Genomic DNA, 127,829 nt, shown 5'->3' with positions numbered 1-127,829 from the left:
GGGACTGTGGCGATGACCCCAAACCAATGACCCGAGCGCGTTCGACACGCCACAAGTACCGCTGCGATATCACAGCTACCCCGTGGATTGTTGTAGCGAAGCCAGCAGTTTTTCTCACAGAAACAAGTTGCATAATGTACTCAGTAAAACGTTGTCAGGTACATGTAACATGAAAACTGACTGAGGTCGAAGTGACTAAGGCACCGGGATTGATTTGACCACAAACAACGACAAGAGGGTGTGAATTACTTGGGTCGAAACGGACAGGGGTCGAGGTGACCTGCTGCCCCGGTCCTCAACTGCAGGCCTGACGGCCTGGCTATGTTTACATAAGGCGTCCACATTTTAGAAAATCACTAAAAGTAGGCAGAAAGAAAGCCCCCATTACGTGAAAACGCTAGGGGTCGATAGGGGTCGGATGACAGTTTGACACATTTCGTACCATTAAGAGTCGAATGATACTACATTGACCGGGTTGACCATATGACTTTCATCAAAAAACGTCCGGGGAAAAGTGAATACATTTGATGTTTGACCAAACTTTACAAAGCATCAATTTTTCGATCAAAAAATTCACGCGTAGAACTAATGAAAATTCGTAAAAAAATACCACTGCCTTGTACATCAGGCACTAAAAATGAGTTTATTAGAAAATACACAGTGGCTCTTAATATTAGTTTGAAAATTCCAGTTCTCCGTACTCCGTTGCTGTCTAGTTCCAGTGGGCATACTTGGCATTCCAGACATTCATTCCCTGCTGAGTGGAACTACGTACGATCCTGAGTAAAGTAAGCAGAGAGCACAGGGTGTTGTCTAAATGTCCGTCCCCAGGGGTGAGTAGGTGTTTCGTTGTATTGCTAATAAAGATATATTCTACCAACCTTTGGTGTTTTGGTCTTAAACTTAGCACTGCCCTTGACAATCTTGCGTTAACGTTTTATCAACATGCTGTATCTATTATCTGATGAGTTTGAGTGCCTAATTGGCCAAGGTAAGCAAGGGTAAATTACTAAGCTGTGGACGCTGTCACCAGATTATCACCGGATTAAATTGACAAAGTCAACAACGAACGCGCCAGTAAGGTATAACTGAAGACCTTACTGGCGCGTTCGTTGTTGACTTTGTCAAATTTAATCCGGTGATAATCTGGTGACAGCGTCCACAGCTTAGTAATTTACCCTTGATTACTTTGGCCAATTAGGCACTCAAACTCATCAGATAATAGATACAGCATGTTGATAAAACGTTAACGCAAGATTGTCAAGGGCAGTGCCAAAACACCAAAGGTTGGTAGAATATATCTTTATTAGCAATACAACGAAACACCTACTCACCCCTGGGGACGGACATTTAGACAACACCCTGTGCAGAGAGTTTAGAGAGCAGAGAGTTTAGCAGTAAAGCTGTTGCTTTAGTTCCAGTAAGCTGTTGCTGTTGTTCCTGTTGAATGCTGTATTTAACCATTAAAGAATATAAGCCGAATGGCAGAGAGCTGTAATACACGACTCCCAGTGTTTTATTGGCCTGGGTTGGGCCGTTAACCCCAGCAGAACTTCGCCGGCATGGCAGGTACCATTAAGGTGAAGTACTACGAATTACGTCAAAATTAAGTTGTGGTGTCATTTTCTCGAAACTTTGCACAAATATTCTTGGAAGTTGTGCAAGTGCAAAAATGAAATAAAAAATGGGGGTCACCACGCTCGTTTCCATGGAAACGGACGTTAAAATGGCGTCGTTAGAAATAAATAAAAATGATATAATTCACTTAAACTAAAGAAAGCAATTATAAAACGCTTTGCAAATGAGTTGATTTAATAAATACCAAGACTTAAGATCCATATCTATTGAATGTATAGTTTTCATGATGTTTGTGAAGAAATATTAACATAAGTATCGATTACAGAATGACGATATCGAAATTATATCACTACATAATTTTCGAACTTTCTTCCTGTCGCTTTGAATGGTGTCATTTTGACCAAATTTGGCGAATAAACTCCTGACATAATACCATTTAGTTTACACTTTAAATAAAAGGGTGTCACCATGCTACTTTTTACAATATCTCCAGGTGAATGGGTAATTTGCGCCATATAAATGGGAGAGAAATGTTAATTTCGCTCATATTGAATAAAAACCAGCTTCCTAGGGGGTCAAAATATGACAAGGTTATAGGTCACATGTATTTCTAAGACACTGGGTCAAAAAATTAGGTAAAAGCGCAATTTCAACAATGACAGGTGATGTTAAATACATGCGCTACAAAATAACCCATTTGAGGCAGGCTGGAGTTAAATCTGCGCAGAAACGTTCTAAAGCGTGTGCGCGTCCGAATTCGTCGCCCTTTACCTTAACTCAGAAACCCTTACGGGGCCTCTAAGCAGTGTAGTATTACTCAGGCCGGCTACCACTTTACCACTGTGTAAAGCCCTGTACGAACCCGACTCACGACACAAAGGCAAGAAAGAGAAAAAGTGTCGCACATCTTTGTCATCGTCACTAGCCTTCGACGCCGCGAGGTACGTAGAGTCCGAGTTAGGAGTGAGCTCCCCGGTGTGGCACTTCCGGGCCTGCAGATCGTCGCGTCAGTGTGTGTATCTCAGAGAGAGTAGCAATGTGTGTGTTGTGTTTGTTGTGTGTGTGTGTGTGTGTGTAAGTGTGTGTGTGCGAGTGGATATACGCATGCGTACTTCGTTCCCCCTCATGTAAACTTTTCAGAGCAGTGTGTGTGTGCGAGTAGATATACGCATGCGTATTTCGTTCCCCCTTATGTAAACTTTTCCGAGTAGCAGTGTGTGTGTGTGTGTGTGAGTGTGTGTGTGGGCGAGTGGATATACGCATGCGTACTTCGTTCCCCTCATGTAAACTTTTCGATCCTGTATGTGTGTATATGTATGTATGTATGTATGTATGTATGTATGTATGTATGTATGTATGTATGTATATGAGTGTGTGGGTATGTGTGTATGTGCGTGCGTGCATGAGTGCATATGGGCTTATGTATGTATGTATGTATGTATGTGCGTGCGTGCGTGCATGAGTGCATATGGGCTTGTGTATGTATGTATGTATGTATGTATGTATGTATGTATGTATGTATGTATGTATGTATGTGCGTGCGTGTGTGTGTGTATGTATGTATGTATGTATGTATGTATGTATGTATGTATGTATGTATGTATGTATGTATGTATGTATGTATGTATGTATGTATGTAATGCACGTACGTATGTATGTAAGTATGCACGTACGTATGCACGTATGTATGTATGTGTCTGTCTTCATATGTCTTGTGTGAATTGTTCACATATATGTATGTATTTTCACTCATATATGTATTTACTTATGTCTGTATTGATTTATTTATACTTATGCTATAGTAGTTTTTTTATGATAAATGCATGCAAATACACCCTTTTCGTATGAATATGTTCTTCTAATGTGTAAAATAATTATTTTACATTTGGCGCCTGGTAGCACAGCTTCCAGTCAGACTTTTGGGATCGTGTCTCTTGTGTGTTACTAAACTCCAGCAGTAGTCATTCTGTAGACTTTTCAAGACCTTCACTATCAACGCTGGATTTATACTGTGGACTTTGTGCAGCTTCAAGCCTGCAAGCCAAAGGACTGTTCATTCATCCGACTGACTGTTACAACTCTGAGACTGGAGCTTTGCCATCGCAGCTGAGATAAGTAGTCTGTACACTTTTAAAGCTTGTATTCTATCCCTGACTTAGCAATTAGTGTTATTTTCGTAATAAATTTTGTTTAAACGTTAACTGCTGAGTTCACCCTTTTGTTCGTTTTCTCTGCACATAACAAAATTGGGGGCTCGTCAGGGAGCGAGCATTTTGAGCCATCTGATAACATTTTGCCAGCCTTTTCAAAAACTAATACTGTATACTGTGAACTCAGCGAAATTTAATCATGGCGGAATTTAAACCAGAGGAAATGGATGACCTTGATCAGGACACATTTGATTCCCTCAGAAAAGACGACCTCATAACACTGGCCAATTTCCTTAAAGTAGAAGTCAAAAGATCTATGCGCAAGAGGGAAATACAGTACCGTATTGCAAAACATTTGGTTGATTTAGGCCAATTTGAGGAATCCACCCTGAAAGATTATGAGCCCAAATCTACCTCTGAACTCAGAAAATTAGAATTAGAAATGCAGACAAATTTGGAGATCAAGAAACTAGAATTACAAATAGAAAAAGAAAAAATACAAATGCAGTTAGAAATGGAAGAAAGACAGAGAGAGAAAGATAGGCAGGAAAGATTAGAAATGAAACGTTTAGAGCTTGGACAGTCAGGAAAATCCTTCCCTTCACACGGTTTTGACATCACTAAGCATTTCAGGTTAGTTCCCCCTTTCCAAGAAAAGGATGTTGATAATTATTTCCTTCATTTGAGAAAATTGCTCAGAGTCTGAATTGGCCTAAGGAGTCTGGTCTATGCTTTTGCAGAGTGCTTTGGTGGGTAAAGCCAGAGAAATTTACATTCAGTTGTCAGTAGAGCAGGCTTCAAATTATGATTCTGTGAAGGAATTAATTCTCAAGGGCTATGAGTTGGTGCCTGAAGCTTACCGTCAGAAATTTAGGGATTGTGAGAAGGTGAAAGATCAAACTTACGTTGAATTTGCTCGAACAAAAGAACAACTGTTTGATCGTTGGTGTTCTTCTGAAAAGGTCAGTCGGAATTATGACAAATTACGACAACTTGTTTTGATTGAGGAATTTAAAAGGTGCATCCGGAGTGACATCAAGACGTTTATCAATGAACAAAAGGCAGATACATTGGAGGTGGCTGCACGTTTGGCCGATGATTATTCATTGACCCACAAATCTTCATTTCTCAGCAAACCATCCCAGTCCTTTTCCTACAGAAACAATGCAGGTAAATTTAACTCCTCCTTTTCATCCAAGAATTTTTCAAAGGACAGTGGGAAATCAAATGACAACAGTTCACAGAGTTCAAGTAACACTCCCACATCATCAGATCCCAAGTCTCAATCTCCTTCTGACAAACAGTTCGGTACACTTTCTTGTAATTATTGTAAGAAAGACGTCCATTTAATGTCAGAGTGTTTCAAATTGAAAAGAAAACGTGAAGGTCAAAGTGGATCTAAGCCCACCTGCTTTATTTCTTCATCAACTCAATTAGAGTCTAATAATGTGTGCAACACATTTTCTGAGGTTAAACCCCTCTCATACCCAATTAATGAGGTCAAGGTCAATTCTTCTCAAGATAGCATTATGGGTATTTTCGAAGCATTTATCCATGATGGTTTTATATCACTTTCTAGTGATTTCTCTTCCGCTACCCCTGTCAAAATTTTAAGAGATACCGGGGCGTCCCAGTCTCTTTTGTTGGCAGATACCCTGCCGTTTTCTGAAAAGTCATTTTCAGGTTCTAAAGTTCTTATTAAGGGGGTAGATTGTAATGACTACATTCCTGTTCCTCTCCATAATGTCTATTTGTCTTGCCATAATTCTGTTGTGGTTTTGCGTTTGTCTTTGGTCTTTTTTTTTGCCCTGTGGCTTTAGGTATAAGGCCTTTTTTGCCTTTTGAAGGGATTCGCCTTCTTCTTGGAAACGACCTTGCTGGGGACAAGGTCATTACGAATCCACTTGTGACTGATAATCCTAGTTTAGATCAGGATCCAGAGCCAATAGAACAAGAGATACCTGATTATTTCCTTCGTGTGCTATTACTCGAGCCATGTCAAAGAAAACTTCCAAGAATCAAAATACTCTTAAAAATAATGTCACAGATGTTGACTTAAATGACACCTTTCTCGGTCAGGTGTTTGACACGGATCATACCATTATCCCTCATGGATTTGAAACTTCAAGTAAAACTTCTGCTGACAAAAGTCAGACATTTTCTAGATCAAATCTCATTGCAGAACAACACAAAGACCCAGATATTTTGTCTTTGTTTGACAGGGTAGACGATGAAGGTAAAACTTCAGATAGCTCTGTTTCCCATTATACAAAATCTGGTATTCTCATGCGTAATGGAGACCTCCAGATGTTTTTGTTGATGACGATTGGGCTATAAAACATCAAATGTGGTTCCAAAGCCCTATCGTGCTGAAATATTGCGCCTGGCCCATGAAACGCCCTGGGCTGGTCACTTAGGAGTCAGGAAAACTTATCATAAAATTCTCAGCCACTTTTATTGGCCTAATCTCAGGCAGGATGTAGCACATTTCTGTAAAACTTGTTACACATGTCAAATGGTAGGAAAGCCGAATCAGACCATTCCAAAGGCCCCTTTACAGCCAATTCCTGCATTTCAAGAACCATTTAGTAGGATACTAATAGACTGTGTTGGGCCCCTACCAAAAACAAGATCAGGAAATGAGTACATGCTGACAATTATGTGTACATCAACTCGGTTTCCAGAAGCCATACCACTAAGAAATATAAAGACAAAGACTATAGTGAGAGCTTTAGTCAAATTTTTCACTTTATTCGGCCTCCCTAAATGTGTCCAGTCCGATCAAGGCTCCAACTTTATGTCTGGTATTTTTCAACAAAGAATGGATCAGCTAGGCATTAAACAGTATAGGTCATCCGCCTATCATCCAGAAAGTCAGGGTGCTCTTGAGCGATTTCATCAAACTTTGAAAAACATGATTAGGACCTACTGTTTTGACACAGAGAAGCAGTGGGATGAAGGAATTCATTTTCTGCTCTTTGCTGTTAGAGAGTCAATTCAAGAGTCTCTTGGTTTTAGCCCATTTGAGCTTGTATTCGGACATACAGTCCGTGGCCCACTTAAGCTCGTTAAAGAGAAATTCCTATCAGACGATGATGATTGTCTGAATATTTTGCAATATGTGTCAGATTTTCGGACAAAACTCTCTAAAGCATGTGAATTAGCCAGAGAAAATCTTGAGTCATCTCAGCAGTCAATGAAAATCAAATATGATAAAAGCACCTCAAAACGGAAGTTTGAACCAGGTCAAAAAAATCTTGTTTTACTTCCTGTTCCTGGCAAACCACTCCATGCTCGTTACTTTGGGCCATACCTAATTGAGAAAAAATTGAGCGATTTAAATTACATCATAATAACACCTGACAGGCGAAAACAAAAACAGCTATGTCACATAAATATGCTTAAGCCATATTTGGATAGAGATAATCCTACTAAAACAAAGCCTGTCAGTGCAGTCAGTTCAAACCATTATGAAGATAGTGATACTGAAACTGACTTGAGTGAAAATACTCTAAACTCAAAGCTGGGCTCGGTCAAGCTTCAGAACTCAGAAATCCTGGAGAAGCTGGAGTCTACAAAGTTGGCACACCTCCAGCCAGAACAACAACAACAGGTGAAAGAACTGCTCCATGAATATAAACACCTGTTTCAAGATGTTCCAACGAGAACAAGCGTCATCTATCACGACGTTGATGTTGGGGACAGTAAGCCTGTTAAACAACATCCATACAGACTGAATCCAACAAAAGCGAAATATCTCCAGGAAGAAGTCAAATACCTGCTGGACAATGACTTTATTGAACCCAGTAAAAGTAACTGGAGTTCGCCGTGCATACTTGTTCCCAAATCAGATCACAGTTATTGTATGTGCATTGACTTTAGGAAGGTCAACACTTTAACAAAGACAGACACTTTCCCAATCCCGAGGATTGATGGCTGCATCGACCGAGTGGGAAAAGCCAAGTATGTGACCAAATTTGACCTACTGAAGGGATTTTGGCAAGTCCCTCTGACGGATCGTGCTCGTGAAATATCCGCCTTTGTTACACCAGATGGATTGTTCCAGTACAAGGTGATGCCATTCGGAATGAAGAACTCTCTGGCAACGTTCCAACGGATGATCAACGGCGTCATATCCGGGCTAGACGGATGTGCAGCTTACGTTGACGACGTCATCCCGTATAGTGACACCTGGGAGGAACACATCAAGCTCATGCGGAAGTTCTTTGAGAGACTGAGTAAAGCAATGTTGACTGTCAACCTTGCCAAATCTGAGTTTGGTTGGGCAAGGGTGACTTACCTCGGACATACTGTAGGACAGGGTGAGGTAAAACCTGTTGATGCCAAAATCAGTGTCATTTCAAGTTTTCCCATACCAAACTGCAAACGACAACTGATGCGCTTTCTTGGTATGGCTGGTTACTACAGAAAATTCTGTCCAAATTTCTCCACAATTACTGAGCCTTTGACTAACTTACTTAAAAAGAAAGTAAAGTTTGTTTGGTCAGAGCAATGCCAACAGGCATTTGATACACTTAAAGCCATACTGCAAAGTGCTCCAGTGTTGTCTGCACCAGATTTCACTTTGCCATTCAAATTAGCTGTGGATGCTAGTGATACGGCTGCTGGTGCTGTTTTATTGCAAGAGGATAGTCATGGTGTAGATCATCCTGTTTGCTATTTTTCACACAAATTTAACAAATCCCAGAGAAACTACTCTACAATTAAAAAAGAGTGTTTATCTTTGATATTAGCTTTACAGCATTTTGAAGTTTATGTTACTTCTTCAAATCAGCCAATAGTGGTTTATATTGATCACAACCCTCTTGTTTTTCTGCAGAAATTTAAAGGCAAAAATCAGAGATTGCTAAGATGGAGTTTAATGTTACAGGAGTTTAATCTTGATATTAGACATATCAAAGGCAGAGACAATTTAATTGCAGACTGTCTCTCTCGTATTTAGAGTTTATTGTTGTTCACTTTCAAGAAATTTTACTTTAGAGTAAAAAAAAGATTTTTGAGATTACATTTGCAAAAGAAAGATTTTTCTTTGAAAAATTTTCTTTTTGTGAAGAGGGGGTGTGTTATGTAGGTCATTTTCCCCCACACTCATCATGACCTGAGTCCAATTAGTCTAGAACATTCTCAAGGTCACTGCCCTTAATGACCTCACAACCTTGAATTCAATTAGTCATGTTTGGAATGTTCTGGAAAGTTGATTAGTTGTGTAAGAGAGATAATTTTAGAACAGTAATTAGCATGTCAATAAAAGTTCTAGACTGTTCTTATATGCTCTTATGTGAGCGCATGTGTATATAAAAGGGACGTGCACAGCTTCCAGTCAGACTTTTGGGATCGTGTCTCTTGTGTGTTACTAAACTCCAGCAGTAGTCATTCTGTAGACTTTTCAAGACCTTCACTATCAACGCTGGATTTATACTGTGGACTTTGTGCAGCTTCAAGCCTGCAAGCCAAAGGACTGTTCAATAATCCGATTGACTGTTACAACTCTGAGACTGGAGCTTTGCCATCGCAGCTGAGATAAGTAGTCTGTACGCTTTTAAAGCTTGTATTCTATCCCTGACTTAGCAATTAGTTTTATTTTCGTAATAAATTTTGTTTAAACGTTAACTGCTGAGTTCACCCTTTTGTTCGTTTTCTCTGCACGTAACAATACATACATACATACATACATACATACATACATACATACACACATACACACACACACACACACACACACACACACACATACATACATACATACATACATACATACACACACACACACACACACACACACACACACACACATACATACATACATACATACATACATACATACATACATACATACATACATACATACATACATTACGAACATCCTGTAATATCTTGTGAATACAATGATGTGTTACAAGATCATGTGGCCTGCAAAAGGAGCCTTCAGAATAGATACTTGTCTTTATTATTGTTGCATTTTACAGGGGACAGTACAATTGACCACCACGGGAGACAGAATATCTGACTTGATAATAGAACAAATGCAAGGTAGGTTGTTTACTTAGAAATTTAAACATATTTCGTAGATTAAATATATGACATTTGGTATCATATTTAGAGACCACAGTAGATTTGAATACACAGATTAAAAATTAGAAACTTAGAGTGCAATGTACAATATGAATGTGCAAAGTAGCTTGTGTCCCACAGAATCACAGACAAATAGAGAGACAGACTGGCAACGGGTATTGTTCAAGGTGTGAAGTGCTTACGAAAGCCCTCGCCTTTCTTTTCCAAAAAGTGCCGACCATGCCCCCTTCGGTAGTTTCCGGATTTTAGCCAATTGTAAGCGAAAGTATGTTCGGCAAAGTTCGTGTTATTATTGTCGTGTGGCGCTGAGCGGAATTGGCGTGCTAGTGAAAACAGGAAAGTTTTGAGCTTTGGGGAGTGAGTTTTACCATTTTAAAATTTCCTATCACATTTTTATGAATATATAATGAGTGTGTTTGAACGAAATTTGAAAGTCTTTTATTGATACTGTCTGGTTTTACTCAATAGTTTACGATCAGTCATATCGTCTTTTACAAGTTGGTCCTGGAACTGCTGGCGTTGTATGTTTTGATTCGCGTGAAGCAGTGTTTCTGTCCTGAGAGCTCACAAAGTAAGTATGGGTGCAACGCGATTGGCAGCACGATGCCATCTCGTCGTACTTTTCGCTTAATCTCGTGCAACGACAAACAAAGTCTCAAAAAAGTCTAACACCTGCGAAGCTCATTTTAATATGAAATGGCCATAGTCAACCGAGACGACCATGAAACAAAAGGCATGCTGCGTTGCTAGTCTGTCCTCTGTTTGTCTGTGATAGAATCAACCACCAGCCTACACTTCTCTTCAGCTTCAATAATTTGATAAACACGTATAGAAAACTACCATTGATGAACATGATCGTTCTCCACAGATACGAAGATGGTACGGGTTGGTATCTACGTCGTAGGACGTGACACTTTTCGATGGAGTGAAGTTCTTTGGGAGGGTAAAATCAATTTCAATATTATTTCTATTGTGACTTCTCAGCTTAACCATTGTCAATGTTCAGCATTCTTAAGAACTTACAAACAACAAAATGAGTAAACTACATCAATTATCAAACCACTGATCGTCATTTTACACTCTGTTGAACAGTAGCATAATTCTTTGTCTTATCCCTCTCAACAAGAACCCAAAGTTAAAGTGCAGTTCTTATCTAGTGATACGGTTGTGATTGTTCCAATAACTAAGGATTTAGGGACTTAGCCGAGCACTTTTGACTGCGATATCTTCGTTAGGTGATTGTATGCTGTGTGCTGTGAGTTCGAATGCGGTAGTTGCAATTATAATTTTCAAAGAAGTAATGTTTTTTCTTTCAAATTCGTGTGTACCAGGTAAACCAACACCATATGACGGCGTTAAGAAGATTTTTGTAACTGTGATTGTATCGTTCTCAATACGAATTGCTACATTGACCCTGTCGTCGCTCGGGATTCTGTTTTCCCTAGTCTGCTTGTTATTGAACGTCATATTCAGAGATGTAAAGTAGGTCAAATAAAGTATATTTTTGTTGAGCTATATAAAACATATGCTATTATTTTGACCACTGAAAGAGAATGAATAACTCTGTATGTAAACAATACATGTATACATACATACATGTATACTATATATATATATATATATATAAATATATTATATTATTTAATATATATATAATATATTATATATATATATTATATAATATATATATATATATATATATATATATTTCACCCGGACGGAATAAGTACAGCAATGGTGTATAGTAATGTCATGCAAATGCAGAGAGTGGATCATTATGTGTTGTCTAAGATGGTGTCAGATGAATGATGAAGAACAGCAGGATCAGCAGGATTGGTTAATGACAATTATCATGTAGCAAAGAATGAACATCATCAAAAGCTCAATAAGTGTTCATCATTTATTTACCAAGGCGACTGTTTCGGGGATTTGAAAATAATACAGTTCATTTCCTTGGCTCCAAAGCAGTACTGATCAGGTACCACCACCCCGTAATGTATTCTGAGTCTGGTGGTATGTTTAATGTCTTTAGGTGTTTTATTGAATTTTTCAAAAAGTAGGGGATATCTTGACATAGATTTATGAAACTATTTGATGATTAATACTACTCATCTAAATTGTAAACTACCAAAGATACCAACTGTGAACTTACTCTTTTCCTCGCAGAGCCATCAAGATTTCAAGTCCTCTCTTGAATAACTTCATTGCCGTAGGCTGTATGTTTGTCTACATAGTATTGCTTCTGTTCGGATTGGATGTATCAGCTGTGCCACAACCTTTGGTTCCCGTGTATTGTTATGTAAGATTTATATCAATACTTTGCATGTCATATGAGTTCTCTGCGTTGTCACTGGACATCGACAGTCATTTGTAGTGTCCTTATTTAAAGTTCGACGGATATCGACAAGTGCGCTTTAGTTGTGACGTCATGTTGGTGTTCACATCCTCCTTCCATAACTTATATTCTGGAAATTCACGATTGATTTCAGGCACGACCGTTGCTGTTAGCCACTGGTTTATCCCTGTCGTATGGTGCATTATGTATGAAGACTTACCGAGTTTATGCAATATTTAAGATTGCAGTGGAGAAGTTTCAGCACATTGTAGGTGACATTTTTTGATGGTATATCAATCGAATTATATGATGCATTCAATAGTTATTCATTACTTTGCTATTTTGTATGTTATCGACTTGTACCTTTTTTTATTCTTGTAACCGCCAACATTCAATGAAAAACTGTGTAAACGCTAACATTTTATTATGCAGGGCTGTATTCAATAAAAAAATTATATTAATCAATATCTCCTGCATGTTCCTGTGTCATATCAGCAGGTGTCATTTGTATTGCATCAGACATGAGAGGAAGGCAAGTGTTTGACGCGGCACAAATGACACAAGGAAACAACGCAAACGGTAACAATTATAGTAGATTTATCATAAAGCTGCGCCCAGATTTTCACATATTGCGAGAACAATCCAAATTGAGCTCTACCTTTATTTTGTAAAGCGCATAAATATGGAAATGTTTATGTAAACAAGCTGCAGTCATAAGCTTATACCACTTTTCGACAGAAGAACGCCATAAGCGAAAATTCTTCCACGTCTCACTGAACCATAAGAAAAGATAACGGAACCTAAAAATAGTTTCACGGGAAATGTTTTTCATGGTCAAATACGATGTTGCAATCATTATACCTCTACAAAACCGCTCTGCTTCAAATTCTCGTGATTTCGATCGCGTTGGATCGTCCTATTGAGCTGAGGGTGGCGGCCATTTGTTTGTTTCAACTGAAAGTCACTGTGACCATATCAACAGGTATCGCATGCAACGTCACACTGTCATGCAACGTGCTCCCTACCTGTTTGAAGGTAGGCGGTATTGTGCGAACCGTGAAGTGGTGGCGTCAGATTTTACAAAAATGACAGTAACTTTAGTGGAACAAACATAGGATATGAATAGAAGATTTAGGTATGATCACTATTCCTTAAAGCCCGGAAATGTTTAATGTCGGCAACATCGCACCGTAGGCGAAGGCGGCAGTCATTTTGTTTGTTTCCCCTGTTTACTCACAAGTTGCATATGCATTTCAGGGAAAATTCAAAAAATGATGGTATTTAACATGGACATCTCGACGTCTACCGTAAAATACCCCTGCTGCTATTTCACGGTATGTGTCCCTAAGATGAAGAACATGGACATGGAAATATTAAAAAAAGTAAAATCATGTGAGAAATTAAGATCAATGGCAGATTTTGATTGACCTATTGTGTTTTTACTGTTATTACAGCGGGTTGGAAACGCAAGACTCTTAATAGCCATCAGTGTCATGGTTGGCATAGACGTAGTGATGGTCATCATATGGGTCGCAATTGATAACATGCAAAGTGTGGTCGTCCCAATAGGAAAGCAGGTAATATTAATGAATTATTGATATATGATGGATCGCCATCATTTATTGGACTACGTTGATTTAGTTATTGAATTAAAACAGTTTAACAAATAGGGTACTGTCAAACCATAATGCTAGGCTGAAGCATTTACAAGAAAGGAATCATCAAAAACATTATTTTTGGCTCATTTTGCCCTCTTTTTAGAATTGTAAGTTGATATCATCATGTAACTGTTTTTCTATCCAGAATAGCAAAATTACACATTTAAATCTGAAACCAAAAGCTTTCCTTCAATTTCACTTCGGTGAAGTAATGATGTGATGTTGTCAACTTTGGTAGAGGGATACAGACATCTAATCCCGAGAACTCACTTGATTTCATCCTCTCGAAATTTGAGTAATAATTTGAAAAATTGTAATACAGAGATCTGTCGTTAAATCGTAGTACACAACAGCTTAAAATGCAAGATTGAATAGATTAATATTAACAATAAAAATGATAGCGAAGCCCAACGTTTGTTGTAAATCTCTGCGGCAACTTTGAGCACTTGACGGCATAGATTGAAGTTAGTATCAACAAGACTTTTTAAGGTTCAGAATGAGAGACTCACATTTAGGAAGCGGCTTGCTCCTGTTTATGACCATGGGAATCGACTCGAATTTATGAACAGACCATTTAAGATTGATCAGTGACATAATTCTTTAATCTTTGATTAAAAACATGATTGATGGTCGCAACAGGATCGGAGCCGGTATAACTGGCCTAACGTTCTTGCCAGCGGTGTTAAAATTGCGAGGTCATTACCCGATGAAATTCAAGGAGAACACTTCTTGGTCTTTTTAGCCAGAGGTCCATATATCTTTCTTTTATGGTTTTGACTTTGTTGTGTGCACCGGTGCGTTACTGTCTGTTCTATGCTGTTCTGTGTCTATGTTTATAGCTATTGTATTATGAATTTTGACCTAAGGTTTTCGGATTATGGATTTGTATGATTGCGATTATTTTACGTTAATAATTTTGAACTATCAGCTTTGTCAGCGTTGTTTGTGTTGGTGATGTTCTTGACCGAAAGTAATAGACATTTAAATGTTTGACCTCGAGCACGCGGAAAAGTAGATGATGTCGAAACACTCAGGTTTTTGACATGGTAGATATGATCATCATTTATGACCATTTGATTTTGTCTCGATTTAAGCAGAGTTGGGCCGATTCCAGAGAACACATTTTTCTTGGCTTTAACTTTCATATTATAAAGAACAGAGGCGATTCGATGTTCATAATCGTTTCTGTTGCAGCTATTGAATTCCTCCATTTTAGTAGACATTCGTTTGCTAGCACAACATATACCTTCAGTGTGTCATTAAATAATGTTCAATTATCAGCAAGCAAGCAAAACATTGCCTTTTGTAAGCACATGCAGCAGCCTACATTTCCTGAAGGATTGCCATATTTCTTAGAGGATGTACAATCGAAATACTACAAACAACATGAATCGATGTAATTTCCCCTGACAGGAAGTCACGGATGAGTACGGGCGAGACCTCCTCTACATCTACACCGCGCGCAAGTGTTTGGCACGCTACAGTTATTATTATATGGCAACCGCTTCTACACACAGGACGATCGTCATTTTCACTGGTGTGGTCTTGGCCTGGGGAATTCGTGGTGTACAAATCGCTGAAATGAATGAAAGTAAGAGATTTTAAAACAGCTGAATGTCGATATTGTTGCATTATGCGGCCATATGTAGACTACTTGTTCAGTGAACATACTTTCTTGTAGCATTACTTATGCGTTACTTCTTCTTACCTTAAAATTTAAACAATATCAACGAAATGACAACACTTTTTTATATATGTTTTGCTTTCTCAAACTCAGTGGTTTCTAACTCAGTTTGTTTTCCGTTATTGTTTCATTAGTATCAATTGAAAGAAAACAACTCTTTCTGCCTATTGTTAAAATCGACGTGAAATAATGAGTTATGTCCGACACTGACCATTGGATGTATATATCATAGCTGTACCATGTCTGGCTTCACTATGTTTAGGCATTTGTTGCAGTCTGCTATTTTGTCTTCATCGGTACAGCACTGTCCATCCTTTGCACGGAACATCCCACATATTTCCTAACCTTTCACTCGTCTTGATAATGCTACATCTTGCGATCTTACAGATCGATTTCATCCACAATTGCAGCCTCTAGCACCACTTCAAAAACTCACACGAACACCCTCATTTACTTTGTACGGCGATAGTCACTATGGTATATTTGGTCTACGAGCGATAGTCACTATGGTATATTTGGTCTACGAGCCTTAGTCATTGCAGTTAACGATTACAACGACCGGTTCAATCATTATCCTTTATTTCTTCTCCTGCAGGTCGACACATAGCTATCTCGGTGTATATTACAGCCCTCAGATTCATCATCAATCCACTCATTAGATACTCTAAGATAGACCAAAACACCGTATCCATCGCTAATAATACTCTCCTTTTTGTGTCCAATACCATCGTTTTGTGCTTGGCATTTGCACCTAAGGTAAATGTACTTTTCAAGACTGCTTTACAATACAAAAAGGCATGTTGAAATTCAGTTTCATCAATACCAACACTCGCATTACGCTCTAGTACTTTGAGTTTTCAGAAACTATCGCCGTTGACACAACCTGTCATCCTGCGCTTACTGGTGATCTCTTTCGTATACTCGAGCGCCTTCTATAAATATGTTGTGGGTTGCGATCCAGAGATCTTGCTTTTGTTGACGTAGACGTATTAATTTGGTGCTGTAACATAAAAACAAACCATAAAATATCTACCTTAATTGATTTTCGATCTGAAGAGGAATGTTGGAAATTGTTTTCTTTATGTAAAGCTTAATGTGTTTGTATGGGATAAGAAGTGATACCGCTAACCACATAGAACGAACATTAGAAAATGAAATCCCTGAAGAAATAAAGTTCATTCTAAAATATTACAGATATGGAAGCGGTTGTATTTAACCCGTGTATAATCAAAGATTAGGGATAATTTTTAATGCACAAAAAAAGCCAATGCATACACGTACACAAACATGCGAATCTTTACGAAAAGTTATGTTGTGCTACGGATGCAACATGTTTGAAAGCGGAGCGAAGCAAGCTACCAATTTTTCAGCAGTTTGACCTTCTTTTTGACTAATAACTTAGCTTTTACTTTATTCTATTGGATGGTCATACAACATTTACGAAACTGCCAGTGCAATACCTACGCTTCAACATTTACTTTCACTAGAAGGTCGTTTGATTAGCGGAGCTCGAGTATCAGAAGTCATAATGTCTCTACTACAATTGTGAAATTTGGTCATCGTTGGTTGATAGTTTGAGAAGATTTGACAAGACGTATTCAGCACTATGTGCGCGGTTGAAAGTGAGAAAAGTGTAACCGGAAGTTATGGTAGCTCCATAGATTCGTCTTTGACTGCATTGCTTCACAGTGTTCAAAATTTACTTTATATCGACAAAAGCCCGCCGTCCTATTTTGTTCCAGTTACAACTTAAAAACAGTCGCTAAGAGTGACATGGATTTTGGTACATAATATATTCATAGGAAAACCTAGAATTAAGTAGATTTCGGTAGGTTTGGTCCGCATAATTATCAACCATTTGCATAATTAATAAAGTCGTGCATTGGTCAACATCTCGAGAGTCGCTGAACCAAATTCGATGTAATGGCGCAGGTACTCAAACTGTTCCATAGTCTTGCTATGCTAAAAGTATAGTGGGTGTGGCTTACAGATTATAAACTTATTTGCTCAATTAATATGTTATTGTATACCACGGTAAAAATCGAAATGCACCAAATTTCATCCGACCTCCAAAGTTTGTTGCTTATACATAGGTTTAAGTCTGATGACGTGACACACTGATTAATTACTCATTGTCACATTAAATGAATTTCTGTAATTAGGCAACATAAGAATACTGAATGCATCGATATCGAACAAACCTCTAAATATTTATTGGCCATACGTAGGGTTAGTTATGTTGAAGTTTGATGACCGTGACTTTCTAAGTATTACCTCATTTGTATATGTTAATGAATTTTTGAAATTAGGCCATATATTAATACTAAGTGTACTGATTCCAACCTTGCCTTTGGCATTAATTGATCATACTCAGATTTAGTTATACTAAAGGGTAAATGAACGTGACACTCTGATGGCTAACGGACATATTTTCCGAATTTCTGTAATTAGGCTATATAAATACTGAATACGTTGATTTCGACCGGACCTCTATTATACATTGATTATACAAATATTTACTTGAACTTATTTGTGATGAGTGAACCTTTTCATTATTAGCTCATTTGCATATTTAATAAATTTCTGTAATAGGACTATAAATCAAAACAAAATAAACTATTACCGACCAGACACTATTTATTGATCGTATTTAGGGCTAGTTATACTCTGAGTTTGAAAAGCACGACTCATTAGCATATTTGATGAAAGTTTGTCATTAGGCCATATTGATTGAAGTTCTAACTGAATGAATTGAATTTGGTTTAGTCTCAAAGGTAAAATGGTTTATACTAAGATTAGCCATGCTGGAAGGTTTATGAGTGTGACATATCATCATTGGCTTATTTGCATAAAATATGCTTGATCCCTCTTTTGGTTCTACAGCCTTTGACTGTATTTATTGTGAGCGCAACAGCACTTTCTATTGTCTAATTTCGAGATATTTTGGTTTTGCGGTATGGAGTCTATTTCCCCCTCTACGGTAAAATGATTTTGTGACAAAGGGCGTGCCAAAGGCGACTCAATGCATTTTCCGATTGAAAGACAGTCGAATACTTGCGTTCGCGCCCGTCGGCCCTTGGCTGTATGAACACAAAAGCAAAGAGGCGCAGCATGTTTGAAAATCAGAAGGTGAAGAAGAAACAAGATCAACGAATATGATCTTATTCTCTTCGCTGAATGGAAACAGTATTATATGCTGCTAACCGTAATCAAATGTACATTTTTAGAAATTACACAAAAACACGATTGGAACTAATTTGGGATAATTGGATCTTTAGATTTTTTCAAATTTCTCAACAGTCTTAGGTGCCCTTTAGCTGAATGTTGCTTTATTACAAAGTACTCATAAAAACAAATGTGTAACTTAAAAGCAGATGAGGTTACATTTGCAGATTATATCGACATTACTTCACCATCCAATTATCCAAAATTAGTTCCAATACTGTTCAAAAGATATGTAAGTCACATCCTGAAAATGACGTGTTATTTTTTGGTTTAGATCATTGCATTACTCAGAAATCCTCACCAGGTGAATACGAGCACCTTGAATCGTAATAAATGGAAGCAGTCTAAGTACAGTGGGCAATACTTGGGAGATCACGACAAGTCAACAACAGTTGAGACCCTTCGGAAGACACTCGATGTTGTAGGTGTATTTTGTGTTATTTACATTTTCGATTTTAAAGATTATATTTTTATTCACAATTTTTTTTGGATGTGGAAACAATTGTCTGTTTAAAACAAAACAGGCCTAGCTGGTCGTGATCGTTTGATTGTTACATAGGTTATTGTTTTAAGTGTCCATAGGCTATTTTGTTCTAGTGATTGTGTATAAAGTATTGCATGGTCGATAAACACTGAAGTATCGAACTAAAGGGGGTTTTCATTCAACAAATGTTGGATGGTGAGACACACTGTACGGACCAATGTTTGCATCCTCATTTCCTCAACTTTCATCCAACTTCCGTTTGTATATATTGTACGAATGCTTTGGAATGTGTTTGTTCCATCTCGTAACACATAATACGAGAGAATATATCATCGTGGTTAAGTCTGAATCATCGAACACTACCGTCAAAGATTTATACATCATAACAACGACATATAGTCATACAGTCATACAAGACAACTTAAGAACCATTTTACTTGAACTGTACGTAGCTGTTGCCCAATATGTAACTTCAGGAGCAGCGACACAGTTCACGCTAGGAAAGGGATAAAGGTTACACGTAATCAAAATTGATGTCCACTTTCAATAACACGTATATCAACAGACAACCAAGCTTTGATATAGCTGCTTGGTGCAATCTAGAGAGTTGATTTGCACCAATTCATCAGCGCCTTTATTAGTTGGGAGATTAAAAGGGTTAAAGAATCAATAATTTAATCGGACTAAACACATTACTCATACTTAATACAAGGAAAGGTGAAAAGGTAGAGAGAACATTCAAACCTGGATCAAAGGACATAACAGTTATATTTAACTGTAAATCGCTGTACGATAGGTCTATCGATATTTGAATGAAGTCAGTGACTAAATGAAGAATATAAATGAACTAGCTAGGAACGTTCGAGATGGCAGAATATAGTATTTGTTCTAACCCTAAATGAATTGCTACTTTCGCTGTTTCCAGAAATTACAGAACCTAGCATCGCTTAGGAAATTATGCGAGCGACTGAACCCTGCACTTCAGTTTGAAGAAGATATGAAGACAGAATGAATTCAGATGTACCAGTCGGGCATTGTCGATGAAGAGAATTGTAACAGAAATCAACAATATATCAACAATTCCTCTCGAATATAGGTGATTCACGCACTGATAATTATAAATTAACAAATTGATAATTAGTCATTGAAAATTGACTGTTTTTCAATTAATTAATGTCGAATGCACTTTTTCCAGATCATCATTTGATGAATACAAAATAAACGTTATACTAAAGCATACGTGACTGACAATGTATATTTGACACGTTCACTAGACAGAGGAATCGGATCAAAATACGCGTATCAGAAAGAGTAGTGCATGGTATGAGTACTTTACATTATTATTATTTTTCGTCAATGTTAACTAAACCTTCTTTAACAGTAACAATATAAAATACTTCTATGTAAAATTAATTGATATCATATGATAAGAGTGATAAGTGTGTAATAGTATACTGTCAAATTCAATGTGTCATTATCCAAACACTATACATGCTTTGTTACATTTATATTGTGACGCTGCCCGTAGGTAGGCTAGCACGCAACATCCAAGAATATGTATTTTGTTAGGTTACTTACTTTGATTAATCTCAAGTAAATGCTGTGAAAATATTAATCAGTGAAACTTATGTTATTAATTACACGGTGACTCTGACATACTATGTCTGAATGTTGTATAATTTTTCAATGTTTTATTGATATTTAAGATGTTGCCCATAGGTGATACTTACTTTCGCCAGTCGGACTTATTGTGTTAATCATTTTAGTATGCCGCATACGTCTGAGAATTCCAACGAGCAAAATAATTTCATTGCATTATATTTGTCGATATGTATTCCGCCGATAATCAACTGCACTGACAAGGTGTCAAATATATATACTGTTGATTGCTGGCTTTCCCTTTGAGTAATTGTTACTCACAAATGGGTGTACTTCAAAAGAAATCGTTAAGACTCATCGTCTGCAGTCTGGCGCAATAACGTTTTATTTGTTCCGAAGGTAAAAGCTAAATCTCGTGGGTGATATAGCAATCAATATAGACTAAAATATCATCACGAGTATACAATTCCTATTTCTCATATTACAAGTATAATGGATAATACATCAACAAGCGCCATAATCCCACACAATACTGGTACGTTCGTCATTGACATATTTGTTTGTTATTTCTTGTTTCTTGGTAACGACCCCCACATTGCGTACATGCGTTATTAGCATTGTTTTTCTTACGTGTAACGTACATTAAATTGTTAAATCAAATACATCTTTGTGGGCGTTTTATTTTGAATAAGTAAGTGGATGAGAAATATATATGATAGCTCTATAAAGCTCTCTATATTTATTTGTTGGGTACTGTTAATATGCTTTATACAAATTATAGTATGCGATTTTCTTGCTGTTCCCTTAACACCACTGTAATTGCTCCGAATCCGCTGATATGGACAGTGGATTAGCAAGTTTGCAATGTTTTCTGAGCAATTATAGTGGTGTATACACAAGTTGGAGACGAGATAAGGACTTATCGGTAATAATAAAGCAGTCAGACGGTGTTGAGTTGAACTCTTTATTTGAAATATCACAGTCAAAATTAATAAAATCAAATAAGGTAAACCGTTGCACAAACAAACCCTCCTCCCCACCCCAGGGGACTTTCATCTGTCCCCTGTTATATGACCTGGCATTTACCTAAACGAGCCTCTCTTTGGTGGTTAATGCAAACCTCGAGAATATACAATTACTAAGCAGAAGAAGCTGATTCATTCGTTTTCTAGTTTCGGGAATAAATCTTGTAATGTAATGCTCAAACTTAAATTTGTGATTGACACGACGTCATCGATTTATCAAAAAAGTCTTAATTATTTGCTTTTGATAACCACCAGGGATGAAACGCAATGCTTGATGGTGCAAAAATATCAAATTCAAGACCCTAAGAGTGATTTTACGGGTAATTGTATTGGGCATGGCATGAGCACTTAAAGGTTGGCTGTTTCTCAGAAAGCATAGATGAGCAGAGCATCACCTGCAGTGACGCGGGCATGATACGCCCTTATTTAAAGGCTTCTTCGCCATTAAAGTTTAATCGTACCGTCAAAACTTTAATCTTCTTAAGTAAAGATGCCCAAAGAGTTTCTTGAAAGCATTGCATCATATACCACAAGACGGTTGCTTAACAGTCTATGGCTTGCATTTCGGTAACTATACACAGAGAATTGCTGATACTGTTGTGGTTACTGAGATATTGAGTTTATTTCTACTTTGAATAGTCACTATAAAACACAATAAGCAATACCTGGAACTCGTCAACATTAAAGGGTTCATCATCCAATTGCTAGGCTTTTACCGATGGGGTTATGGATAAACTGAAATGAAAAATACCCGACTTGACAAAAAAGTATCATTACATCTTATCACTCTATATTGACTGTTTTTCATATTTTCATGTACCTTTAAGAACACGGAAATCATAAAAAAATCCACCGAGTTTCACTTTGATGGCTTGAGGAATACAGATACAAAACATTTAACAACTGTTCCACTTACAGATTTTGATCATTTAAAGAAAGCACTGTCTTTAAAGTTAAGTGCTGGGCTTGCGCAATTTGGTGTCGTATTACCATTAATCAAGAAATTAAATACTTGCTATGCAGATTAAAGCATGGCAAGAACCATCAATCTCTCCGAAAACCTCAGAAATCACAATGCTCAGAAAGCGGTTATATAACGCTTGCAAGATGATGTCATGTCCGACTTCACCCTAATGAACTACCTCAGCCAAACAGACATAAACAATCCAGCATAAAATCGTGATGTCCTGTACTCTGGTTAGTTTCCATTCATTGAATCTGTGAATCATTGAGTCTTCAATACCTATGAAATGGCGGGAAGAGGTCGTAGGCTATTGTCCTGATAGTTTTTAATAGTTAAGGTAATTGAAATGATCCTGAATCGATCCCTTTCACGTCAAAATAGATTAAGGTGGATCGCGCGTCGGGGACAGATATTCGGACTCTCAAACTTAAATTACAAATCTTTTCTGAGCTACCACTTTGGGGGCTCATTCGAAGCTCTTTCACCGGCTTAGTTTTAGAAAACCGAAATAAAATTTTCCTCCATGGAGATAACACGGGGATTGCGGCATTTTTGCATTTCAAATATCGGTAAATCCCCTTCGTAATTTGTTTTTCTAGTACTAGAATTTGCACGGTGATCCCTGACTTTAATGCTCGAAAGTGAAAGAGAAGGGTTGAAGCTTCCTTTAGGAAAATTTGAGCAAAAGTTTATATGTCTTTCACTTTCGAGGCATATGCTACTTTAAGACGAGATCAAATTGACTTAACATATCGGGATCCGTAACTATTTCATTGCTACCAGGAAAGGTCGGTGTCTTTATGATCTATTGATCATTATATCTTTAAGTCATACATGGCACACATCTATATAATACAAAGCTACCAAAGTTGTTTTGTAACTGTGCTGTATTTTATCTCTTTGTAAGATAAGGTTATGGTCGAAGACAATCACACTGCTTTGGGCATATTATTGCAGTGAAGAATTGGGTCATTCAAACTAGATTTATTAACAGCTGAGGCACTGCTGCGGAGAGCGGTGCTACCCTCTCTGATCTGGTAATGTGATTTCAGATGTCCCAAGGGAAACCAGCTAATTGTGAGGAATTCGTATTTTGGTATTTACTCGCGGGGTGGTAAGTTTCTATCATCTAAAGATCAAAACAAAAAACCGTTTTCCAGTTTTTGGCTCAATGTTCGATTTTCACTATCCGTGTTTTCACTTCAGGTATGCGGTGCTTGCTTATCTTCAAACTTATGCCAAACAAAAAGATGAATAATGATTTTAAATTAGGTAATATTGTTACACTTCGTTAAAACTGTCATTGATAAGGAGTCTCTTTGGCAATAAATTCAAAAGGTAGTACTTGTAATGATAGCATTTCCCTCCTGTGTGGGTGCGCGTGATAGTTAGAAGAGCCCAACTAACCAATCACCGGCCATGATTTGTTTGTATGACAAATTTAAAACCCTTCACTATCAGTGAGAATATATGGACAGGAACGCCTACGTAAACAGAATTTAATTCATTAGCAGGAGCAGAAATGTGTTTGGGGAAATGTTGTCATGAATAGTTCTAAATTAGTGCAGGAATAGTTGCTTTTGAAGAAGACAAGTTTCTGAAAGCTCAAATTAGGTTCACTAGCAACATGTACTGCAATACATATAAGGTTCACATTACCAGACAGACGACATTTAACAAAATTTTTGCGCCAACTATCAGGCAATTCGTCAGTATTTCATAACAATCTTGATATAAAAATCTGACTTCCGTATTTAATATTCTTATGGTATTCGTCTCTTTCTTTATCTAAAAGTTATCAGGATTTCAAGTCTTCACTTGAATAACTTCATCGTTTCTTTACATACCTGTGCTTCTGTTCGGATTGGATGTATTAGATGTGCTGCCGTCTTTGATTCCCGTATACTCAGCTGTAAGATTGACATCAATATTATATACGTTAATATGAATTGTCTGCATTGTCAAGTAAGGTCGTCATCGATTTGTGACATTAAAAGTTCTTTTTATTGATACGTGTTAAGTGATTCAAAAGTCCTTTTACTTCTTCGTGATGTCGTCTTGGCGCCAAAATTCTCCTTCCAAAATTCAGTGTTTTTTCCTGATTGGTTTCAGGCACGACGGTTTCTGTTAGGTGTCGGCGTATTCCCGTCGTTTGGTACATATAAAGACTTACCGACTTTATGCAATATTTAAGATTGCCGTGGAGTTTAAGCACATTGTAGGTGATAAGATTGTTTGGTTTAATCTTATGATGCATTCTATGGTTGCTGGGAAGTTTATATGATATGTTACCGATTTATATCTCCCCTTGTGGTTGGACTACATGTGTAAACATTCACACAACCTATACGGCTTAAGCCATAACACAAAATCGTGTTAGTGTTTAAGATTCATGATATATGGTTTACCTTGTGTCTTTTCACTCTTATTACAGCAGGATGGAGATACAAGACCCATGATAGCCGCTGTAGGCATGGTTGCCACATGTCTTGTGATAGACATCGTGTGGATATCAGTTAATGACATACAGAGTGCAGTCATTCCCTTAGAACAACAGGTATTGTCGATGAGCCATTGGCGTATGATGTCGCAATCATCATTCATTAAAATACATCAAGTGAGTTACTCAAATCATAATCACTTAAGAAAAGTATAGCAAATACAGCCTATGCGTACCAAAAGGATTCATACTAACAATGAACGTATATTCAATAAAACATTCTTAATAAGCTTTGATTCATTTTGTCCTGTATTTAGGGTTCGTCATGCGCTCAATATTAATAATATGTTATTATCATCGTACTATTGTTTTTAAATCATGATTGACAACATTATATGTTTAAATTTTAACATAAAGGGATCTTTCAATTTCATTCCCTTACTAATGATGCTAATATGATATAAGAGCTTTTGTCAACTCCAAGTCACTTATATATCTAATAATGGTCTTGACGTTTATTCTTCCCCTAATTGGTTAACTGAACACTTCAACAATATTTATATGGACTTCTATCATTAAATCGTAATAAACAATGAGCCAGGATATGAGATAGAATGCATTAAGCGCTGTACTTTCGATTAATTTTATGAGTATAAGTGAATATGAAAGCGCATTGTTTGATGTAAATCTCTGCAGCAACGTTCAGCAACTGACGACACAAGATCAGCAAGCTGTGCATCAACGTATTCTCTTTGGACTGGATTTAGTACCAACAACAGCGTTTAAAGAAATATTGCATAATGAGAATATACTTTAAGAGAGGAAACCGCTCGTTCTTGTTTACAACTGCAGGAATCAAGGTAACTAATTTAAAGACCATTTATGATTGAACACTGACGTCATTGCCACATCCTATTTTTAAAATCATGCTTGATTCTCGATATACGATCAGACTGGATTGTACAGTTATAATATAACGTTCTTGTCACTGGTGTTAAATTTTGACTGAAATACAAAGTGAAATTAAATGGGTAACTCTCTTTTCCATAATTTGAATATACACGATGTTGTCAGTTTACACTGAGAAATATATTCGTGATGATAATGTGTTGGTAGTGGTGCTGTCTATCTGGTCGAAGTCATATATTAACTATCCATACATTTTACGTTGCGACCATTGCATGTTTGCAGTATTCGAAAATTGTATTGTCATCGGCGTAAGAAGCTGATGTCAGTTTGTCAACCCTCGATTAAAAAAGTGTACTTAGGATTGTAGAGAGAGTATTTGTCTTTGTCTTGCCTTAACTATGATGTTATCGACCCACAGCTATTTCTTATTAGTAGGAAAGATATATTACCTCAGTTAATCATCAATTTTCTATCTCTAATACGTAAGCCGTATTGTGTTTTCTTAGCATTGTTGAGAGCCTACGTTTTTTGAAAATCACACATTTCTCTGGGGACGTACTCGAAATACTGCAAAGAATCGAAGTAAAGTGATGTACTCGCAAGCAAGAAATTACCGATGAGATTAGGCATGGCTTCCTCTACATCTACACCGCGCGCAAGTGTTATGCACAACACCGCGGTCATGCATTGGTAGTCGACTCGATATACAAGGCGGTCATCATTCAGACCAGTGTGGTCTTGGCCTGGAAATTCGGAGAGTACAAATCACTGAACAAATTAAAAGTAAACTTCAAAACATGTGACCACATGTTGCTTTTTGCGGACCTAAGCAGGCAGTTTTTGCTCATGCAGGAAACATTTCTAATGGAATTTACGTGGCATTTACGTATGCATTACTTATTGAGTCAAAAGAGCGTCCTTTAAATTTCTGTTGAACCGAACAACTTGTAAACAAAATGACAACTGATTTGTGTGTTTGTTTTGCTTTCCCATTGATGTCGGACACGCTCTGTTCAATTTCCCCTATGCAATTGGGTCATTAACACATCAATGGAAAGAAAATAAACTCTTTCTGCCGAATGTAAACTCACCATAAGACCAATGCTTAAAATAAATGAGTCAGACCTTGGTAAAATTCTCTGAAATACATCGATTATGTTTATATTTGCTTCTTCTGAAAGTGTTATTAGTATTGCATCTGATATTGGGATCATTTGCATATTTAATGGGTTTATGGTATAAGGTCATAGTTCAGAGCTGAACGCACTGAATTATATCGGACCTAAAAACTTTAGTCCTACTAAGGTCTAGCTGAGGTGAATGTCTAAAGAACGTTAAAACTAATTATAATCTAAAGTGAACACTGAATGAATCTCGGTAGCAAGGATAAATTGGTGGTATTTAGGCTGTATTTGCAACTAGCTCGTTCACTAATTCATAGAAAACCAGACACTGAAGAAAACGTTTTAAATGTGTTATTGAAAATATTACTCCATACAATAACACTGATCAAACAAAGGCTTTGGATGATAATGGTGTTTCAATAGTAATCCGATATCCCAATAGATGTGATCAAAATCCCGTAATAATTTATTTATTTATTATTTATTTATTTGTATTCATTTATTTATTTATCTTCATATGTGTCTATTTAATCGCTTATTGTTTTATATATTTATTTATTTACTATTTCATGTTGTTTGCTTTTTCTTCGCTACATTGCCAAGACGAGTATATTGAGAAATGGTGTCAAACAAATGAAAAGTTATCATTCCAACAAAAGACGAAGAGAAAAATCAGAGGCTTCTTAGTATCAACCAACTTTTACAGAGAAATAACGATGCAATTTACTTCAAGGATCTCTGTATGTGCATCGGATGACATTATTAGGGAACCTATCGACACGTGTGCGGGTATTTCATTACAATGATTTTGAAGATTTAATTGACGTAATGATTTTTTATACAAATGTCAGTCACGATTATGTGCAAATGAAATTACCTGATCGAATATAATAGTCGCGCCAGCGGCTTACTGACTACGCATGCGCTTATTCATAATATACTATGCGAATAACCGGAAGTGTACCCTTCTTTCATGGGCGCCGCCATGTTATTTTTTGAGTACTCGTAAATAAACAAATACGAAACAAATTACTATGATATAACATGCCTTTTATAAAATATACCTCTTTTATTAGCCAGTAAATGTTATTATACACCTTGTCGCTGATACCAAGTATCGTTGATATACATAAACGGAGAAAACTGTCGTGCATATGAACGGTAGCATACGCAAAGAATGCTGGGATTGAATTATAGAAGAGCGCCCCCTGTGTCAATAATAAGATTCAAAAATTGCAAGTTTTTAGACGGAACGCTATACTTTTCAGCTTGCAAGTGGAAGGTGGGCAGTGCGGTTACCATTGCAATGATAATTATTGCATAATACGTCCCTTGTTTAACGCAATAGGCTGTTATCATTGTAAAAATTGCCAATTTTTGTCCAAAATTTTTACACGCTACAGAAAATCTATACCTGCCCTGCTGCAGGGTTTGACGTCGTGTACGTACATGAACTGCTTTCATCAGAGGGAAACTGGGCATAGTTGTCATATAAACGTTTATGAAGTAACAATTACAGTTTATCATGAATCAATACCAATAACATTGCCAATCTTTAATAACCCCTGGCGCGACACCAAGGGCTGAGCCCTATATAATATTACGGATTTATTGTAAGAACTGTAAGTATACGTACCTCATACACGAAAAAAAATTGCCTACGCTTTATCCGGAAAAATAATAGTTGCCGTGACATGTGTTTGACTATGCCATACAGTAATGCATCAAATTGCCACATCGTTTACTAACTTTAGAACTGCACCAGAAAAGTGAAAAATGGCATGGTTCGTAAAGACTGACAGAAAGATAATCGCAATCATACCAATCCATAATCCAATAACACTAGGTCAAAATTTGTAAGACAACAGTTGTAAACATAGACACAAAGCAGCACAGAACAGACAGTAAATAGACGGTACACAAACAAAGTCAAATTCATGTAAGAAAGATATATGGATCCGGCCAAAAGACCAAGAAGTGATGTCAGGTGTTTCGAAGACCGTTACTGACTCGTTGAAACACTGAACATAGATGAATCTTGTACACTAAAACATCTATAAACTTCTTGTCTGTGCTTCTTGTAATAGTTCATACTTCCTTGTTGCTTCAAGATTTGTCATAAGTGATCTGTGCTTGACTGTGAACACTTTTTGAACAATAGCTCACTGAGATGCATCGGATTTACATAATTAGTCATGTATGATTATTGTTAAGAAATCTAGAATGCTATAGTTTCCTATTGTTTTCTCCTCTTTTGAGTAATTGAGACAAAACGTTTGAACACTAGTAAAGTAAATGCAAAGTCTATTTACGTTAGCATTAACGACAATTAACGCTGGAAAAGTTAAATTAAGAACATTCTTACTGTACATTTATGTACAGTATGATGTGACCCAAGGTATTGAGTTTTGAGTGAAGTAAAAATAAAGAAACTGAGACCTCAATGATTGACTGCAACGTACTTAATCGTACTCTGCCATACGTTTTGTGATTTTTCCGCCGTCGATCAAACAACCCGGCTACAGCAATCTAACGCAATTGATCCAAAACAAAAGACCCTTATAAACTTATTACAGTAATGAAGGACCAAAAATAGAAGGGAGAACCTCCACTTATATATAAGAACGCATTCAACCTGTAGATATACTTTTTTGATGAACCCGAGCATTAAAATTTTAATGTGCAAACTTGTATGAAGAAAGTACATGTTGGTGTCAATTAACTTCATAACCTTTGTATCGAGAAGGCATTAGCGACGTAATAAATCACCTAAAGTACCGCAGGCATTAAGTCTGTTTTGCATGGGCTACTTTACCATTAAAGATTAATCTTACCGTCGAGAATTTAATTTGGTTAATTTCCGTTGAACGACGATTTCATTGAAATTATTTGATTATATCCCTAACCAACAGTTGCCCGGTTATTGAACCACTCTTTTTTGAGAGTGGGGAATTTGCCGAACTGTTCTGTCCGTTGCTTTTCCGCTAGGTGACTGGATGCCGTATGTTGTGGGTTCGAACCCCAATTGAAGACGCCATATTAGACACATTTTCCGGGCGAAAATATTACATAACCCCATTGATGGTTTTTAATCTTACAACACAGAATTCAAAGAGAGTACATCCCATGATCCGATGATTGAATACATTTACATGTACATATTTTTGATAAGTCACACTATGTAAATTTTCAAGTAGTTTAGGTGCAAACTATACGTGAGGCTGTGGATTAGCCTAGAGAGCATGTAACACCAAATTCCAAGCAAAAGTTCTTCACCGGAGTACTTCTACATATTGTGTATAGATTTGGTTGAAAAAATCTGCAAATAGCGATATTTGCCACTTTTCATGGCATTGAGAATAGCCTAGCCATTCTCATTATGGGAAAAGCAGTGTAATATGAATACGAGCCAATAGGACAAAATAACGTATTCCAGGCTATTATTATGTAAATATAGGCACTGGCACTTTTGTAATAAGCTCCACATAAAAAGCAAGCCCTATGAACACTGCTCACAGACGTCAAGTATATGCGAACCAAGAGGACATAAATTTTACATAACAGCTATACTCCTCACACGTGCACTTTACGGATTGGGAGATATTTTGAACCCTAAGCGTCTTGTACAAGTTGTTCAGAGTCCGCATATGATGAAACACAGAACAGCAGATTGGACAGTAGATTGTGATATCTTTCGAATGGATTATGACAGCTGTACATGTTGTTTGTTGTCCGAATAATCTGTCAGTACAGTTAACAACCCCTGTCGTCAGTTCGATTTTTAAAATGTCACTTTTGATTTCTATATGCGTTGGGTTTAGGTCTCCGATTCAGTAAATCTATGAACAATGAAAGGCGGATATGAACGACTGTGACTGTTCTATCAACCATTTTGCGACAAATCTTCCATGTCATTGAAGGCCAATGGTTAAATTTTGACTCTCATTCATGTACATTTGAAGACTAAAACTTCAATCTAGCCAATATCTCTAGTCACATCATACTGTACATATATGTACAGTATGATGTGACTCAAGGTATTGAGTTTTGCGTGAAGTAAAAACAAAGATAGGAGACTCTTAGTGTCGGCCATTTGGAAATGTCCGAGTTGCACATCATCTTCTACACTCGAAAGACGCACCCACGGTCCGTTCTGTTTCCTGCTACTATCGGGATTATTATATACAGCATTTCAATATTTCTGAGATAACGATATTTTTTCGGATATGCATTTCAATTGTCCGTGGATGCAGAAGCTTCTACCTCCTTGCTTTGTTCAACCAGATGAATGGGCCGGGTTCATTTTCTATAGCAAACATACCCGGGCATATACATACAGGCCTACACGTAATATGTACACATATGTTTTACACATTCATTTTGAATATTTGGAAACTATTCATTACTATTAAAATAAGTTTGAATAAAAGTTGAAATAATAAGGAAATTATGGTAAGGAATATAATTCAGTAAATGCTCGAACGGATTAGAACACACCACGAATGACAATAAGTAACCTAGCGAAGACATCCCAGTCAAAACAGCTTCGCTAAGTTATCCAAGTGCAGAGAGGTGTAATACTCTCTCTAATCCGGCGATATCCTTCCATACGTCATGCTAAAAGTCAACTTATTACGAGAAATGCTTATGTTAGTATTGGCTTTTGATCTTTCCTTTAAATATGGGGTGCTTAATTATCTTATATTCAGGCCAAAGAGAAAGATTAATATAATTAATCAGTAAGGCGGCTATAAATTGGTACAACTCGGGGCATATAGCACCCGCCTATAAGCTAATACTTAATGAAGCGAATTGTACCAAATCGACTGTTTAGCCGACAGCGGCGGGGTTATCGCTTTTACCGGTACATAATATAAATTAATGCTTGTGTGTCTCTGTCGTCTTATTGGTGTATTCTCGTCACTTCAAGCCTAAAATACTGAAAACTGACGTCGAGAGATCGAACGTCGGAAATTCAGCGCCCGAGACCGAGCATTTTTATAACTTCGTATTACGTTGAAAACATATGCACACAGTACCCAACGACAACACAGGCAGCCGACAAAATGTGACAGAGCAGGTACGGCAAAGTGCCAATAGTACTGAAAGACATTTCTAAAATGAGGGTGAAACATTCTACACCTGTGTTTACAAAAATAACGTAATTATTAAATTAACCATTTATTTATTTATTATGTTTATTAAAACAAACATTTTCCTACAAGCTTAATGTCCTCCCCTTTATTCGTTTCCGTATTAACCCTCTAAGCCAGTTTAGGGGCCCATTTTATCATTGATGAAATGAGCTCTTGTCCAATCAGAATGGCGCATGATAGCGTGATCTAATATAAATTATTTTCTATTAGATAATATTAGTATGCTTCATTAAAGCCTATGAAAGTCTCTTTGTACTCAGTAAAAAAACTTCAAATTTAGTTAATGATATTTATAACATCACCTTTTTTAATTAGAAGGTTCTGAAGACCAAGATTCAGCGCCTTAATTATTGTCCCGCAGACTACCACGAGGCAAACACTCATGAATGTTACAATGGGAAATATCATCCGTCTTTCAGAGTTACTCTCATATTCCTATATGGTATCAATCCTCACGTCACAAGTTCCTAAAAAGTTTAAGTCCTTATTTGGTAAATTTGCGAGCTAAACTGACCAATTAAAATGAAAGCTTCTAGGAAAGTGTTTATAATTAAGTATCCTTATATTATAAATATAGCGCCAACGCCCAAAAGTTTGCATTCAGGACAGAGACGACGAAGATGTGGCAATACACGCAAAAGATATTTCTGGTGGTAATAGCATGGTCCGGCTGTATAGGAAATCTTTCAGCAAACAAAACTGTCCTGTACATCGGTGGACTTTACCAATCAGTGGCTGTTCCTGGTGTTAACGAAGAGATGCAGTATGGAACGAAGAAAGCATTAGACTTTGTTAACGCAAATTCGCACATTCTCAAAGAATATGAGTTGGTGATGATTGAAAACTTTACAAGTATTGATCTGGTAGGTTTCAAACGTTGTTGAAAAATGGACTTTAACACAAGCAATGACGTTAACTATCCTATTTTCTTTTCCGATTTCGTTTCATAAGCAATGCTGAAATGACAATATCACTGTTTTTTATGCAATTTTCTAAAGAGAAACGATGAAATAGCCTCTTCAAATCAATGAATCTTAAATAATGTTGATGCATTGTGTGATGAAGGTTTTATACGTCTAGGTTTGCTGTGTTTGCATTTACTTAGAGAACACGAATAGTACAGCTGTTACAAGGTTAGCATATGTTCATGATTCTGTGATGCCAAAAGCTTAAAAGTTTGTAGTCACGACAGTGCCCGACAACGTACCATTACATGCACAGGGTGATGTTTGTGATAATATTATGGTCTACTGTGTAGACAGGCTTCTTGCTGACAAAATTCCCTTTATACGTGTATACGTGTATCGGTGAACTTTTACTATTCAGTCGCACATGCGTTTGGCGTATGCTTTAGATTACATACATGTGAATCCGTATATCCTCCCCAACTATGAATTCGTCATGATACTTACCTTGACGAGTATTGACATGGTATGTTTTGCAGTTGTGAACCAAATAAAGTTTGGAACAGTTAGTTTTGCAACTTTTTTCATTATCGTATCTCATCATCAGAACATAAGTAATACTGCAGAGGTAAAGTCATCGTTATTTGTACAATCTGCTGAAGGAATAAATTAATCTGTATGCTTAAAATTGACGGAAAACGACCTATACTGAAACAAAGATCCATAATGTCGACTCATGACTTATCAGCCAATATGGAACATGGCAAAAAACCAAGATTTCTTCATGATGAACTGTACTAAAGCGTTTGACGGAGTTACTTATAGCCTTGTAGTTCACAAATTACACTATTATGGTATCAGAGGTCAAGACCAAGCTAGGATACAGTCCTTTCTATCATACTATAGCCAAACTATACTAGTAGACAGCGAGTGCTCCTGCAACCTAACAGTCGAGCCTTGTGTCCCCCAAGGTTCAGTAATAGGTTTTGTTCTTGGACTATGTTAACGACATCCATAAATATCCTAACTCTACAGACGTTTGTTAGCATACGACACAATGGCCCATCTTACTGGTACCTATCAAAATGACTCATTGTTGAAATCAACAGAATAACTTTGATAAACTAGGATCTTTTTAGATAAATGGCAGACGTCCTGCCATTCAGTCAAGTGTTCCATACTCACAGTTAATAGAAAATGCACAATACTTATCTTTGCCTACTAATTAGATGGAAACGTACTGAAGCAAAAAATTCAGACAAATATCTAGGTTGTATGTAGACATTTGATCTTAATTTGCATGAGCATATTTATTCTATTTGTAACAAACTAAACAAAACTCTGTTTTGTAGAAATCTCGCTCTTAGTTATCACCCAATATATGGGAAATGCTACAAAGTTCCAATCAGACCTCCTTTTCGGAATCCATACGGACAAACTATTATCAATATTGAAAAAGTATAAAGACGCCATGCTCGATCATGTTTAGTTAGTAAGTGCCGTACCCAATCTAGTGTTTAATGACATTTTGCGCGCATTATAAATGATTTTTAATAATGTACCCAAGACGTTGTTACATAAGAAGCGTTGTACATTTGTAGAGCGCAAGTGGCATATTTCCTTGAATGAATAATTTTTGCAACAATCCTCCACATCTTTTAACATTTAAAGATTTTACCAAAATCTTTCAGTCGACGAAGGTAAATTTATTAGGAACAAAAAGAAGAAATTGTCACGAAAATGAAGCAGTGGTAAAAATAATTGTCATAAACGCATGACTACTCTGGCTACTTTATCTTAATCTATTTACCGTCATTACACTATTTCCTCAAGTGTAAAACAGTGCGGAATTATTTCACCAGCTTCACTCATTCTCGCGACAAAGGTCATCCTTCGCTGACAAAGACGTATTTGTCTTCAAGATAACAAACAACGTTTTGTGTCATGAAATTACGACGAAGCATCAGTGGAAATAGTAAATGTCATAAAAGCACAATACATTTTGAGTCGATTTATCTAATTCTACTTACCGGCATTATATATTCATCACGAATGTAATGCAATTTTACGGAATCATTTCGCCGGTCAGCCATTGTCCACGCACTGATCGCTTCGAAAGTGTATTTCAGATATTGACTTGAATGATGACTACCCAAACAGTACTATTTTGCAACGCTGTAGTGCACCAATTTCCAAATTCAAACAGGCAAAAAACGGAATGTCTTCTACAAAGTGATTATTCTGAAGAAATATACAAGTAACAAACACCGCTTTTTTCATCAGGCAACAATGGCTGGTGACGCCCTTGGTATACTGTACGACTTTATCTACGAGAAACCCCAGCTTCTGATGTTAATTGCCTCTTCAAGTTCTCTGGTAGCACAACCTGTTTGTGAAGTTGCATCTCACTACAACCTTTTGCAGGTATTTTGCTAAGTGCTTATTTGTGACTTATAAATCTATTTGTAAAGATCAGATGTAATCGAAAAACATTGAAGTAAAGGTGGGTGTTGGTTCAACGTCAAAAACCGGATTATTTCTCAAGCTGAGAGCTCGCGCGTATGCCAACCGTAGTATATCGCGAATATACGATGGTTCTTTTCGCTCTCGACAAATCAGAGCACTATATTTGCGCCATCAATATACTGGTATAATATAATAGGGGATACAATGCAGCATTCAAATCGACATAAACCATGGTCATGCTATTCTTCGGTTCAGCACACCGCCGCTGACATATAAACGCCATTCTCGAAAATTATATTAGAAATAAAAGACAAACTGTTCTAATCCTTGTTTCTTATTCTTCGGAAGGTAAAGTCTTTCCAACTACAAAAAAAACATCTTTGATTTTCAATTTCTAGAATAAAATCTACGTTATAAAGTATCGTAAAGGGAATAACAGCCATTACCTTTTGTATAATTCCAATCATTCTTGTCAATCTGTAATAAATACATATGCATCTCTTCTGTTTGTTACGGAGTGCTGCTTCCGTTGCTTTAAGATTGATACAATGTTTTTACCATTATCAGCTTTGAATTAAATATAACTTTGCCGCTAAACTTCAATCTTCCATGTCCATCACTGCATTGATGTTCTATTCCGATGGGCAGTACGTGTAATGCCTTATCTTATTGTTTGCTCGTAACATTTAAACAGCTTATACTACATTTTAAATGAAAATAGTGTTTAATATTGATATCAAGTATAAATGGTTAAACTCTCTATCAATTATTTTACACTTTCGTCAATTTATAAAGAAAGTCGCGTTGATTATCACAAATGCTTGTTACCTGAAAGGCAGATATCTGACGTGATTGATGTAATCATTTAAAATCGGTGGAAGATACAGACTGTAAACAAATAACCCAAAAGAAAATTAAATTAAGTAGTTAATTAATACGTTGGTGTTCATATTGTTTGGATTGGTGATTTGAAGTGTGGATTTATTGCCAACGTTTCACTACAGATCTAAATCGCTATATATCCCTTTCTTTCTTCGGGAAAAACGGTCACATTCATAAATCATTCCCGTTGAAAGGCCTGTCGGTCTGAGACTTGTAAACCAGTAATTGCATACTTCCCAATTCGACAGATGTCCGGCAGTGCTTCATCGCCAGGACTTTCTGACAGAGACAGGTATCCTCTCTTTATGCGATTGTATCCAAGTGACACTATTTTGGTGCGAGGTTGGGAAGCCCTGCTGCGTCATTTCCGGTGGAAGAGAGTGGCAATTGTACTGGAAAATGCGGAAATGTTTTCCTTGGTAAGGTAGTAAACGTCATCATCTACTTATTAGCTGTGCGAAGAATAGACTGAGGTTTTTATATCTCGGTTGAGCACTACAGAGTAATGCTTGGATACTAATTGTATAGTAATGCTTCCGAAAATGTTATCCAAATTTTAAATAGATAGAATAAAATAGCTAGTTAATACAAACTGGACGCAGTTAAGAGGTTTTTCCCATTAAGAAAGGGTAAGATATCTTAATTACGAAAAGAAGCGTCATATTTCAAAAGTAAATTATTGCAGACCGATTAAAGGGTTACTTCTTGTAATTTTTGGAGTTTATGGCATATATATTTCTCTGGGGTTTAAGAATCCAGATTCAAGTTTAAACTAGACAATGCTTACAAGACAATATTGTACTGCCTGAATTTTGCCCAGGATATTTCGTACACTCTACTCTCAATAATGATAGTTCTGATAATCCTTCCCTAAGCTTTTCCTTTTCCTCAGAAACTGAACGATTATCTATCGTTATCTTACCTAAAAGCTCATGAAGGAACTTGTCCAACTATTTGAAGAGCGTGGTGGATACGACGTATTGACAGTGGAGCATATTCAGCACGGGATTTTACCAACCGGACAGTTGCAAAATTTAAAGGTTAATGGGCAGCTTTTCTTCTATTATATCATGTTTCATTCATCGCACAATATATATTTTACTATTAAATTTGATATGCCTGTTTCACACAGAATTATGTTGTTCGATCTTGAATGTTTGTGTAACGCAGTGAATTGAAAATGTTTTTCAGAGACATGACGCCAGAATAATCATAGTGTTGGCCCATGAGGAAATGGCCAGACAGATTATGTGCCAGGTAACTTCACAATATTACTTGTTTGATTTTGTCCGAAAAATAATTATCTCCATAACATACCCGAATTTTAAAACAAAATAAAACCTTGCTAAACTTTTCAAGCTAAGTTTGGTCTAAATTATTTCACTTCCAGTTCACAGACGTGTTAATACCCATGGATACTTTCTTTTTTGTAAAGCAGTTAAATCAAAGGAGCATTTTTCTATCTCAGCAGGGACGTAAATAATGACTTGGTTGATTGATTGATTGATTGATTGATTGATTGATTAGATTCATCTTATTACTACGTCAATATTATTGAAGAAACAAAGAGTATATATATACCATGAAGATCAATCTTACGTGTTGTTGTACCAGCTGCACAAGCCAATTAATCTATTTATCCTCAATGACAAATTCTCTCTAAGTGATTTAACATGCCGCACAATACTTCAAACTCTGCAGGCATATCTCAATAATGTATACGGGCAGAAATTCGTCTGGATATTAATTGGCTGGCTTAAGGCTGGCTGGTATCTGGAACGCATTGGTGAGGATGACGTCACCTGTAGCAACACAGACATGAAATCTGTTCTCGATGGCCATCTCAGCATTAAAGTTTCATCATATAGCCAAGACTTCAATAAAGTAAATTTCCACGGAGTGGTGAGTTGGACTTGATTGGCTTCAGCTATGGGTCCCGCCTTGTTTAGAACAGGAGATGATATTTTAATAAATTATAGCATCTACAGTGTCACACTTCACAACAAATGCTCCCCAACCAGTGGTACATTTTATTCAGTCATTACTCAAATTTGGCCGTTAAATTAGAGAATCATAAACTCGGCCAGTTTTCAAATTTTGAACGTTTTCACCCAGACGATGAAGCTCCTTTTGGTCCTTTTCGAAATAAACAAGTTTTCACTAGAACTGGAAATTAAGAAATTGGTAACAACATTTTAAGTATAATCAATGACATTATAAGACGAACCATTTTTCCTTTTAACAACCACAGAATGGCCATTTAAATGTAGGCAAATACTATTATTCCATCAGTCCACATGATCGTTTCCACTGAAAATTTTAGCTAATTTTTATCTCTGATGTGCTTTCTTTTGACTGTATTTCTTAATTAGGAATAAAACTTTCTGTGCGGTTACCGTATCTTTGTGGGCCGATCTTATGTTTTTACCGATGAATGGAAATAAGAATTCAGATTTCGGTGCAATCCCACCTACCAAGAAAAGTGTTGGTGTTCCTCAATACACATAATGATGTTTGTGAATGCCGTGCGTCGTTGAGGTATACTACACAGTTGGGTCAAATTTTACAAATGACATTACTTACAAGTCATACTTTACATGAGCTTTGCGTGAAACAATGGCAACAACAACACAATTGAACAAAACGTAATCAAGGTAGTTAGATTTAAATGATATGAGTACAAACTTAGCACCTATCAATCTTTGTTCTGATACAACTTTCATAAATTTCGATGTAAATGCAGTGGTTGCCTCGATCAGTATAGCTGTTCCAACAGTTTACAAACTCTCTATGAATAGAGCTAAAGTCTTTAAACAACTAGAACAGTACAGTGGTATATACATTGCTAGTCATAACTCTTTGCCTCCGATTAATCGTTTGTTTCTCACGAATCACTTTCAGTGTCAAGTTTACTGATATCAACTCCCAGTAGTTGCACTCTAAGGGCATATAGCTAGTTTCCGTGCGGGTTCCCCAAATCACGGGGTGTTGCTTCACTGTCTGTGAAAAAGGATACTTTTCATCTAAAATCCTCGCGCATGAAAGGATTAGATATTTGGTACTCCAAACACACATAAAGTAACTTCCATGTGTGCTCGAAGCGCGTAAAAGATCTGCAGTTTCCTCAGAATTAGTCCTCACATCATTGGGCACGCAAATTGCGTTTTCCGAGTGTCACTCAAAAACTTATTACTTGCAAGAAATGTTTCTCGAATCCATTTTACATTATTTTCAAAAATCGACAACAGAAATAAAAAGCGAAAAATAAATGTTCGCCAATTTCTTCAGGGGCACTTCGGCTTATTTTTGAAGACTCGAGGTGGACTATCTGGGGAAAGACGTATTAAAACTGAGACCATATGGTTAGAGACTTCCAGCTCTCTCGCTGTTATAACTTATGTCCACGGCAACTGTACATCTTGTGTCAGATTCTTGTGTCAGATCTTCCCCAGATGGTCCACTTCAAAGTTTTTTTGTACATCGAGCATAGCCTAGCGAGTAATATTCCCCCGAAGACACGTAAAGACAGGTGTCTATCCTCCTCTTTTATTTATTTCAAATGGTGGAGAATCCGGGCATCGGAAAACGGCAAATTAAAAAATGGGTTGTTATCGCCAATTCCCATTTGAACCTCAGAGAAGTAAACACACCACTGCACAGAGTTTTAACTGATAAGGTGGTGTTGAAACCCATTCATTTCGAAAACGATAAAAAACATAATCAACAAAAAGAAAGCGTTTCAATAAGAACATTAGCCTAATTTCTATTTTCTATTTGAATGAATAATTGGAATATGGACAGGCCACCATATGTACCATTATTCCTCTCCCTTTTGATAAATATAAAAATTTCATATTAATTGTATCACACTTTTTGCCGCCTTCGACAAGATAGACAATGGCATTTCGCTCATATATTACGCATTAGACTTGGCAGTGTCACAATGGTTTCCCAGTCGCTCATTTCCTATCTGGTAGTCAGTGCCTGAAGAGTTAATCACTTTTTTAACTATACCGTGCATCGTTAGAAGATTCTGTTAATAAACATGGGTTGAACTACACAATGTATGCTGATGACACCCAAGGATAGATGAACAGGCTCCCATTGACTTAATATATATGTATATATTTCTCTAAGATTTCACTCGCGAACTGGTAAGGTTAGAATACCTTATTCTGATGCTGTCTGTAATATTATAATGATCATATATGGATACAACTACAAATATGCCAGTTCCTGTAGCAAATGTGTGTAAATCAGCTTGCTATCTCCTAACAAGATAAAACAAAAGTACTGCAAAGGTCGTTAACGCTCTCATCGATTCTGTTCAGCCAATTTCATTGTCTTCCTTTCCTTCCTCCCTGCATCCCTGCATATGAATGGCACAAGTTCAAACAATCCAGAATTCAACTGATTGGTTATAAAACAGAACAGGGAAATCTGGTCAAATCACCATATACTCAAAGAAAATGTTTTACCGTCTTTAATGGAAAGAATTTACTTCAACATTTCCTACATAATTTTGAAAATAAACTGACTTTCAATGCTCATCATTCTTCAATTACACTATCAATACTCAGGGTGAACGGATCGCATATTTTGCTCTCATCCTAGTTGACACAGACTTACATATTTGAAATACAACATATCTCCGTATTTTACAGATACCAACAGAAACAGATTTGAAGTTATACACTAAAATGAAATCTACCTACTACTTTGCTGGCTTTGCCTATGATACAATTGTGTACGCAGCGTTGGCTTTGAATCATTCAGAGAAACTGTTGGCCAATATGGATCCTCCAAGACATCTAGAAGACTTTACTTACCAAGATGCTGAAATGGCAAATTACATCAAGGAATCGGCGAAGGGTTTGCAAATGCATGGCGTTTCTGTGAGTTGAAATGGATTGTTTGCATGGTATCTCAAAAAAGGAGAATTTGTGGTCTATTTTAACATTAATATCTATTCCTGATTGGTATGACTGTCACTGAGAATGGAGTTAGTCTTTTCATCAAAAGAATAATTGATAAATATATAGACAAACATACAGACAAACAGCCAGCCAGATAGATAGATAGATAGATAGATAGATAGATAGATAGATAGATAGACAGACAGACAGACAGACAGACAGACAGACAGATTACTGGTATACAGTACACCCGTGGCCACTTTACCGTTGATTAAGCCTACTTGATACAGTCAGAAATTCTGCTTGTATAAACACAAAACAGACCCTGCCATTGGTTGCAAATGAGAGCTAACAGTTGGCACCCATGTTAAAATTGAGACACAAGATACGACTGCTATTCATTAAAACCTCTACACGATAATTAGTTTATTGAGGCAACACATTTTTATTAGATCACAGCTGTGTGTTGCTCGGGACACAAAAGTTTGCAGTGTGTATGGGGAAATTGAAATCAACTGCATTGATTTTCATACCAAGTTGTCTGAACAAGACTTGCATATGGACCAGTGCATGGCCGGTAAAAATACTACATTGTATCTCAATCTTGAACACATTGTGCCAATTTTACAATCCCTGGAGCTCGATTTGCCTTTGTACAAACAGAATTTCTGACTGCATCAAGTGGGCTTAATTAAAAGTAAAGTGGCCACGGGTATTTATCAAATACATCCCGTGACATTTTGCTAGGTTTGTCTTTAGCTTTTTGCAAACAAAAGCATGAGGAAAAGATAAGTCCATATCTAGAAGACAGATACATAGAAGCATGGCCATGGACAAGCAATATTACAAACGTATGCTGTTATACAAGCTCATGTTGCACGCAAAAAAAGGCTTTTTAATAAGAATGCAATCATGCCGTTACAAAATAAATAGCACCCGTAGCATTGTACATTCTACTTTTCTTGTACCTTCATAGGGACAAGTAGAATTGAGTACAACACATGATAGAATTTCGGACTTGATCATAGAACAAATGCAAGGTACGTTGTTCATTTTGAAATAGACAAAACGCTTTATTTATGGAATATTTGAAATTCGCTGTCGTGTTTACAGATGAGAGTGGATTTGCTTACACATGGTGAGTATAAAACACGTAAGACTACTATGTATGTGAAATAAGAACGAAATGACTTGAATGTTTTGATGTCCTGCTTAAACTCCAAACTCTTACTTCTCTACGACTTCGATAATTTACATATGATTGATACTAGTGGAAAACTATCATTTATGCGAATGATCATTCTTCACAGACCATGAGATGGTACAAGTTGGTATCTACGCCATGGTACATGACAACCTAAGATGGAGTGAAGAAGTTTCCGTTCGTTGGAGGGGTAAATCAATCTCATATTAATAACGACTTATAAGCCTAATAATTGTCAATGTTAATATTCTTGAGGACTTGCTGATAAAATTAACTCAATTCATGAATCGACCATATCAAACGTTAGACACTAATCTTTTTACTCTTTGTCGAACAGTAGCATAATCCTGTACATTATTCATCTCAAGAATGTCTCAAAAGTTTAGTGCATTTCTGGCATGGTAATGAGATTGTGATTGTAACAAATGTGGTTCTGTTCTTTTAGTTCTCAAAACAATATGCTTTTGTTGTTGTCTTATTATTACAGGAAAACTACCGCCAACGGATGGTGTAAAGAAGATTTTTGTCAATCTGCTTCAGTCATTAACAATACGCATTGTGACATTTGTCTTGTCATCGTTGGGTATTCTGTTCTCGATTTTGTGCTTGATATTGAACGCCAAATTCAGAAATATGAAGTAGGTCAAGTTGGATCTATATATGTCGAGTTCTGTAAAAATAATATATATATATTATATATATATATATATATATATATATATATATAATATATATATGTCGAGTTCTGTAAAAATAAATAATATATATATATTATACAATCATTTTCAGTAATAGAGCGCGAAGCCACTGCAGCTGTAGCCAGCTGGCAAAGTCGACAACATTGTATGTCCCATGCAGACAGTTTGTCTGGGGAAGTTGAAATAAAAAAGATTTGTACATGGACCAGTGCATGGTAATGTTACATTGTATCTTAATCTTGAACACAGGGTGCCAATCGTAAACTCTCATTTACAACTCGAGCCTCAGACAGAGCTAGTTTTGCCTTTGTACTAGCAGAGTTTTTGGTCTTTATCAAGTAGCCTTGTTCAACACCAAAGTGGCCACGGCTACAGCTGAAACTAATTAGTGTAAGCAGTTTTATTGCAGTTCACTGCAGTGGCTTGGCGCTCTATTACTGAAAATGGTTGTATATTACATGCCTCGTATATCGAACGTCGCGCGCTCCATAGGATTCAATGGTAACTCGCCGATGACGTCTCGGGCCGCATAGTCATCACTGGACTGAAAGTGAACCGGAACTATTTTCAACTTGAAAACTTTTGGATGTAAAAGTCTTGAAATTTCATGTTTTGCACAGAAAATCTGGTTTTGGAAAATTTCGCATAAAAATATTGATAAACCGCATAACAGTAGTTTAAATATATCAATGCGCCATTCGGTGATGAAAATCGTTCTATGTTAACCGTTTTTCGTCTAAAATGAAAATACAGCATTTGACTATAATTTGTCAATAAACGTAAATATTTTGGTATAAACTGAGTAAGAGAGGCATGTAACAAAAACATTATAGCCCAAACAAGGGACTATGTACCCTTAGGGCAGGAGACCATTTGCCCTCCTTACGTCGGGCAAATGGTCACCTACTATTATGGAGCCTGTGAGTCGTAACTTAGGTTTGGTAATCCTTTTGTCATAAAGATCTTACTTCCATATATAACTTACGCCTTACAAATATTCTTATTTTTCTTGCTCTCAGAGTTATCAAGATCTCAAGTCCTGTCTTGAATGCCTTTATTGGCATAGGATGTATTCTTTTCTACATAGTTTTGATTCTGTTTGGATTGGATATTTCAGATGTACCGCCATCTTTGATTCCCGTGTACTGTTCAGTAAGGTTGAAACCAATGCTTTATACTTTATATATAGAGTTCTTTGCGCTGCCATGTAAAAGCGGCATACTTTGCAAAGGTGTCATAAAAGTTACATTCATTGACCCTTGTGTTGTCATGTCAAAGTACTAGTTCTTCGTTGTAATGTCGTTTGGTGCCAACATTCTTCTTGAATAATTCATCACTTGTTAATTCATGATTTATTTTATTTCAGGCAAAACCACTCCTGGTAGCTACTGCTTTTTCCCTGTCGTATGGTGCCTTATGTGTAAAGAGTTACCGAGTTTATGCGATATTTAAGGTTGCAGTGGAGAAGTTTCGGCACATTGTAGGTGATCATTTCCAATGGTAGAGCAATTGAATCTTATGATGTATTCAATGGTCGTTTCATTGCTTTACGAAGACGAGTGTGTTGTTACAGACTTTACCATATCCTTCCTGTCACAAGAGTGGCTGCATATATACACACTCGCACATCCTGTACAGATTCCGACCTAACATAAATCGCTATAGGTTTTAAGTTGCATATTTTACCTATTGCGTTTTTGATGTTATTACAGCGGGTTGGAGACACAAGACTTACGATGGCCATAGTTGTCATGATAGTCATAGACATTGCGATGGTCGTCGTGTGGCTTGCGGTTGATGACTTACGAAGTGTAGCCATTCCCTCAGAAAAGCAGGTAGAGTAGATGAACTATTGGCATATGGAAGTTATTTATTGGATTCATTGAAGTAAGAGTGGTATAATAAATATGGGTACTTACCCACGCTTACCACTAGGCTTCATATGCTAAAGAGAAAACATATACAATCAATGAAAGTACTTTGGTCAAAGCATTCTTCAAATACTTTATCTTTGGCCAATATCCTCCCCTTCCTCCTTTTTCTTTAGGCTTAACGTTAATAATATGTTAATATCAACATGATTTTTTTTCAATCCAGAATGACAAAATGATAACTTAAAATTTTAAACACAATTATTTCCTTCACTTTCGCTTTGGTAATGACGTGATATCTATGCTGTTGTCAACCTTGTTGATGCATAGAGACAGCAATTCCGTGCCATTCACTTTGTCTGACCATATCATTGACTTCTTCATGCTTATAAAGCTGATAGCACATTCGCTTTGGCATAGAACAAGGCAGTATGGTTCGGGTTATAGAAAGCACATTTTTCTTAGCCGTATGTAATGTATCATTTTATCAACATGAAGCTGGTTTAATTCTGCCATTTGAGTATTCATTCGCTTGGTAGTACAAAATACTACTTCATTGTATGAATATTTTTCATTCATCGATACGTTATCAACATTGCCTATTTTAAGTATCAGTGACAGCCAACGTTTTGTGAGGGATTTCCATATTTCTCGGGGATTGTACAAACATACAAGAAACAAAATGGATTGGTGCAATTTCCCCTAACAGGAAATTACCGATGAGAATGGGCATGACCTCCTCTACATCTTCACCTTACGCAAGTGTTACGCTCGCTACAATTATTATTTAATGGTAGCTTCCACATTATTCAAGGCGATTCTCATTTTTATCGGTGTGTTCTTGGCCTGGGGAATTCGTGATGTGCAAATCACTGAACTCAATGAAAGTAAGATATTTTCAACATTTATTTTGTGGTTTTACGTAGATTATTGTTTCTTGCCCAGGAAACATTTTATGGTAGCATGTATGTATATATGTTGCTTCTTATATCGAGTTCATCCACAAGTGAAGTCTCTAATGCGATTATCTAAACGCTAACGAGAACACTCTCTTTTGCTTGGTCAAGTCACTAAGAGTTCGATGTAGACTTTGTCTTCGATGTTACACACCCTATTCACTGCCATTAGTAATAACAGTGACTAGTTAATCATCGACTTTTTATTTCTTCTCCTTCAGGTCGACACATAATTATCTCGGTTTACGTTACAGCTTTCATGTTCACCATTAATCCACTCATTAGAAACTTTGGGATACGACAAAACACTATAGCCATTGTCAATAATAGTGTCATTTTTGTGTGCAACACCATCGTCTTGTGCCTTACGTTTGTACCTAGGGTAAGTGCACATTTCACGGCGGTATTACACTTATAAACATATTGAAATTCAGTTTCACCGAGACTTACACTCGCATTACGTTCTTGTACTCAAGTATCGAAGGTTATTCAGAGACTATCGCCATGTTGTTCAAACAGACCACCATCCTATTTTAGATGCCAATTTTATTGTCAGACCCTAAGCCCCTTCTAAAAAATGTGCTGTCGCTTGACATCCTAATATCTGGCTATTAAACAATAGTGCACCATAAGTTAGTGCTGTGATTTTCACACTAATCATGAATTCACGATTTTTAGTGGATTTGGAAGTTAAGTTTGAATTCGGAATTGTCGGTAGTTTCACAAATTCATATTTGATTGCATGCTTCACAATGTTGCTAAATTAACATGATGGCGACTCAATATAAAAAATCGTAGACACGCAAAGTTCAAAGTTCAAAGATAACTTGATTACGTTTGTCTATAGACACTGAAAAGTGTTTCCAATCTACATTTTCGGATTATCAGACGCTGTACGGGCCAATTGTTCACATCTACACTTCCTTATTTTCATCCACCCTCTATTTCTAAAGAACGGATACAGTATTAAATATCAATTTTGTACACATTGTACGTATGCTTCGGGAATTTGTTTGTTACGTTTCTTAACATAGGCTATATATCGTACAATAAATACGAGGGATAGGCTATACATCGTACAATAAATACGAGGGGTTCATCTTCCTTGGCAAATCTGAATACCAAAAAATACTTATTCAGTCTTTATTGACCTCTAGTACGACCGTAGTCGTGTCAGTCATGTTTCAAACACAAACGTGATATTTACCTGCCGTCGTCGTATCATACCTGAAATCAACGAAAATAATCAACATTATTTGTGCAGCTTAGTTTCACAAGTTCATGCTTGATGCATGCTTCACAATCTTGGTAAACTTACCTGATGGCGACTCAGTATAAAAATAGGAGACACACAATGTTGCAAGTTACAACTCAACGATAATTTGCTTACGTTTATCATTACACACTTCAAATTGTTGCTGCCCTTCAGAATAACATGATACATTAATTTTCCATCCTGAGCCGTACAATCATCAGTTTTCCAACTGCAAGACTGCAGTTGAATACCTACCGTTTAAAGTCGTCGACCAGACTATACCAAAGTCCAAGCAAAAAGGTCCATGTTTGAATAAAAGAACGTTAACATGGGTTAAGTAGAAATATCATTGTTGAATGTGAGCCTATCATCTTTACAACAAGGAAACACATTTTATGCCGCTAATCGTAGCATTGAATTTGCATGTGACAGACATGCCGACAGTATGTCACTCGCGTCCTTTGAATCAAATCATTTTGTTGTTTTGTTTTTAGATCACTGCACTGATCCGAAATCCTCACCAGGTAAATACGAGCACTTTGAACCGTGATCATCAGAAACAGGCTAACTACAGGGGGCAACATGGTGGAGCTAACAGCAAGTCAGCTACTGTGGAAGCCCTTCAGAAGACGCTTGATGCTGTAGGTGTATTTTGCCTTGGTTAAATTTTAGATTTTAAAGCTTCCATCCGTTTTCCCATCTTTAAGGATGTGGAAAAATGTGTGGTTAGCACAAGGTAAACGTGGTCATAGGTTTAGTTATAACGACTAGGGACCGTTTCATTTGTCATCTGGAATAAAGAAAGGGGTTTTCAGTCGACAAACGTTGGAATATCTGACACTTTACAGGCTAATGGTTTACATCTATACTCCATTTTCATCCAACCTCCGTTTCTAATGACGTTGAACGATACAGTATTAAATAGTAATTTTGTACAAATGCTTCGGGAATTTGTTTGTTACATCTAATAACATATAAATATAATGAATAAGAGGAAGTTAATCTTCCTTGGCAAGGCTGAGTCCAAGGCTGAATATTTATCAAGAGTTTTTATTCATCTCTAGTACAACCGTAATCGTGTTAGACACTTATAGAACAGCTTCATATGAACAATAGCCAGCTGTTACCAAATCCTTGATTTCTGAAGCAGCGACACAATGCATGCTTGGAAAGGGATAAATAGGTTACACTAAGTCTTAAAGGAGTGGAATATTAAGGTGAAGGCGACAGATTAAGTTTAATACCAAAACAAGCAATTTGCTTTCGTTAAGATGTTTTATAACACATAAATTTATAGGGCATGAGTGCCTTCAAAGACATAGAAACATTACATGCAAGATTTCAATTGAATTTGCAGGTAACGTATTAGCTAGGGAGTCCTTCACACCTGCGCCCATTGAAATGTTTATCCTGCTTCCCACTGTGGCAGTCCTCCTAGCCTGATCAAAATATATTATTAAACCTCGTCGATTTTCTCTGATATTTTTAAAGAAAACTACATAGAAACTAAGAACTGGATAATGAACTTGGTCATACATAGATAATTAACTGTTGTTCATTTATAAGTGAAAGTTTTGCCATTCATTTCTTCAACAGAATCATGTACACTTTATCTTATAAATCCAGATTTTCCATATACTGCACGACTCTTCTAAATAAATGATTATTTATCTTCAGAAAATACAATGTACCTGGATTGGGAAGTGTCACTAGGCAAGATTTGTACTTGATTTTAAATGTTCTTTTTATTCTAAGCTAATTCAACCTTATTATTTCTGTATTTAGCTAATATGATTACTTATTTGTTTACATATTTATCTATTTATTATTGAATTTTATATGCTGTTTTTGCATATTTGTCGAGGGACGCTCTTATGTCTGCTGCTAACATGTGCATCCCATCTAGACTTCTGCATGGTCAAAGCCAAATAAAATAAAATAATCAAACGCCCCAACAGCTTCACTTGACTACCCATCGCACAATCTGATTAAAATCAGAAGTAGAGTACGGCGACATCTACTTACGCGTACGCGGTATTCTCTTGCTGTCACCTCTCACTACCACAGCTCACCTCTATGACCAAGCTATACATTATGTACAGTAGTGAGAGGTGACAGCAAGAGAATACCGCGTACGCGTAAGTAGACGTCGCCGTACTCTACATCTGATTTTAATCAAATTGCCCATTGCAGTGCCTCGGGGACAGATTGTCGGACTCTCAAATTTCCACAATTCTTTTCTGATCTACCACTTGTGGGGGCTCATTTTAAAGTTATTGGAGAAAGAAAAACTTTCACATTCTTAGTTTTTCGAAAATCAAAAATTTAATTTTTCCCTCATAGAAAGAAAACAGGAATGGCGGCCGTTTTGAATTTCAAGTATCACGAAACGTTGGGTAATTTGTTTCACTAGATCAAAACTTTGCGTGGTGATTCCCGATTTTTATTGTTGATTTAGTAAGAGAATGATTGAAAGTTTCATTCAGGAAAGTTTGAGCAAAAGTTTAAGTCTTTCGCTTTCGAGGCGCATTCTTACCTTAAACGAAATCAATGACTGAATAAAGGATAATGTGAAAGGAAAGTATCTTAAGATATTGCAAAATCTGCAGTATTTATATTAATAATTGTCTGCTTTTGCTTTATTCAGAAATTACAGAAACTGGCTGCGTTGAGAAAATTATGCGAGCGACTCAATCCTGCACTGCAATTTAAAGAACATTTGAAAACAAAATGAATTCAAATGCACCGATCAGGATTGTCAACGAAGAAACTTGTTGAAGAAATCATTAAGAATTATTAAGAATTACTTATGAATATATGTTATTTTGCATTATCTAATAAATATAAATCATTAAATGCCGACATGATACATTTGATGGATCGGACTAAGCTTTATCCACATCATTTGATGAATATCGTATATCAATAGATGTTATTAAGTAAAGTATACTTGATTAATAATGTACATTGGATATACTTTACTTGAAGGGCCAATGTGACAAAATACGGTATCAGACAGAACAGAATAGGTGAAGGTATTTTTGAAAATTGTTTTTTTTTGTCTTTGTTGACTAACTGCTTCTATATGTTAAAGTAAAAACATCAATGTAACATTATATCTAACCCGACCTTATGCTAGTGACATGATAAGAGTGATGTCATTCTAATCACGGTGATACTTTTGATATTAATTTTGTGTAATCTTCTTCATACTTAATTGTACCATTGTATCCAACTCCTCATATTCTTGGAGCAACTGACGATAACACACAGCGGCATGTGGTTAGACTTCAGTGATAGGATGATCCTGAAATATGCTCGGTGGATTTAGTCTGATAGTTATATCATTTTTGACATTCTTACTGATATTTACTATAAGATCTGTACGTGATCATTACTTTTGTAATCGGCCTAATTACGTCATTCAATTCAATTTCAATTTCCTGTCAGCGCATTTCGAGGGGCAAAATATATTTCTTTGTATTACCTTTGCCTACAAGTTTTTACCGGTTATCAAATGTATTCTTAAAGGGACATAAGCTGTAACTTGTGGCAAGTTTTTCAGTATTCTGTTTCTGTATATCATCTACCGCGTCTGACCCTAATCCGTTTGTCATGTTGAAATTTCGAGTATTCTTTTTGTCAACACAGCTTTTATGTATATAGTGATCATTGTTTATTGTTTACAAATGAGTTCTAGTCCGGACTTGAATACAATTTTCAACCATAACAATGGAGACTATACTCATATAGGTTGTATTGATATGTTAAATACTTGGCATTAAATTACAAACAGTTTACGGATTCAATGCAGAAAGTGTAGAGAAACCACAAAACAAAAGTTCTGAAAAAAAAGCCAAAAGATACAGCTTACGGAGCTTTAAGTATTTAAGATAAAACACACACATGGTCCAACAAACTGCAAACTTAGGCGGACAGTACATTTATGGAATTGTTTTCTCTCACTGTATAATGCATGTGCATTTAATAGTTTCTAGTGATGGTTGGTTTCTCGTTATTAAGATTGATCTTTCCTTGAAACGCCGCAGCGAAATCTGCTTTTGGCTTGGAGTTATTGTTATTAGGGCAAAAAAGCGTGTACTAAGACAGTCAAAGTACAGCCTTGTACGATGTCGTTGAGGTGGTTTTCTTGGTCATTTCCTGATTCCTAGTTACAACTCCAACATTCTGTGTTACCATCATTGCTTTTACTGTTTATACATTAAATTGTTAAATCTCCTACTTTCAATGTGGTCATTTTCTGTGATACAAGTTAACGGAGTAATATATTTCATGTGAAATTATTGTGTGTGCGTGTTTTTTTAAGCACAAAGTGCTTCTTTGTCTATAACATAATAAGGAAGATAGCGAGATTGCAATTAGGAAAACCCAGAACAACAAGAAAGTAATTTCCAATGCATGACATCTGCATTCTTGGCTCTGTATATGTGTGGGAATGTGTGTGTGTGTGTGTGTGTGTGTGTGTGTATGTATATGTATGTATATACCGGTATATCGAAGTATGTGGGAAATTCGTGGGAAATTACTCAGCTGATGCTAAAAGAAAAGCGTTATAAATAATAGCACAGATTACTTCAAGCACAAAGCAATAAAATCTCTGGCAATCTGTCTGAAGATTGCAGGATGCATGACAGATATTATTGCTTTGTACAAGAAGTAATTTGTGTTATTATTTATAATGCTATGTTAGCAATAGTATAACCAATGAACATAAAAGACGACAACTTTAAAAGATCGTTATTAACAACTCTTCACATTTATTTATATATTTTAAAGAAAGCGAATCATACATTTTTACAAATTCATTCAGTCCTAGCCTAAAGGAGGTCAACTGTAAAATCAGTCTTTGGCAAGAAGAACATAGGTTGCAAGGTCTAAAATTAAGCAAATTTCTCCGAAATCCGGCCAAACTGCTGTTTCTCAATGGAAACTGGGATATAATACAGAATTCTTGGCTAGCCTAGATGTATGTGATATGAAAGAAACCAAAGTTCTTTTCAAAAGTGATGAACGCCCATTCAAAATAATGGGTAGAAAGTATTCTCTTCTGCAATGTCATCTATTGTATAGATGTTCACTCTTTCAGTCATTCATGATAAAATACATCATGTTCTGTCAAATAATTTGTAAAAATGTTAAATTACCACAATGAACATCCCAACATTGAAACACTCACCATTAAAATATCCGAGTTTTGCTTTGGGAAATTCAGTTATTTCAAGAATGGAACTACTAATATTTTTGTCATCGTCTATATAGCTATATGTCTCAACTATCTCAAATTCTATTCAGTTCTAAAAAATAATTTGAAAGATTAGGAAATACAATCCAAACATTCAACTGTACATGAACCCTCGCTGTTTATTAAAGCAATTATTGAGAAAGGAGATAATAAACATACCAGCATTTGTACATTTACTATTTGGTTCCACTTTTTGACAAGACTTTCATGAGAAAAATCTCTACTTGTGTTTTACAAGGCCACAGTAAATGACATAATTTTGAGGAAGCACATTTGCTGTCAAGTTTTCTATGTCAATACCGTAAAACAAGTATAATCTAATGTATGTCTACTTCTCTGCTTCAATGCAGTTTATTTTCAAACTGGAGAGAAGATACATCTAATTATCACATCAGACTTAAACAAAGTCCTAGCTGTTAAAAGACTCCATTTTGCTTATTCTTATAGTACATTATGGTTAGTACTTAACCCTTGACCCTTAGTCTTAGTTAGATTGGCTGACACTAACACCAAGAGTTATGAAAAATGCAACAACCTGTCCAAAGTAAAAAACCATGTCCCACATCTTGGTACCAACGTTGATCTGTAAAGAAAACAACGAGTAATCTCAGACATACATCATGCATCTTTATGTCAAACATTTGAAATTGACTGCAACCTTCATGGATGAGGGCACAGCTGGTTGTTTAGTTGCACTTTGAAGAATTGAATCCGAATTTTTCAGAGCAATTTTTATGAACAAATACCAGTTTTAAGTGAATCATTCTTTCATTTACTTCACAATAAATCTCAATTCACTAGTTTTTGTTTTATATTTGTCATCTTGGACAGGAAATAACTACAAAATCGCTGCTCAATCAAAGTTCAGAGAACTATCTGAACTTTGATCAAAGTATCTGAAGCAGTTAGGACTGGTATGTACCAGGATAATACAATACTTTGTCATCAATCTCTTACTTCAGTCAAGATACATGAATCTAGATGTTATCTTACTTCATGTCGAACTTCTTGGATTTCTTCTTGTTCTTCTTGGGGGCGGTTTAAATCATTGCATACTTCAGCAGCAGCAGCATTTAGTGACCTTTGACCTTCAACTACATTGTTCAGACAATTGAGCCTGTCTGCCATTGCACCATCATGGTTTGTGGCACCAGCTATGTTCTGTAATGGAGAGAATTATCAGAAAGAATTACCACACTACACCTTGATGATGTTATCATTTCATGGGCAAACATATAAATTTGCTGATTTCTGATCAAAATAGCCAGTCAATTTGGCTGACAACTGGTTTAAAATGAACATGTAGAAATATTAGATGAAAAATATATTCACTAGTTATATTGTGGTACAACAGTGGAGTATATCATTTCATTTGCCTTTGGCATGTCACAATGAGAGTGAACAAAAAATTAGTCCAGCAACATAACACACCAACGTCCTATCTCCACTGAAGAATAGTAATTGTGTGTAGAAAGTAAGCATGAACTCCAGTTTCATGAGATTTGTACTAAGCTTTGTGGGTGTGAGAAATTACCAAGCCAGCTATCCTAGCACTTGGTGTGCCCTCTCCAAGCAGCATGGTCAAATCGTTTCAAGTCTCCCAGCCCCCTTTCTAAGTATTTGTGAATGCAGCCTAAGTGTAGAGGCGATGGTATGATATCAGAATAAGTCAAGACTGGTCTGTCTACATTCCTGTGTAAGCTAAGTTTTCCCTTTGAAACCCCCTGCGTGACAATATATTGCAAAATAAATTGGGGTTTTTATCCGACAAAAGTATTTTAATCTGACAAAATTGTGTTTGTATTTTGTTTAGGCCACACTCATCCTTCTGGAATTGAGCCTATAAAACGGGTCCACAGTGCAATCAGAATTGTTCTTGAGGTAAAATGACTCGCTATATCCTGACCAGGAAGCCTTTCAATTGACCGGTGTACACGGGTCTGTAGTTTACACAGATACCCGCTTGTGAATAGAACGACTAACTACAGTTCCAGTCTATATTCACTGATTGTTCTAGGATGGGGAACTCACAAAAAAAAGAAATTATAAAGATTGTGATAGAACTACAAACATGATCACAAAACAAAAGCACGTCTTCAGAAGGGCTATGGATGTATAAAGTCTCATGAGTGAGATCTGCATCTGAATTTGAATCGTAGTTGGAGTTTATGAAAAGTCAGCCCTACAATGATAGAGGTGGCTCTAACATGCTATGAAGAATTCCAATCCTGCAAAATTCAAAATTCTCCAAGATTGAATTCTTCCTGCACGAATGCAATCATCAGATTCAAGCTCCGCGACAAGTTAGAGTAACAGGGCAATTGGAAAAGCAAAACGGGTATTTGTCATGTTAAACTGTAAAATGAAATTTAGAAGAATAAAATGGAGAGTAATAATGTTGAACTGTGAAATATAACGTTGAATTGCGAAACTGTGAAATGATGAAGTAGCAGGTTGAGTAGAAGAATGTAAAATAGAATGTAGAAAGAGACGCAGAAAATCGAGTTGTAAAATTATAGTACAGAAAGTTAAAAGAAATCTTTAGTTGTAAAATTCAAGTTACTAAGAATAGAATTTTGAGTTGTTAATTGAACTAAGAATAATAAAAAAAGTGGATTGGACACCGTACAATGTGTTTATGCTAGACACTACAGAAAGTTGAGTGAAATCAGATGTATGTAAAGTGCAAACAGAAGTAGTTTGACAGGTGGAAGAGGGCCTAGACTGATGCTTATACCTTCCTAAATAAATAACGTACTTTGGAGTAAGTAATATTGGAATAAAAGTGACAACTATAGAAGGGTGAATCTGTTACCATTCCAGTTTCTGTCATTATCCTCTGTATCAGTGGTGAGTCTCTTAAACTTGATGTTGCTTCAACTCGGTGTCGCAAGGCATCAAAGCTGTCTTTTGCCTGATCAAAGCCAACGTTGAACTGCGTCCGAACACCATCTACCAAACTATCTACACACTCTTTGGTTTCCTTGCTTGGTTGTTGAAGGGTCCCAGTCAAGCGTAATATATTGCCAAGCTGTTTGAGCGACTCCCTGATAATTGTTGTTGCACTGATGAACCTCTGGTGTTGTGTATGGAGCACGCTGTCCCTTCTGCAGTCGACTGCACCCATCATGTCATTCATCTCTGTCTCAACATGGCTGATATCATTATTCATTAACGTCACTGTCTTCAATACTCCTTGAACTGATGCAGGGTTGTACAGATCCACATTGTAGATGTTGATCACAGATTTGACTCCCTTTGCCATGCTTCGCATGGCAGATCCTGCTGAAGCGCCTGCCATTGTTGACAGCTGTGTGACAATCTGGAAGAACGTAAGCATATGAACTGATGAATTTTTCATCCTTAGGACATCATTAATCGAAAGTTGTATTCAGTACAGTTACTCTACCCAACGAGTAACCGTGCATTTGCTTCTAGTCACCTCAACCCCTGATTCTTCTGATGACTTGCACTGTTCGTTTCAACCCTGTTAGGCCTGGTCACCTCGACCCCTCATAGCTTTTTTCACCTCCATGTTCATACCTTTCTTTTGGTATGAGGGGGACAAACTTGTATCATTATCTAGCAAGCACATCATCTGATTTGTTCGATACCCATAGAACTTTGAAGGGCTTTAGTGGAAACCAGTAAGGCTGGGAATGCAACACCATGCCAAAAAAATCAACCATGCCAAAAAAAATCAACAAATGCATTGTGTTCTTGTACAAGGCCAATCGTTGCCACATTTATTACGTACAGGCGCTACTGCGTCGTGCTTGCATTGCCTATCAAACTGGCTATGTCTTGATGCTAGCAGATCTGTTCTCAGAGAATTATACCATCAATAATTCCCCCACTCAAGCTGCATGATACACAGTTACATGTATGCTGTCATGACCAGGGTACCGGGGTCGAGGTGAACACAACCAGCGAAAAGACTTTGTGAATTACTGTAGTCGAAACGGGCAGGGGTCGAGGTGACCTGCTCCCCGTGCAGTTGTACACTCTTTAATTTAAAATCTACCGACTCCCCCACCCTTAGTCACAGATAAGGAGCTCCTTGTCTGTGCTTTAGTCTAGCACCTCTCCTCGGTTACGGCGTGTACTATGTGCTTCCACCGAAACCGATTGAAGTATACTGGTTATCGTACACCACAGTCATTTACTCGACGGTAGTTGTGTGGTATGCATTCGAAAAGTATTTTTCTCCCGACGCTTCGTCGTGTATCGATTCACGTACACATGCACAAAGGAGAGTTTCTCGACTACTTGTCTTGTGGTTGTGGCGCGTTTTCTGCAGGGGAAGGACCACATGGCATTGTATGACTTTGTTGGATCCATAACATAATGCAAGTTCCACATACCTGTAATACGAAGGCCTTTACTAACGATCAGTCGATAAATTTTTCACAGAAACTAGGCCATGTACAGTAAATGACCTCAGCTCAGCTTAGCTTAGCTTATCATGGCGGAGGTTCAAAACAAAAATCACGTGACTCGAAGCCTCTCAAAACATACGTTGATGCTAAATTCCGTCGCACGTGGCGCACTACAGAAAATGCATATCGTAAAAAATGGAAGTGCAGGAGACAGCAACCAGGTCTATTATCAAATATTGTACCCATTGGTGTTTATATTTGTACATGTAAATATGCCTTTCTAACGTATCAAAAAAATATTAACATTTGGTGCCGAAAATAAAAGCTGTTCGAAACTTCCTTTCCTCTACGATTAAACTTCGAATCTCTGATCACAACTTACAAATTGAATTAGGTCGGAGATCAAACCCAAAAGTCCCTGCAAATGAGAGATTTTGTAAGTATTGTGAATCTTCAGTAGAGGATGAATTCCATTATGTAATGATCTGTTCAAAATATAGCACTTACAGAGAGATGTTATTTTCCTCAATAACTATGTGCAGTCCTGGTTTCGTTGACTTAGACCAGAAAGAGAAGTTCATTTACATCTTTAGTCAGTCAGATAAATTACCCCTTGTTAAGTATATTTCAAGTACCTTACTTTCTCCCCCAGCAGCAGCTACAACCAGTGTTTGTTAATCCTTGTATTGTTGAACTGTAAAGGTATTTTTGCCTTACCACACTTCTTAAGTGTGTTGTTGCGCAATAAACATTATTATTAAAAAACGCTAAGGGAGCCGTCATTATTTATGGCCTGGGGGGGTGGTAGGAATCTGAGGGGGGTCACTCAAAAAATCGAAAGCTACAATGGGGGGGTTGCTCCAAAGTAAAGAACAAGAAGGGGTGGCTACTCAATTTTGTTGATATGTACTAAAGCATTTAGTGAAGTTATGAATTAATAACAATAATAGTAAAGAACAGCAATATGTATGCTTGAGATATGTATGTTCATACCTGGTATATGTACACACACACACACACACACGCGCGCGCGCGCGCGCGGCATATATAATATATGTATATATAATATGTATATATATATATATGTATATATATATATATATATATATATATATATATATATATATATATATATATATATATATCATAATACATGTGGTTTCAAGTAGAAACTAAAATCTCATTACACTATGTGTTTCACGTTATTGTGATCTTCAGACGAGAATGATCAGCTATTCAACGTGGCAAGCCTTATGTTAGAGGCTAGTACTGAGTGCATTTTTCAGTATTTCCTGATTAAAGATTGATATACTTGCCTGATCATTCATGAGAAACGTTTGCTTTCTATATTCTACATTGTATAGGTTACCGATAGGGGAAAATGTGTAAAGCAAGCTAATTCTGATTCTATAAAGTTTAAAGCCAGTGGAATGCCTTGACAACAAGCCCATCTTTTATTGCAGGAAAATAATAATAAATAATAAATGTGAATAAATGTATGTCTGTCGCTATTTTTTCGTCTTCAAAAAATGTAATCTTCATTGAAATCAGTGAACTGGAATGTAAGTTTTGGAATACTGTCTCAGAGATTTTTATACGAAAATAATCTGAAAAAAAAACTCCCCAAGTGCCGCCAAATAACACTATAATCTCTATTTTTCAAAAGTTCCAACGGCAGCAGGGCCCGGGGACATCCCCCTTCTGACCTCCCCCCGCGACCGCTTGCGCGATCGCTCTTGGTGCTTTTGCACCATATCTTCGCCCCTTGTAAAAAAATCCTACGGAGAACACTGCATGTCATCAGAGCACTGGATACAGACCTGTACATCAGCCCCTGTCACATCAATGGAACCTCTTTCCGACACAGACCTGTACCACAGCGTTTAATCAGGGTCTGTACAGGGTCTGTCGCAGCAGCAATCCATTTTACTGTATAGATATTTAACTTTCCCAGTTTTTTGTTTTATTTTTTTTGGGGGGGTCACTCAAAATTTCTGTAGCAGAGAGGGGGGTACTCAAACACGTCAGAGTTGGCATGGAGGGTACTTGAAATTTTGGAGTTTCTAAAGCAATTCCTCCGACCCCCTGGCCGTAAATAATGATGGCTCCCTAATGGTTCTCTCCCGCAAAAGTGTCCCATGCTGCATGCAACTCTTCCAGAGAAATCTCGATCGCCTCCTCCCCTGTCCCCATCCTAAAACAACTCCCCACTATCCTCTCCCCACTACATTTTAAATTCCCGATGCCATCTCTTTGTTGCATGCTTTTCTCCTGCCCATCGCCCATCGGCAAACTCCCTAAACCGACTTACGGGGCCATTTTTTAAGTTTTAGGTCCAACTAGAATGAAATTTCCTCCCCCACTAGTGAGGAAACACTGTCTACCCACCCGCTCCCCTACGGAAAAATACTGCCCAATCTAGCATCTCCCTTAAAATCGCCTACGAACAGCCTTCTGCGCGGACAGCTTCGTTGGCTCCTCCTTCACTGGGGAAAGCACGAAATCCTGAAGTTTGTTATTCCAGCTACGATGTTTGTGAAATGTATGGATGTTACAACGTATTAGTGTCCTTTCCATACCAGACAACTTTCGACAGTGTTGCCACTCGCCTGGTGACTGGATGCCGAACGCTGTGAGTTCGAATCGTATCAAAAATCTACTGAATTATATATATATATATATATATATATATATATATATATATATATATATATATATATATATATATATACAGCTTCTTCTGACTTCATCACTGACAAACACCTATCAGATTTTCAGTGGGACATCCTGATCAAATGGGTGAAACTATGGTGTCCAATCCATGCCAAAATTACTACTTTGATTTTACAACACAACATGCTATTTCACAACTCAACATGCTATTTGACAACACATCATGCACTTCCAAATCCTATTTTACAACTCAACATGCTCTTCCCAATTTCATTTGACAACACATCATGGACTTCCAAATCCTATTTTACAACTCAACATGCTCTTCCCAATTTCATTTGACAACACATCATGGACTTCCAAATCCTATTTTACAACTCAACATGCTCTTCCCAATTTCATTTGACAACACATCATGCACTTCCAAATCCTATTTCACAATTCAACATCCCATTTTAAAGCTAGCTCTGCGGAGCAGGGCAGTGTTACTGGCTATCGAACAAGATTCAAAATGGCGGACGCGAAATGGTCCCCTCGCACAGAGAGAGAAATGCGAACTTTGCACAAGTCTAAAAACGCAGCTTAGTACATTGTGTATCTAAACAAAATGAGCGTGCTCGAAAACTAGGATCGATCACGATTATAAATTAAAAATTGGCTGTTTTTGGAAAAGAAACTGCGAGCTGCAATCAGCAGTTTTGTCTATTGTGCACCGTGCGTGGGAGGCTTATCGTGAAAGACCGAGATTTACTATATGGCGCATCTGATACCGATATGGTCCCATCGCATAGAGAGATGAAAATAGGCTTTGTCTAAGTTCAAAAGCACAGCTTAGCTCATCGTGCATCTAGACAAGTTGAGCGTGCTCAAAATAGGAGATCGATCACGATTTTGGGTGAAAAAAAACGATTGTTTTCGGTGGAGAAACTGCGAGTTGCAACCAGTGGTTGGTTTTGCCTACGGCGGTCAGCAGGGCTGTGGTGGGAGGCCTTTAGCCGGCAAGGGGTGGACCATTGGGAGTGGAAAATTTTCGAAAAAAAATTCCCCACAAATTTCAATAAAAATAATCAGCCAAAGAAACTTGAGAAAAACAGATGACGCGCACTTAGGTAAAAGGAAAAAAAAATCCGTCAAAAGTTACTTTCTGAAACATTTTTATTTTAGTCTGCATCAGATATACTATGATTCTTTGGCCAAGAAGGAGGGGGGGAGGGGAGATCTGAAGGGTATAATCGTGGCCAGTAAATGAAGTAACTTTTTTATTTTATAACTTTTTGTTCTGTTCATCATATGTTTTTCTTTCACTGAAGTTTGGCATCGTAAAGTAATTCGAGATATAAGATAATATAAAAATCATATCTGTGATATCGATTGTTAACAACTGTATTGTGGGTCTTTACACTATGATTAATTAACAAGAATTCAACAATTTAGGCAGCTTGCATCGGTACATAAAATGGGAAATATTCACCAACCATATGACAAACAATCAGTTTCTTTGTATTTCACTATTCAACGAAACTGATTTCCATTGTAATGTTCTAAACTTTATTTTACAATTAAACATTACAAATCCGTATTTTTCTTTTCAAAATTTCATTTGTACACTTGTCTTGACGGTTGAATATCGTGCGTGTGAAATGCAATAGTGCAGAAGAATACGGATAGCGACATTACAGCGACCTCTATTGGTTGTTGTCCACACAGTCTTTCTCGCGAAGTCCGTTCCAACAGAGCATACGTACTTCCGGGGTGCGTTTGGGCGTACCGTTCTCGTCAGGAGAACATCCGACGAGGGCGAGCTTCCGATAGCTGTTCTTGTTCTTGACGACCAAATGACACACAGCCTCGCTTTGGCAGAACTTGGTACAAATGTGATTATAGTCACGGCAACAGACAACTTTCACAAAGGAAATCCTGTTTCGCTATATTTTAATCATCGTTCATACATAAGCTTTACCCAAATATTACGTTGAAGACGTTTGTTGTACATTTGTACACACAGTTTACTCTCAAAAAATTTCGACAACTCTCCAAAAATGAAAAACATCATATGTTTGGAAAGATCAAACTTGTAATAATAATTCACCTATCTCGACTTGTATCCTGAGACGTTTTTCATACAATAGCAACATAGCACTGACATTTTCATTTCGCGTGGCTGGTTTCCGCCATCTTGTTCTCGTCTGCTCCCGGATCAGACCAGGGTTGTGTTCTTCGTTCTCGAACGAAGATCGGCTATTTCTGGAAATGTAGCGAAGAGAATCGAGCGCGCTCGGCATATCCGAGCGCCGTTCTTGTGTCGAGAACAGTGCGCCCAAACGCACCCCGTATTCTTCTGCACTATTGCATTTCACACGCACGGTATTCAACCGTCAAGACAAGTGTACAAGTGAAATTTTGAAAAGAAAAATACGGATTTGTAATGTTTAATTGTAAAATAAAGTTTAAACATTACAATGGAAATCAGTTTCGTTGAATAGTGAAATACAAAGAAAGTGATTGTTTGTCATATGGTTGGTGAATATTTCCCTTTTTATGTACCGATGCAAGCTGCCTGAATTGTTGAATTCTTGTTAATTAATCATAGTGTAAAGACCCACATACAGTTGTTAACAATCGATATCACAGATATGATTTTTATATTATCTTATATCTCGAATTACTTTACGATGCCAAACTTCAGTGAAAGAAAAACATATGATGAACAGACAAAAAGTTATAAAATAAAAAAGTTACTTCATTTACTGGCCACGATTATACCCTTCAGATCTCCCCTCCCCCCCCCCCCCCCTTCTTGGCCAAAGAATCATAGTATATCTGATGCAGACTAAAATAAAATGTTTCAGAAAGTAACTTTTGACGGATTTTTTTTCCTTTTACCTAAGTGCGTCATCTGTTTTTCTCAAGTTTCTTTGGCTGATTATTTTTATTGAAATTTGTGGGGAATTTTTTTTCGAAAATTTTCCACTCCCCAATGTTCCACCCCTTGCCGGCTAAAGGCCTCCCACCACAGCCTTGCTGACCGCCATAGGCAAAACCAACCACTGGTTGCAGCGCGCAGTTTCTCCACCGAAAACAATCGGTTTTTTTCACCAAAATCGTGATCGATCTCCTATTTTGAGCACGCTCAACTTGTCTAGATGCACGATGAGCTAAGCTGTGCTTTTGAACTTAGACAAAGCCTATTTCATCTCTCTATGCGATGGGACCATATCCGTATCAGATGCGCCATATAGTAAATCTCGGTCTTTCACGATAAGCCTCCCACGCACGGTGCACAATAGACAAAACTGCTGATTGCAGCTCGCAGTTTCTTTTCCAAAAACAGCCAATTTTAATTTATAATCGTGATCGATCCTAGTTTTCGAGCACGCTCATTTTGTTTAGATACACAATGTACTAAGCTGCGTTTCTAGACTTGTACAAAGTTCGCATTTCTCTCTCTGTGCGAGGGGACCATTTCGCGTCCGCCATTTTGAATCTTGTTCGATAGCCAGTAACACTGCCCTGCTCCGCAGAGCTAGCTTTAGAATGGGATGTTGAGTTGTAAAATAGGATTTGGAAGTCCATGATGTGTTGTCAAATGAAATTGGGAAGAGCATGTTGAGTTGTAAAATAGGATTTGGAAGTCCATGATGTGTTGTCAAATAGCATGTTGAGTTGTGAAATAGCATGTTGAATTGTCAAATGAAATTGGGAAGAGCATGTTGAGTTGTAAAATAGGATTTGGAAGTCCATGATGTGTTGTCAAATGAAATTGGGAAGAGCATGTTGAGTTGTAAAATAGGATTTGGAAGTCCATGATGTGTTGTCAAATGAAATTGGGAAGAGCATGTTGAGTTGTAAAATAGGATTTGGAAGTGCATGATGTGTTGTCAAATAGCATGTTGAGTTGTGAAATAGCATGTTGAATTGTCAAATGAAATTGGGAAGAGCATGTTGAGTTGTAAAATAGGATTTGGAAGTGCATGATGTGTTGTCAAATAGCATGTTGAGTTGTGAAATAGCATGTTGTGTTGTAAAATCAAAGTAGTAATTTTGGCATGGATTGGACACCATAAAATGTCACTTTCTGAAACAAGTCATCAGTATCGAAGGTCTGTAAACACTTTGCTTCTTGCATAAAAATATAAAAATGCAATATGAAACTCACTGTAGAGAAAGTCGCATGAATATAGCACCAACTCAAAACTCGTCATACTGTAAACAATAAACATGATGCAGTAATGATGATGTCCGCTTTAGAGAGTCCAAATAATTCACAAGAAACCCGATATCCGGCTGTCGTTGAATCAATGAGTGCCAACGTTTCTTGTTTGCCGGAAATGTTCACATGACCAAATGAAAATCAAAGTTAAACCATTTACACAGATTTTTGCAGATTCTCTCTCCGCCTTTTGCACTGGACTGACCCAAGTTTGATCTGAATGTAACATTGCTGTTCCAACCAGACCGACATTTTCACTAGTATACCTTAAAATATTGTTCTTTCATTGACTGAATAAAATTTTTGATGGCTTAGTAATACGGCCGAATTGACTGAAATTGGGTATACTTCAGCTAGAGGTTGAAATATGAGGTAGAATTATAATTATTTGTCTGAAGAAAAAAGGGTGGTCAAAATAATAGTCGAATTGCTAGGGTTTTTACAGTACTTATGAATTTCGAAGCGCTATGACTGGTAGTATAGGAGAGACAAGCTTTTGATCAAAAATGGAAATTTGCCCAAAAATTTGCAAATATAAATTTCATCACTTTTCCACATAACTGAATGAGATCATTTGATCACGGTTGTAGGAATATCAGTTTTGAGGAAGATTTTTGAAGACGATTGAGAAAAGAAGGGGAAAAGTTGTCAAAAATGTTTATATACAATATGTATATGCTAATTTTATGCTAATTTAAATACCATTAATTAGCACATCCAAAAGAAATATTACAGTTGAAAGCTGTCATGACAGGAAATGACGTTTGACCAAAATTAAGAAATTCAGCATGAATTTCATTGTCATATGAACAAATCCAAGTTCAGTTGTCCTGAGTGACTTGTATATCAAACGTATTTTTGAGCAGTGATTCTGGAGAGGAAGTACAAAGTTGACGGAGAATAATGAAGGATTACCGACAGACGCAATGGTTGGTCAACCATATATCTACAGCTATGCCTCTCTGACAGTATAGCTAAAAATATGTCACATACAATGACTTTGAAAAATCACCTTTATTTTTTTATGTATCAAATTTCCATTGCATTGATGGTTGCAAGGAGACTATCTTAGTCTACTTAATCTGGAATTTAATGTACCAAACACTCTATGATGTCATCATACAGTACCGCAATTAACAGAGTGGTTACATCAGCAATCAACACAGAGGTACAATTCTGCCAAGTGGCCAGTCTGGACTTGTCTTCTCTCTTGCATGCTGACTTAATCACTAGTACATTGAATACACTGTTGATTACAATGTACACATGAAACAAGTATATGTGTATGTTATATACCCTGTATTACAGGCATCATACAGTTTGAACTCAACAGATATGTTTAATATGCATAAATGAATGAAACAAAATTCTTAATGTGGCACATACCATAACATTGCATAATGGAAGTTTTCAATAATGCTTGACCATCACATTTCTCTATGAACTCTCTGAAACTTATCCCGTTCCCTGACAAGAAGCTATAACAGGGTTATAAAGGTTAGCCCATAGCCTTCTATGTACCAGTTCTCAGGTTCAACCTGATAGAGAGTAAGAGGGCTATACCACAGTCTGTACCAAAGTACATACGTAGTCATGAAAGTTCAAACCTCTGATTAAGAAAGCCATTTTGAAATTATTCATTCTTTTTCTGTGACAAGATCCTGTCAGAAATAGAAAAGGATATACCTCACATAAATTAATCTTTATACAGGACATACGATGTTATCCGCTGAAAAAAAACCTGTGTTTTACTGATATGTAGTGTAAACAACGGCATCTTACAATGAAACTGTGTACCCAGGTTTGTTTTTATTTTTGTATACCCGCATGAAGTTTGAATTTCTTTCCCAAGTCTGTGATTTTGTCTTTAGTTGATATTCTCAATAATAACAGCGATGCCTTGACCACCACCAATGCAAGCCGAACCAACAGCATATTTGGCTCCGCGACGCCTGTGAACAGATAAAAAAAAATTCTCACTGTCTCTGGATTATGTCATTCTAGTATATTTTTGTAGCTGTAATTTCTAAATTTTTCATCTTGTTGAATGGTAAATTGGCCGATTTGATATTTCAGATAGCAGGTCATTGCTACATCATATTTCATTTCTTTGTCATTTTGTATTTTGTTTTGGAACAAACAGTTGAAACAAATGGAAGTCTACAACAGTAATTCTTCAATAATTTAACATTTGCATTCTTTCAACATTACTGATGATCTTGGTCGAAAATTGTTAAAAACTGCAGACTACTGAACTGTCTAACAATTTGTTATTATCCTTGGAAAGATGTTTCTTACTGGACATCCTGTGACGAACTTATTAATAGCATAGACAAGAGTTGAATTCGATATTGTTGAAGTGTATTTACATGTATAGTTCAGTCAGAATATTTTTTTTATCTGATAATCATACACGTCAAGTCTAGATTGCCATTTTCTTTATGATGTGCAAGCATTTGACTCTTCTTGGAAACTCGTGAAAATACGGACACATCACCGGAATGCAATGTATCATCAGCCCAACCCTGTGCAAAATCCCCTGATTATTCACCTGAGTTCATGGGTAAGATGCGCGGTGATGCGACCTCCTGATGCTCCTACAGGGTGTCCGAGGGCAACAGCGCCACCATTCACATTGGTCTTCTCGGGGTCTAATCCCAACTCTTTCTCAACGGACAAATACTGAGCAGCGAATGCCTCATTTACCTGAGTAATAAAAAAACAGCAACATCAATTTCACCTAGTTCCTGTATTTAGAGAGCCTAATACATTTCAGCTCCAAAGTGATAAAACAAATCATCATTGATGATATGGTCTATACATGCTAGTAATGTCATTACGAGTTGTTCACAAACTGGATAAATTGTTCATGTAACATAAAAGAAGCATAGTTTACAGTACCTGTGCCAGACCAATTTTGGCAAACTTACAAAGCAAAGTTAAAAGTCTGATAATAACATTTGTTTTTTTAAAGTTGTAACACTTGATTTATACACAATCATGAAGCAAAGGTCAGAATTGGCATATCCTCCGAGTTCAACCAGTTCTTTTTGTAAAATGTTGTCGAAATATCTGCATATGATAGGATATCATTCACATATTTACAATGGGTCTGAACAAAATCTGCTGTGTGTGAAGATTTGATGGCTCTGAATATTCCAATAATTTGCCCAAGTTTTATTACAATTCGGACAAACATGAATGAAGTCACCCCTCGGAAACTGAGAAACAAAAACCCAGCTATCTGACTAGCTACTGCGGGGATGATTTTTACATTTTCTAAGACATTGGGAAAAAAATCCTCAAAATTAACATATATAAGTTTATGCTGATTTGCATAAACCTGAGGTAAGGCATTCCTGAGAATTTGTTTATCAAACATTAAAGAAATTTGATGTCTCTTTCTTGACTTGTTTGTTTTTATGATTTTTACATTTCCTTGGCCCATTTGCATTGTTTTGGACTAACATAAATTTATTCCTGACAATATGTCTGTAAAATATCAAAGAAATTGGTTACAACTTTCCTGACTTTGTTATTTTTGATGATTTTCACATTTCCTAAGATCACTCACATATTTTTGGACTCACACTTATTGGAACAAAATTCTACATGTATTTATTCATCGTACACAAAATATCTTCACACCAAATACTTATTATGAGTGATGTAGTGTAACGTTTTGAGCTTCTGCAATTCACAGACATATAGGTACCGTTAGGTATATGTATAGTGTATACATACTGTACATATATGGAGACAGACATACAACATCAACAGATCTCAAGAGCTCTACATACATAAAGCAAATGGGGCAATAAATGCTAAAAATAACCTGAAGGTTAGGAATAGCAAAGCTGTAAATCTTTCACAATTCAGACAAATCGAAACAGTCTGGTATCTAGCTGGTAGATTTGCTGGCAAGATTGAATGGCCATATTTGAAACATACTTCTAATGTGATTACACTCTTTGCACACAAAGTTCCTTTAGAATATTGTATGTTGTTTTTATGGTGGATGCACATAATTATGTACTTTGTATGGAACCATTGGGAGAGGCTATTGATCATAAAGTTGTGAATTTTCTTTGTACTACAAATGATTTAAGATACAATGACAATCTGTGCAGAAGTCTTTGCAGCATTTTCAATTTGTCCACTCTATATTGAAAGTGTATATAAATTGAATGATATTTCAATAAATGAGCAAACGATGAATATCATGCCTCCGCTTTATCTAAATTATCTATTACTGTACCAAGTAAACTTTTACATGCCTGCTGGTTTTTTAGGCTTCATGTTGCCATCTCAACATTTTAAAGGGACAAAGTTGGCCATTTTTTCGTGAATTTTGTTTGATACGAGATACTTTTTATATTGTTTGACATGTTGAAAGATACTGAATGAATGGTTGCCAATGTGTGTATTCAACCCAGGTTTGAGACACGATGCATTAAACCATTGTGAAAATGAATTAATGGTCATGACCATTAATTCATTTTCGCAATGGTTTCATTTACCGCGTCTAAAACTTGGATCAAACATATGGATGGTCGCCCATTCATTCAGTATCTTTCAACATGTCAAACAATATAAATAGTATCTAGTATCAAACAAAGTTCATGAAAAAATGGCTGACTTTGTCCCTTTAAATTCTCCACCATTAGTAGATGTACAATTCCTTATCATGAGATTATAAAGTCTTTTCCTGATATTGACCTTAAAATCTATTGTGGTAGGAGTTGAAAGTGGATATGCGCCCTGCAATTGTTTGCTCAGCATTAACTTGCTCCTGAGTACCTTTGTTTTTGTATTACTATTTGTTTGTGTTTGTTTACCAATATTCTTTATATTAACCCTTTTCCAACCAAGTTCATATTTCAGCATCAGGTCAAGTTCGTTAAAACTAGTGAAGCACAATAGGTCCCTGAAATCACGGACACTGTAATCATGATTTTTATGAAATAAAGCCGTTTGAACAGACCAAGCCAAATGTGTGGAAGGACGTATGGTTTTGGCTCAATACCGCTTTTCACTGTCTTCAATGGCTGACTGGAAAGTGATCTGTCTGGCAGGTAAAGGGCTACTCAAAGTACATGTACAGAGATTTTTAAAATATGTGGATGTGAACAGCTTTCTCAAAGGTGACTCTAAAATAAATAACTCTGAGAGAAATATTCAGGTGTTATTATTATGTTCCTAAATCAAATTTCCACACATAACTAAAATTTACTTTGAACAAGATAGAACATGAAGAATCTCTGGAGGTGACATCAGTATATGCTTGATATGAAAGGATATTGTAGACATGTCACTGATTTCAGTCAATACAGGTCATACGTATTGAATGGTGAATCAGTTAAGAAATACAAGTGCTGGAAAAATTGATGTTCAGCAGGAGCGAATTGGAGTTTTATGGCACACTCACCTCAACAAGGTCAATATCACTGAGGGACAGCCCATTCTTCTCCAGGGCTTTGGAAATAGCTGGTACAGGACCGATACCCATGATGTTTGGATCACATCCAGAGATGTGGTAGCCAACAACTCTCGCCAGTGGGGTTAGGTTGTGTTTTTTGACCGCACTCTCACTGGCTAATATTACAGCGGCAGCACCATCACAAATGCCCTGCAATTAATGATGTCATGACTATTTCAATACAAATCATTTGCATTTCATATAAATCTACATCCAGAGATGTGGTAGCCAACAACTCTCGCCAGTGGGGTTAGGTTGTGTTTTTTGACCGCACTCTCACTGGCTAATATTACAGCGGCAGCACCATCACAAATGCCCTGCAATTAATGATGTCATGACTATTTCAATACAAATCATTTGCATTTCATATAAATCTACATAATCGCATAAAATCATCAACGTCATCTGTGACATTGTTTTCTGGAATTCGTCCTCAAAGCTGGTCTTCCTCTACTGACATCATCAACATTGGTCACCTGATTATATCATCGCTATGATCATCTGCTGCTTCAGCATCAGCAATGATGAAAATGAGTGTCAGTCAAATAGCCGCTTAACAGCAGACTAACATTATCACTATACGTGTTGCAGTGCAAGTTTCTATTTATTTATTTACATTCTGTTCATATTGATGTCAAAAATGCTCACAACCAACTTTTTTATGCTGAGCAATACCGGTAGATCTCGTTGGCCAAGTAAAGGCAATAAGAAATATATTTTTGCCTGAATAGACAGGTTATGGGCCCCTTATAGTAGGCAATCATTTATCCTTCTGATGTCTGGCAAATGGCCACCAGCTTTACAGCCCATAAACCCGTGTTATCGGGCAACAATATACAGTAAAACCTGTCTAAACTGAACCATTAAGGGATTGAGAAAATTGATCGGTGTGGAGAGGTGTTCAGTCTATAGAGGTTCTTTTAACATAAGAGTTCTATTGGAATGGGATTGGGAAAAGGGTTCACTTTTGACAGCTTTCCAATTTAGACATGGGTTCAGTTTCAACAGGTTTCACTGCATAATGCTTACAAATGTTGACCCAACTATATGATGATCCCTAAAAAGACCTGATCAATTCTGAAGCCTGACATGTACAACCTTAGATTCAGCCATAACTGTGTATCAATTGACGGGAAATTCACCTCTCATTAAACTGGTACCTTATATATATATATATATATATATATATATATATATATATATATATATATATATATATATATATATTATATATATATATATATATATATATATATATATATATATATATATATATATATATATATATATATATATATATATATATATATATATATATATATTCACCTCTCATTAAACTGGTACCTTATATATATATATATATATATATATATATATATATATATATATATATATATATATATATATATAATATATATATATATATATATATATATATATATATATATATATATCTTTTGTACCATATCGTCATTCTTTCTTACCGATGCATTTCCAGCAGACACTAGTCCATTCTTCTTGAACACAGCAGGAAGTTTACCTAAGCCTTCAACTGTGGTTTCTCGGGGATGCTCGTCTGTATCAACGGTCACAGGACCTTTTCTAGATTTGACTTCAATTGGTGCCATCTCTTCCTGAAAGTAACCTGCTTTGTTTGCTGAATAAAAAGACAATAAATGATGTGATAAAATGTTACCATAAATGAAGTCATCACAGTCTAGGAACTTTAGTGATCAATCTACCTTTCCACAACGACACAGATAGTGCATAACCGACCTGAGACTAAAATATACTATTTGCAGAGAGGACAGCTGGCCAGAAGTGAAAAATGCAAATAAAGACTCTACAAGATTATCATATGCTTAGATCTTAAGTTGAGGCCTGGTTTTGTGTACAATTATTTTCTATTCTCTTTTTCACAGTTAAAAGAATGTGAAATACTATCACTATTCATGTAGTACATTTCTCTCAGCTATGTGTTCAGAAAATTACAAAAACACAGACGTGGTCAAGAATTTTGTTTACTATATCACTTCTGATAAAAGATTAACATTTTTTACTTTCTTTACATAAACAAGAGATGGTTATAATTGGTGATGACTATAATCACTTTCTTTAACCTTTCGCCTTGACCACCTCGTAGACAATGAAGTCACCGGGAAATATCCCCTCAATTTATGCTGGATGGGAATTAAAAATCACGAGTTCAGTACAATAGCTAAAAATACCATCAATAACAGTGAAGTTCTTTCAGCATCAACAATATACGATAATATATATTTGGTGCTATGAATGTGTGAAAGCAGTATTAAATCCTAAAGAAACTCTACAATAACAGTGTTTGTTTGAAGTGTTTGTATGCTTAAAGAAAATTGCTTTGCAGAAACCAGACGAAACAAGTCATTGTTAATGACATAGTCCCCACTCAATCAAATGTTCTTGGGAGTTGTTAATCCCCTTTTGTATTTGGCTCCATCGTTAGAGCATAACACAATTGAATTGCATGTTACAATCACAGTACAATGTCCTTGTACTGGTTTGAGGATGGACTCGGTTCAGGCACATCAAAGTAGTGGTTGTTAATGGTGTTAACATGAATAATAAATTACATCAAAATGGCCCCCTGGCATCCATGTTGGATTTTATTGTGATCCAAACTGACATTCATCTGTATATGATTGTACATTGTTCTTATATTTCCTTTGTATAAGATAGTTTCAGGATTGAGTGGTTTGGCAGTGACTATGAGAAAATCGTAACAAAACAGCCACCTGGCAGCCTTAAAGAGATTTGTATCTATTACTGATGTCTTGGCCTCCCTACTGACTTAAGTTACTGCTGCGTAGTTTTCTTAACAGAATTTACATTCCACAGGTTAAGATCATCAGCTTCAAAAAAATTTCTTATATATGCACATGTATTGTCTGTTCTATGCACTGATTGACGAAAACAAAGTATGTCAAAAGTCCTTCAATAATTCTGTTACCCTTTCCTGCCAAGTCGGTGAAAATCCGCTTGAAATTCGGTGTAGCTAGAATCTGAGCAGCCACGGCCGTTATCCTGCCAAGGCGGTGGAAATCGGGCTACTTTTGGTACCCCTTTCCTGCCTAGTCGACGGAACTACGTGTAGCAAACCCTTGCTCGCGCTAGGGGTCGTTCGAGGACAGGTTTTGGGCGAGGAACGGCGTTTGCTCTCGAAATGGGTTCACAGAGAGTCCAAGGACAGGGAAGGTGCGGAAGCTACCCAGCCAGTCCCCCCCACCCGGTGGGGGACTGGTTTTTTTTTGGGGGACGAGTAGCGTACTTGGCAGGTTAGCACGTTGACGTATTCTAGCGGAGTTTGGGGTAACTTGGCTCTGAGGCACTACATAGATTGCGGCCGAAATTGACCGTCTCGGCAACGCTAATCTGTAAGGCAACCGCCTAAGACCGCCTCAGCTGGCGGTGCAATTTTTGCCAATGGTGCGAGACGAAAATCACGGACTTGGTCCTGATTGACGGGAAGTGCGGACGGATTTGACGGACTCGGCTTTCTCGAAGGCAACCGCCTAAGACCGCCTCAGCTGGCGGTGCAATTTTTTGCCAATGGTGCGAGACGAAAATCACGGACTTGGTCCTGATTGACGGGAAGTGCGGACGGATTTGACGGACTCGGCTTGATTAGTCCCTGACATGGAACTGATCCGAACGGACTTGAGCGACATTTGTAAAGGGTAACCACCGCTTTTAACCGACTTGTTACCTTCTCGAAAAGACTACCCACTCAGATGTCGGACGTTGTCGGCTGCACTTGGCTCTAGACGTTCAAGCCGTGCAACGAAACACACCGCCTCAGCCTTGCCATTCAGGAACATGGCCTCAAAATTTGATACCATTGTTCACCGACTTGGCGGCTGCGGTTAGGTGCGTGAACCGTTGTTCACCGACTTGTTACGCCTATGTTGTCCCTGTGAAGTTCGGCTAACGGCCGAGTCTAACGGGAGTTGGCAGACCTGTGTTTGGTTTATACCGTAGTATGACCGACTCAGGTAGAGGTACCTGTCGGTATATTCCGAGTTTTACGCACTCGGGCGTCAATGACGGGTCGTCACCACCGCTGATGACGTAGACGTGCTGGCCACGTTATTTGAAGGAGCCATGTTTGCCCAACGGACGAGGCCGAGACAGCCGTTGACAATTTTGGCATCCTTCATCTTTGACCGCCTTAGTTGGGTAAGCCGCTCGGCAGGCGACGGTTATGACCTAAACAAGCCGCTGAAGCACTGTTCGTTGCCGTACAAGAACGAGACGGCCAGTCCATTACTGCTTAATGGGCAATCTGTCGGGTTGGCTTGTCACCGACTTGGATGACAATACGCCCTGCGCAGGCGTACTTAGAAGGGACATGAGGTTAAAGATACGGGTTTCCCACCCGTACTAAACATGGGCTTGGGGCAACGTCCTTGGGTGGCAGGTGCGCATGCCACGTACCCAGCTGGACGGAATGTCAAGTTGAGATGCTAATGACATTGACTATGTTATGCTAAGTGCTCGATTGATTTGCATCGCAAATGAGTATTATTAGCAATCAAATGGTGCGGACAGGCAATTTACATGACGGGTAGGAATGTCAGCGCCGGTTGGTGGACTGATTGCCGTAGGTCCATTATAATAACAGGTGGATGCATATATTAACACCCCTGCGTCCAATCATGTCCAGGGCTTTGTTTCCCTGTGGCTTTAAAAGGGAGGGACCTGCTAGTCTGTCGACACTGTTCCAGACATGAGCTTGACGGACCGCAAAAGTTTTCTGAAGGCGAGCAGACGACTGAAGCTCAAAGATGCAGAGTCTCCGGGCGGTAGTGGTAGCGATTGTTGTGATGTCCCTAGTAAACGCTCTAAGAAGTCGGGCAAGAAACGCTCCCGTAAGGCGAAGCCATCTCCGGCTGAAAAACCCAGTGGTAAGCGTAAACGTAAGAGCGATCGTTCTGCCGATGAGGATGATGACGGGTCACCGTTGCCAGTGGTTCTCACCCGGCTGCTCCGGGAGAGACTACTTCACCTGCAGAGACTACATCTGCTCTTGTGGGAGATACTTCACCTGCACAGACTACGTCTGCTGCTGCTAGTGAGACAGTGAGTAATGAGACGGCTGATGCCATTGGTTCTCCCCCGGCTGCTCCGGGAGAGACACCACCTGTTGCTACTATGAGCCCTCATCCTGCGTCAGGAGAGGTTCCTGTGCCCAGTGCGAAAGAGCTTGAGTCCTCGTCATCAGCAGAGGCTGCCGAGCCCGCTCCTGCCATAGTTTCGTGTGCTGCGATGTCCCCGCCGAAAAAGATAGTGCGGAGGGTTCGTTATCAGGATAGCCCACCTGATTTTGAGCCAGATATGATCCTTGATGCCGCTACGGGCGAGTTCAGGCCCAGACGCCCAGACGACGGTGATATCACCGCTGAGTCCGACTCGGAGGTTGACGAGGATGCGGCAGAGGACGATGACTTTTATGACAGGCAGTACGTAGGTGAGGCAAGCTCTGACGACGATGATGACGTTGCTGCTGTGTTGGCGGAGGACGACACACCTCCTGTCTGGCGTATGTCGGAGACTACCGATGCTAATATATTTGAGGAGACCGATTTTGACCATGAGAGAGGACCGACTTTCACCTTGCCCAGCCACGCCCGTGAGCTCGATTACTTTTTTAAGTTTATTCCAGCTACACTGATCAGATTGGCCAAGGACGAGACTAATAAATACGCCAATTCCACCAGCGACATATCGCTAGGAAAATAGATAAATACTGGCGTAACGCTGACTACCGAGAGGTGCAGGCGTTCATTGGCGTCTTAGTCTGTATGGGTATCGACCGTAAATCATCAGTGGAGGATTATTGGTCTAGCGATCCCTTTCTGAGAAACCAGGGTATTTCTACTGTGATTACCCGCAGTCGCTTTCAGCAGCTTATGCGATACTTTCATCTGGCAGACCCAGAGAACGATCCACGTCGTGATCCTGATGAGGCACGCCGCCGACGTCGGTGTCAGGAGGATCCCCTGTATAAAATCAATCCATGGATGGAGCCCATAGTTGACCGGTGCGTAAATAATTATAAGATGGGTAGAGAGATCTCCATCGACGAGGGCATGGTGCGATTTAAGGGCCGTTCTAAATTTAAGCAGAGATTACCGCATAAGCCTGATCGAGACGGTTTCAAGATATGGCAGCTGTGCGACTCCACCACTGCATACATAGCTAACTTTGCACCGTACCTAGGTGTGAAATATCGGGATCGGACTGATGGGAGACGGCAGGAGCGAGGTGTGGTGAAAAGAATTACGATGGAGCTGGTCCAGCCATTCTGTGGATATAATCACAGCCTATTCTGTGATAGCCTGTTTAGCACGGTCGTTACTGCTAGAGAGCTGATGGAGACCGGGATCTACATGGTCGGGAGTTTCAACCGCCGTAATCGTCGCACCATGCCCCCTCAATTAATTCCGCCGGGTAAGAGGAAGCGCCTTCCTCTGTCTGTTGGGGATATGAAAGCCACGACCAGAACGGACTCTCGTCTTAACATCACTGCTTATCAGGATAGTAACGCTCAGGTGCTGATCTTGAATACGGTCTATCCACCCTTGGAGTGCGTGCCAGTGGGGGAGGGAGACGAGCGGCGACAAGTGCCTCTGTCGCTGTATAATTATCGCCGGTACATGGGAGGCGTCGACCGAGCCAACCAGAAGCGCAAGTACTTTCACACTGGGCGCAAGAACCACAGATGGTGGACATATCTGGCATGTTACCTGATTGATGTTGCCCTGGTAAATGCATATATATGCTTCAAGCATGTACACTCTGATAGTAAGCTGACCCATAAGATGTTTCATCTGCGTGTCGGGAAACAACTCATTGGCGGTTATTGTGGGCGATCGCAGCCCAGTGTGAGAGAGGTCGAGGCCACTGTTTCTCTTGCCTCGTACATCAATCCACAAAATCAGCCGATGCACGTTGTCAGCCGTTGGAGGGGCGGCAGAAATGCTGTAAAGTATGTAGCAGAGAGGGTAAGACCACTGCGAGCGGACGACTGTCTGAGACGTCCAAAGGATGTAGTCTGTGCGGGGTTCATCTTCACGAGGGCGAGTGTTTTGCGGCTTTTCATCATCGCATGATGCTACGAGGTAAGAGGAGCATTGGCATGCAGACCTCTACTCACACAGCCCCGACGACACCCATCAGCAAGAGAACCCGACGTAAATAACGGACAGGGGACAGCTTCGCCTAACAGTGGCTTGACTGTATTCTGAACACGGACCATGATCACATTTTGAGCACGGTTGTGCCGTTTGTTTGTGCTTTACGATCCCGCTGATTGTAAATTGAAACACGGATTATTTTGTACAATCCCCCGATTGTAATCTTTGTAACACGGACCATGCACTCGGACGTCGAGACAGACTCTGAGATTTATTATTCGGCATAATGTAAATTATTCCCGAATAAAATACTATCTATGGATCGCATATTTTCGTTTTGTTTTGTTTTGTTTAGACGGATTATTTTGTACAATTCCCCCTATTATAATTTTTGAAACACGGATCTGCCACCCCGATTGTAATTTTTGAAACACGGACCATGCACTCGGACGTCGAGACAGACTCCGAGATTTATTGTTCGGCATAATGTAAATTATTCCCGAATAAAATACTATCTATGGATCGCATATTTTCGTTTGTTTTGTTTTTACCCCCACTTTCGTTTTAGGCAGATCCGTAAGGACGCTATAGTAATGGATGAACGTGCGTTGTATCACGTGGGAGGGGCACAGCCCAACGGAGGCTGTGCTCGTGCGACGTAGACGTTGTACCAACCATCTGTCGTTGGGGTTAGTGCATAGAGCAGTTGCACTGTCCAGAGCTAAGGTGGTACAAAACTGCACCTTAGTAACAACTGCACAACTAACGTGTTAGGAAACGGTAACACTAACGAGCTAAGTGTTCACTGAACTGGCCAAACTACGTACACGCCTTCCTTCAATGGCGGAACTATGTCGTTGACACTACGTCAAAGCAGACTGCAATGTGCGACTCTTCCAAGTCGTTCAAAGTACGTGGCCAAGTGACACAACCCAGGGGAAACAGGACAGGTTTGAGGGTGCTCCCGCACCCATAGCACTAACCCCTGGGTCTTCTACTAACCCACGAGAGAGGTGACGTTTCCCCGGTGTGGCCGTGCGTGCCGGCGAACGAGCTTTACTTCCGCGAAAGTAAGCTAGAAAAGGGCATAAAAGTGCACGTCCCCCGGGGCAAACAACGCCCGTGACCTCGTCATTTTCTGGACACAACCTCATCAGCGGTTGCCCCTCTATACGGGCATGCAAAAATTTTTGAATCTAACACGTATATGGTCGGTAATCGTACCCCGAAAATGCGGTATTTTCCCGCCAAATGCCTGGCAGGAAAGCGTGCAGGAGAGCCTATCTTCTGTAGACACGGAAAAGGGGGCCGGTTTTGACCGACTTGGCAGGATAACGGACAGGGGCGCTCAGCAGGAAAAGGGTTAATCATTGTTCCCATTTGAAAGATGCACAAATCAATATATCAAGCATGCTTGAGGTGCAAATTCCTAATGGTATATAATTATGTACTTGAAAAACCAAAAGATTTTGCAAAAAGCAATTTACAAAAATGTTACACAGCCATTTAAGGGGCTATAACTGGAATTTTACAGAGCTACCATCGCTTATAGGATCTAAAAGCATACTAAACAAATTCACACACAACAATTGAACAAAATACGGCCAAAACGGAGTCAGCGTGGACTCTCTCTCGTGCCGCGCAACAAAATAAACGTATCCACTGACGTTTATTACAGACAAAACATACAGACAATGTAGCAAATATCATGAAGTCTTTTTTGTTGAAAAGGCGTGCTGGCGCCAGGACTGTTGTGCAACGTGTTGATTTCATCATGGATGTTAGATAAACATATCCATGTCTAGAACAAAAACTAATGAAAAAAGTTATATTTCAATATTTCAACGATTTTATCCAACTCAGAAACGAAGGCTTTCCGTTTTGGGGAAAAATTGACCCTAAGCATGGATAGGGTCTATGGAAACACTAAAATTTTAAATCAAGAACATGCAAGAAAATGTCAACAAGTTCGTAAGCCTGACAATACCAGTCGTGTTCCTTGCCATTCAAGGTGTTTGTGGATACGATGGTGGAGGTTCTTTGGGAATGGGTGGGAACCATTCATCGGTACGGATACTAGTCGCTGATGTGTTTAGCGGGAGAGGGGTGGAGGAATCGGTCACAGTCACAGTCGCTGACGGTGTGCTCGTTGTTGTCGGAATTTCACCTGGACGTTGATAATAGACGTACGGTGATGAAGGTGGCATCGCATAACACGGATAAGGTTTGTAGTACTGGCAATACGAAGGCAGCAATCTAAATTGAGCTGCGTGCTGCGGAGATTGCTCGGTTGACGCTATCCCACTTTCGCTGAAGCTAACACCACCTCCTCGATCGGACGTTTATGTAGATTCGGGCGCAGGAAACGTGATACCGCGCCGTTCAAGCTCTTTCAGTACAGGATTTACCGTATTTTTTGTTTTATTCTCAAACCCATCGTATTTTTTCACCATCGACTCAATAATTGAATGCCATCTCTTACTCTCTCTTTTTTGACGAATCAGGATTTAGTTATCCGGGAGTTTGTAATAGCCTGTACGGACATGCAGCTATCGGCACTCGCTGTGTTGAAATACAGCGGTACGCTAAACAACCAAATGTAACGCTGAATCTACTTGTCAGCGCCCATGCGAGCATTTGTCATGCAAACGTAGTGGATGGGGCGTCTGACACTGATTCGTTTCTAGGCAGCGAATTCGGTAATGGACGATGGTACTCCATCGCTCATGGTTGGCGACGTCGTCATTGTTGACAATTGCCCAACTCATCACAATCGTGGAGGTGAACTTTTGGCACAATTCTTAGATCACATGGGAATACAGTATATTTTCACGCCAACTTACTCGCCTGACTTCAACGCAGCTGAGTATGTTTTCTGACACTTAAAGACACTATGTAGCCTAAAAGACCGATATTCAGGCATTTGTTTGAGGACAATAAACAATATGCTATCCTTCGCGCAGTAATGGAAATTACGCCTGGTGATTGCCTCGGCTTTTATCGCAAAGTTGGCTATTTGACCATGTAGTTTTTCCTGGGAAATAGGTCATTTTCCTGAGAACGAACCAGGTAACCCTAGAAAGACGGTTGCGGTTTTTCTGTCATTTCATTTTACAGTCTGCAGTATACATGTATATCTTGCTGGAATGATGAATGTTTTCAGTGTGTTTCCAATTAATCGGTCTGTAGAAAAATTCTGCACACGTGATTATTTGTTACAAAAAGGATACAAATTGAATCTTTTGTTTGATTTGTGCGATTGTTTGATGGCGTTTAGTTTGGGTGTTCTGTCTGAAAAAACGTCAGTGAATGCGTTTACTTTGTTGCGCGGCACAACAGAGAGTCCAAGCTGACTCCGTCTTGGCTATAAAAAGAAACAGACCAATTACACAGTCTTCGGCAAGAGCTACAGGCAGCCTGCATACCATTCTGAATACAGGAGGAAAGTACTGGTACATGTGTGAGATTTGTTCCACTGAAGAATAACTCATACAGAAACTTTCGAAATAAATAAAGTTCATGGCTTCAAGTTACAGTGAAAGTTGTCTTTTCAATTTGAAAACACTGGTATGATGTATTTACCTGCAGCCCATCTCTGTTGTGATCTGTGAGCGAACTGATCACAGTCTTCTCTGCTAATGCCACACTGTGCACCAAGGGTCTCCGCAGTGATGCCCATCGGAGTCTTAATGTGCATGTCTGTCAAAGTCTGCCATAGCTGATCTTCAAACTACATTTAGAAACAAAAAATAGCACTGATATATTTGAGCTCACAAAACTTACACTGATTTTATTTGATAGCTCTAAGTTGGTAGAAATTCAGGTGATGAAAATATTACAAATTGAGTAGGGAACATAGATCTAGTTCTGGATTAGGTATTCTGCAACAGAGGTAGCATCAAACAACATTACATGAATAAAATATCAACAGGTAAGTGGACATTTTGGTGAAAGAATTTTTATTTTTCATGATCGATGGTTGTGGCCTAGGAAACAGACTTGGCCAACAGTCTTGCTATTTTTCTGTTTCCTATTATCTTGTATTCAAGTATAGATCAGATCTATGTATTTCTTTTTACCTATGTTGTAACATTGACTCAGAAGGGTAATCAAGTTCAACTCAAATTCAATTCCAGTAATGTTAGGGATAATAGAAATGATAAAATTTGTTCTCTCTCATCAGCTTTGTACAACTGTGGTAATCAACAGAAGAATTTGACAGATGAATTAGTTTATAACACAGAGGAAGTGGGCTAGCGCTGACTCTAATAGATTCCCCACAGCCAATGTTCTTCAGAGTTAATGTGGAGATTACGAGCATGATCATGCGGAACAATTGACGTCTTAATGACTGAAAACTTCTAATTCACTCTGATGATACCTCTATATTCTGTCCCAGAGCAGTGCCAAACCGTACACCTCTGACAACAAAAGGTGCCATACTCATGTTTTCTGCTCCTCCAGTCAGAACAATATCAGCATCACCAACTACAATATCCTGCAATAATAAACGATTGTTATCATGTTAAACTGTTCTTGGACTTCTGGGCAAGAACGAGATGGTTGGTACAGAACGCTTTATATAGTATATAAAACATCAAATATCATGTTGACAATAATAAACTGAAGGTTTCAGTGAATGGAATCCACATTGGAAATTCCATTACGGTACTCAACCTTTGTTCTAATGATCATTCATCCTTGATTCAAAGAAGGCATACAATTCGTAGCACACATCTGAATTCTAAAAACTACAAATTTTGATTCACATTCAATGGTTAAATAGGTTTCTAAATTTCAATTGAAGAGAGGGTTTTGCTGTTCATTACCTGCGATCCACTGACAACAGCCTGAAAGCCGGATCCACAGAGACGATTTACAGTTAATGCAGGCACTTCTACGGGAACACCAGCTTTTAATCCAGCATGCCTTGCTAAGTAGGCACCATCCTTTGCAGACTATAAAAAAAAACACACGAGACAAAATAAATATTGTTTGGGTTTAGTAGATAAGAGAAAAAAAATATCAAATTCAAAAACCAGGATGTGATTAAGTAATTATAACAAAGCTGCGATATATTTTTCAAGTATATATCTTTCCGATTATCAACATTGGTTTGACACACTTATTGCACATGTATATCTCCATTTTTCTTTCCTTTGAAAGGTTTTAATTCTTTGGCATTGACAAATTTGCATGATTTATTTCTTACTCATTATAAAACACAATAGTTAAAGATAAACAGACCAGAACAAACACGAATCAATCTGTTTTCATGAGTACTGGTGTGACATACTAGCAGTGTTATAGATCAGAAGGTTCTGTCATTGGTGAAGACAATGTTATAACAGTTGACATTCTTTATGGAAATTGCAAGAGATTCCTTTTATGGTATATTGTCATAGTAAGAGCTACAGAACACAAAGACACTTGCATGAGTTGTACCTAAGTATTATCTCAAAACATGTTACTCTGGAATACTAGCAAGAATATTACAATAACAAAAACAATGAAAAGCAAAAGAGTGACCTTGACTAACTTACTGGAGCCACATTGCCAAACACAACAGAGTCTACAATGTTTGGGTCGACTTTACCAGATGCTAGGGCAGCTTTTGCAGCAATAGTTGCCAAGTCTGTGGTTGTATGGTTTTTCAGTTTGCCTCCAAATGCACCAAATGGAGTCCGCTTGGCTGCAACAATGAAAACTCCTACAGGACAAAAAGGGCAGAAGAAATCAGTCACAATGAAAGCGCTCCATTACTGACAAGTGATATACAAAGTGGCCTAATCTTCTACTTAGCAGTTATCTTTGTCTTGTCTTTCTGTTTTTTTATTCAGAATGTTTATTAAGTTATTTTGAGCTATTGTTATTTGTGTACTGCCATTGTTTTGTCTGGTTTGATCTGCGTTTACTGCTCTTACATGTACCATTTGCATTCAACCTTTGAGTGCAGCTGTAATTTTTCCCATCAAAATTTCGGTGTAAGATTTTACCAATTTTTATGAATTTTTCTGTAAGTTTTTGATAGTTTTGGACCAACTTGATATAACCTTTTAATGCCTACAATTTTTGACCAAAATTTTGAGGAAAATCTGAAAAAAAATTGTGCAGATCTGAAAAAGTTGCATGCAGTGTTAATATATTCTATAATGGCAAAATAAGTTGACTTTGGCACTCAAGGGGTTAAATCATATTTTTGTGGATATTGACACTTTACAAATTGATCAATAAATTATAAAATTGTGTAAATAAATAAAAAAATGTACAAATGGCGAACTTAAATAAACAAGTCATCATAATTGACATAGTCCCCTCTGGATCAATTGTTTTTGGGTGCTCTTGAACCTTGTTAGGATTGGAACACTTGTATTTCATTGGTGCAATGAGTCCATTTCTCATTGTGCATAGTACGAGCTGAGTATGTGAGAAACTCTACGACTGCAGTGTCTCGGTCCGTTATTGCTGCAATGGTTGAAAGCTTTACATATGTGTTATTGTGTTACATACATGTTGGTTTCACTTATAAGGTTTGTATGTCATTGGCTAAGGATTGATAATGTGTAGTATACATTACATTGATCTAAGATACTCACAAAGTAAATATCAAACTTAAGAAGATCTGGGTCCAAAATGTTTTACTCTGACTACTTTCACACTTAGTAACAAGTTAACCTAACCCCATTTATGACTCAGGACCAATCTTCAAGAAGACAGGAATGTGTTTCATTCCCTACGAATACGAGTTCAAATTTTGCATTTATTTCCACTTTTCCATGTACCTTGTCTATATAACTAAGAGTGTTACTTGCACAGACAAAAACCTTTGGTTAACAAGAAACACATCATCATATTTGTCCTCTAGGAACACAGTCTCTCTATCCAGCGGTCTGGAAACGCCTATTGTAAAAGGTGTCAATCACTTAGACCGCACAGCCAAACCGCAACACGGTCACGTTAAGGTGTGAATCGTTTGTTTGTTCATATCACGGAGTGTCACAGACAAACCAGCCGCGTTTCCAGACCGGTGGATAGAGCATGTAGCATCCATTTTTTACATCCATGGACTCTATAGAACTGTGGCTTGGTGTAGGTGGCGTCGAGTATGAACACTGACAATGTTACAACTTTGATGCTCAAATAATTGCAACCAGTCTTTTGAGGCAGACAATGAATTGTTTCTCTGAAAACTGAGTACAATGATGTGTTTAACCGGCCTTTACGGCCTCCCTCCGTACATGTGGTAAGAGGATGTAAACGCCGGGAACACATAGCATCGTACGCAGGCTACATGTAAGGTGGCATCAAGTATTATTACACAACCACCACGATACTCAAATTATAGCAACCAGTTTTTTGAGGCAGGCAATGAATTGTTTCTCTGAATACGACAAAATGAAAATATTCTCGAATAGTCGATGTATGAGAACAAAATTTTCCATTTTACTCACCCCTAGCAAGCGCCATGTCGAAACAGTCAAGGCACGGACGATGGAAAGGTTCAAAGGGCATTAATCACGTGATTTATGAACTTTTACAATACCCCAGCCTCACGTACTACGTATGTAACAGTGTAACCATGTCCTGAGCAAGGCACACACGCTTTGGAAACGCGGCTTGTGGCGGGCACAGAAACTCGCTAGGCGACAAACGAAGGCCGATCCTTAGCGGTAATATTACAAAGAAAGGAAAGTATGACACGATAATACACGTTTGCCCCCGCGTTTGCCCATTGGGGCGCATCATACCTTGGATGTAAAAAAGAGACTGATTGCCATGGCAATGCCATGCCATTGTCAATGCCGACGGTCGAGAAGCTTGACCCTGTGACCTTGCGCTAGCTCTGCATGGCAGGGCTGTGTGTTGCCAGCCCTGCCATGCAGAGCTAACCTTGCGCGTACATTGTAAAGACCTTGTCGGAGATTTTACTGAACACGGTATACCAGGCGCAAAAGTGTGCCACTAGACAGTGTCTAGGGAAAAAACCCATGGTGCGCACTGCACTGTTCAAATGGCAAACTCGATCGCAACATCATTAAAGTTAGCGTTAGGTTAGGGTGTAATTTCGCGGCCCGGGGTTAGGGTGGGGTTTGAGGATTTTGAAAAAAATATTGTTGCTGGTCATTTACAGGAGAAAAAAATATTGTCTATCCAGTGGCCAGGGACAAACAATTGCCTCAAGGAAGGATGAAAAGTAGTAACTGGCATTCCCACAAACCGCGGTGTTTAATATGGATCTCAGTCTTCCCTAGAGAATATGAGAGAACCATTTGATATTGGTGACAATTTTTTTTGTCTGTTGGAATCATTTTTCGCCAAAACCATCTGTACAGAATTTATCAATTTTTTTCTCCTTCATGCTGCTGACAATGTTTTTTCTCCACCCCCAATCATCAAATGGTTCTCCTCTTATCTGACTGAAATGGCAAAACGTCGAATCTCATTCATAGGCTGGGTTATTATAGAAAATAAATCTTTCCCTGATAACGTAATACATTGGAACACAAAATTGAAGTCCATCTTCCACATAATCACAATGGAATGGGGACACAATAGGCTTCGTTCATGCGGAAGCCCTAAGTTTCCTGCACTCTTCAACTAACTAAATCATATGATCTGAATTAGTGACAAAGCCAACCTCAAAATAGTAAAGGGTGATACATTTCAAATATTTTTCACCTGTAAAATTAACAGCGACTAACTTCCAATATCTAATAGCTACTCCTGTATACATCTTGACATTTCTGCTTTGAACTGGGGTAAATATGTTGACAATCACTGAATCCTGGTCTTAGAAGCCCAGCAAAACCAAATGTGAACAACAATTTTTTTTACATCGTCAAACAGTCCCTGTATAATCGTAAATGTTTTCTCCTCTCACATGATGATATCTATATGTTTTACAACTTCTGGCGAATAAGCACATCTGAACCAAGCACGTATTAGGCCTAAATGTGTTAAGGTCCATTCACTCACTTTATTGTACTTATCAAGATCCCGATTGGGATACGATTTCAAAAAAGGCTCAACTTTACTTTTACTCAGTCACTTAAAATTCAAGGACTTTTTCACCAATTTTCAAGGATTTTTTGAGGTCCAAAATAACATATCTTGTTTTTATGTATCATTTTACCCATAATTTTTACGATATCACGACTGACATCTTGTCAATTTTTAAGTTGAGGGTGGATAATCAATTTTCCTTCACTTTCCACAAACTCAATTTCATTTTCAAGGACTTTTCCAGGACCTTCCATGAGGCTGTAAAATTCATTAGGACGTTCAAGGACTTTCCAGGAATGTACAGACCCTGTATAGATACATATAAACTATGTATTTGGACGTACAGCTCTTCTGAGCTCTCTTCAGGCAGTAGTATATGTAACATTTACAAATCTTTGGTGAACTTTTTCCAAATCTAAATAATTATTGATTCCCAAAATTGCACTGCAATATAGGAGAAGAAGAGGTATTTTACAATCAAAAACTCAGAATGCGATATCTAGCTGCATTGCTCCTAAGTTTCTAGAAATTACTTTTTGACTGACAGTGAGTGAAGTGCTTTTCTACCTTGTTCTGCAATATTTGTGCTTGGAACCAAATTCCTGAACTAGAGAACATCACATCTGTATAGATATATCTTGAGACTTTCAAATTTTTACTTCGATGGGGATACGACACATGGCATATCTACAAGCAGTAAATTACCGCCCAAATTGGCACCTGACCTCTACTAACCGCTCTGCATAAAAGATACATTTATACATTTGATATTTTCATGTTTATATCGCCGACTTACTACTGATTGAAACGGTCAAAGTATTCACTAGCAGTGATACGCAACAAAGGAAAGCATATCACCGGGTGGCAATGGATTGTCCTGTGATAATCAGACGTCGTGTAGCACCGTAGTTTCCTCAGAATGGTGAATGACAATTCTGTGCGTAGTCATAATCACATGTAATATTTTCCTGGTTAATCCCCATATGTTTCTCACTCCATACTACTGCTTCTTTTACCTTTCGTTTGGCTTGGTGCTTCACTGACATTTTGACAAAGCCAACCCATAGGTCAACTTGAGACAAATACTAAGACAAATAGATTGGCAATCAATGACCAGTAATCATGACAACTTGGATTCCAAGCGATGCCGAAATATGGCAAATATGCACAAAAAATGCAACAATCTACACATTCAATACATGAATATATGTTTATTTCTATAAAACATTGTATTTCGCACAGAATTATATGCACGCCTTGTTCCTTAAAAAGTAATCTGGACGGTCATCTAAAATTCATCAAGGTTTTCTGTACAGACATCTTAACAAATAAATGAACAACATATACAAATAAATTTTTATGTATACTCATGGATATAGAGGTTGCTAATGTTTCTGATCTTTGCTACAAAAATATGAAGACAAGAGTGAAAGGTAAGACACTAATATGTTACTGGATACTACATGATGGAATGTTGCACATTTAAATTTCATCGAAGAAAGTGACAAGAATCAGTCTCATTTCATTGACATAATCAATATCTTCGAAGACATAACGGTAGTCAATAATTTCACCAACGCTACAGAGTATCAGTTTTGGTGAATCATACTTCAAAAACTTTGTTTTGACTTAACAAGCCGATTGGATGAATTCCAGGAATCTTTCTGCAGGTTTCTATAGAGGATCTTTCATATGTTGATTTCTAACACAATCACTGTTCTCAAAATCTGAACTTAGTCATGATACAGCAAGTTACAAACATATTCATCAAAATTCCCATGTACAAAAACAAAATAAAAATGTCGGAAGCTGAAATGTAACATCATTAAACAGAAGCATGTAAATCTGAATTTGACTTGCGAGACAAATAGACAAGTTCTATTTTCCAGACAAATGACACTAAGTTTTTTGTGGAGGGACCGTGCTTTGTTATTCAAGCATTTACAAAGAAAATCCTCTTAGTTTACGTTGGAAATCTTGATGACAGCAACATTGTTGGTAATAAAATAAAAAGAATTTGTCAGAATGTGTGATAAATCATACAACAGAATAACACCGATGCATGTGGTTCTGAATAATAGTAAATCCCTGGACAGTATATATTAGAATTTGTATGAATTGCAATAAAAGTTATCACAAATTAACATACTGCTTGAAATATACCCTTAGTTTTCCCTTTATCATTATAAAACACTTGTAAAACATTTGTAAATGCACTCCACCTGGCAATAGATGTAAATTTTGGTTATTTTGTTCTACTGAAGATTACACGATTAAATTTCAAAACTTTCTGCAGCTATATGCCTGTCTAGCTCCATATTCAACAACAGATCCAGCTGGACTTGTGGCAATTTTTTTACAATTTCAGATACAAAGGTCATTATTCTTTATAGCAGACTTGCTGGGAACTTTGCCATTAGGGAAAATTGTGAAGCAACAACCAATATATACAAATACTGGATACAAAATGTACCAGACGACAAGATTGTATTGCACAAACCACCTACAATTCATAAAGTTCCCAATTTCCATGTTTGACTTGGAAGTACATAATTCCCCATTCCATATTTGACTTGGAAGTACATAATTCCCCCATTCCATATTTGACTTGGAAGTACATGTACATTAATATGTTAAGTACACCCACAAATTCATTCACAAAGACGTCCCCTTTACATACTGTGACAGAAACATCAATGTCCTAACTACAAAGCTTTGAAACAATGTGATGAGTAAATAGTACATTTTTTCCAGAAATACAACAAAATTTAGGAATACATGATGAAATATTACAGGTACATCTGGAGGATGCTGGATTACTGATTAAATAAGTACTTGTCAAAGCAAAGGTACCTTCAATCAAAACATCCATTAGACTGAGATGAAATAGCCTGGGTTTCTCAAACAGAGAGTATATTTTTCATTCATTACATCAAAAAGTGAGATTTCAATATACAAAACTTCAGTAGCAACCAGGTACTTCATCAGCAAAACAGTAGACATTCAGATGGTTCTGACTTTCTTACAAAATTGCTACCTGTCGACGCAGCTGACGAGTACTATAACATGTGTGATTGTCTATAAATTGTAAAATCCCAGTTGTTGAAAGTCCTGCCGATTGCCACGTCTGTCTTGACCTTCATGAATGGGTTTATTGCATTCAGATAGTGTAAATTTCGCACACCTTTACATCCAAACAGGTGCAAGCTCTGTAAACTGCAACCAAATAAACAAAACACGATTATTGAAAACAACTCTGGGCGGTCAAATTTTGCATTATTGAACCAGTCAGCCTATGATTAACAAAAGCCATTTTCAGCAGTACTGCCATGGATTGCCAATTGTTGAGCGTGCTACATTTATGAATGGACTCTTCGAATCTAAAAAATTGTGACATGGACTACAAGAAGAGCAAGTGAACTATAAATGTGCCGGTGCCCTGTTCTATGATCACTTTTATCATCAATTTCTGATGAAGCACAAATGACAGATACCGAATGACTGACTGAATCATTACTATGTATAAAGCAGTGAATTGTTTGTGAAGCACAATAGACAGTGACCACGGCACAGAATATCCCAAAGTTTGGCAAGTACCAAACCATGGGAAAAGCTGTTTCTCCCCATCAAAAAGTGTTTTGAATATGAAGTGAGCACTGACCAGACATTTAACTACACTGCTGAATAAGCTTTCTTGTGTGATGATAAAAAAGACTCTCATGAAAGGGTATTTACTGGTCTTACAGCGGAAGAACACATATAAAGATGACAGAAAATTACAAGTGCACATCATTTATAAAGTCAAACTTACGATCACTGAGAAAAGTTATGGAACTTTATGACAAACAACAGACAATATAAAAGTTGACAGCACACTTCCAGTAACCCATACATTACATATTGTCACAAGTATTCTGATAATATAACTACATTCAGCATCTTAGGAGTTTTCTTGTTTTTATTCAAAGAATTACAATTACACAGAGTTTAAAGGGAAACAGTCATCGGAACTGCGCCTGTGCGAGTTTCTTGTTTACAAACAATGTATTTTGTGCACGATATCTAGATGCACCTCATCATCATAACTGAAACATTTAAATTTTATGATATGGATTATCACATACATGTTTTAACTTTCATCAATCACCATCGTACCTTGGATACAGTGTCTACACTGGTCGTATGGGTCCCATACGACCTTTGAGCGCAGTTCCGACAACTGTATCCCTTTAAATATTTTGTTAGGGGAGTTTGATACAAACTGGTAAAAACCAGTTTGAACTGGTTTGGAACTTGTGTGAACGTAGGTCTCAATCAGATTACTTGTGTTTGGGAAATGACTTGCCCCTTTCACCACAAACAGCAGTATTAGTTATAAGCACATCTACGGATGTAAAAATATATTTAGCATTAATTTTCTTTTTTAACCTTGATTTCCACGAAGACGATCATTCAAACACAAAAAACTTGTACTGGCTTTTCATGCTGCTGAGTCTGCGTAAACCACGCACACCATAGAGGTGAACGATACGTAACCTGGATGTAGTGAAATGGTTACATGATGGGAGAGGTAAAAATTAAGAAACACGTTAGACAGTGCACTGGGGGGTAAGAGTGTTCTATTGGTGCAAAGTTTGAGTGATGAATTCAGGTGCGAGGCAAGGTGCAAATGCAAGTCAATCATTAACGCAAAGCACACTGGGTAGCGTGGGAATATATGATGGGTGTGTGCACAATGAAGAAAAATGAATTATATGGAAATAACACAATGTTACTGAACAACTTAGACTGTCTTAAACAGCTAATTTACAGTGAGCTCACACAATATTTTTGCTTTGAATGAATTTAATTTACAAGATTGTAGATGAGTGTAACAACTATACAAGTTGTCAGCAAATGACATGATACCATCTATTCACCTATGGGAACAGTTTTAGCAGTATTCAACCATTTATTCAATGTAATACCCAGGTCAAAGTTCAAAACAAAGAGGCATTTGATAAGCGTCTGTGTCTTTCGTTTTGACAGAGAAGAAATGTAGAAATCCAGACTAGTATTTTCAAAATTTGCACTATCAGATCCACATGGAGAAGAAACACTTCTATTCTAAAGGAAAACACATTTTATTCTCGTTGAGGAGTACGTAAACAAGAATTTCAAAGAGAACACATTTAAATGTGAAGGAGCAAATTGGACAAAAAAAAATTATCTAGTATGCAAATTTCGTCATCATTGGACAAATTTGGGTCATTCCAAGCTATTTGAAAGGTAAATGTAAAATCTAACAGTCTGTAGGTTTTAACAAGCTTTGTGATCAAAGATTAAGATGAAAAACTACAAATAAAAATATGCATATTTCATAATCATTGGCAATAAGTAAAACTGCATAAGGTCATCCCTGGGAATCTACAAACAAAATTTCAAAGCCACACACAAGCAGTTTCAGAAAATATTTTTGAATAAAGCAGAAAAAATTTCCAAAAAAATGTAATCATGCAAATCTTATGCTCATTTGCACAATTGTGGAATCCCTAGCAATAAATACACAACATATGAAAGAACTTGGACTGATGGTTTGTGAGAAGTTCCACTTACAGTAACATAAATCTAGTATGTTTGTATATGTCTCATTATGCATCTGTTGAGGTGATGAAGTATTATGAGGCATACATCAGAGTTGCTTATGCACAAAGCAGCAAGCAAAATTTTATCTTTGCAAGAGGCAGCCAGAAAAATTTCATCTTTTGCAAGATGCAGCCAGCATAAAAATCATTGCAAAGAAAACAAAAATGATGAGAATGAAAAAAGACAAGACTCTTTACCATGGAGAACAGAGAAAAGAGAGTATTTAGAAAAGACACATAAGACATGTTGCTGTGAAATTCATATTATTCCTGTTTTTAATAGTGAAATGTTTTCTGGTATGTGCTGTGGTATACAACAGCAGAAAGCAGAAAGGACAAAGGACTTGCATGTGAATTTGAACTCAAAATCGAACCTTACATAGTGTTCACACATGCATGTGCATGTGGCAAAAATTGCAGAATGCATTAGATAACATGTGGTGAACAATATAGTTTCAAAAGTATATGTATTGGGGAAGTGGATTAGCACAGATATCGATTTTGACCGTGAGTGCTATACCTTTCTTTCAAAACTACTTTTAAACTTCTTAAAAAGCCCTCAAATAGTATTTCTTAAATAGCATTGGCCTGAAACCTTTTTGTAATACAAACAGTGTAATTACAAAGGGTATTTAGAAACTTGCTTTTCACTAATGCAGCATTAGAGCAGTAATTTACCATAATGGATTAACAGCACAATTCAGTGATATTCTCTTTATCAACTAAACTTCTAATACTTTATACACATTTACTTATATTTCTTATAATTTACAGTAATAAATTAAATAGTCAGGTTTGTTTCATATTGCACCTTTTCCTCATAGCATGGATTCAATGTAACGTTGATATCAAAATAAAATTTCCCTGAGAAATAAATACTGACTTATAATGTCTCTTTAAGATCAAATAGCAAGCAATTTATGGACAAAGTCACTATTATTTCAGTTATGTGTGTTTCATGTGAGCAGTTACATATTTTGTTCTGCTCACTGAAACATAATGAATTATGAACCATCAGAGCTCTACTCACACCTTGTGTATGCATATAACATGTAAATATGCTGATGACATAATTTCTGGTATGTACCACAAATTATGCCAAACAATATCTACAAGCAGGGAGGACGTAGGGATCTGACAGCTGATAATTTAGCATGTTTCAATGAGCAGACCAGCGTAAGAATATAAACTGAAATAATTTGAAAAGATTTTGACTTTGGTCAGATAATACAGCATAGCACTGCAAAGAGAAAATATTTTAACAAAATTAATCACAGCACAACACAGTGCAGAACGGCAAAGTTAGCAAAACATCAAAATTAACAAACAACACACTGAAATAATACAAGGCAAACACACATAGAACTTACTTTTTGCAATTTCCAGCTAACTTGATAATGCTAGCTTCAGTTATATCTGAACAAAAACTCAACTTTAATGTTTCCAAGTGTTTGTTGCAGTAGCTAGCAATGGCTGAGACACTGCAAATGGGACATTTAGTCAACAAAGAAAAATACATGAAAACATAAACTTCTAACATCTGTAGAAACAACATGTGTGTAAATATTATGTAACACATAATATGTGATATGTGGGCACTGATTAACCCTTTGAGTGCTGTAATTTTTCCCGCCAAAATTTCAGTGCAACATTGTACAGATTTTTTTGAATTTTTCTATAATTTTCTTCCTGGTTTTGGACCAAATGGCCATAACTTTTCATTGGCTACAGTTTTTGACCAAAATTTTGGAAAAAATCTGAGTAAAAATTGTCAGCGTTATATTCTAGAGAGGCAACAAAAAGTGACCTTGGCACTCAAAGGGTTAACAGATATCATGAGCAAGAATCCACTTATGAAAAAACTTTGTGAGGTGTAATATTGTAGTGACAGTGTGGTAATATTTGACACATGAAAAACAAGACACCGACAGGGTATAGGTCATCACTTCATCATACACTGAAAAACTGTGACATGTGAAAGTGACAACCAAGGCTCTATAATGTAGAATGCACTACGGGAAGATAGAGATATTCATACTCTCAATTTTTTTCAATACTAAATAAATCTTATTTTACAATATCTTTAAACAGGCTTTTCACTTGCTATCATCAAACAGAGATGTGATCATGTCCGGTTTTGTAATTTTCACATGAGCAGGATTTTGCTGATCTTGAGTTTGGCTGTAAGTAGGGTTATCAGGTCATAACGTACAAAAATTTGAACACATGTGAACCAATGGTTTTCAAGAAGAATACATAAGATGACAGAGACAGTCATGGATAACAAGTAACTATTTGGTTAAGCGTAACGTTGTTGATAATGGTGCCAAAACTAAGGAAATTTGGTCTGAAAATGAGATGTTTTCTACAAATATTGGTACACTGGCCTATAAGTTAAGGACAAGGCTGGCCACAAATGTAGGCATCATGCATTTGAGTATGTCTTCAATGGGTAGAAAAATTTTGACTAATATGATATCATACCTTCTGTGATTTATGCCTGTAGAACTGATATCCAAATGTACCAGGTGTGGACAACTCATTGCTATGGAACTTACGCCAGTATTTGTGATCTTTTTACAGCCACTCACATCTAAAGACCTGTAACGTACATTTAATGTTTGTCATCAAAATCGATATTCTAGCGTACATCTGTATTTCACAAATTGTAAGTTGTTGAAAATATGCTGCACTGCCAGCTAAAGTTATAGGTAGACCACACTCCAGCTCTGTCAGGTCTTACTAACAACACAATATGGCCAAAAACATGGGCAATCACGTCTGATGCAAATTATCCTCTGCACATCCATTTTGAAAGCGTCAACATCTGGGCATACTTATTGCAGTCTCAAATGTTCTACAATGCAATACAGAAAGTGCTTTGAACCACTGGCCACCTGCTGACTTTGACCTTAGTCTAACTAAAAGAAAGTTGGCCTCGTATAACCTGTGTCAGTTCAATGAGATGACAATCATTGTGTTAATTCAATGAGATGCTATCATGTCTTTAATTTTGAATATAATTTAGTACATCTGAAAGAAACAATTGGTAGATCATCTGTCTATAATGTTATTTTTTCTATGAGAATGTAAATTATACTGTTACTGTGTAATATTTCAATGTTAAATCTACTGTAACTGCACAATTATTACAGATTAGCGGTGGCATACTTACTTTATTGATGACAGGTAGGTGGCTATTTCAACAAGTGCTTGGTCAGTGATCAGTGGACAGTTTGCCAACACTAGGCTTTGCAGTCTGGGACACTTTCTCACCACCTTTCTGACACAATCGTCTTTGATCTGTAAAGAGACATTCGTAAAACAATTCTCTTGGTATTTCTTTGCTATTTCATTCATACAATCACATTGCACTTCAGGGTCCCTATGTTTGCTACTGTGATGGTAAAGTATACTTTAAAAGGCAAAAAATGCTAACTTTTTATGATTTTTTTTCCATTATTTTTGTTTTGTATGTCAATTGCAAGTTTTTACTCTACTCCTAACAGAATTTTGAAAGACTCACTATTTAGCTTGTCAACATAGCATATAAAATGCACTGTTGTTGTTGTTTACATTTGAATTCTAGTCTGGACAAGAATTCACTTGTTAACAATACCAATGCAGTTTACACATGTATAGACTGAGTTGATACGCTGAATATTGTGTATCTCAACATGCTTTGGGGAGTAGAACAAGAAATTATGGTCAACTTTAAAAAAAAAAATAGTGAAAAAAAATCATCAAAAGTTAGCATAATACTACATGTATTCCTTTAAAATTCAATCTGTGACATGCCAGCTCACCTGTTTGCAGCCTCTCAGATCAAGACATTCAACATTCTTCAGATGTGTCGCCAATTGAGAAATAGAGTCATCTGTTAACTGTAGATGATGAAGATTATAATATATTACATGATGATGATGATGATGATGATGATGATGATGATGATGAAAATTGCAGATTGACAATGGTTTCATGGACTAATATCACTCTGCCTTAATTTATCTTGCAACTTTTGTGATGTATTCTTCAGTTTCCATTTCAACATTATTTGACAAATAGCTGCTTTTAGTTACTGGCCAGTACAGTAAAAGTGAAACTGTATTTAAACTCTGAAACTGACAGCGTTTTGATAGGGAGGATAAATGTCGGAAAGTTTGTCTACCAAAACTAGTGTGTAGGACATAAATGTTTGTGTGTCTTGGTAATTAAAATCACATCTAACTGCCATCACTACTAGTGTCTGTCTATGGTATGATTTTATTGCTCTATAGAGTATCATACACAGTGTAGTGGTGTACTAAGGCGAATTCCATTCCTGTCACATTTTGGTGTGGTTTTTAGTGTGATAATAGCTTCTGTTCTAAGACTGGTAAAATTAGCCACAAACACTAGATTTCTCACAAACCTTATAACACTGTCCAATGTTCAAAGTACGTAGGTTTTTGCAAAAGCTGCCTGCCATGAGAATTGAAGTAGGAGTCAGGTTGAAACAGCCAAACAGCTCCAACACTTCAAGACTGCAAGATACAAAATGAACAACATCATGTACTAACTTACAAATACTGAAATGATAGACACATATATATAGTCAGAGATGATGCATATTTTTGCTGCAAATTACACGAGTTCTGTTTCAACGAACAAAATCATGTAATTAATACATAGCAAGATGCAGAACAATGAGCTCAGAAGTTCGAAGGGTTTTTTAAGTACAAGCAAGGTGTCTCCACCAAGTGTCTGGAACTGACTGAGAATGTCTTTTGTTTTTATGGTTGATGAAGGTAAACAGTTGAATAACTGACAAATATCTCTTCAACATATATTGGAGAACTATTTTATGCCAAGCAATTTATGTCAAATGAATATCTATTTTGGCAAAATCAATGCAACTTTATATAAATGGTGAGACCACAATTCATGATGCAATACGTGTTTGCTTGTGCTTTGACTGAGCAGTATGTGGGCAATTCTGATTATCTTTATCATTTGCAACAGATTAAAAGACTTTGAAAATGGTGGTTTGGGGATACAGTTTTGTGCACTGCCAAGAAATTGAACGGTCAGCATGCAGCAGTTGATAGGTCCTTCAAAGTAACCATTATCAATTTGTTAAACCTGACAGCTGTTATGCTACAGTGCCAATTCAAGTAATTAGCATAAGTTGACCAGAAAAAATAATTATGATTTGAAATCGTTTACCTAATGGAAAATAAAAGGTAATTTTTAATAGATATTGTGGCTTCAATTAGGAATTTTACAGTAATTAAAAATGAAATAGCAATGTTATAAATTAGGGAACTTTTACTTCAACTTACCTATTTGCATGTTTCTCAACAAGAGCACAGACAGCTTCATCTGTTATCGCCTGGCAACCATTTAGACACACAGACTCCAACCTGATACCAAAGAGAGGATAAAAGACAAGGTGATGGAACTTCAATAGACAATGGGCAAAAGTAGATGAAGGTGTATGTACCTTCAGTCAGCACACTTCGAGGGCACAGGGCCAGACATGTGTTTTGCGATGATGCCTTGGAAAGTTTGTCTATGATAATTTGATCACGGTAACTAAAATACACAAATTATCAAAGACACAGTCCTATCTGCCAGATTGAAGAGTCTTAATTCCTCAAGTCAAATTCATAATCAAAAGACACTAATATGTAGACAGATGGCTGGATGTACACATGGATAGACAGAGACAAATCTAGAAGTCCCCAAGACGTCATCCTCACAGGGACTAAATGTAACAGCACGGTGCCTAATACATCTACTCTACATTCCCAGACTTCATCCCATGAAATTAAAATGGTACTTGTCATTGGAAACAAGTAATCATCACAGGTTGCAGCCTTCTATGGTACAAATTGGAAAACTTACCTTTGTGAGCTGTCTACCAATGCAATCACGCCATTGTCACTGACATTACACCAGCTGGCATCGATGACTGATAAGTTAGGACACCTGGTAGCATGAAGTAGTATTGAATCTCCAGTGAGTTCACCTTGACTACATCCGCTAACATTGAGTTCCTTCAAACAGAACATACAGCATGTTGCATTAGTCTCTCACCATACATTGGTTCTGTTGCAGTAATTATTAATCTTTCTCAAAAGATCAAACTGCATCATAATGCCGTTGACTTTCAAATCCTGGACATAGTCAAACACCATATGCTGACCCAAATTGTGTGATTTTGTCCTTTCAATGAGTGCTGATTTACTATCCAACATTTGTGCAAGCTGTTCAAACTACTGTACTGTAACAGTATATTGTATAAATCTCAAAGAGACAGCTGTAACTTCTGATGAATTCATCATTATAATTTCTGTTTTGTACGTCAATTGCAAGTTCCTGTTCTACTAACCGGAGCATGTTGAAATACCCAGTACTAGCATGTCAACATAGTGTCTTCATGTGCATAATGTGGTTACTGTTTACATTTGAAGTCTAGTACAGTCTGGACAAAAATTCATTTGTCAACAAGCAGTATATTGTCGATCTCAATTTGCTTTGGGCAATAAGAAACTGTGGTTGACAGTGGAACAAAATAGTGTAAAACCATCAGTTACAGCTAAATACCCTCATACATCGTATTTCTCTAGAATATTCATGATCAACAAATCATCTATGAAGTCATCAATGATGACAATGCAACTAATGTGTTTCAAAAATTTACTCACAGAGCATCTGGCAAAATACTTTGATACAGTCAGTTTCTTTCAATTTTTACTTTGCCTTCTTGGTCTCACCTCTAAACTAGCACTACATGCCCTGAAGAGACTTCTCAGACCAACACTAGATACTCTTGCTCCACGGCATTGCTCCAAAGAGAGAGTGGTTGGGCACTTCTTACCAATCTCCTCTAACCAGTCATCACAAAGAGACTTCTTTTCAAGGATTATCTGTCTCCCTGTAAAGTTGAAACAATGGAGACATAATTTCATTTCAAGTGATCAAGGTTTACATTTACATTTACTGGGTATGAACCTGTATCAAGGAAGTGTGAATATTTTGTGTAAGCTTTTTATATATTTTTGAAAATATTTATCCGATGGAAGGGAGCAAGAAAATGGAAACTTTCCTACTTGATTCATGCTGTAAACTGAAAAACCTAATTTGCATAACATAAATTTGCATGACTTATTTCTGTCCTGCTCAAGCAAAACAAAATCTCCTCAAAATTTTCAAGCAGAGGGAGACATTCTCACCTTGTGAGAGAAACATGAAGGAAACACGGAGAAGGAAGTCATCCCAGGGAACGTTACCAAATTTGATTATTACTGGTCCAATAATTTCTGAGAACACCACGCGATGGAAAACAATGGAGAATCAACCTCCACATCACTGACAGTGGAGTTACAAGTACAGGATATTTGGCATATGGAACATGGCAGTTACAGCTAGTGTCCCTTTAACCCTTTGAACACTAACGTCAATTTTTTTCACCTTTATAAAATATACCACAGTCAATTTTTCACAGGTTTTTGCCAAAATTTTGATAAAAAACTGCAGCCAATAAAACATTGTGTCCATTCGGTCCAAAATTATCAAAAAAATTTCAGAAAAATTCAGAAAAGATTGGTAAAATGTGGTAGTAAAATTTTGGTGGGAAAAATTACAGCACTTAAAGGGTTAAGTGTCAAAGATAATGCCCATGAAATGTTTGTCATAATCTTGTATACTTACACAACGTCTCATCTCTGGCAAGTCTATCAAAAAGATGACAGACTTGAGCACATCTCACCAAGTCTTTGTGACTTAAAAATGAAAATATTTCAAGAATAATTTCATCTGGTAGCAACTGCCAAATTGATAGACTTTGAGCATCTCTTGGACTCTGAAAGACAGTAAAATAATTCTGAAAAATGAAAGCTGCACCTTTTCCATCCCATTCTCTCACAAATACATACATGTATAGTACACATGACAACGTTAAAAAAGTGACCCATACTTCTACTGTGATCAAAATTTGTGTCTGAAGTGAAAATTTTGTAAAAAATCGGTCATAAATATTAGAGTCTGACATAATACATCCACTTGACAAATTTTGAGTCCTTGTGTTTTAGTTTTGTTGCTAATGTGGAGGTGCATATTCATATATCTAGACCTGACTACGGTCTGAACTTTCGAATTACGAGAGAAATTTCATGACGTAGATGTACAGTATCCACTGTAACAACAAAGGTCAAGAGCTTCATCTACGTGTAGGCCAAACGCTGAGCCTCCAAAACTTGAGTCATGAAATTAATATATTCATAAACTGCCACTACCATTATCCAAGCAATCAAATAACAACAGTGAAATGCCAATAATTCAATGAATTTTTTGTTTACCATTTTACCGATATATAAGGTTTGCAGTACGTCAAGTTACATCTTATGAAGCTTGCAGACTTTTTACCCATACTGTTTCCCATGTTTTACCCTCCGACACTGTTTTATTCCTTGTACAATCCATAGTGTATCTGCTTTCCTGGATTTCATTGATTCTGCGCCATGAGAGATGTGATGACAAATGAAATATTTATAAAGTGTCTGTAAACCTATGTTGCTGACTGTCAGTGATAAGACGTCTGCATATTATAACTTTTGTTCTTACCTCTAGTAGTAACTTTAGTGTAAGTGGTGGCACATTACTTGCACCATAGCTGTTCAGAGGTCGGGAAGTGCTTTCTGTTGACAGAATAAATGATCAACTTCAACAACATTTACAAAATCAATTTTTTAAAACTACCGGTAATCAAGACTGCAGCAAAACATACCGATTTGAGAGAAACCTTTCAATATAGGAGAAAACATTTCAATTCTTAGACATTCATGCTTGTCTGTGCCACAAAATGGTACAGACAAGTAAGAATTTAATAACTATTATCCATTCCATTGGACCAACATGTAGCTTACTGGGGAAAGTGATTGATTACATTTGATGGCATTGTATACATATCCAGCAAACCACATGGATAATTTCTCATCTTTGTACTCACCAGACAGCTGAGCTACATTGACTTGGAAGTAGTTGTCCTGACCTTCGGCTGTTCTCTGAGATCTAGATGACCTTGGCCTTGATGAAGTTTCAAAATCTGATCGCTTTTCATTCTTCTGTTTTGTTTTGCTGAAGTGGGCCGTGGTTTTTTCGTGCTGTTGTTGTTGTTGAAGTTTTCTGGAGTATTGCTGGATCTCGGTTTACTGGCAGATACGGGTCGCGCACTTTTGCTGTGTTCTGTGTTATTCTCCGTTGCCGTTCGGGAGGACTTCCTTCCACTGACTGGTCTCTGTTTCTGAGATGATTTTTTGCTTGCATCAACGCTAGACCATGTACTGAGTTCATTTTCCTTGTATGAGCCCCATCCAGTACTTGACCTTGCCCAGTGACGCTGGTAGAATTCTTGCTCGATGTACTGCCTGGTCCTGCTCTTCGTGCCTGAGGAAGAAGGCCTCGTCTGCGTTTTCTCTCTCACTGTTCTTTTCGGATCAGCGCTGCTTGGTCTGGGCCGACTGGCTGCTGACGGAGAGGCACCTCCTGCCCGGAATCTTTCATCATTGAGAGTTTCTCCTGGTCGGATCCTTGGATCGCTGAGGAACTTTGCGAAGAGAGGATGAGGCTCATCATCTGGCACATCACTGGAGTCTGATACTACACTGACTGCATTCTCTGGCCGTGCAGGACTCTCCAATAGAGCTGATACATTTTGACCAATCTCTTCTTCTCTGACACTGCCATCAGAGACATCTTCATTAGAGCTGAAGTCCAAATTTTCAACGGGTCTTTCAGACTGAGCCATACTACTTGATGGAGCAAAACTGACATTCTTTGTTTCTGGTACGATGGCAGAAATATCTTGCTGCTGCAAGTTTAGCTGTTGTTGCTTCTCTCTCTCTAAGTGAAGTAAGTACTGCTCATATGCTGTCAGAGGCCTCTCGACTGCATTTCTCTGCACAACAGGGTCATTACTGCTGGGAAGATCACTGTTAGATGTATGTATACGATGAGATCCCTCAGACAAAACTGGCAAAATTTGAGGATGTGTCTCACTGGGTGGGGGAGGTTTTTCCTGCGGCATCTTGCTGTCTGATGATCTCTCCTCTTTGCCCGAGTTTTCATTGTTTTTGTTCAATTCTGGGATATCATTAAGTTGCACATCTCCATTCTCATTTGTGTAGTTACTTGCGATGGCTTTGACAGCATCCGGGTGAGGCTCTGCCTGCACACCGATTAACACGCATCCACACTCCAGACACCACGTTATGTGTTCACGGTTTACAGCATCGCATTCAGGGCACATCTTGATCATTTGAATCTTCATATCAGCAGCTTGGCTGAGATCATTGCTTTCGTCGAGGAGATGCTCCAATCCTAACTCCGCAAGCTTCTTCTCAACATCGGAGAAATTCTTCTCTAGCAGCTTGTAGGTTTCAACATGGCCTTTCCTCACTTCATCCGTACCGTCACTTTGACTCTTACTCCTTGCGCCTAAAATCATCTCAGCTCTTGCAAAAGGCTTTACGGTTGTTGTCTCTCCTTTTCCGGATTGATCCTGACTGTCCCTTTTCTTGTCTGCATTAGACTTCCCATATGGAATACCTGTAAGGAAATCTTCTACTGAAACACCTGATCTGCCTGTTGGTTTTCCCTTCAGAACTTGCTCGGAACCTGCTGTGTGGTTGAAATAGTCAGTTCTTGGGGACAAAACATCATCTAATTTTTCATTGATGAACACGTTATGAGTGGCTTGCTTGGAATGGGTATCGATCCAGTCATCATACATTTCATTCATTAAATCATTTTTACTGCGGCGTAATTTCTTATTTTGTTCTGCATGCTCCTCAGCAGTTTTTATGAGATCTGGACTTTTACGTGGTAATTGCTTGTAGGTAGATGCTTTGGAGCTGTCTGATGTATTCACAGAATGTGACAACTTGGATAGTGGCTCAGTGTCAACAGTGTGGGGTTTCTTGACCCTGGCCTTGGCTGTGCTGGAATATTTATGAGACAACTGATCACCATCAACGGTGGCATGTGGTTGTCCCTGAGGATCTTGCTTGACATTTGAACCTTTCAAATCAGACATCATCTCTGGATCAGGATACTCACTGCCACCTGACACAGTACTGTCAAGAGATAATGTTAAAGTGAGGTCTGTCTTCATCACTCTTTGTTTCTGTTTGCCTACTTTGATCTTGCCAGGTGCTAGTTCCGTGATCATTGTGAAATCAGACTGGTCATCCGCTTCAGATGGCTTCTCTTTTTTTCTTTTTTGCCTCTTTTTCGGAAAATCCATGAATTCCAGATGATCACTCTCCTCTTCAGAAGATGACGGTTGAAGGAGTAACTTTGGTACACCTGCAGGTTTCTTGGGAGTTGGAAGTCTCGGGCTGACCATGCTACTGCCAACATTTGTTATGTCCCAGTCAGAAGCTGGGGGCTGGTGGTTCTCAGCTATTTTGAAATTTAATTTGACATCTTTCAGTGGTGAAATGGGACGGACATCAGGACGGTGGGTTTCAAGTTCAACATCACTTTTGTTTTCACGATCACTTTCTGTTGCAACAGCTGATTTCCATTTGTTTTGCACTTTATGATATCTACTGTTCGCAGTTTCATCAGCTGGATCTGAATCAGAGCTGTTTTCATGTCCCTCAATTAACTGCTTCTGATTCTTAACTGGGCCATTCACTACATCAAGCTCATCCTCTGCTACCTCTGTCAAATATACACTGGTCTGCAGATTATTACTTTCATAGTTTCTCTTGAAATCAGGATTACTCTTCAGAAGTGATGAATTGCGATTCCTTACTTGATTGTTTAATCTGTCATCTTCTCTGTGCCCCATAAACAAGTCTTCATACAGGCCAAGATTTTCCAGTTCATTGGAGGTGACGTATGGGCTTTCAATTTTTGATCTACGATCTGGGAGGTTACTGTCTTTGCTTAATTTCGGTGGTGTTTTGGTGGTTTGGGTTTCTTGGAAAATCCTCTCTTCCCATTTATTCTGTGTCACAGGGAAATGCTTTTCATTATTCTCTTTACCACTTTTAAGGGACATTTTGTTTTTTGGTGAATCTGACCCATTTCTACTGGAATTTTGGACTTGATTCATCCCACCAGTAGGGCTTCTGTACAAATGACCTCTTGGTGAGTTTCTGCTCTGATTTTTCATATTCCCCTTTGAAGTTTTGTTTATAGTCCTTTTATCCAATAGATGACTGCTTTGGCTGGCTTGACCTTGTCTTCCCATTTCCTGTAAGTATCTTCTAAGTCCCTCATCCCCGTCTTTAAGAGCTTTCTGTAGACCGAGGAGGTCAACAACAGGATCAACACTATGGTGAAACTTATCATCTTCAGAGCGTAAAACATCCTCCACACTGTTTACAACTGTAAAATCTCTTTGATGTTCGTGGCCACTAGCCAGGCTGGTAACGTTATCAACACGTTCATAGTTCCCTTGTTTCAGTGGCTGGGATTTCAATCCTTGGGGCTTGCTGCCTGCTGGTGTACCTGGTGAGTGCCCTTTAAATGATGCAGCATCTGTGTTCCCTTGTTTCTCTTTAAGTACAGTGAAATCTAAGTTTATATCCTTTGTTGCCATGCTATCAATTTTCCTGGGTGACACATCTTTCAGTGTCATCTTCCTAGGTGACCTCTTCTGCGACTTTTCTGTTCCTTGGTTTATTGTAGATTCTTGGAACTGCTTTTCAAAGTATTGAAGTCTCTTGGCTCGTAGATCTTTCAGCTGCTTTGTTCTTGGTGTGTCAGGTACTGTTGTACTGGCATCCGCCATTTTGTGTTTCTGGCCTTCTCCTGAAATCTGTCCGCTGGTTGCTCCGTTTTTAGCTCTGTCACTTCTGTTGCCTGACACTGGGGATAGTGCGTTGAATACTACCTTGGACGGATCACTTGTTCTATTTATTTGCCGTACATCACTGATGTTACCACTGCTGCTACTATGACTGCCAGTCCTGGATCTGCTGTTATTCAACACTTCACTTGAGTCAATACGATATGTAGCCCCTCCACGGGACAGCTGTGCTGTTGTTCTGTTTGGCTTCGCATGGTTTTCATATCTGCTAGCATGACCATCTTCTCTTAGGACTGTACTCCTTGACCTCAAGGTGTCAAGGTTAAAATCTCCATTGAAATGGTCACCATTTTGATTGCCAGGAGAGCTGTAAACAAGCAAACAAAACAACGTGTTTGATTAACACTTTTCCAAAAACATGTAAGTTTTGGAAAAAACCTACATGTTCATAAATTCAAAATGTACTTTGTCCCTACAGTGAATGTGAGATTCAATCTTGGGTCAAGTAAAGTATTTGTTTCTGACATCAACACTTCAAAGAGAAGATTGCAGCTTCTCTGAAGTAGAAGGGAAACTAAAGTCAAGCCAATTTTGCCCTTTCTGTATCCTCAAATATCATGACGTAAATCCAAGTTGGGATCTTTCATGCCTGCTGCACCATTACATGCACCACAAAAAAAATTAGTGTCAACACTATGGAAATATTCAAGTTAGTGCGCGGGGTAAAAAAAGTGGTACATTTTCTATTAGCTCTATCGTTGAAGATAATGAGAAGCTTATCTTTCAAAAAAGCGCATGTTTGTTTTACTTAAAAATGCCTGTTTTTGTTTTGTTTTGTTTTGTTTTTTCACTCCGAAGAGTATAAATAAAAAGTCATCGTTGATGACACAGTCCCCACTTGTTAATGGTACTTTGATTACATGTCCTAAGAGGATAGAGTCCTCTTCATTAATTAGGTCTGTGATAAAAATACTTTGATACAGATGGCGCTCAATGGCCAAGAATGAGTTCCATGGTGATGAAAACATAAAACCAATGTAGGCCACCATCCTAAAGTTCATAAAATGAGTCAACTAGGAATTAATCAACAGGATGTTGCAAAACATTTTTGCATACAATTCTAACACTTGACAGATTATCACTGGTACCATATTTCATAAAGTTTGATGCAGTATTTACAACACTATGAGATCAACAGCTGTATCAAGTTTCATCACATTTGACGTTGTATTAATTTGTGGCTATATCACCCTAATTAGGAAAGTTCATTACTTATGCAATTACAAATTAATTAAAATGACACTGATAAATGTCTTTTTCAATGTTAAAGCAATGTGACCTTACATCAGTTAACATCTGTATAAAGTTTCATGAATTTGATGCAGTACGTATTTCTTGACATATCAGCCTACTTACGAAACTTCAATAATTGACATGTTGCTGCTACATGACGTGAAACAAATTGACGAGCATATGTATGAAATAGGTCATTGTCCTTGTACCAACTTTGAATGATACTGGTGGAAATATGTCTGAGTTATGGCTCTGTACATCTGAAAATTGTAACAAAATCACCGCCATGCAGTGATATTTGATCTTACTGTTTAAAAAATCAACATGTATATGTATGACGTAAGTCAATGTACATGTACCAACTTTGAATAAGATCAGTTGAGACTTGCCAGAGTTATGGCTCTCGACATGAAACAACCATAACAAAATTGCTACCATGTGGCCATATTGGACCATCTCGTGAAACCAATCGACATACATATGTATAAATAAGTCACTTTGCTTGATACCGGTACATGTCTGAGTTATGGTTCCGGACATGAAAAAATCGTAACAAAATGGCCACACAGCAGCCATATTTGATCGTATCACATAACAAATTGACATGCATATGTATGACATTAGTCAATCTCCTTGTACCAACTTTGAATAAAACCCGTTGAAACATGTCTGAGTTACTGCTCTGTACATGAAAACATCGTAATAAAATGGCTGCCTAGCGACCAAATTGGATCGTATCACATAGCAAATCGACGTACATATGTAAGACATAGGTCAATGTCCTTGTACCAACTTTAAATAAAATCGGTTGAAATATGCCTGAGTTATGCCTCTGCATATGAAAAAATCGTAACAAAATGGCCACACAGCAGCCATATTTGATCGTATCACAAAACAAATTGACATGCATATATATGACATTCGTCAATGTACCAACTTTGAATAAAATTGGTTAAAACATGTCTGAGTTATGGTTCCGGACATGAAAAAATTGCAATAAAATGGCCGCCTGGCGGCCATATTGGATTGTATCACAAAACAAATCAACATGCATATCTATGACATTGGTCAATGTCCTTGTACCAATGTTTGATAAAATCGGTTGAAACATGTCTGAGTTATGGCTCTGTACATGAAAAAATCGTAATAAAATGGCCGCCTGGCGGCCATATTGGATCGTATCACAAAACAAATTGATGTGCATATCTATGACATTGGTCAATGTCCTTGTACCAACTTTGAATAAAATCGGTTGCAACATGTCTGAGTTATGGCTCTGTACATGAAAAAATCGTAATAAAATGGCCGCCTGGCAGCCATATTGGATCGTATCACAAAACAAAATGACGTGCATATCTATGACATTGGTCAATGTCCTTGTACCAACTTTGAATAAAATCGGTTGCAACATGTCTGAGATCTGGCTCTGTACATGAAAAAATCGTAATAAAATGGCCGCCTGGCGGCCATATTGGATCGTATCACAAAACAAAATGACGTGCATATCTATGAAATTGGTCAATGTCCTTGTACCAACTTTGAATAAAATCGGTTGAAACATGTCTGAGTTATGGCTCTGTACATGAAAAAATCGTAATAAAATGGCCGCCTGGCGGCCATATTGGATCGTATCACAAAACAAAATGACGTGCATATCTATGACATTGGTCAATGTCCTTGTACCAACTTTGAATAAAATCGGTTGAAACATGTCTGAGTTATGGCTCTGTACATGAAAAAATCGTAATAAAATGGCCGCCTGGCGACCATATTGGATCGTATCACAAAACAAAATGACGTGCATATCTATGACATTGGTCAATGTCCTTGTACCAACTTTGAATAAAATCGGTTGAAACATGTCTGAGTTATGGCTCTGTACATGAAAAAATCGTAATAAAATGGCCGCCTGGCGGCCATATTGGATCGTATCACAAAACAAATAGACGTGCATCTGTATGACATATGAAGTAATCCTTGTACCAAGTTTGAATGAAATCACTTCTTGCATCTCTGAGATATCTGCGTGAACGGACGGACGCACGCACGGACGCACACACGCACGCACGCACGCACGCACGCACGGACACACACACGCACGGACATGACCAAACCTATAAGTCCCCCCGGACGGTGTCCGTGGGGACTAAAAATAGATGACCGTCCAATGTGATCTGTTTACTGCAATTGATATTGGTATACAGGGTGGAGTGATTGTGATTAAACACAGGTCAAAAGCACTTGAATAAAATCAAAATTGTTAAAACGGTCACCACATTTTCACATCATGTGCAGTGTTTTATTGTGCCATTATATACAAGTGCTTGTAATTTTGATTGATATAACAGTTGGGCTGCTCCCGATGTAAATTCTTTCCATCAAGAGTAACAGGACTTTGTAATTGTATACGTACCTGCTGTCATGCTGTTCAATATCATGTAGTAGTCTGGCCCTATCTTCCTTGACATCCTTCCAGATAGATGCTCTCAAGTCGTCCGTATACTCAGAAGAGTTGTTCTTGTCTCTGTGGTCCATGGAGTCAGACAGTTTGTTCACTTATTATGATGCTTACTAACTTATTGCCTTAAAAAAGTAAATGAAAAAAAAAATAAGGAATCTGTCATGAGCAACTTGTACTTAATGTAAAAATATTGATTGTGAGTACAGTTTTCATTATTTGTTGTTTGTTTTTGGTTTGAACATTAGGGAAAAGCTGTACTGCAAGTTTCAAGACACTCTGAAAAGAGTAAGAATATTTGTATGTAATGAAATAGGATTGTGAGACTGAAAATCATATAAAGAATCCATTTCAATGCTTGCACAGGCTGGTGCTACAATTTACAAAGACATTAAGGTTATATATATTTATTTCAGACCTATCAAAGGTATGTGGGTTTCAGAGCTCACAAATGAAATAAATCTATCCATCAGATAGATTTTCATCTACAACATCCCTGTACTGTTTAATGAACTGGAGAGCTACATGACTATCACCAATAGTACAGAAAGGAGAACATTTAATGTGAGAAAGTATTTATGCCTTTGGATGAAAAGAGTTATATTCAGAACATTGAATTACAATTTCAACGAAGTTTGAAATAGCAAAGGGGCTACTGCCTGCACTCTGAGTTTGATTTGGCCTCCGTCTAGGTTCCCAGACACTTCGCACCAAAACCACTTCGCACCATACCATCTCGTCCCATACCATTTCGCACCAAAACCACTTCGCACCAAAACAACCTCGTACCAAAACCTCTTCGCCCCAAAAATCACGTCGCCCAAAACCCATTGCGCCCCAAAAACAATGCCACTTCACTCTCCAATTTATCGCTAACCGTTAAAAGCTGAAAATAACCGACCACTGCCAGTGAAGTTTTAATCACCTTTCTATCATCCCAGGACTGAAATCTTGAAATTGTACACATTTCGAGAAAATGACATCGCATCGTGCAATACCGCGCACGGCACCTGAAATGTACCATTTAGTAGTTTGCGTGTTTCTTTTTTTTTTGTAATATACCGTATGGTTTCATGGAAGAATAAATGGTTCGTGGTAGCCAAGTTGTAGGTAAAAACAACGTTATGATACATCGTGGCATCGATGTTTTAGCCTGTTTTAGGACGAGTTGACGGAACTATACTTTAGTGAAGTGGTTTTAGTACTAGGTGGTACTTGGGGCGAAGTGGCGTTGGACGAGGTAGTACTTGGGACGAGGTGGTTTTGGTGCGAAATGGTTTTGGGACGAAGTTGTGTGGGGCGAACTGGTTTTGGTGCGAAGTGTCTGGACCCCACCGTCTAGCTGCAGTACTGTAGTTGAGGTTTTGCCTGGGTATTTGGGTTGGATGGGTTTTGCCCTCCAACCCAAATACCCAGGCAAAACCTCGAGCTACTACAATACTGCAGCTAGCTTCCGTTGAGCACAGTGATGAAGTGACTGTGCGTGCATGCTGAGCGCAGGCTGCACAACTGTGGCCCACGGCCACAGGCGTGCTGTTTTCTGGGTAGTTTCTATAAGTGTAGTTTATTCTACGTTTCGACGTTCTCTTCCGTAGCCTAATCACCATAGAAACTACCCAGAAAACAGCACGCCTGTGCCCACGGCGGAAACTGCAGTGTGGTGTTCATATACGTACATATACGTACAGTGTGAATGCATAACTTGCCACTAAGACCTGGGTCAGTGCTTAGTGCTGCATGTTCCTAAAACGATGACGAGCTGGCACAACTCGTATATACATGTACAGCATGAACATGTGTTATATGTACGTGTACTCAGTCCATCCACCATACCACAATATAAGAATACATAATTGGATGTCAGTCAAAGCCAAACACCGCACCGCGCCGTGGGCCCAGGGCTCATCAAAAATCGAGATATCATCCCTAAACTGATAACACAAAATGAAATGCGAATACTCTTCTCACAAGAGCTTATGTGAGGTTGCATTTTACACCCCTGGAGACCAAGAAATGTAAACATTTTGATGACTTACAGCTGGCTCTCGCCAAATCTGACGTACACTGTAATCGACACATTCAGGTATCCAGTCGGCCATATTTGTTTGGGGTTGTCTAGGCTCGTATATAGCTAAAAATATACATACAGTGTAATATGAAATTTCTGGGGTACGAGACAAAGTTTTCCAACTTTTTTTTTCTTTATTCATAATATTTATGTGTAAAAAAGAATACAATAGTTAAAATACAGGGCAAACAGGGGGTTCGAAACAGATTATTTCCATCGTATTAATTCTTCCTGAAAAAGGATATTTCACTTCCGGTAGAGGGCGCATTGTCTAGTACAGTGGAGCGTGGGACATACGTTGTGTTTCTTCACAGTAGTTATACATTCCGTAAGTAAGTTGACCTTTTTCTTACCACATTTAAAATTTTAACGGTACCACAGTGCAGAATATATGGGTCGTAAGATGGCTAGAACAAATCAGATGAATAACAAATGCTAAACTATTCAGTTTGTTTGCTACTTCCAAATCAAATGAAGTGTCATGAGTCACTGCATAATCGTGGCTGGTTCTTTCTCAATCCAATTCCGAGGTACTTTAGTAGGTGACAAGAGGCTACAGCATTACAAAGGCAATGTTATCGTTTACTTTCCACTGACCTGCGGCCCAGAAGTTAGTGAATTGTAGTGCAAGATGCGAACATAACGGCGCGTCTGATCACAAGAAAAATCTTGTCAGTAATGCCAAATGCATCATGCATTGAATTTTGAAAAGAAGATGGGGCAGTGCAGCACAACAGACTTATCATGTTCATAGCCCATCTGTTTTGTATTCAAAGTTGTTACATATAATTGCGGACAAACTGTTGATATGATACTTCTCAACTGTTATCTAGAAGTTGAAGTTCTGTCCAAGAGTAACTGAGAGAAAGTACATTAGTTATTGTAGATGCACAGTTTTTTTGAGTCGGGCGCCACCTTGTGGCAGCACAACTCTGTTGCAAACACGTACTCAGCTACATGTAGTTCCTTCATTTAGTGGGGGGGGGGGGGAATGTAGTTCCTTCATTTAGTGGGGGGGGATAACACCCTATTTTGTTTTGTGTACATCAAAATCGCAATACAGATTCTGCTGTAACAAACAAAAAATTCAAACCATAAAACTGTAACAAATTCGATATTTTAATAATTGAAAACACATGAAATCTCTAAAAGTCGTGACTCTGAGTAATGACCTGTCTGTTGCACAGTTATGAAACATGTTTTTTTACACTTTTGATACATTTGTACCACGAGAAGTCATTACAGATGGACTCTTTCTGAACTATCTTTGTGTGGTTTGTGTTCTGCCATGAGGACAATCACACCTAAAAGTCCTATTCATGGTCAAACCACTCTTTTTTTTTTGTACACTGAAAAAGTGTAAACGTACATGAAAATATGTGCAGATTTTGTACAAGAAAGGTTGGTATTCAAGTCCCCATACATAATAAAGAACACAGATTTCCTAATCAATTTCACATCAAGGAATTTCATTTTGAGGGAGAGGGATCGACACCAAACTAAGGAATTACATTTCTAGTGTATCAATCAGCTTTTGTGGTTGACAATCTTACACAATATTCTGTTTAGTGAACAGAATGACACTGAAAATGGAAACGAAAGTATAAAGACTTTCCCAGTAGCTACATACACATACTGTTACTTCCTAATACTAATACCTAATGCTAATATATTACCCATATTCCACTTGTTAAATAATTTAGCTTTGATAAATATACCCGGTCATTTGATGCAGCTGTTCATTTTGTCGTATGCATGTAACGTGTCCTTGTTGTCTCTTCACAGACTGTCCACAAATTATTCCATCTTCATCACGTAGGAGCATTCCGAGACCTATTCCATCATGGATTTTCAACACAGAGCTGGTGGGAAAACTGGCAGCGGTGGGGTAGCTTCAGCATCTGAGAGTAACAGGGATCGAAGGGAAAGGCTTCGACAGCTAGCTTTAGAGACCATAGACCTTGCAAAGGTAAAAACTTGAGATTGACAATATACCAATTAACATACCCCGATAAATAATTGATGCATTGACATTGTTTATTTGACAGTATCACTCTTCAAGTAATGCTTACAGTTGTATGTTTGGCTAGTTTTTCCTTCAGTGAGTCTGTTGACTACCAGTATATGTATAGCAGCATCACATTGTCAATGATAAGCAGAAGAAAAACAGTTACCGTATTCCTCCTATTCTAAGACCCCGCCCGTTTATAAGACCCCCAGGATTATTTTATCAATTAGTAATTAGCTGTTAGTTCATTTATAAGACCCCCCAGGGGGGTACACCCGAATTTTGACTGGAACAATAGAGCCATTGTCATGTAACGAGACCAGGATATCCACAACACCTACGCTGCTTATCAAAGTCACAAACAAGTGTCAAAGTGAAGTATCAAACCTCACACACACACACGCACACTATTGTTAGGGTTTGGAACATGTCAATCGGGAACAGTACTATCATTTCCTGGCGATAAAACTACACTTGGATTTCACTACCTACCGTAAATGAACAATATAAAAGAGTTGGATTTTTTAGCGTCTCGATCTAGTACAATGTCGTCTTTCGTTACTGTCATTTTGCTACCATCAAATAAGCAGATTTTTCAACATCTGATTATGTACGAATCGAACATTTCGATGCAATTTGGCTACCATGAAATGAACATTTAGGATAGTCGGGTTTTCGGACTTGTCGATCAAGTACGATTCGCGCATTTCATCACGATCAAATAAACACAATTTACACTCATACAACACAAAAAAAGTTTGGGTATCAGTAGTTCTCTTTTTGGAGACTGTTGTGGCCCTTAAAAGGGCCGTTTCATTTTTTTGGTCAGCGGCATGATTTGATCTGTTTTAGTGAATATGTACGGTGAAAACAGTACCTCGGACTGGTTGCTTTAGCAGTGGTACAGCCGCATTATTTGCCAAAACACCGACGTGACATTTCTCTGCCATGCCAACTCTTGGAGAATGGATGAATGCTTTCTTCTTTGCCTTCAAGTAGTATTTTTTGTTGACTGACACGTCACGATCGATGATATTCGAAAGTAACCGTGCCCGGTATGAGTGCTGCATCTCGCTTCAAACTTTCAACTTTGCAACCATCTTGAACAACGGCTACAGCATTTCGATCATGTATGTTGTCTGCATCTCGGCGAAGTTCATACGGCAAACCAAGTTCTAGCTGATTGCGACGGTAGTTAGGCATGCCGACAGCGAGAATGATTTTAATAATTACTTTTTTTCTTGCCCATGACGACCGTGCACTGTCTTATGACTTTCCGGCTCATAAAGTCTACGATAAATCGACGCATTTTTATAGGATCTTGTGACGATGTCGGGAAACCCTTTTGTTGCCGTTATCAATAGAAAATTTGGGACGTGTGAATGACACGAGCTTTGAACTTGCTTCGCTCAACTTTTACACTTTTGTTTTCATACTACTGAGGCAAAAGACTACGGCACATGAAAAAGTTGCTCTTTAAATGGTGTGCTTATAAAGATTTTTTCAACAGTTTTCTATCAGGTAAGGTATCTTTTGTGATCATTGTGAATAGCTGCACGTTTTCTCTTACGTTCAAATTTACCATTAAAGTATAAAAAGATTTTTTCAACAGATTTCTATCACGTAAGCTTTCTTTTGTGATCATTGTGAAGCGCTGCAAGTTTTCTCTTACGTTCAACTTTACCGTATAAGCAACCAGTGAAAATAGAAATAGGCCTATCATTGGCATCGTAAAATCTTTCAAAAAGACTTAATGACGACGATATCGACTTCGACTGGTTTGACTTAGATGAAGAGGGCAATTATTGTGTTGACAAACGAAACGCGATATCCAAAGTTTCTTCCGCGCATGAACTGAAAATTCTTTGAATTTCTTCCGTTTATGTTTCATCAATTTTGTAGTTTTTCTCATGTAATGAAGGTATTTATTGTTTGAACGGCATTTGTGTGTGTCTTTTCCTGAACTAGTCCCAGCAATGAGTAGAACGATAGTGTAACAGATTTTCAAGATTATGCACGCTTTCGAAGTTTTGCGAGGGAAAAATACCCAACTTCGTAAGCTTAAACGGCCCTATACACTTACAGTTAGATCAAAAACGTGCATGATCATACCATATTCCGAACTGTTGATCATAGATGATTGAATTCCACATCAGGAGACATTTCGGTCATCGATACAAGTAATAAAAAACTTCAGGGTGTATTGCCAAAAATTCAACACATCAAATATAAAGCAGATTGGCGCAGCAATCTTTCGTCTCGGCCAGCCGATGCCTCAACACTTTACCTGTTCGAGCCTGCCTGTTCGTAAGATCACATTTCGTTTCGAGATACGGTTAGACTTTTTGAAACTAGGAGCAAAATAATAAAACTCACGACGTGTAATTGATTGTTTATTTTAAGGAGTACAGTAAATGAAAATCGTACATAGAAAACATCGGGCGGACGGACACCATCCCACTGAACAGAATTTTACCTTGACCTCATGCACTGACACCTTTGACCTATTGCGTAAATTGACCAATCACAGCCAGCGGAACTTCAGGGACTTTCCCTTCACTCATTGTCTGACCTTTGTGGCCATGCTATGCATGCTATGGGGGGAGCTAGCTGCTGCTGAGGAACGTACTTGTCGTACAAAGTTTCGTGGTGATTATCTATTCACGAAATACAAAGATTTATTGCTATCGTATTGTTTAGTAAAAGAAGGTATGGCAAATACGTTATATTTCAAGACTTGTGGATCTCCATTAATTTATACTTGTACAGATTCGACTGCCAGTATCTACACAGCATGGCCATGAGTCGATATCACAAAGTATGAGTTGTCTGTAGCGTGAATCAAAAAATCATTGGCATAAAAATTTGCATAACATTGCATAAATTAGTATAAATTAACTTCGACGTTCGATTTCGCGGTGACATCCGTTTATTAGACCCCCCATATCTTTTTCGTCATCTTTGGTTCTGAAAAGGGGGTCTTAGAATCGGAGGAATACGGTAAATGCTTCCATTCACTGGCTTTACTTTTCATTGTATTTCAATTCGTATTTCATGTTTATTCATTTGATAACCCAGCTACTGTTATTATTATTATTGACTGCAGAACAATATAGCTGCTCATCTCTATAGTTTGGAATTTTGTGGACTGTCCAAAGATTATGTGAAAATTTATGTTGTAACAATGTTCATCTACTGTAGTTTCAAATGGAATGAGAAGACATACTCATTTCAGAGGAATTTGATTTTCTATAACAGGATCCATATTTTATGAAGAATCACTTGGGATCATATGAGTGTAAACTGTGTTTAACTCTCCACAACAATGAAGGCAGTTATCTAGCTCATACTCAAGGCAAGAAACATCAATCAAATCTGTAAGTTCTATTTTCATTATCAATCATCCATCAGGACAATTTGATGTGGTTTTTACATTTCATGTATCTGCGTCTTAGCTTCATGTATGTGTCAGAGTGTGTGTGTTAAATTTATATCATCAGTGTTCCAAGATTTTATCAAGCATGATAAAACCTTGATCTCCCTTCGATCTGTTTCCTTTTTAAGTTACAGTGTTCATCATCCATGTAAGGTCAGCTGATGTGAAATTTTCAATCATTTTAACTTTTGCAGAGGTCGGAGAGCTGCCAAAGAGGCAAAGGACGCTCCAGCTCAGCCAGCTCCTGAAAAGGCCAGAGTAGAAATCAAAAAATTTGTGAAAATTGGTCGACCAGGTTATAAAGGTAAGACTTACATTCAAGTTCATTTGCAAAACTCCAGCAGTGTTTCCGTTTTGTTTGAAAATTAAAGAAAAAAAGTTGTGTAGAAGAGATCGTAATCTATTTGCTAAACCAGATCATTCATTGGCCACACCTGTGAAATACTGTCAGTAGGCCTGATTGGAAAGTTGTACACAAGCCTATTTCTTTCTGTCAGTCAACTGTCCTAAGTGAAATTAAGTTGATTGAAATCAGTAGGTTCAGTTGAAGGTGCTAGGACAGGACATAGAGCTTCCCACCAATCCGGTGTTCAATATATTTGCACTGATTGTATTGTGATAATCATTTACAAATGTGCAGCTTTAAGGTAGCTTTCCGCCTTTGCGACGACCTATTTTCAAACGTGAATTTTGCCATCAAGATGTGTACTTTTACCCAAGTATTATATATCACCTGAAAGCTATTACTATGAATTTTTTTGTTTCATCAAGAAAATTAGTGTGCGATGATTTTTTTGGAAGATCTTAGTGAAAGTGTAAAGAAAATGGGTGGTCTCACGTAAAAAAGTTTAGGTCTGAGCGGAGAGGGCTATTGTGTAAGTGTTAACGGGCAATTGGTCTTCAGAATACTAGCTACAAAACCGTGTCTCAGATTTTTGAAAAAGGCCTTAGTTTTTTCACATCGTTGAGTCAAAGTTTATCCACCGATAGGTCTCACAATGCCGCCTAATTAAGCAGCAATAACTCGACTTTAAAAATCTTCATAAAGAAACTGAGACACGGTTTTGGAGACAACCTACTTGACAAACGTCTGTGAAAATCTGGTAAACTTCCGTTCACGCGTTCTTGAGTTAAACTCTTTTGAACGTGCTGCAATGTGACAAAATGCCGAACTGAGAAAAAGGCGATTTAGTAAATTGGTTCGTTTTTTTCCTTTTGAATGGCAATAAACAATGTACTCAACCGACAAAACACAAAAAAGATAGTGAAATCAAATGTTCAACTTCAACAGTATATTCACTCATTGAAATCAGTGTCAACGGTCGAAATGAGGCTAAAAAGGGTGAATTTTGGGAGCGTTGTACTCTTTTTAGAGCGCAATCTACACAGTAGCTGATGAGTAAATAAACTTGGGGAGTGCCAGGGAAGGGATTATGCATAATCTGTTGACTGATTAGTTGTAAGGTTTAAATAGAGTATAAACTGTTCAACCTAACTGTCGGAACTGCTACGGCATCTCGATGCCGTCTACACGAGCGCTTGGACTAATTACCTCCATGACAAGCGTACACTACAGTGTAAGTTTATGGTAGCATATTCGATTCGACCTCGGAAACGACTCACGGCTGCGGAATGAAAGCGAGCCCGATGAGTGATATAGGGAAAACAATATTTGCTGACAACAAAAATATCTGCGTTTGTATGTGGATGTACATTTGCGGTGTCTGTGATCATGGAGATAAAAAAGAACAGCTCCATGCTGTGATTCATTACGGTTAGAGTAACCGAGGATTCAGTGAGCAGCCATTTTTATCACAACTGGAAGTTGTGATATAGAGGTGGTTTCAACCGGTGTTTGATGTCGTCCATTTCCGTAAACGACAAAAAGTCAAAAACTGCTGAACAGACTGCGTTGATATTTGGTACCGATACATAGACTGGTTCCAAGGTTCCAATTCAGAAAAATGGAGCCAAACGGAGCGGAGGTTATATAGTTTTGGGAAATTTCTAACCCCCCTTTTTAACTAATTGATTTTAGGGGTCTTTCATATATGTAGTTTTGGAATGTACACCAATCCTGCATTGTGGACTCTTTTATGAGTTGTGGAACAGAAATGAGGTTTTGATGAATGTTAGAAATATGCAGGATGGCTGATTCAAAGTATAAGAGATTTCTATGCTCTTTTGGGTATCAAAAGCAATAAAAAAAAACATATTTCATAGTTTAGATTCTCACTTTTGAGATGACCTTAAGCATTTGTTATGTAAACATCCTTGAAATTGAGTCAATATACAGACTTTGACATTCCTGAGATTAAGTATCCACGACCTCACATGTTACAGTCTTTCACTACCATGGTATGGCCCAAACCCATTGTTATCAATGGTGAGTGTGGACCTGTCTACTGGAAATTGGGGTGAACAGGTTAGACAATGCCGTTACAAGTTGTAGGTTAAGTTATCAAGGTGGCACCAGCATAGAGTCCTAAGCATGTCCATGTGTTCTCACAGGAAATTACAGGGAAAAAAATTATTTGAGAAGTTTCTCTCCTTTGAATAGAAGTATATTACAATTTAAACCTGTCATGGATGGATTGCTCTCAAATGATCTGAAACACAGTTATTGCCCATTAGCAACAAATCTATAGCAAGATTTATGTAAAGTTCATGAACTTACACAAGGTATTAGACAAAAGATGACCATGACTTTGCTACTTTTCAACATTTATTTCATTCAGATTTCCTCAGCTTAGTGTATAATTTTGTAATCTTAATTACTGTCAACTTAGCTTTACTAACTTATTCTAACCTCATTATTCTTACACTACTGTTATACCTTATAACCACAAAATTTCAAGAGATGCATATATGATTGTCACTTAACAAACAATTTACAAATATGTCTTCTGCTTTTTTCTCCATATACATATACATGTCCCTTTTCTCATCAAAATGGGCTTAAAATCGCAATGTGAAAAATAGTCTTTCAGCTGTATGTTGCTCATTTACTTCGTTGTCTGTCTAATTAGTCCCCACGGACACCGTCCGGGGGGGACTTATAGGTTTGGTCATGTCCGTGTGTGCGTGCATCCGTCCATCTGTTCACGCAGATATCTCAGACATGCCCTGGTCAATTTCTTTCAAACTGTGCACAAGGATAGTACCCTACCCCATACAGATGCACGTAGATTTGTTTCACAATGCGATCAAATTTGGCCATGTTAGAGGACTTTTTAGTTTACACCACCATAGACTACCATGTATAAGTCAGCTGTCTATAAAATCCCATGTATAAGGAAGGCCAAGTAAAATAAAAATTTAGTTTCTCATCATATTCATATTGCAAAAAGGATTCAGTGACAGAGTTTTTAGTCCCCATGGATGAAGTCCAGGGCCTTATAGATTGGGTCATGTCCCTCCGTTCAGGCAGATATATCAAATATTTTGACAAAATCTCCCGTGACCTTGGTGACCTTAAATATACATATTTGTCCATAACTCAGTACCACAAGTGTAACACCCTTCATATATGGTATGATGGGACACCTTATGACGCCACATATTGTACCTCATTAATTATGTGCATATCTAATTTTGAGCGAGCCAATAGAGCTAGGTCTGATTTTTGGTATATAGGGATGACTTAGCAATTCAATTTTTTTTGGCAAAATGTCACATGACCTCAGTGACATTTCACCTGAAATATACATATTTGTCCATAACTCAGTAACCACAAGTGCTACACCCTTCATATATGGTATGATGGGACACTGCATGACGCCACATATTGTACCTCATTAATTATGAGTAGTTTCACAATGTGCCAGTTGTGATCAAGTGCCATTGGCGCTATTTTTTTTAAATCTTCACGCGCCTTGTAAACCGATTAACACTAATCAAACTACGAGCATTTCTGAGACAATAGTTCGTCCTCACTCTGTACAGCATTTCTGGGGTGAAGACCGTTTCTGGAGTCATTTATGCTAAAATGAACCAATCGCCTGTCGGCGGTATAAAAGTCAAAGGAGAGAAGTTGAGAAAACATGAACATAGAGAAAAGTACGTCATTTCATCAAGCGCAAGTTGCATGCGATAGACCGCTTGTCAAGCGTCATACGTCACAGATAGATAACTCTCTTCTGTTGTTCGTATCCAACATGAGTACCATCGATTCCAGGCGATATATGATATCAGACCCGTCTTCATTACATGTAAATCTCAGGATTAGGATGGTGTTTTGCACTGTATTCAAGTAGTTTAATAGCCCGTAAGCGTCTCATTCAATGGTTTACCGACCAATGATGACATGTTGATGAAAACTCAGGGCGATTACGTTATTACGTTGTGATGCTCAAATTCATATTGAAATTAGTCTTCGGTCCTGCAGCATTTTGGCTACTGCCATGATAACTGATAACAATGTTGTCGTGTCCATTCCCATAAAATCATTTGATTCACATTCGTCCGGTGTACGATGAACATTTGTTAGTCGACGTATGTTTCTACCTTGTCAAGGTCGGTAACGAAATGGGACAAGGAAAAACGGGACCGCGGGATTGAAACGACTTCGACATTATCAGTTCACTGCCATTGTGCCAAATCGTCTGCAAACCAATTTGTGGCGTGTGATTTTTGCATCACTACGTATTTTGCCTTTGGAAAATTTGCTGTCGCTGTCTTGAAGCCCATGCAATTTGTTTCCACCTTGTATTTTCTAATCACAAGTAGTTCCAGTGCCGCGGTTTCTGATATTTCATTTTTATTCATAAATTGTTCAACTCACTTAGTATTCTCATCAAACGGACAACAACGTCAGGTTTCTAGACCTTTCGGCGCAATTGTCGTTTCGGCCGCACAATTTCCGACCCCAAGACGTTTAGGCAACGCGACCAAAGACGTTTCGGCACTACCTGGTTGGGGGAACTCGTGCCAAATGTTACAAATCAAAACACTGAGAAGTATAGTGTCAGCATTCACATGCTTTAAAGTTTGTGAGAACATGGTGAAAAACCGTGAGAAAAGAGTTTCATATCATTAGCCGCCGACACTGTCAAAGTTTGAAAAGCGGCGCCTAAACGGCACTGTAAAAGTCATACTGGTCAGAACGCAAAGGTCTTATGAATATGACTGGTCTGTCAGTTACTAATAAGTTTGACGGGAAAAAAATAAATCGTAACGGGAGTGTCGAAATGTCTTAGGGCCAAAAGAAGCCGAAACTTCGGCCGAAAGAGGCCGAATGTTGCTTGAATGTTGAAGATGTGAAGGGTGTCTGTTGCGGTATTCAAGTGTTCCCGCTGTCACTAAGGCCGCCAGTGGAACGTACCATTTATGTATACGGGACGGCCTCTTCAAAGATGTTTAACATTACGAAACTTATCCACCACTCCTGGTGCTTTTACAAAAGCACAAAAATGTCCCAGATAAAACATTTAGTGTGTGGGCCATTTGTGTAATCTGAAATTGTACCGTCAACAATGTCATAAGTCTGACCTTGTCCGATTGTGTCGATAAATTGTGATCTTTTGGGAGCGGAAACCCTATGAGAAAAACGGTAAGACCCACCTTTCGACGCCAGGTACACACTATGGTCTTGACCCACGCAGTGAACGGTAGGTGTTAATGGGATTTTCACAGCGGATGTTGTCTAAGTGCATGTGAATACTGTGACGCTGCTTGCTTAGCGAAATCCCCTTGTCAATCAAGACTTAACGGTAGTCTCAAACGCCAAAATGTACACCTGTGCCTCTCGTACATTTTTATTCCAAAATTTCACCCGAAACAGGAACTTCATGACCAAGATATTCTACACACAAGGAAGATCAACATTATAGGAATACTTTCCAGGGATAAAAAAAAATCGTGTTTTTGACTCAAAATACCAAAACAAAGGCGGAAAGCTACCTTAAGCCATATGTAAAAGGGACCCTAGCTTAATCCTTTTGAGCCTGATTTTGTCGTAACTTAAAAGAACTGCCCCTATACATGTATATGGGTTTAGGCATAAAAGGGTTAACTGCACCTACAATTGACATCTTTTGCACTCGGAGGAATAAAGTTCATATCCAATATATTATCTTTTGAAAATCCTTTGGGCATCATGGCTTTACAAGCAAAATGCTTTCTGACTTAGCAGGCTTACTCAGTAAAAATCATGTTTGCAGTATACAGTATGTTTTCAGGGGCTTCCAAGTACTCAAATCTTTGTTAAAAACTTCATGCCTCACTGGACTTAACCAACTTGATCTTATGATAACATAAATGCACTGGTTCACAACATAAACTGTATCCACACTAGATGTTCATTTAAGGAACATTTTATATATGCCATTATGTAAACATTAAGCAAATCAATTTGTTTTGTTAGTATCCCATGTTAATACTGCATAATTAAATTTTCAAAAAGTTAATATGATGTTGTAATTTTTTTTGCAGTCACTAAACAAAGGAATCCTGAAACTGGACAACAAAGTTTGCTCTTTCAGGTAGGGCATTAGTGTGTTGTTTACATGTATGATGTATGTAGAGAAGAAGTCTTTTCAAAACTAATACAGAGTTGTGTTTCATGTTTTTCCAAAAGTGGCTGTGCTGTTGAGTTAATGATAGAAAAAAAACACTCAACGTGCGCAATACAAGTAAATGAACCACAGCCATTCGGCCATCTTTCTCACGAAGTATGATGGGTGAGTACCCGAAAGATAACGTAAACGTGTATTGTATTAACTTATAGGCTAGAGGATAACATTAATAATGAGTCCCAATACCTATAAGTTGTCTGAACATGCCAAACTACACTGTCAAGCAATATTGTCTGAGACATGTTTGTTACATTTAGATGACTGCAAGGTGAGAATTTCTGAGGTTCCAACATCAAATACATTTGCTTTTTAGCTACTATAGACTATAGTCTATAGAAGCTATTGGGATGGGTATCCGTCCGGCGTCCGTCGTCAGTCTGTATGTATGTATGTATGTATGTATGTATGTATGTATGTATGTCCGTTTGTGAGGCGTCCGTCCACTCAAATATCTTGAGAACCGCAGCAGTACTTACTGATTTGATATTTGTTGTGTAGATGAAAAATACGATTTTGAGAAACTTTTTTTTTTCATTTTTTGATATTGTTGAAAATAGGCAAATTAATGCCAAAAAAGGTGTTTTTGGTAAAAAATCTTCTTCTTCATAACCGCTGGTCAGACAGCTTTGTTATTTGGTATACAGGTCCCTAGGGGTAACCCAACTTAGACTTGTTCAAATTGTGATGAAATATGCAAATCTGTATTTTTAAGGAATTTTTTTGTCATTTTTGGTCAAAATTTGACTTACATTATATGTAATTCTTGTACTGTATAAACCCTATCAATTCACCCAGAAAAAAATAATTAATATGATTTTAAATAATTGAATTAATTAGGAAATCATCAAAGCCAAAATAATTTTAGTGTAGAATTATCAGAAAGTTCAACTTTTTTTGACAGTTCATAGTGAAATGCTTACCATCTTGGAGGATTAAAACATGTAAAGGCAACTTTCCTGAATCCCAACTTTGACATATTCTGAACCGTCATTTATTGTGCCCTGTATGTTATCTAAAAGAAATTGCTCAAAATAGTCAATAGAGATAGAGATAGAGATAGAGAAAGTTCTAATTTCCATTTATGGTTGACTTGGTAAGGATAAAATAAAATTACTTTTTGAGGAATAAAATAGAGTGGTCAATTAAAAGAGTGGTCAAAGTGATAGGGTTTTTATGGTAAAGCTGGGCTGTATAAAGATTCCTCATGTGCTATTTATAGCAATTATGCAATCTGTGTAAACAGTACAATGAAAGTGTAACATGATTCCTTATAATGCTTTTGATGACCTTGAACTTCTTAAGTTTCAAACCTTTGTCTCTTCAGTGTGCTTTCTCTGAGTATGTTCAGTCTCAACTTATTAAACAGAACTCACAATGTTAATCAAAGATATCCACCTTCTTCATCAATACATGTGTCACAAAAGGTTATTCTCTACATAACTCAACAGAGCTCTGTCAACTGTTGAGTTGCTTGTTCTTTCAAAACCGCTGGTCAGACAGCTTTAATATTTAGTTTACTTGTCCGTAGGATGACCTTAGTGAGATAATTTCATACAGTAAGGAAATACTTAATTTTGTATCCATGTCTATAGTAGCTTCAGGGACTTTGGCCCTATGTTTATAAATTAAGGCAGTGATTCAGATTGCCAACAGTTATTGGCCAATGCCGTTTCTCTTGAAACGTCTCAAATATTTGTAACTTGATTGGACAAATGGCTGGTAAAAATGGCCTTAATATAATGGTAATAAGTCATACACATACTATGAGTCTTCAGTGCAATCTTCCACTGTATTTTACTTCCGAATTTCTGATGACAGATGAAACACAAGTTTTGAAGTTAAAAGGCCTATGGCAAGCCTAGCCCCTTCATGCAATTTTGAAAACGGTCATACGGTAATTCCCAAACACATAATTTTAGAATGATATTGCTCTTCATGGCAAGGAAGCAGTTGTCAAAAATGAATGATCACCTCAGACAGAAACTCATTTAAGCCTTTCACCCCCAGTTCCCTGTATACAGGTCCAACTTTACCATAGAAAACAATGGATTTGGGATAAACCATGGTGGTGAAAGGGTCAAGCTGTCCTCATCCCGTGATTCTCCATCAAAGCATTCTTCTGTGCTATATCCCTCTTGTCAAATACCTCACTGACCATTTCTATCTTTATTACCATGACAGGTGGATTACCCAGAAATTGTGGAAGGACTCCTTCCCAGGCACAGGTTCATGTCTGCGTACGAACAAAAAATAGAACCACCGGACAGAAAATGGCAGTACCTGTTATTTGCTGCAGAACCCTATGAAATCATTGCTTTCAAGGTAAGCAGTGAATCAGATGTAGATGGAAGAAAATGTACCGTTTGATGGATGGAGTGTCAAATGGTTCATAAAGGTCAATGGTTTTACATGGGTGTGATTCAGGAGATTTCTGTGTTTGACTTGGAGAGTGTTCACTTAGTTTTGTGTGATTCACTTTTGAATTTGGCATGGTGTATATGTCAAGTCATATAATTTTCAACATTCCCATCTGCAAACTCAGTGTTACATGTAGTAGTGTGATATTTGCAAATTATAGACAAATTGCAAATTCCACGCACTGACTGGTACTTAGCTTCATGGTGATAAATCATTTGTAAAATATTGGGGTGTCTAGTGCATTTGAATGCAATTGCTTTTCAGGTCTACAAATTTAGATATTGTAGGTGCAAGTCAGGGAAGGAATGTGTTCTCATTTGGTTACTGCTTGTAATTTTTCTAATGTTGAAAAGATAGATAGATAGATAGATAACAATATTTATAGAGCGCCTAGTATCCATCAGGGATGCTCACTGGCGCTTAACAGAATTAATCACAATAAGCTCTCTTAAATAGGTAGGTTTTGAGTCTAGACTTAAAGCTTTCCACAGTTGGAGCACAGGAAACTTCGTCTGGAAGTTGGTTCCATAGAAGAGGAGCAGTGTACATGAATGACCGATCTCCATATGATTTAAGCTTCGTTCTCGGGACTTTCAGCTTCAGTTTACAACTAGAGCGAAGAGATCTACATGGTTTATGTTGCCATGGTAATAAAGATACAGATGGTCAAAGTCTTCGTAGAATGTCAAACAGATGGCAAAAGGGTTAACTGTGTCAGCTGGCTTGATAAAGTCTAAAATCTGATTGTTCTATTGTAAAATTCTTTGGCCTGTCATTCACTTTCGTCAGGTTCCAAGCCGAGAAGTTGACAAGGGAGAAGGCAAGTTCTGGACTCAGTGGAACAAAGAAACCAAACAGGTATGTGATATAAACACACATTTGCGTGCACAATGTTGTTCTGTTCACCTGTCCATCCCAACTTCCCAGTAAACAGTTCTGTCCTCACCATTGAAATGGTTTTTCGCTAAACCATGGTGGTGAAAGAGTTAAAATACTATGAGTGTTCTCATTGCAAGTGGAACAATGTTTCCCAATATGAAATGTCACTTCTATCAACATGATGCATCAAAGACAGCATTAAGGAGGGAGTTGCTCATTACACAGTGTCTTTTTGTGTCCAATATTACATTTTAGCTTTTCAGTAATATTTTAACCCAAGATTGAAATGTTGGTAGGGTTTACATGACAGGCAGTCATAATTTGGGTGAGAGAGAAATGTAAATTTATGCAAATTTCCTGGTTTCATTTTCACCTGTTTTCAAATATATACTTCATCTTTTGGAGTAAACTATTGCCACCATACTAAACTTTAGATTCTCTGCCTTTTCAAAATATACGTCATCTTCGATGAGAAAGTTTCTTTGAAAAAAGTGCATAGTGACACCTTAAGTTTCCAGTTCTTCCTCTCTGTGCATCAGTCAGGGAGTTACAAATATGAATGTAAAAACTATATACATTGTCTTGAGATCAAAGTTGTCTCAGAGTATAATCTGTTGAACTGTTGTGAATAATTTAGAGTTTAACAAATTGTAGAACTTCTGATGAAAATCTTTTTGTTTTGTTTTTTTCAGTTCTTTCTTCAGTTTGCCTTCAAGATGGATCACAGACAGCAACAGCCACAACCGCATCAGCAACCTCAACACCAACCGCCTGCACCACCACCACCACCACCAGCAGTGCACCAACAACAACAACAGCAACAGCCGCCTCCACAGCAACCTCCTCAGCAGCCACAAAACCCAGGTGCACCACCAGCACCTGGCACTCTGCCACCAAGAGGACCGCCACCGATGTCTGGGCCACCTCCACCACCAACATCCGGAGGACCTTCTGGAATGCCACCGCCACCACCAAGACTCGGTGTCCCTCCCCCTGGTACTCTCCCTCCCCCTCCACCTCCTCCATTTGTACAGCGGTAGATATTTTTAGCTTCAAATTGCCGTAAATAAGTATGGCAAAAGAAGCTATGGGGTACAATTTTTTTTTCTCTGTTAGGATCCACTATTATTTTTTCAGACTTTGAGCAAATTTCCACTGCCAGGAGCTGCTTTAAGTTGATCACATGATTATTTCAGAATTGACTCGGTATGCCCATTATGTTTTTAACCCTTTTCCTGCCAAGTCCATATTTCACCACCAGGTCAAGATGGTTAAAATTAATGAAACACAACGTAGTCCATATGATGTATTTTAACATAATACTGTACATTTGGAGGCTGTGAAAACATAATACTGTAAAGTTGATTTTTTTAGACAAAAGATGCTATAACATACCAAGCCAAGCGGGTGAAAATATGTCATGTTTTGGCTCAATACCCCTTTTTACTGACTTGGTGATGGGGAAGTGATACAGTTATTACTGTCTGGCAGGAAAAGGGTTAAAGTAATCAATAATGTTAATAAGGGAACCAACTTATATTTTTAAACAATTCTCAGAGATCTCATCATCAACTGTTTGCAAAGCTGACATTGTATGTTATTCTGAGGTTTTCATTTGTCGTATTCGTTCATGTGTCTCTATATGTTGCCGATGATGTGTAATCACAAATAAATGTTACATAAGGTTTGTAGTACTCAAGTTATTTCAAGTAATGTCATTTTCATGATAGTGTTAATGCAGGAATAAATGAGATGCCATTTATCATTGGTTTTTCTTTAGCATTGGATGTACTGTGTGGCTTTTTCGCTTCCACTTGGGTATGTGGTAGTTAAGAAACTATGCTGAATTCACGCAGATGTAGCACAGACCCTAGGAAATAGGGTGCGTAGTTTTAGCATTGCACAGTAATGCATGGTCACAGTATTGCCTTGGCAGTCTCTCTAATAGCAGTGTTGCATCCAGGACACGCCCTTGTGACGATGTCCCCAAAACAGAACCCGTTGTTCCACATTCTCGCACACTGCAGGTCACCTAGGGTGCACGCATGAGTCCTCGGTGTTCAGTTGGTGAAGTCTACAAAGTATCTGTAACTGACAATTCCTTTGTTTTGCATGATTATTTTGAGGCTTGTATTTGTGTACTTTTGAAGCTGTGATTAAAAGTACCTAAACCACTGCACTTGGTTGTAGCATGGATGTACAAAAATAGATCCATGGTTGTAGTCCGACTGAGCTCTTATTGGAGGCAGATAGTGTTACGATTGCTGTTACAAAAGCCGGTAGCTTGAATTTCGCTTTGTGAAACTAATTTATGATAAAATAATACAAAATTTGATTGACAACTGACGCATGTTGCCCCCAAAATGTGCAAAATGTCCCAAAAAATAAACAGTAATGGGACACAGTGTCCCCAGATTTAAAATTCCTTGCTGCAACACTGCCAATAGCAAATAATAGAAAGAGGACCAACTGTCAGCATAATAGTACTGTAGTGCATAGGCCTTCAAGT

The 127,829-nt window shown here is 37.8% G+C and overlaps 6 protein-coding genes across 9 annotated transcripts; 2 read left to right on the top strand and 4 right to left on the bottom strand.

Moving 5' to 3' along the window:
- Positions 1 to 33,044: 33,044 nt before the first annotated feature.
- Positions 33,045 to 48,242, top strand: LOC139141284 (gamma-aminobutyric acid type B receptor subunit 1-like). The gene is made up of 11 exons (XM_070710908.1): positions 33,045 to 33,287; positions 35,613 to 35,753; positions 36,926 to 37,096; positions 37,869 to 37,934; positions 38,379 to 38,579; positions 41,342 to 41,572; positions 42,570 to 42,633; positions 43,285 to 43,435; positions 44,515 to 44,647; positions 45,208 to 45,330; positions 48,072 to 48,242. The coding sequence occupies exons 1-11, from the start codon at positions 33,045 to 33,047 to the stop codon at positions 48,240 to 48,242; spliced, it is 1,695 nt and encodes a 564-aa protein (XP_070567009.1).
- Positions 48,243 to 52,332: 4,090 nt separating this feature from the next.
- On the bottom strand, positions 52,333 to 57,349 carry LOC139140742 (uncharacterized). The gene is made up of 4 exons (XM_070710130.1): positions 57,205 to 57,349; positions 55,656 to 56,162; positions 53,834 to 54,001; positions 52,333 to 53,423 (listed from the first exon to the last, which is right to left on the bottom strand). Exons 2-4 carry the CDS (start codon positions 56,139 to 56,141, stop codon positions 53,325 to 53,327), a joined length of 753 nt encoding a protein of 250 aa, XP_070566231.1. The 5' UTR covers positions 56,142 to 56,162; positions 57,205 to 57,349; the 3' UTR covers positions 52,333 to 53,324.
- An 8,401-nt stretch (positions 57,350 to 65,750) lies between these two features.
- Positions 65,751 to 84,328, bottom strand: LOC139140741 (3-ketoacyl-CoA thiolase, mitochondrial-like). The gene is made up of 9 exons (XM_070710129.1): positions 84,205 to 84,328; positions 82,297 to 82,463; positions 81,583 to 81,711; positions 81,135 to 81,251; positions 80,336 to 80,483; positions 71,066 to 71,238; positions 69,531 to 69,731; positions 66,654 to 66,808; positions 65,751 to 66,054 (listed from the first exon to the last, which is right to left on the bottom strand). Exons 1-9 carry the CDS (start codon positions 84,263 to 84,265, stop codon positions 65,970 to 65,972), a joined length of 1,236 nt encoding a protein of 411 aa, XP_070566230.1. The 5' UTR covers positions 84,266 to 84,328; the 3' UTR covers positions 65,751 to 65,969.
- A 3,994-nt stretch (positions 84,329 to 88,322) lies between these two features.
- LOC139140739 (uncharacterized) lies at positions 88,323 to 110,050 on the bottom strand. Of its 3 annotated transcripts, XM_070710126.1 has the most exons (15): positions 109,973 to 110,050; positions 107,892 to 108,061; positions 100,373 to 104,552; positions 99,988 to 100,061; positions 99,076 to 99,226; positions 98,139 to 98,299; positions 97,267 to 97,418; positions 96,702 to 96,782; positions 95,792 to 95,903; positions 95,187 to 95,264; positions 94,556 to 94,683; positions 93,865 to 93,981; positions 92,751 to 92,861; positions 90,185 to 90,292; positions 88,323 to 88,972 (listed from the first exon to the last, which is right to left on the bottom strand). In XM_070710126.1, the coding sequence occupies exons 2-3, from the start codon at positions 108,011 to 108,013 to the stop codon at positions 100,385 to 100,387; spliced, it is 4,290 nt and encodes a 1,429-aa protein (XP_070566227.1). In that variant the 5' UTR covers positions 108,014 to 108,061; positions 109,973 to 110,050; the 3' UTR covers positions 88,323 to 88,972; positions 90,185 to 90,292; positions 92,751 to 92,861; positions 93,865 to 93,981; positions 94,556 to 94,683; positions 95,187 to 95,264; positions 95,792 to 95,903; positions 96,702 to 96,782; positions 97,267 to 97,418; positions 98,139 to 98,299; positions 99,076 to 99,226; positions 99,988 to 100,061; positions 100,373 to 100,384. The 3 variants fall into 3 exon arrangements, with proteins under 3 accessions (XP_070566227.1, XP_070566228.1, XP_070566229.1); XM_070710127.1 differs by lacking the exon at positions 90,185 to 90,292; XM_070710128.1 differs by lacking the exons at positions 90,185 to 90,292; positions 92,751 to 92,861.
- LOC139141283 (F-box/LRR-repeat protein fbxl-1-like) lies at positions 93,477 to 98,613 on the bottom strand. The gene is made up of 8 exons (XM_070710907.1): positions 98,598 to 98,613; positions 98,139 to 98,299; positions 97,267 to 97,418; positions 96,702 to 96,782; positions 95,792 to 95,903; positions 95,187 to 95,264; positions 94,556 to 94,683; positions 93,477 to 93,561 (listed from the first exon to the last, which is right to left on the bottom strand). Exons 1-8 carry the CDS (start codon positions 98,611 to 98,613, stop codon positions 93,477 to 93,479), a joined length of 813 nt encoding a protein of 270 aa, XP_070567008.1.
- Positions 110,051 to 110,253: 203 nt separating the features above from the next.
- LOC139140738 (splicing factor 3A subunit 2-like) lies at positions 110,254 to 127,099 on the top strand. Of its 2 annotated transcripts, none has more exons than XM_070710124.1 (9): positions 110,254 to 110,336; positions 111,790 to 111,973; positions 115,271 to 115,389; positions 115,643 to 115,752; positions 121,881 to 121,930; positions 124,205 to 124,345; positions 125,231 to 125,299; positions 126,013 to 126,590; positions 126,818 to 127,099. In XM_070710124.1, exons 2-8 carry the CDS (start codon positions 111,848 to 111,850, stop codon positions 126,358 to 126,360), a joined length of 963 nt encoding a protein of 320 aa, XP_070566225.1. In that variant the 5' UTR covers positions 110,254 to 110,336; positions 111,790 to 111,847; the 3' UTR covers positions 126,361 to 126,590; positions 126,818 to 127,099. The 2 variants fall into 2 exon arrangements, with proteins under 2 accessions (XP_070566225.1, XP_070566226.1); XM_070710125.1 differs by having other exon boundaries at positions 110,264 to 110,332.
- Positions 127,100 to 127,829: the final 730 nt, after the last annotated feature.

This window comes from Ptychodera flava, chromosome 9 (assembly GCF_041260155.1).
Source record: "Ptychodera flava strain L36383 chromosome 9, AS_Pfla_20210202, whole genome shotgun sequence".
Lineage (NCBI taxonomy): Eukaryota > Metazoa > Hemichordata > Enteropneusta > Ptychoderidae > Ptychodera > Ptychodera flava.
Note: the sequence above shows the minus strand (reverse complement) of the source record. Positions and strands in the feature narration are given on the sequence as shown.

Excerpts from the sequence above, each read along its gene's own strand:
- LOC139141284 (XM_070710908.1), top strand. The coding sequence starts at position 33,045 with ATGTGGCAATACACGCAAAAGATATTTCTGGTGGTAATAGCATGGTCC. Across the intron at positions 41,573-42,569 it reads TGCAAATGCATGGCGTTTCT|GGACAAGTAGAATTGAGTAC; the intron begins GTGAGTTGAAAT and ends GTACCTTCATAG. Across the intron at positions 45,331-48,071 it reads CCATTCCCTCAGAAAAGCAG|ATCACTGCACTGATCCGAAA; the intron begins GTAGAGTAGATG and ends TTTTGTTTTTAG.
- LOC139140739 (XM_070710126.1), bottom strand. The coding sequence starts at position 108,013 with ATGGACCACAGAGACAAGAACAACTCTTCTGAGTATACGGACGACTTG. Across the intron at positions 104,553-107,891 it reads ATTGAACAGCATGACAGCAG|CTCTCCTGGCAATCAAAATG; the intron begins GTACGTATACAA and ends GCTTGTTTACAG.
- LOC139140742 (XM_070710130.1), bottom strand. The coding sequence starts at position 56,141 with ATGGCAGGCGCTTCAGCAGGATCTGCCATGCGAAGCATGGCAAAGGGA. Across the intron at positions 54,002-55,655 it reads TAATGACAGAAACTGGAATG|AACATAGCTGGTGCCACAAA; the intron begins GTAACAGATTCA and ends TCTCCATTACAG. Across the intron at positions 53,424-53,833 it reads TCCAAGAAGTTCGACATGAA|ATCAACGTTGGTACCAAGAT; the intron begins GTAAGATAACAT and ends TTTTCTTTACAG.
- LOC139141283 (XM_070710907.1), bottom strand. Across the intron at positions 97,419-98,138 it reads CATGTAGTGCTAGTTTAGAG|GAACTCAATGTTAGCGGATG; the intron begins GTGAGACCAAGA and ends TTCTGTTTGAAG. Across the intron at positions 94,684-95,186 it reads ATCTGAGAGGCTGCAAACAG|ATCAAAGACGATTGTGTCAG; the intron begins GTGAGCTGGCAT and ends GTCTCTTTACAG.
- LOC139140738 (XM_070710124.1), top strand. The coding sequence starts at position 111,848 with ATGGATTTTCAACACAGAGCTGGTGGGAAAACTGGCAGCGGTGGGGTA. Across the intron at positions 111,974-115,270 it reads AGACCATAGACCTTGCAAAG|GATCCATATTTTATGAAGAA; the intron begins GTAAAAACTTGA and ends TTTCTATAACAG. Across the intron at positions 115,390-115,642 it reads AAGAAACATCAATCAAATCT|AGGTCGGAGAGCTGCCAAAG; the intron begins GTAAGTTCTATT and ends TAACTTTTGCAG.
- LOC139140741 (XM_070710129.1), bottom strand. The coding sequence starts at position 84,265 with ATGCCCTTTGAACCTTTCCATCGTCCGTGCCTTGACTGTTTCGACATG. Across the intron at positions 82,464-84,204 it reads CGACATGGCGCTTGCTAGGG|GAGTTTTCATTGTTGCAGCC; the intron begins GTGAGTAAAATG and ends TTTGTCCTGTAG. Across the intron at positions 71,239-80,335 it reads ACAACAGAGATGGGCTGCAG|CAAACAAAGCAGGTTACTTT; the intron begins GTAAATACATCA and ends CTTTTTATTCAG.